Source organism: Panthera onca, chromosome A2 (genome assembly GCF_046562875.1).
Source record: "Panthera onca isolate mPanOnc1 chromosome A2, mPanOnc1 haplotype 2, whole genome shotgun sequence".
NCBI lineage: Eukaryota > Metazoa > Chordata > Mammalia > Carnivora > Felidae > Panthera > Panthera onca.
Window position 1 is genome coordinate 1,809,645 of NC_138340.1, and position 138,165 is coordinate 1,947,809.

Sequence of the window (138,165 nt, forward strand, 5' to 3'; positions counted from 1 at the left end):
CTCCACAGTCCACATCTCCACAAAGGAATTGTTACCTAAACAAGGGTCACAGATTGGTGGCCCTTGGATGAGATGTGACCCCAAAGTGCTTTTAAAATGTAAGTTTGTTGCCAACATTTAAAAATAAGGACGTTTCACAAGAAGAAATCTGGATTTCCAGGCACCCTTGAAAGATCAGAAGGAAGGTCTGGCCATTCCTGGGCCACTTGGGTGACGTGGCTGAGCTTGCTTCACTCAAGGGCATCATCATGTGGCCCTAAAGACAGAGCAGGACCGGGACTGCGGTGAGGCAAGCACTTTCCTCAAATCCAAAGCCTAAAGGGGCCCCATGAAAAACAAACCAAAACCCTGCTATCAAGATAAATACTATGCTACTGCAATATTTTAAAAATTCAAAATAAATGCAGAAATGATCCAGGAAGAACAAAATACCAAAATTTTAGGAAAGACAAGATCTGACGTTGCACTTGGACCAGCCAGGAGCTTTGCTTCTCCCAGGCCCTGACAGATCCTCTCTTTATTTAAAACATCGGTATGTTTTCACCACGGTTTCCTTTGCATTAAATACTGCTTTGACATATGTATCTCCATGGCTGAGTTCTTGGCATCCCCCACTCAAGTTCTGTGCTCCTAGCGAGTGCCTCAGTCTTCTCACCCTCATCTTGCCCCTGCTCGTAAGTTTGCAAACTCTGCCCCAGGCCAACATTTAGCAGATGGGGAAGCTGGGGCCCTGCGGATTCCTCCCCGTGTGAAAGGCGGCTCAGTGCACCTGCTCATTTCTCACAAGTGGCTGCAGTGAGGATGGGCTCCAGCAGCGCCTGTGAGGTCTCTTGTGGGGGGGGCCCCCCCGGGGGGAATGCTGAACTGTCTTCGTCGCAAACGTTCGACCTCTTCCCACAGCCCCTTCCTTTGTCCCCACCCTTCACCCCCATCCCCCACCTCCTCCATCCTTCATCCCTCACCTCCTCCTCCTCACTTGCCCCCATCCTTCACGTTTCCCATCTTTTGCAGGGCTGCCTCCCCCCCCCCCCAAAGAAAGGACACTGATGGGGAATGCAGGATCGACTTCTTTATTGCAGGAAGACTATTTCTAGAGCAAATGCTACACAGACCCCACAATGGGGGGCAGGGGGCACCCACATGCGGGGGGGGGGGGGAGAAGGGGCAGGGGTGGAACCACAGCAAGCATGACCTGGCACGGTCCCCAGGACAAGGGATGCCCAGGCAGGAAGGGCCAGCAGCAGGCGCAGGCTCCTACCCCTCCTGCTGCAGGATCCCTCCCCCCAGGGAACCAGTGCCTGGGGTGGGAAAGGCCTGGAGGTGGGCGGGGTCTCAGGGAGATTGTGCTATCAGGGTGTGTCCCTGAGAAAGGGCTGCAGACACCTGCCCGGCAAGGCCCAGGAAAAGCTCCCAGGGTGGGGGTGGGGGGAGCATCACCAGATGCTGATGGGCCCTGGACCCGCCACAGGATGAAGGAGCCCAGCTGTGCCCAGGCAGGATGCTGCCAGCTCTTCCAAGGGCCCGTCCACGTGCCAGGCGGTGACACACACATGCACACACACACTCCCTCCCTCTCTACACAGTGTGCTCAGTAAACATTTGTGGAGTCACACGGACACAGGGAAAGTCAAACACGCTGCTACCAAGATGGACACGAACAGTCCCTCTTGCCTATGAACAGTCCCCACGTGGTCGCACGACTGTCCAGCCACAGGGCCTTTCTCTCTCACACGTGCGCACACACACACAGGTCAGTCCCAACGCTGCCAGCAACCCCAGGTTGAGACCCATGTGGCGAGGAGCCGAGGGTGGCTCTGGCTGTCGTCCAGCGAGCCACTGAGCCCCTTGGTCCCGCGACAGCAGAAGACTGAATGTTGCCAACAGCCGTGTGAGCTTGGGAGCGCACGGTTCCCCACTCAGCCTTCAGATGAGACTGCAGCCAGCCCGTGCTCCGATCGCAGCCTCGTGAGGTCCCGAGTAGGAGACGAGGTGAGCCACCCCCAGGCTCCTGACCCACAGGGATGGAGGTGATAAACGTGTGTTGTTTCAAGTTGCTGATTTGTGGCCATGTGTTTGTTAGGCAGCATCATCTGACTGATACAGAGTTCGAGCCGAGAGCCACCTTGCTACAAAGTCAGACAGGCCTCGTGTTCCTCAGGCAGAACGAAACGGTTTACAGATACTGTCCTATGAACCACGTCCCCCGCTCCCCCAAATACGGTCACTTACAATCACACTTACGCTGGTACAAAGGTTCCCACCAACACAAATATCCACTCCTATGGACGATTGCACTGCCCACCCCTACGTGTAGCCTACACCATCATTACATACACAGACTATCACAGTAACACCCTACCCGAATGACAGCCACACACACACACACAAACACACACGAGTGTACGCGTAGACACAAGCCATCTGCCCGTCCACGCCAAGTTGCACAAATGCACCACCCATGGTCACCGCACCCGCCCCCCCAGGCCTACAGCCCACTTCATGGCTTGTCAGACACAGTCCCACGGGGTCCCATGAGTGTGGCGTTATCTAGACAGTCTGGAGCACTCAGAGTCTCCTGGTGGAGGTAAAGCCCTGACCCCAGGAGACACGCCTTCCCGGGCAGACCCCCTCTCTCTGGGGCACAGCTGGGGGGAGACAGACTCTGCCTTGAGCCCCCTCAGATCCTGCTGGTGCTGGGTCCAGCCGCCTGCCCCTGGATGGGGCCCCGGGTACCGCCTCCCCAGCACCCCATGTCCCCCTGCCTGAGGCTCGGTGGTGACACACTGTGCCAGTCTGTGGGCCGTTGTCTGGGGACACCCTCCATATTCACGCTGGACAGTCCCCTTGGGTTGTGCTGTGGCCATGGGCCAGTCCTAGGCGTCCCCTGCCTGCACCCCAGCCTCACCTCAGGCTGGGCGAGCAGTGGGACTCCAGGCTGGCAGGGTGCTGCCGCAGGCTCTGTGGTTATTGCCTGGTGGCCTGAGACCCATCCTGCAAGCCTCCCCCCCCCGCCCCCACCCCCAAACCGAGGCTGTGGGGACAGAGGTGAGGACTGATCTGGGACCTGGGGTGGGGGCACAGGCCAGAAGTCACGAAGGGTGGAGCAGGGGCAGTGTATATTAAACACCAAAAAGGAGGAACCGAACTCTGAGGTCCATGTGCATTTCAACTCTCCCCCCCGCCCCCAGCAAGGTCACAGTGATCTAATGGGGGAGACACAGGTCTGGCTCGGGGCACCCAAGGGAAAGAGACAGAGATGGGCAGAGACAGGGGAGACCTGGCGTCCTCAGGCTCAGCGGGGACGGGCAGCTTCCCCATTTTCTCATGTGCGGATCCAGGGGGCCACCTCCAGCACTTGGCTTTGGGGGGTGCAGACAGGGCTGGGGGGCAGAGAAGGAGGGAAGGCAGAGCCGTGCGGCAGAGCCAGGTTGGAGCCCCAGACCTGCCGTGGGCTCACTGGGGCCTCGGTTTCCCCCCCCGCAGAGGTGTTGGATGAAGGAAGGGAAGAAGAGAGATGAGAGGGAGAGAGAAGGAGAAGGGGGAGGATGGCGGGGAGGATCGAGGGACGGGAGCGGAGGGCTGGAGGAGGAGGAGGAGGAGGAGGAGCAGGGGCTTTGGGAGAGGCTTGGACCGGCTGGTGGCGGGCGTTCCGGGCTCACATGAGGACGCATTTGCCCTTGACGCGGTCTGTCCTCTTCTGTTTGCTGGAGCGCTTGCCGTCGATGTTCAGGCTCATGTTTCGGCGCGTCTCCAGCGTCAGCAGCTCCTGGAAAAGCTCCTTGACGTTGTAGTTCATCTTGGCCGACGTCTCCATGAAGGCGCACTTCCACTCCTGGGCCACGGCCTGGGCCTCGCGGGTGTCCACCTCCCGCTGTGTCTCATCGCACTTGTTGCCCACCAGCATGACGGGGATGTCCTCTACGCTGCCCTTGATCTGCACGATGAGCTTGTAGATGGGCCCCAGCTCCTCCAGGGACTGCTTGCTGGTGATGGAGTAGACCAGGATGAAGGCGTGGCCCTTGGAGATGGACAGCCGCTGCATGGCCGGGAACTGGTGGCTGCCCGTGGTGTCGGTGATCTGCAGCGTGCATACGCTCTTGTCGCAGCTGATCACCTGCCGGTAGGTGTCCTCGATGGTGGGGATGTAGGTGTCCCGGAACGTGCCCTTGACGAAGCGAAGCACCAGCGAGCTCTTGCCCACGCCGCCCGCCCCGAACACCACCACTCGGTAGTCGTTGCTCTGTTCAGGCATCTTCCACGCGGTGGGTGGGGGTCAGGGCCGGGAGGGCTCGTGCCAGCTGCTAGAACCCCAGACCGACCCTGCACAGAGAGGAGTGTCAGGCACAAACGGCCACAGGCAGGAGGGGGACAGCTCTGGGCCCCTGGGGGTGAGGTGATACAGTACAAGGGGCGGCTTCTCAGAGGAGACGGCGCTTCTCCCGCATCCTGGGAAGGCCCTCTGGTTGATTTGGCTGACTTGGCAACTCTAGCCTGCAGGCAGGCTTGGAGCCAGCCTCCTTCGCTCGCTTCCCAGCCCCGACACAACCTGGGGCCCAAGCTCCTTCCCAGGGGACCCTGGGCTGGAAGAGGTGCAGGGATGCGGCGTGCAGTGCACGAACCTCTTTCCCCACCTGCACGTCCCCCTCCCCCAGGCTGCCCTGGCTTCTCCTTCCCTTCCTAGCACGGCCGTGAGTTCTTAGAAGCCAGCAGACCTGGCTCTGTGACCCTGAGCCTCAGTGTCCTCTTCTGTGAGGTGGGTGAACTGGTGCCTCTCTCCGACAACCACAGGCTTCCTGCCCTTCCCCCAGCCCAGAGGTCCCTGAAGCTCACGGGAACCGCGTGTCTTTAACAGGCCTGTCCTCTTGGGCCCGGAAGTGACAAACCTGGTGGCCCAGGGAACTTGCACTGCAAAGCCGCTCCCCTCTTATCCCATAAGTGCGGTCCTGATGCTGGACGTCCAAGAGTCACAATCTTGCAAATCGTGGCCCTGATTTCTGACAGCAGCCCAGATTGGAGGTGAGAAAACTAAACTGAGCCCAGAGAGAAAGGTCCCCCCTTCCTGCACTCTGCACCCAGAGGATAGTCTGGCCTGTCCTGGCCTCCGGTTCGGGTCTGCTGTTGTCTGTAGGAACAGAACCTCCTGAAAGGGCATCCCCCTATCATCTCTCTCCGCACCTATAGTCAGAGAGGTCCAGTGGCCTCAGGAGCTCACGCAGCACAACAATCCCTGAAAGGATGGAGGTGGGGGGAGAGCCCTGGGCTGGGGGTGGGATAGCAGAAGGCCTGTCCCCAGCCTGTGTCCTTACTTAGGAAAAGCAGGACACCCCTTCCCTTCTTTCTTCCCAGCTGTCTCTGAGGGTCCCTGAGTACAGAGGTAGGTCCGCAGTGGGAGAGAGGAGACGTAAGATCGCACCTGGACCAAGTCACCTCCCTCGGGTGTGTAGGGGTGTAAGACCAGGTGGTGAGAACCCGGGAAGGTCAGCCGGGGCCCCCAAGCCGTGGTTTTGTCCTCTGTGAATGTGAGCAGGCACGCTGCCTGCTCCACAGGTTGCTGGGGCGAGCACTGTGGGAGCCGGATAAAGCCCATGGCCAGGCTCCCGGCACACGGGGGCTTCCGGTAAAGATGGGCAGTCATAACTGTCAATCACCAGGGCTCAGGGCAGGTTCTGAAGGATCACAGGTACCAGGTTCGCCAGAGACAGAACGATAAAAGTAACAGCAGACACATACCCCACTCACGTGCCAGGCCTGCCTCTACAGGCTTCCCAGTACTACCTCCTAGTAGACCGGATAGGCATGGGGTGATGGGCACAGCAATTCTCACCATTGGGAGCCGGCGGCGGGGGAGGGGGGTGGCGAGGGGCACCGGCCAGCTCGGCAGGCACTGCCCTTCCCCGGGTGGGCACCCAGAGAAGAGGGCACGTGAGTGTGCAGCCAGGCACCGCCATGACTGGCTGGGAGACCCAGACCGCCCTTGTCCTGCTCCGGGTGCAGACCCCCTGGCAGGACTCCAGGCCCCTCAGCATGGTGTCCTCTAGAAAGGGCCCTGCGACCCCGGAGTAGGAGCCCCCATTCAATAACCCGTGCCAGGCACCTACCTTGTGCTGTTTGAATCTCACCCTCTTCCTCCTCCTGCGGGGTGGGGGTAGGGGGCACGGCAGGAGGCTCCAGGGGTGGGGGGGACTAGCTCAAGGTCACAGAGCAGAGCAGGATTTGAACTGGGCCCTGGTTGGCTACACAGACCTCCTCCTGTGCAAGGCAGCCCTCCCCAACACTCCTGGGGCCAGGAGAACAGGCCGGGGCCCAGGGGAGGGCACAGGACACACACACACACACACACACACACACACACACACACACACACGCAGCAGGGCTCAACCAAATGGGGGGAGGGGTCTGGCTTAGGGACCTAGGGGTTGGATGACAGGGGGCCTGAGGGAGGGGAGGCACACTCAGGGGACCGGCCCACGGGGCTCCCCTTGGCCAGCGGAGGATCTCAGTGGTGGGGGAAGGGCCCGACCAGGGGAGGGGCTCCCGGGCGAGGGGCTTGGTTCGGCCGAGGGGCGGGAAGCTGAGCCGGTGCTCCGCGGGAAGACGGGCCCAGGGCCCAACCGGCCCCGCGCGGAGGGGGCTCTGACTGAGCGGGACCGACCCACCCAGAGAGGGGGCCCGCGCTGGACCTGGGGGAGGGGCCGGCTTGGCCGAGGGGCGCCCGGCAAGTACCGCGGGGGCGGGAGGGCGCGGAGGGGGAGCTGTCCAAGGTGGGCGCGCCGAGGGCCGGGGCCCCTCGGATCTGGGGAGGGGGCTCCGGTGGGGGGGCCGCCGGGAGGAGGAGGGCCCGGCCCCGCGGCCGGGAGGGTGGGGCTCGGACAAAGGAGGGGCGCGCGCGTGGGGGGGCGGCGGGGCCCGGCGCCCCGGCCCCCCGCCCCGGCCGCCTACCTGGGCGCTCGTCCTGCGGCGCCGCCGCGGCTGCTGCTGGCCGGCTCGTGTCCGCTCGGGCGCCGCCGCCCCCCGCGCGCCCGCCGCCCGCCCGCCCGAGCCGCCGCCGCCGCCGCCGCCGCCGCCGCCGCGCCCGCGCCCGTCCCCGCCCGTCCCCGCCCGCCGGGCGCCGCGCTCCGCCCCTCCCCGGGGACCCGCGCCCGGCCAAGGTCACCGCCGCGCCGACCCCCGCCCCGCGCACACGCGCCCCTGCCGGCGCACCGGGGAGCCGCCGGGCCGCGAGGGCGCCGTGGGGTGGGATCTGCCTCCGGGGGGCCCCTGCGCCCCAGGGTCACCCCGGAGCCAGGAGCTGGGCAAGAGCCGGGCAGAGTCGAGGTCACCCGGGGAGCAAAGGGAGGGGGCCGTTGGCAGAAGTGCACATGAGGGGCTGGGGGAGCAGAAGGGGCCGGCGGGGGCGGGGGTGGGTTGGTGGCGCCCCACACTAGAGTGGGGCTGTTGCTGGGACGAAGACGGCATCTCCGACAAGGAGACGTCTGAGGCAGCAGCTGGGGGGCAGTGGGAAGGTACCTGGAGACCCTGCCCCCACCTGAGGGGCTTCGCCCGGCAGGGGCCGCAGAACAGAGCGAGAGAGGAGAGGAAGTGAAGACCCCGCTAGGTCTGGGTCGGGGGATGGCAGCTGTAAGACTGGGGGCCCATTTGAATGGAGGGGTGACCAAAGGGGGCTTCGGAGCCGGGTTGGTGGTTTTGTTGTCGGAAACGTCTATCTTCCTCTGGTAGGAGTTGTCGCTGAGAATAAATGTTTGCCTTTCTGAAGTGCCTGTGCGTTTGGTGTCCGTGTGTCCGGTTTAAGGCAACAAGATAGCTCCTGAAAAACAGGACGGAGGGCAGAGGCTCATCTCGGAGACTGGACTGTCAGGTGCAGCAGCTGGGCTAAGGGGGGGCATGACAGCCCCAGGCTCCAAAAAGCCCGTTAGAGGAAGGTGCCCCTTGATGGGAAGGTCGACACCAAGGTCCCACAAGAAGGGACTCTCTGGGGCCAGAACAGTGGGAGGGTAAATGGTGTTTGATAGGTGGTGAGCTCCCCATCATGAGGTGTGTGAGCAGATGGTCGGCTGGAGCCTACAGGCCCCTCGGGCTTTTGGCTTCTGGATCCTCATTGACTCATCGTCTCCATGGCTCTGACTGAGGTGGATGCTTCCTGCTCCCCTTGGAAACGTGGCCACTGTTTCACTGTCCCTCAGAGCCACCTGGCTCCCACAGAGGCTGGGCTGAGGTTCGTCCTGCTTCTGGGGCTCAGAGGCCCCCATTTCTCCCCGATCCAGACCCTCCAGACCCTGATCTGCAGGCCTCTCTCACCTGCCTCCTTCCTGGTCTCCCAGGATCACCCCTCCAACTCTCCTTCCTCCCGGGCATTGAATGCCCAGCTTCCAACACGGGCCTCTAATACTCTAATGCTGCCTGTGGCTCCCTTCGCCAGCTTCTCAGCCTGGCGTTCAAGTTCCTCTGAGGCCTGGCCTGAGCGCTCCTCCTGGTCCCTGGGGGCTGCTTGGAGCTGTTCCCCGGGAACACTTCCCTCCTGTCCTGTTGGGGCACCTCAGAGCGTGATCTGGCCCCAGCCCCTCATCTTGGGGTGCCCTCAACCAGAGATGAAGACAGCCCGATCGGCAGATAGGTAAGAACTTTTGGTCTGGGTTGCCATGTCCCAGCCAAGCGCCCCTCTGAGCCTCAGTTTCCTCATCTGCGAATGAAGATCACTGTTGTCTCTCAGGGCTGCAGGGAGTGATCCGGATGACGTCCGCCTACGTGGGGCTGCCAGGCACGTGGGTACCCCGCGGCGACAGCCCCGCTCCCTTCCACTCCAATGGCCTGCCTGCCGTGGTCTCCTGAGCGACCGGCCCACACTTGGCTTGGGCCTCCAGCCTCTGGCCAGCTCTCCGGCTCCTCCGGGTGCCTGCCCAGGCCAGGGCAGGCTGACTCATGCGTAGGAGCGTGGGCGCAGCCAGCAGCTCCACTCTGTGGCTATTTATAGCTCCCAGGCCAGGCTCTTGGCCTTGTGAGCTGGGGGAGGACAGGCCCGAGTCCCCTCCCTGCTCTCCCAGGGCATGGGGGCCCAAATCGCCATCGGAGCACCCCAAACTAGGATAGCCGTGACCCTTGCCTATGGCCGGCCGGGGGGCCTTGGCCTTTGTGAGCATGGGTATGTGCTGGCAAGAGGCCGGCTGGGGCTGGAACTCGAGTCCCTCCAGCTCTGAAGCCGCCACCCAGACTTCTTGCTGTCCCTGGCTGGCCATCCCTGTCCTGCAGAAGCCCTCTCCGCTGCAATGGACCAGCATTCACCTGCAAAGTCCCAGCGCCTGGCCTGGCCTGGCCTGGCAGCCCATGGGAATTGTCCCCGTCCCAATGCTCATCTCCTCCTCCGCCCCCCCCCCCACCCCCCGTCCCCCACTCCCGGTGGTACCGTGGGGGGAGGAAGGTGGCTGAGATGCATTCTCTGGCTCTGTGCTCCCAGGATTAATGCAATTAGGTGGGCAAAGCAGAGGCTGAGTGTCACACAGCCTCTAACAGATGCAGTTTGCCCCACAAAGGCTTTTTTGTTTTTTTTAAGTTTGGTGTCAACATTTGAAAAGAAGAAAATCATTTGTCAAAACTCAGTTTGCCCTGAAAAATGAACGGGCTGGCCCTCCCGAGCCCGAATTCCTGCCAGTCAGTCTCTGCAGGAGCTGGACCCCAGCCCCGGTTGAAAGAGGATGGTTCCTCACCGAAGCCACCTGGCGGGCCAGTGGAGGCAGCCCGGGCTTCCTCCCCAAGTACGGGGTCACTGAAGTCTTTGCACTGGCAGGATAAAGCGATGTGATGCCAGGGTGGCTGTGGTCGGTCAGAAAAAAGGGCCACGACTCCCAGAGACCTCACGGCCTTTGCACAGCCTGCCCACCTCCCCCCCCCCACCACCACTGGAAAAGCTCTTTCCCCATCTTCTTGGGACTCGTAGTGGCTCGTAGAGATTTCCTCCCGGACCATGTTGCTAACATTGTTTCCATTTTCCTTGTCTCTCTCCCTTCGCTTTGCTTTTTCTGTCATTGTCACCTGATACTGCACTGCACGTGGGTGTCATCTGTCCCCTCGCTAGGTGAGCTGCTATGCGTCCCAGGGTGGTGGGCCTCACCCTTGGGTGAGTCTGCTCCCAGGGGACACGGGGCCGTGTCTGGGAACATCTGTAGTCGCCACAGTTGGGGTACTCCTGGCATCACGTGGGCAGGGGCTGGGGCTGCTGCTCCCTCCCTCCCCCCCGCCCCTGCACAGTGCCCAGGACAGTCCTGTGTCGGCAGGTCTGGGGGAGAGAGCCCAGAGGAGGGCAACGGATTCCAAACGTGTCCCCAGACCAGCATAACCGGGGGGCCTTGGCAGAGATGCAGATCCGGCAGCCCCACCCCGCAGCCAGAATGCTGCTCCCACCCTGCACTGGGCAAGAGCGTCCCAAATGTCTATGGCGCCGAGATGGAGACAGTGTTCTCGGCCATCGGCCCAAGTGGTCAGAGGGAGGCCCAGCCGGTCCCTTGAGGCAGAGGCCCCACCAGCTGTGGCAGCAGTTTACTTGGGTCATGCCTCCCGTGCGCTGCGGGAGTGGGAGCTCCAAACTGCCCATCTGTCCAGCCAGGGTGGGCAGCCCGCGATCACAGCCCGCAGTCGGGACACCGCAGCCAGCCAGGCCAGCGGTCCCTGCCCCGGGAGCTACAGAGGCCTTTGGGGTGACGGGACACGGAAGGGCTTCTCCCTGCTTCGGCCTAATGTGGCTTCAGCACCTGACCGCCCAGAGGACAGTTCCAGGATCCTCTGGGATGACACCCGTGCCCTATAGTGGACCCCTCTCCGCCTGCAGGAGGTTCCGGGAAGGTCGGAAAGGTTGGTCACTGGCTTTGTCCACAAGCTGGTGCACAGTTCAGGGCGGGCGCGGGCTGGGCCAGGTGGGATGCGTGCCTCCCTCTTCCTGACAGGGCCGAGGGTCCAGAGCCAGTGGCCAGGGGAGGTCTGACACCATCCGTGGAGGCACCATCCCATCCACTGCCTGTCTTGGGGGCTGGAAAGACACCGGCCGGGAACCGGTGCTGCCCCTCCCCGCCCCACACTAATAACTTCTCCACCAGAGACGCAAACAGCAGACAACAGAAGCCCTGACACGCTGCTATTAAGGTTGATTCAATCCACGAGGCCTGGGTGCCGCCTCGTAATTTCCTCCTGTCTCCAGATGAGGGAGGGGAATCTGGGTGACTCCATCCAGCTGTCGCCTGTGCCGTGAGCCCCTATGCACAGCAGACCTCAGAGGGCTGAGGGTGGGGCCAGGGGCTTCCTGGTGGAGGCAAACGCTCCAGTGGGCTTGGCCGACGACCGGAGCCCGGTTGGAGGTAACTCTCCTCCTGGTAGAGTTACCTTCTGAGTGGCGCCCCCAGCCCAGGGCACCCCCCCACCCCGAATCCTGCCCATCCAGGAACCTGCCGGGTCAGGGCCAATCAGGTGGCCGGGGGCGGCCCCGACCCTGCCAAGTCCACGCAGACGAGGTTGGTGCCCGGTGTTCTGAGCCGAGGCTGCGGTTATTTAAGACAGAAAGCAGGGTGTGCGGTCTGGGCACTCACGTCCACGCCGTGACGGCGGCGCCTCCAGTCCCGGCCGAGTGTGCTACGCTGTCAGCAGGTGTGCGCCTCCCTCTTTTGCACACGCACACAGGATCTCACGGCTAACTGGCCTCTACGCGCGACTCACCATCACTTCCTGTGACTCAAGGCAGCATCTCTCCCTGTCTGCACCAAGGACATTCAGCACAGTGGGGGCATCCTCTGCGGGGGTGTCCAGGGCACTGCGGGGGCTGAGCGGCACGCCGGCCCCACCCACCGGGTGCCAGGACACCCCCAGTGTGACAAACATAGATGTCCCCAGACACTGCCTGGTGCGCCCTAGGGGGTCACCCCCTTACTGAGAAAGACCCCCAGGAGGCAGGAATCTCCACCGACGTTCCCTCAGTATGACAAAGTTGCATAGCGATGGCCTTTTGCGGCTGACGTCCAGTCTCGTAGGGGGGCTGATCCTGGGCCAGGTGGTGAGCAATCCAGTCTTGTTCAAGACAAAGCTCCTGTCAGCAAGTGGCAGTGCTCTTGTGTCAGAGCTGGTGGGGGGACAGGGCCACCAGGGGCCAGGGAAGCTCAGGAGTGAGTGCTGCTTCTCCGGGGCCTCCGTCAGAGGGCAAAACAGCCACTCTTCCGACCTTGACGTGGGGACAGTCTGCTCCTCGCCCCACGTGGGGAAAGCTGACCAAAGCTAAGACACTGTCACCCCTCACGGCTGGCCGACCGTGGCAGCTTCCATAAGCAGGTCCCAGGGCTGATCCTGGCTCCGCTGACCACAGAAGACAGGAGGGGTGGCCGGGAGTGGCCTTGGGGGGCTGCTGTGGCAGTCTGTGTCCGCTCTTCCAACATAGCCCCCTCACACTGCTCGGGGCTCCGGGGTCCTTGAAGCAGCTTTGCTGGGGCTGGTGGGACCGTAGGGAGAGCAGGTCAGCCAGGAGTGGCCATGGCCCAGCAGACGGAGAGGGTTAGGATGCTGGGGACCAGGGTGGCTGGCCTGGGGCCCACAGAGGGGCACCCGGGTCTTTCCACACCCCAAGGTTCCTGGCTGGCATGACGGTGCCCTTCCCGGGCTGGCTGGTCAGGAAGTTGGCTCAGGGTGAAGGGAACAACATGGCCTTGGGGACCTCAATGGGTTCGGCGGGGGGACGTGGGCAGTCAGGCTGTGGTGTCCCCAGGGCCACTCCATGGAGCTGATGGCTGGTAGGAGGGGAGACCCTGCTGTGTGTGTGCTTTTGGCAGTGATGGGGGATACAAAGCTGAGACCCTGGAGCAGACTTCCTCGGTCCAGGTGAAGGTGGGCTACAGAACCTGGTGGCTCCACAGACACCCGCCTCCCCACCCCTGGGGAGAAGGCCAAATGGGTGGAAACTTCCAGTTCCGGGGTGGGGTGAAGCGTGGCAGCAGAGGCTGCCAACACTGGGTTTAGGCCACCGTGGAAAGGAGGGTGGAGGCCCCCACCCCCATGGCAGTCATCGTCCCAGCACAGGGACAGGGCGGGCCGTGTGGGGTTCAGAGATGGGGCCCCAGAAGAAAAGAAGTTTCTAGCAACGGGACAGTTCACATGACAAGGTGGGGGCAGGCAGAGCACAAGTGGGGGGGCTCGGACACACATCCCCACTCCCCCCGCCTCTTGTGACAAAACTCAAGGGGGCCAGGGCCATGGCACAGGTGTCCCCTCGGGCCTTGTGCTGGGAGGGGCTGAGCGGTGGCAGCAGGCAGCCCCTGGGGCACGGGTGCACCCACCCACCCTCCCTTGGGCAGGCAGTTCACGTCCCGGGGCAGAAGGGGCCTGTGCTTGCCAGGGCTTAATCTGCTGAGCGGTTGGGGGGGAGGGCTGCCGGCCGTGAGGGGCGCAGGGTGGAGATCCAGGGTCCTGGGAAGGCGCACTCTGGGGCCCGTGTGCCCGCAGCTGAGTGGCCAAGTGAGGAGGCCCGAGTGCCCGTGACGGAGCTGGCGAGGCTGAAGCCACCAGCACCCGGCCTGGCCACGGGCCCGCCCTCCCTCCTGTAGCACCTCTGGCGGCTTCAAGCCAGACACGTGGAATCCGCTGGGAAAGGCTGTCACCCCTGACTCCGTTCCCAGAGGCACGGCTCTGGGCTTCTGCGACAACAGGTTGCCACGGAGCCAACACCCAGGGTTGGCACCAGCCCCACACTCACCCGAGGCAGGTGCTGGCTTCATGTGTCTGTGCGTCGGGCAAGGTGAATGGCGCGTGGCCCTGCCCCCATAGCCCACGGAAGTCTGTCTCACTCCGGGGACAGGACTGACAACCAACCAGCCACGCTGGCCCCCGGCCCCACCTGCGCATCTCTCGGGTCCATGGGCCTCTGTTCCCTTAACCCACACGCTCACCCGGCCCACCAAGGGTGTGTGGGAGGGGGCACGCAGGAAGGCAGGGAGGAGGGGAGTCCTGAGGTGCCCAGGACCCTGCCCGTCTCCCAGGAGGCACGGCGTCAGGTGGCAGGAGTTAGAGCTGCCCTGTGATCCCCGGTCAGACGCTCCAGGCTGGCGGGCTCCTCTGTTAGGAACAGAGCCAGCTGGGAGCAGAGGACGCAAGTCTCAAGCCTCCGGCTGGGCTCAGTGGCTCAGATAGGCCATATTCCTGTCCTGTACACAGGTGGGAGTGTGCGGGGGAGGGGAGGGTCCCAGCCCGACCCCCTCTGGGTGCCCGGGCCCCAGCGCCTGTGCGAGTCCTCAGATCCCAATGCCAGAGGACGACATGGCCACACAACTTTGGTAAGTAATTATAAGAGCAGTATTTTTAAAAGTGGTCGTGGTGCCTCGGGCTCAGGGCATAGGATCTGGGGCGCAGCCCCTCCGTGCACAGGCGGAAGCCCGGGGCCTGAGCGCCCCCGCCTGGGTGACGGGGGGGCTGGGGGACCGCGTGTGTCCGGCGGGTGGGCGGTGGGCAGTTCACCACTTGAGGAAGACCATGCCGGCCAGGACAGCGTAACCCAGCACCAGGAAGAGGACTTTGAGCAGACGGTCACTGTTCTCCTCCAGCTCCTTCGCCAGGATCTCAAAGAAGGTGACGAAGAGGAACGTGCCGCCCGCCAGGCCCTGCAGCAGCACCGAGGCCACGCTACTGGGCACACCCTGTGCGCTCTCGATGCCCAGGCCGACGCCGATGCCCAGGGGAATCATGGCGCTCACGGTGATGGCCAGCTTGGCCGCGTCCCTCAGGGCCATGGAGCACCTGGCCATGCTGATGCCCAGGGCCACAGCCACCAGCGTCTCGTGGACGGCCACCCCCACGAACAGGCTCACCACCTTCTCGCCGTCCTCCTGCAGGCCCAAGGCCAGGCCCTCGAAGATGGAGTGCGCCGACAGGGCAAACACCAGGCTGAGGAGCCGCAGCGGGCTGGAGCGCGACAGCTCCTGGACGCTGAGCCCGTGTGCGTGGGGGTGGGGCTCTGCGTAGAGTGCATGGCCCCGCGTGCCCCCCATGAAGGGGCTCTCGTACTCCGAGTCGCTGCCAGCGTCCGAGCCGGCATTGAAGGTCTCCAGATCGATGAAGGACGGCTTCTCCTTGCGGAACGTCAGGATGAGCTGCTCCAGGAAGACGGTCATGAAGAAGCCCAGCATCACGATGGTCTCGGCCAGCGGGTAGTCGGTGCTGATGTGCCCGAGACTCAGAACCTTCTGGAGCTGGAGCGGAGGATGTGTGAGGGAGGAGAAGGGGGAGAGGGGTTCAGAGGCGGGAGGCCTGGACACTCGCCACCAACACAACAGGGTCCCCAGATCTCACTGATCAGCTAGCAAAGCACAGAAGCCCCCCGTTCACACAAGAGGCTAAAAACGGGGGAAGGTGGACTCACCCTTTGGTAGATTTGGAAAAAACAGCAACAACAACATAAAAATAACCCTATTACAAAGGGGGTCGTGAGGCTTTTCGTGACATCTACTAAATCGGCCCAATAACATTAACTGTGCTGTCGGGGGCTGAACCGTGGTCCCTAAAGATACGTGCACGTGGAACCTCAGAACGTGACCTTCTCCGGAAGAAGGGTCTTTGCAGATGTAATTAAGGTGCTCCCGGCGGAGAGATTCGTATCTTAAAGGTTCCCAGCCCGCAGAATCTCCAAACTAACCCTACTTGGAGAGAGGCGATTCCGTGACAGTGAGGCTGTTAGGGTGGGCCCTGAGCCGACAGGACTGGAGTCCTTACAGGAACAGGAAAGACACGGGACCACTACATGAAGAGGCAGGAAGGAGAGAGGCCTGCGAGGGACCCAGGCCTGCCGGCATCTTGGTCTCGGACTTCCAGCCTCCCCACTGACCAAGAGTAAACGCCCATGGTTTGAGCTGTGGTACACAGCTACGGCAGCCCCAGGAAACTCACGCATCAGGATCTTGAGACGAGATCATCCTAAATCAGGGCGGGCTCTAAGTCCAGCAACAGTGTCCTTATGAGACACAAAAGGAAAGGACACACAGAGACACGGGGAGATGGGCATGTGACCACAGAGGCAGAGACTGGGGTGATGTACCTACAAGTCAAGGAATGCCAAGGATTGCCAACAAACCTCCAGAAGCAGGGAAAGGGCACAGGACAGATTCTCCCTCACGGTCTCAGAAGGACCCAGCCCTGCTGACACGGTGATCTCAGCCTTCTGGCCTCCATCACGGTCACAGCAACTGGCCTTTGCAGCCCTGGGGCCTGCGTGGGGTTTGCTTGCACAAGGCACCCCGACCTCCTGGGTGGACAAGCTGGGAACGAGGGAGACTCCTCAGACATCCACCTGCACCCCAGCAGATGCCTCGAGCTAGCCCCGTCCAGTAGAGCTTTCCAGTGACAGAAAGGCTTTCTGTCTGTGCTGATACCGATACGGAAGTCACTAGCCACGCGTGGCCCATGCGGACCTTAGGCGTGGCTGGTGCGGCCAAGGACGGGCATGTTGAACCGTGTTTCATTTTAAGTCACTGAAACGTGACTAGACAGGCCTACAACAGGCTGCCACTCCTCACAGCTGGGTCGGGTGGCCCCTGCTCACGAGGGTGTGTGCGCACTCCACGCTGGTCCGGCCTGGGGGCTGCGGGGTGAGCTGTCGGCTGTCTGGACCGCTCCCCCTCCACTTTCACTCACGGCTGCACAATGCTCACGTGCACACGCAATTCCCGAGGGCTCCACCTGAGCCAGGCGCTCCAAACTATGCTCGTGGCACCCCTTTCTTTCCTGTCACAGCCTTCGTGACAGCCCGGGAACACACACACACACACACACTGGGGGCTATCCTGCCCCAGGGCACACCTGCAAAGTCTGAGGACATTTTGGTCGTCACGACTTGCGACGGGTAGTGCTGGCATTGGGGCCAGGTCATTCTGTCGGGGGCCGTTCTGGGCACCAGAGGGAGGTGGGAGAGGGTGTTGAACAGCATCCCTGGCCCCACCCACCTGATGCCAGGAGCTCCGCCAGTCGTGATGACCTCAGATGTCTCCAGACATCATCCAGTAACCCTGGGGGTAGGACGCCCAGGTGAGACCCCCTGACCCAGTGACCTGCCATCACTCAGTGTCCCCTGGCGGCAGAGTCGTCCCCCACAGGGGAACCCCCGCTGCAGCAGAGGCCGTGTTTTGCAGAGAAGCCACTTCATTCATTTGCCAAACATCTCACAGAGGCCTGCGTGTGCTACACCTGGGGAGACACCAGCACGTGGGGAGCACTAACCCCCCACCCCAGGGATGAACACGGATCAGATCAGATCGAGGAAGACAAGGCAGACGCAAAAGCCACAGTGTGCAGCACTGCTCTCTGCAGGGTGACCGTGCCAGCTGAGGCTGGCCAGGGGCCGCAGGGGAGGGGCCTGACCCGCCAAGGCTCAGGTGTGGGCAGGCGTGCGGCATGGAGTGGCTCTGGGAGGACCATGGAAGGGCCACATGCACCATCACAGCAGTCTGGGCCTGAGGACTCTGAGATTTTATCCCCCCTGGACGCTGAGTGTGTGAGTCTCCCACACTGTGAACAGAGGAGCACGAGGTTAGCAGCAGAAGGCCACAGGAACGTGTCAACTCACAGCTCTGGACGCCCAAGTTGCAGGCACCGGCTGTGGCCTGCTGATGACACATGCGGCCGTGTTGGGGAGGCCCACGTGGCCAAGGCCTGAGGGCAATCCTCCGCCAGCAGCCGGGGAGAAACTAGGCCCCTGGGTCTGACAACCGGAAAGGGCTGAACTTGCCTTACCACCACATGAACTCAGAAACCGACCCGTCTCCTCAAACCCTGAGGTGAGACCACACCCCACGGATACCCGGAACGCTGTCTGAGAGAGCCCGGAGCAGGGGACCCAGCTATGTGGTGTCCAGACTCCAGCCCCACAAAAATTGTCATAATAAACACGTATCCGGTTAACTTGTTAGGCAGCAGCAGCTAACTGATACAGGTGTTGAAGAGAGGCCCGAACTGCCAGCTTCAGGACAAAGTGTATGCTGGCCATGGTGGGCAGTCTGCTCAGGTAGCAACGGGTGAGCTCGCCAATGGGGAACCCTGTGTCTAGTTCAAACCCCCTGCTTACCAGACAAGGCCCAGAGAAGAGAAGCAAGCAATGTGCGGTCACACAGCAAATCCATTTCCTGTCACTCTTACAGCGTCAAGGCTCCACCCAGCTTGGTGGCTTTAGTGAAAAAACGTCAGTGACCCTTGGCCATAAGGTGCCAAGGGCGGCGCCTACCCCCGGGGACCCCTTACCTTTTCCCTCACGGCGGGCAGGAGGGCATTGAAGCACGTGGCCAGAAAGACCCCGCCTCCGAAGGTGTTGCAGAGCGAGAGGATCTTTTTTGAGCGATGGGCCTTCTCAAAATCCGTCTCGATGATCTTCACTGGGAGCAGGGAGCCAAGCAGCATGAAGAAGAACACGCCCACCATGCAGAGGACTTTGGCCACCAACAACTTCATCATGGTGGTGGCCCAGGCTGCTCCGGTCACCGCAGGGCCAAACCATGTGTGGGCGCACACTTCCGTCCCACGATGTGCTACTGGGCCCAGCCACGTGGCTGGGGGCTCATGCCTCGGGACATCCGCTGTGAACGCCAGGGGCAACCGCGTCAGCTGTTGGATCACCTGCCCAGCTCTAGTGACCAAGCCCATCACCCCCAGGACCTTGCTCCGTTCCAGGCCTGGCCCGCATCCCTGCCTTCCGCAGGAGTATCCACGGCTGCACTGTCCGGTATGGGAGTCACTGGCCACGTGCGTCTATTTAAGCTAAGGAGAACTGAATGAAAGGCAAAATTCGGCTCCTCAGTCACACCAGTCATACTGCAAGTGTCTAATAGCCACACAAGTGCCGTCGCCACCATACTGGACAGCGCAGACAGAGAACGTCTCCATTGCTGCAGAATGTTCTATCGGGTGGTGCTGCTCCACTGGTTTCCCACTGCCCGTACGTGAAACCAAGCACCACACCCTGTACAGAAGGCCCTGCACCATCGGCTTCACTCACCCCACATGGGCTTTTGTGGGCCTTGAATATGCCTAGCCCGTTCCTGCCTCAGGGCCTTTGTATGGGTTGTTCTCTTGTCCTGGAACATGTCTTCCCCCTGACCTCCCGATGATGTTTTTTTCTTTTAGGTCACTGCCTCCAGGATGCCTTGGAAGGGCCTCCCCTGGCGGACCTGTGCCCTAAACTGTATGCCTTGTACCCACCGCGAGTCCTGGTGCAGAACAGATGCTCAGTAACCACTGGCAAGCAAACAGGTGAGCTGAATGAAGCATGTGGACCTCTTTACAGGACTCCACGAACCCAAGTGGAGCAGATATCGCCCTTTTGAGCAGACTCAAAAGCGTCACTGTTAGTACGAGGGCCCTTGGCTGCTCCTCTGTCCCTTGGTTTCCTCCTAACCTCCCAGCTCTCACTGCCCACACCCCACTTCACTGAGGTCTTCAGGTCTCAGCTCGGATGCCACCGGATGGAGGGGCCTCTCCCTCCCCTTCCCTGGCATGAAGTTCTGGCATTATTTGTGCTACGGGAAACTGCATAACTCAGAGTCCCTGAATGCGCTCCCTTGCTCAGGGCTGCAAGCTCCGCGCGGGCAGAGAGCCTGTCTTGCTGGAGGCGGGCCCCCCAGCAGCACCCAGTGCACAGTCAGGTCGACGGCGGGCATCGCGTAAATCCCTGCGGGTGTCCAGATACCCCGGTCTGTGCAGTGCGGGTGGGGAGGGGGGCTGTGCGCTCTCAACCCGGGGGCTGATGGGGGTGGGACCAGGACAGCACAGGCGCATTCATTCATTCACTCACTACACACCGAGCGTCTCTTGTGTGCCCGCGCTGCAGCGGGGGCCCCGGGGAGGGCGAGGCCGAGGCCGAGAGGGCTCCGCCGGGGAGGGAGCAACTCGCGCTCTGCCCGGGGGACTCGAAAGCTAATTACTACAGACAGACCTCGCCGATCAGGGGGGAAACCAGCCTCGGGGCCGCAGCCGGGCCTCCGCTAACGGGCGGCCGAGCCGGCCAGACCCCGAAACGCCCCGCCCTGGCACCCAGGCCCCCGGTCCCCGGCCCCTGTCCGCACGCACCTCCGCCGGGCCCTCGCCCGCCCGCCGGCGCCTCCCGCCGCTCAACCGCCGCGCGGTCTCGACCCCACAAGCCGTGCTCCCGTCCGGCCCCGGCTCCGCGCGCGGCAGCCCACGCCCCGCCCACGCCGCTGCTCATTGGCTACCCTGAGCGCCACGGGCCGAGTGCATCGTGTCCATTAGCCGCTGTGGTTGCCACTCATCCTGTGGACCGCCCCCCCCCGCCCCCCCCGCCACCTCTCCTACCGGCATGGGAAAGTAGTTTCCTGTTTCTGAGCGGTAGGTACAGCCTGCAGGTGCCTCCGGCGGGAAACTCCAGCCCTAGAGGAATGGTTCCCGTACGACTTGGCTGCCAGAGCTGTCCAGGGGTGCCTGGTGCTGAATCCCGCTCTAGGGAGGTTTGGCCATTGATGGGAAACCATTTGCTACGGGAGACTGTCTCTCCCTGAGCGTCCACGACGCTGGTGTCCTTCCCTTCAATTTAAGACGCAGATTCATCTGTGTCCACATCCCTGCCTTCTATGTGTTCCAGGGCCTCTTGTAGAAGAACATCTGTGAACAAACCAAGATCCGCCACCCTCCCCACACCCCGCCAACTTTGGAGCTTACATTCTAGGAGAAGACACAGAAAATCATCAGTAAACATAATAAGTAATGGAATTATGTCGGAAGGTAACAAGTGCCCTGGGATAAAAGGGCCAATGAGGAGCTATCAAAAGTGCTGGGTATGGGTTGCTATTTTAAGTGAGATGCTTAATGTTTGAGCAAAGGCGAACACGGAGAAGTTAGTCCAGTGGGTGTATGGAGGCAGACCGTTGCACACATAAGGGACTGAGAATACGGAGGCCCTGGCAGGTCTGTGCAAGAATGCCAGTGTGGCCAAAGCGCAGGATAAGAGGACATGGGTCACAAGAGGCCTTGGAGGGAAATAGGGAGCAGTTGCAGTTTTGATCAGAGACGTGACAGATCCAGCATCTTTTAACACAATCATTTGGTTATTGTATCAATGCTGCTAACAGGCCAAATGAGATGAAGACTGAGAATTGTTGATAGTTTTTAGACAGAGAGAAGATAATACTTTTTTAAAAAGCTTGTTTCACTGCCCTATAAAAACAACCAGAGTTATGTGCTCACTTCGGCAGCACATATACTAAAATAATTTAAAAAATTTTAAAAGCAATAAGAGTTATAAAAGAGAAGACTGTATTCATTTGTTTACTGAAGTCTTGTCAGCATACTATGAGCCAGGCATGGAGAGAGCTGCTAAGAATAAAGCACAGAGTGCCACGGTGTGGACAGACCCAGAGGACACTGTGTGCAGTGACAGAAGACAGACACAGAAGGTATGTCCTGTGTGACTCCACTCACAGGGGGTCCCTAGAGGAATCCCATCCACAGAGACAGAGAGTAGAAGGTGGGATCCAGTGCTGGGACAAAGAACGGGGAGTCAGTGTTTCATGGGGACAGAGTCTCAGTTTGGGGAGATGGAAAGTTCTGGAGACAGATGGTGGGAGTGGCTGCATGACAGTGTGAGTGTTGCCTGATGCTGCTGAGCTGTGCCCTTAAGAGTGGTTAAAATGGTACGTTTAATTTTATGTATATCTCACCACAACTAAAAAATTTTAAATTTCTTTTTTAAATGTTTGTTTATTTTGAGAGAGAGATAGAGTGTGAGCGGGGGAGGAGCAGAGAGAGAAGGAGACTGAAAACCCCAAACAGGCTCTGCATTGACAGCTCAAACGAGGGGCAAAACCCCACCAACTGTGAGGTCATGACCCGAGCCAAAGAGTCAGATGCTCACCTGAGCCACCCAGGCGCCCCCCCCCCCCCAATTTTCGTTAATGGAGTATAAAACGAACCCTAGGTCCTCACAGTTCAGAGTCTAGTGAGAGAGACAAATATAAATGAATTAATAGCACACCACGATGGGCAGATTTCTAAGATGGTTCCACGTGATCTCGACATCCTAGTACCCATGCCTTTGTGTGATTCCCTCCTTGACTCTGGGCTGCCCCTGGTGACTTGATTCTAACAAACAGAATATGGCAGAGGAATGGGATGTCGTTTCCCTGACTGGGTTACAAAACACCGACTTCCGTCCTCCTAGCACAACTCCATTGCCTTTTCAGCTTGTATGGCTTGACGAAGCAAGCTGAGATGCTGGAGAGGCCCACACTGCAAGGGGCTGAGGATGACCGCCGGCCAACAGTCAGCAGACCTTCAGTGCAAGAGCCTGTTAAATTACTGGATCCTGCCAACATCATGAATGATCATGGAAGGGGGTCCTGTCTCAGTCATGCCTTCCGATGACTGCTGCTCAGTGGGCACCTTGATTATAGACTTTGAGAGACCCTGAAGCTGAGGGCCCATCTAAGCTGCACCTGGATTCTTAATCCACAAAAACTATGGGATAACAAATGTTGCTGTTTCAAAGCCACTAAGTTGGGGGGGGGGGGTAGTTTGTTAGGCAGAAGGTAACTAGGTAATGCACATACGTAAAGGAAAAACTACCGACTGTACTAAATGCCCTGAAGAGGGGGGCCTGGGTGGTTCAGTCGGTTAGCCATCTGACTTCAGCTCAGGTCGTGATCTCACAGTTCATGGGTTCAAGTCCCGCGTTGGGTTCTGTGCTGATGACTCAGAGCCTGGAACCTGCTTCAGATTCTGTGTCTCCCTCTCTCTCTGCCCCTCCCCCACTTGCGCTCTCTCTCTTAAAAAAAAAAAAAAAAAAAAAAAAAAAAAAAAAGCCCTGAAGAGAGTTTTGTGTGCGAATTAACCAAGTCCACTGTGGGTGTGGGTGTGTGTATGTGTGTGTGGAATGTAGGGCACCAGAGGACAGTTGGTATAAACATAGATAAGAACTTGCTGTATTTGAGGGACTGGGAAGCTGGGCTGTTGTATCATTGCCTGCCCACGTGGATACATAAAATTACAGGGGCACCTGCGTGGCTCAATTAAGTGTTTCACTTCTGCTCAGGTCATGATCTCACCATTCATGAGTTTGAGTCCCATGTCAGGCTCTGTGCTGACAGCTCAGAGCCTGGAAACTGCTTCAGATTTTGTGTCTCCCTCTCTGCTCCTTCCCCACCCACCCCCTCAAAAATAAACGTTAAAAAATTAACCATCATAACGTTATGCTCTAAGAAAATCTGCCCACCTCAAGTCATATTCTAAATTTTCTCCTATGATCTTTATAATTTTGCCTTTAAAAAAAATTCCATTTGACACACATTCAAAAACAGGCCACACTAACCCAGGGCAATAAACACTAAGGCAGCGTTACCCTTGGGGGATATGAGGGGAGATGGGGGAGATGACTGGGTTCTGTTCTTGGCCCCGGTGCCGATGACAAGGGCATGCTCCCTGCATGAAAATTCATCAGGCTGTTTGCTCATGATGTGTGCACTTATGTGCATGTGTTACGCTATGAGGAAAAGAGTTAGCAGCCTAGTAAGGAGGGAGAGAAGAGTGGACCCCTACATCTACCTGACCTTACAAAGAGCTTCCGACAGCCACGAGCCGAGCGGAATCTGTGGTTCCATTCTCCGACCTGGGCACAGAAGGGATCTGTATCTCCAACCCTATATTGTACCAGGCACCCCAGGACGGCGGCCTTGTCATGGCACAGCGCCCAGCAGAAAGTCCATGGCTATGAGGATTTACAATCCTGAAAGGGAACCAGGTCTGAAAGCACAGCTCTGACCCCTAGGGCCATGGCAGTTTCTAGCCTCCCGCCCAGGTGGTTTCAGAAATGGATGTAGCCTCGTTCTTTCTGTCCAGAGGCCGCACGCCAGCCCTGGGATGGAGGCACGTGGGAGGCCGTGGTGCCGGTGCGCCACCTGGTGGCCCGAGCGTCTCACCCACAAGAGTCCCTTTGAAATCATTGCTTTTCAAAAGGGAGAGGAGGTGGAGGGGTGCTGGGAAAGCCATCTCAGTTTGGGGTTTTCAAGTCACCCAGGTTGACGCACAAAGTTTGTACTGCAGACTTACAGGAGCCCTCTAGAGCCAGCAAACAGACTGATTTTGTGGGGGCAAACTGTTCAGGACAAGTTTACATAGGGCCCACCAGGTGCCGGCAATACCGAGGGTCGTCCTCTGGGGGTGTGCCGGGCACTGCGGGGGGCTGGTTGACATCCCTGGCCCCAGCCCCTTGAGCTGTGACAACCCCCCACACCCGCCACGTCCCCAGACACTGCCCGGTCCCCTAGGGGAAGCACTGACCGCAGGAGACCCCTCAGCGTCCTGGGACGGAAGCTGGGTGGGCTTGCAGCCCGGCACCCAGGAGCCTGGGGGTGCAGGACCGGGAACAGACCCCCATTTCCATCTGCTGCTGCCCTGCATCCCAAAGCTCCATCCACTCCCGGGAGCTTTCTCCAAGTCACGACTTATGCTAACTCTGTGCTTAATTGCCGTTTTTTTCTCCCCCTCAACGCACCTCTGACAGCAACGTTCAGAAAGATCCTATTTCTACCTCGTGTGGGATCGGGCAGTAATTAAGCGTGACACACTTCTTGTCAAGGCACACGGAGAAGCTGCCAGCTTCTGGGAGGAGATGTTGACAGCCGCTCCTTTTCTTCCCCTCATCCCACTCTGCCAGTGGTTCCAACACAAAGTTTCTGGAGCTTTCCTGAACACTTAGGCTGGGTGTGGGGCCGCTCAGGGACGGACACACAAGACAGAAGAAATGAGATTATGTGGGAAGACCGAAGACATATGTAGATGTTTCCAGAACGTATGGCTGGTATTCACGTGCCAGCCAGTGCTTCTGAACAGGGTTCTCCAAACAGATGCATCAGCACCACTTGGGCCGCCCACGTGAAGGCCAGAACCGATGGGGGCTGGCGAAGCAGCATCCCTGGCCCCCACCTGCTCCATACCAGGAGTGTGGTTGCCACGGCCACAGCCATCCTGACGCAGACCGGTATCCCCAGGGCAGGGCCGCCCGGGTGAGCCCAGAGGAGCCTCACGTGCCCTCGGAGATGCGTGCTAACCTCGTGCTCACGAGAGGGGTGCTCCCCATGGCAGCCGCAAACCTGGAAACTGGGTCTCTCCACCCATGGATGGAGCAGGCCACCCGCAGAGTGGGGTCCCCAGGCAGTCCCTCCTGACACAGAGCACTGGGGTGGGGGCCGGGACGAGCCGCTGGCGGGACAACTTCCCTTGCCTGCAGCAGTTATAAAGGGAGGCCCCGGGGGTTACCCAAGGGAGAATGGGTGGACTCTCAGAACACACTAGAGAAGGAACATGGAATAGTCTCCCTGTTCTCGAGAGGCCAGGAGTCCAGGCTGGCCCCTCAGGGGAGGGTTATGGGAGATGAAAACAAGGGAGAGAAAATACAGAACCAGCCCAGAGATTCACTGTTTCTGGAATCGTCTGTGATCTCGGACATAGAAACTGCTTCCAGCCTCGTCACACCAGGCGTTGACAAGATTCACACCCAGCATGTGCCAGAGGTAGGAACTCCAGGCTGGGGGCTTCTAGAAACTGGGGGCAAGAAGGTAAGGGTGGCGCCAGAGGTCAATGCAGAGCTGAGCAGAGGTCACGATGTCTATTTATTCCCCACACGTTATGCTTGTCACCATGGCTAGCACTCAAGAGTTACGACACATCTTGCCAGACGCAGGACGGACCGCGGCAGCTGGCAGTGGCCCGTCTTCCTACTAGTTACCTACAACACACAGGGTACTGGGTCTGCTCGCAGACAGCTGACGACACCAGGGAACCTCGACCGATCCAGTTGTCAACGTCGCTGCTGGTACAGCGGGGCCAGTGGACCTGCCCCCCAACCCCCACCCGCCGCCCCCAGCAGGGGCCATGGGGATGTCTGAGGTGGCCTTGTGTCCTGGGCAGGTTGCCCACCCTGGAAGCAGCTCTGGTGGCACCAGGGCCCCCCGCCAGCCCCCAGCCCTGAACAGGACAGAACCTGCCAAGAACCTAGACATGCCGGCCAGCAGGGTCACCTGTGGGCAGAAGGGCAGTGGGGCTGGGACACCCAGCTGGGGACGGGCTGGAAGGTCATGATCTGCCCCCTGGGGTCTGTCGGTCACGAGTACTGGGATGAAAGGGTCAGAGGAGAAGAGATGCGTGTCCATCAAAATGCTCTATCGGAAGTCCCGGTACCTGGTCCTGTGCGCCCCAGGACGGTCCCACCCCTGCTCCCGCTGGGGCGCGAGGCAACGGAAATTGTCATCGAGGAAAATGCATCTGAAGAGCTCCTCACGCGAAAACCCGCAGTCCGAGGGGCAGGGCAGACACTGGCGCCCAGACCGCGGCTGGCAGTGAGCTCATCCGAGCAGGGCGCGGCTGGGGAGGCCAAGGTCGACTCAGAAGTGTCTTCTCACCGGGCTGCGGAGGCCTCTGAAGACAGACCGCAGGGGCTGCAAAATGGGGCTCTGAGAGCCACGGGTGTCCCTGACGTGGCTTGACATAAAACTGGCTGCTTCCTGGACAGGGGCTCGAGAACGACCCCTGCCCTGGAACAGTCTAAAAAATACTTTAGTGACTGGGTTTTCTGGGAGCTGGTCTGCATTCACAGCTTGCTGGCTCTGTTTCGAGAGGGGTCTGGGGGCCATGGGAGACTACAAACAGGGAAGGAAGGATGAAGGGCAAAACGAAAATCATAAAAGTCCATCTTAACATGCAGGTCCAATTTCTTTTTCTTTTAGTCCAAGGGGAGAAGACGGCAAAATGCGAGAAGGCTTCCAGTCGGTGGGAAGGAGCTGGCGATGCTGGGAGGGCTGTGGGGAGAGGACACGAGGGCCCAGTCAGGGTGTGGTGGGCACGAGGCCAGACTTCGGGGATGGCGGTGGGGACGGCTGCGGCCCAGGCGGCACCAGCCCTGTGACGCTTCAGCCTAAATCTCTGTGGTTCCGTGGCCCCACGGCCATGTTCAATGGGGTGGGGGGAGGCAGCACCACGTCAGCACAGACACAGAACTGCGCTGTAGGTTCTGAGGCCACAGACAGGGAAACATTGGCAGAGGTGTCGTGCAGATGAGCTTACGACATACAACAAATGCAAAATTGATCTTAACTATGTTTCGTTCTATTTTTTAAGAGTGCTAAAAAAAAAAAAACAAAAAAAACTGGAAAAAAGTGCCCAAATAACTAACATTAGGTGTCGTGGGCAGAGAGATCAAAGTTGTTATTCCTGTTTCTTAATATTTTTGTCTTTTAAAATCCTTAAAACTGTTTTTTTATTTTTTTAATAACTTCTACACCCAGCACGGGGCTGGAGCTCCCGACCCTGAGATTAAGAGTTGCACACCCTGCGACTGAGCCAGCCAGGCGCCCCCGTCCTTCAAAATTTTTAATAGAAAAATCACAGTTAAAGGAGAAATGGGATGATAGAAACGCCCAGGCCTCTGGGCGGAAGCCCACTATGCCAGGAGGCAAGGCTAGTGGACACAGGTTGAGGCCAAGGGCCCCTAGGGTGGCCCCGGAGCCAGCCAAGGTGGCCAGGAGCCCTCCAGAACACCCCATTTGTTTTCCAGCTGTCCCTCATTAACATCCACTCACCACAGACACACATGCAGAGAAGCCCAGGGGAGCACGGGAAGCAAGGGGCCGGGCTGGCCTGTCATCCCACCCCTGGAGACCTCCCTGGCCATCGTGGTGGCCGCCCACTCTCTGCAGGCCCTCGGGCAGCAGCCCTGCCCGGGAGTGGTGGGCTTTCAGCCCCTCTCTGTATAAAACCCACCCACAGAAGGGAACTGGGAAGGGAGAGGCAGGATTCGAGCAGAAGCACCTCGGAAAGGGGCCCGATGGCCCCAGACACCACCCCCAACCTCGTGCACCCGGGTCGTCAAACAGAGGCTCTCACCCCTCACGGCCACAGTGGACTCGCGTGGGCCATCACTCCTGCTGGTCATCGTTGCTGGCACTGGGGGTCCGACTTCGGATCTGACTTCGGAGCTGTTCTATCAACTCTGGATTCTGCTGCTGCATCTGCTGGGCGAACTGCTGGCCGCTGCAGGAGGGGCGTGCCCGGGCTCAGCTGGTGGCCCCGGGGCACCCTCCCAGCCACTTCCTAGGCGCGTGCCCCCACAGGCAGTGTGGCTACTCACTGGGTCCCGGTAGCGGGGTCTTATCGAGCACCCAGGGACACAGCACTTGCGCTTTTGTTCTCGAGGGCGGGCCCCCACCACCCCAGAGTCCCACCAGGCACGTCTACTCACGCCTGGATGAGACTGGCCAGGTCATTCTGTGAGGGGCTGGTGCCAGGAGTCCCCAGGGGGTTGTGGCCGCCCGAAATCATCCCGGACATGCTGCAAGGAGAGAGCCCACGATGTGCACAGACAGCCTGGCCTGCCCGTTCCGGCTGGGCCCTGCTCCTCCAACACGAGCTGCTCTCTGCCGCCACCTGGCGGCCCCTCGGGGCCCAGAGCTGCCCAGCCCACCCGTCCTCTGACAGCGGCTGCTGTGAACGCCACCGGCTCACTCGGGAACACTCGTTTCTGGCTTAAAGACAGTGGTCCTCACGACTGGGGGGCTCCTGGCAGTGAGGGGTGGGGGCTGACCAGGCGTGCTGTTTAGCCCCCACGGCACCTGGTACACAACACCCCCCCCCCCCCCCGAGTGACGGCCCCAATGTTAGCAGTGCTGCGTTCAGAAATTTTGCTTTAAGATTTAACCACAGCCCGGCAATTCTTAAGTGACACAGAATCACCACACCACACAGCAAGTCTACTCCTGGGCGTTGGCCCAGAAGAACTGAACACAGGCGCTCACACACGACGCTCAGGGAGGGAACCAGACACGAGAGGCCACACGGGGTGTGAGTCCACGTGTGTGAAACGTCCAGAACAGGCTCGTCCACGGATGGGAAGGGGGTTTGTGGGGGCCAGGGACCACGGCGGGGGGGGGGGGGGTTAAAATGCCTATCATGGGGACAAGGACTCTTTTTGGGATAATGGAATGTCCCGAAATTAATCAGCGAGGATGGCTGTACAACACGTTGAATATGCTTAATGCCTCTGCGTTGTAAACCTTGAAACAGTTACAACAGGCAGGTTTTAAGTCACGTGTGTCTTGTCACAATGGAAAATGTAACCACAAGAAGGTCAAAGGCACACGGTTGTCACTTACAGCTGCTGAACTTGGGGGTTGTTCATCAGGTTTGACGCCTGCAGAAAGGAACACATGATCAGACACAGCAGGCGCCCAGGGGCTCCTGTGCACACGCTTCCCAAGGGCGCTCGGCCTTCCTGACGCGCTTCCATCCCGCGTAAGACTTGTCTTTAAAGAGACTCCCAGGCACCTCGTCATCTCCTACTGGCTGCTTACTCTTTGCTGTGCAGATGTATCCAGATCCGTTTTTCCGGCCAACGGATCTGTCAGCACAGTTGGCCTCTTTTGTTTCCTCAGTTACTATCACTACCCTGCATGCCTGCGTTTAAACTTAACTCCCCCTGAGGGTTCTCTCCCTAGGACCGACTTCAGGACGCGGCTGAGTGGGCAGCTAAAGCGGGGTCTTCCTGACGTGGCTCAGGAGGGCTGGCTAAATTCTGTGAAGGGCCAGGGTCAAGGTTCTCGGCCTTATGGGCCCATCCCTGCCCCAACCAGACAGCCCTGTGTCGCCGTCACTGCACGGGTGTGGCCGTGTGCCGACAAAAATACAAAGTGATGCCCGGCCCATCGCCATGCCTGGCTGGCCGCCTCCTGCTGTAGTGGGGATGCTTCTGACCGCCGGAAGGCGCAGGATTTCCCTCTTCTGGACACTTGGAAACCCTGGGCCCTGTGGCCACTGTGAAAGAACTTGCATGTGTGGGACCAGCCCCAAGGACACAGGCGGGTGCCTGCCTTCAAAGGACAGCGCTGCACAGAACAGGTGCTTCGGGACTCAAGTCTCTGGCGTGGGAAGCTGGGACCTCCACCTTGGTGGCATCCCGGGCTCCTCGGTGTGTCCTCCTCCGAGGAGCAGGTGCAGCTGTGAGGCTACCAGGGTCTCCACAGTGTGAGGTGGAAACCGAGCTGGAGAGAGGGATGCTGTTTTCCTGGGTCACGCGACCGTGAGAGGCAGGACCCAGTCTGTCCTTTGTGCTCCATACTGAGGGGGTCTCACTGGGGGCGATGCTGCCCTAGCGACAAGGGCGGTGTCTGGGGATGTCTGTGCCTGTCACGCTGGGGGGCTCCTGGCATCAAGGGGTGGAGCCGGGGATGCTGCTCAGCCCCCAGCGCCCAGGTCATGGCCCCCAGAGGAGCCGGAACCCACGAGAGAGGGGGGAGTGCGGATTACCATGCTCATGAAACTTGGATTGTTCAGCAGGCCAGCAATGTCAAAGCTGCCGACACCTCCTGTCTGTGGGGAGAAAAGCCCTGGTGAGTGGTCACAGGACCACGGTGGCCGGCCCCGCCCCCAGGAACCAAGAACTGAGACACAACACCCCACACGGGGCCTGTCCAAATTCTAAGAGGCATACGGCTCAGACATCCCACCAACCAAGCAGCCAGGCCTCGAGGCCAGAGAGCACTTCGTGAAAGGCACAAACCAGTTATGAATGTTTACAAGAGCGCCATCCTTCACGTTCTAGCGTTCTGATGTCTTGGGCCCGCGTGAACCCTGGAGGACGGTCCCTCAGGGTGAGCAATTCCCAGAGAGAGTGAACAGTCACCTGCGGGCCACCTTTAGTGCACGAGCCAGTCAGCCATTCCCCAGGGCCTGGCATTCGGCCACCAGGGCTGGCCCCCATTCCCCAGACTCTGCTGGAATTGCTCGCCTAGCTGATCCTAAGCCTGCATCCCCTGCCTCCCTGCTCCTCCCCCAGAAACCACCACAGGGGCACTGGCTTCCTGGCCGACCCTGGAGCTCCTGTGTGTGGCCCTGCCTCCCGTTTCCGGGGCCTGTGGGGATAAACTTTTTCCTTTGGGACAGGCATTTCTGTGTCTTTGTCTCCTGCCGGACTGGATTAAGCCGCCAGCCCTGAGTGTCTCCCTGGCCTGCCCGCCAGGGCCCTCTCTTCCCCGGGGCCACTCACGGGACTTGGCGTCTCCCTCAACTTCAGCTCGGCTATCTTGAGGTTCGACTTGTAGGTCTCGTTGTCGGGGTCCAGCTCCAAGGCCTTCTTGTAATAGGCCACTGCCTCGGTGTGCTTGTTCAAACTGGAGAGCGCGAGGCTAGGGGAGAGGCACCGCGACGTGGGGGAGGGCCTGGGAGGCTGCCCGAAACCCCAAACCGCTCCAGTGTCACTGTGGCCAGCGTCCGGTGGGAATGGCATGCGAGAGCCATGGGGGCCGAGAGTACAGGCATACGAAAATTCAAAGGCACAAGGGCTGGTGCCCCAGAGGGACCCACGCAAAGAGCTTGAAGGCCTGAAGCAGGGGGCCAGAGGGCGGGGTGGTCAGATGTGGCCTCTGTTCCTGGCACAGAGCTCTTAAAACCCTAAACTTCCTACGTCATAGGCGTCTCCTGTCCTTTGTAACGAGCCCCTTGAACCCCATCTGAGTTTATGCCAACGATGTGACTCAGGGTGGGGCTGGTGGCCAGGAAGACCAAATTTCAGATCTGAGTTGGGGGGAATCTCAGGGCCCCCAAACTTCTAGGAGGGAGAAGGCTGGAGAGGCTATACAACTCTTCAACAATGAGATCTGGAGAAGGTCCCCGCTGGTGAAGGTAACCACGTGCTGCGAGGGAGGCCACCCCACTCCAGGGGGATCCCCTGCACCCTGCCCTGTGGACCTCTTCGTCTGGCTGTTCACCCGTGTCCCTCGATCAAGCAGGAAGCACGGGCGTGCTCCTGAGTCCTGCGACCTGCTCTCGCAAACCACGGAGGCGCGAGAGCGAGAGTGGCAGGAGCCCAGACAGCGGGCGGATCAGAAGTATGGAAGGCCCAGACGTGAGTGGGGCCGAGTCCTGACCCTGTGGGGTGTGACACTTGGTCTGGGCAGAGTCAGGACTGAAGCGAACTGCAGGGGTGATGGGAAGAGGAGGAAGCGTGGGACGCAGGGGAGGGGTCTGGGAAGACAGACACCACACACCGTACGGGCGCACTCACCCCATCCGGCCGTAGGCTTTGCTGTAGGACGGGTCTATGCAGATGGCTCGCTCACAGTCCTGCACGGCCCCTGCGTAGTTCCCCAGTTTGCTGTAGGCCGCCGCTCTGGGGAGACAAAGCGCAGGTCAGGGGTCGTGCGCCTGGCTCGCTGCCACAGAGGGGCCTCGGCTTCCCCGTCTGTCAGGCGGGGCGGACGCGGGGCTGCCGAGGCTTCTGCCTGTGGAGCAGCTGTGCCGGGGCCGCGGCAGCCTCCCGGGGAAACCGAGGCTGAAGGAGGCAGAACAGATCGGCCCCACCCTGCCCCGCACGGGGCGGCGCCACCGTTGGAGGGCTGGTGCCTGTTCTGCGTCAGGGAGAACCTACTAGAAAAGAACTGATCCGCCACGAGACCCCTGTCCACGCTCTCGACTTGCCGCATTTGATAGTTTTTCTCACTGGGCGTTTTTTAATATTCCCCTTTACGCTTCCCCCAGTTTCTGAAGTACAGAAAGACATCAGCTAGAAAGCACGGAGCGGCTACGCTGGCAGAAGCGGGGTACAGGACTCTGTACGACATGCCTACCTTTTCTGTCCACCCGTTTGTGTGATCGCCCCAAAAAGAGAAAGACATTAAAGCTAAAGCAGTTTCACCCTGGAGACCACGCGGATGACGTCCGGTGCCCCCTCCGGTCTCTGTTCTCTGCTGGTTCCTGTGCCTTTCACACGAACGTGCGATTCTGTCCCACGTCCCATCCAGTCCCTCTCGTCACCAAGAACCACTCGTGAGCAAGAAAGTCCCTACTGGGAGGCTGGGGTGATACGGCGTTCCCTTCAGAAGCACGAGCCAGGGGTGCCTGGGGGGCTCAGTCGGTTAAGCATCCTACTCCTGGTTTCGCCTCAGGTCACGATCTCACGGTTGGCTGCGCTGACAGCATGGAACCTGCTCGGGATTCTCTCTCTCTGCCCTCCCCTCCCCCCACCCCCCGCGTACGTTTTCCCTCTCTCTCTCTCTCAAAATCACTAAACATCAAAAAATTTAACTCAAGTACAAGCCAGATGCAACTCTTCACAGTTGGCGACAATGCTGATGTGAACACAGGAATGAAACGCCACCCAAGCGTTGGCTTATCTCTCGTCGCAACACCCGCGTGGAGGATGGTGCTCCCTAATTTTAAGGCCGCTGTCAACGCTTACTGACGCACTCCTGGCCACCTGCCACTGACTGCTTCTCAGGGGCTGCGGTGTAACAACCCCTAGGGCACTGTTCGGACACCTCTCCTGGTCTCCCGGGGACACGCGGAGACCCCTGCCTGCCCAGGCCCCACGTGAGTCCCCGCCCCGCGTGAGCCCCAGCTGGTACCTGTTACAGAAATAGACGGCGTTGGCGGGGTTCAGCTCGATGGCTTTCCCGTAGAAGTGCACGGCAGCTTCAAAGTTTTCCACTTTCATCTGCTCGTTTCCTAAAAACAAGGGAAAACTGGTGACCCCCGCTGTTCACAGGAGACCTGAGGGCTCTGACACGCGGGCTCCGCTCTCCCGGGCGTCTGTGGGAAGGCGTGAGGAGAGCCTCGGGCGGGACGCAGCGCTCAGTCGCTCGGGGCGGTGGCAGGTGAGAAGGGGGCGGCTGCGTCCGGCATCTCGGGGCTCGTGGCCCAAGCCAGCACCGAGGACAACTGTCGCTGCTTGTGACATCTGGAGACAAGTCTCCGATACCCTCACTTCTGCTTCTCCCCTCAGAAACAGCCAAGTTTAACGAGATGTAACTCACGTAACATAAAACTCACATTTTCAAAGTGTGCAGCTCGGTGGTTTTTAAAATATTCAGTTGTCCATCACTGTAGTCACTTCCAGAACATTCCCTCTCCCCTAAAGAAAGCCCCGTCCCCATCAGCCATCGCCCGCTCTCCTCCCCCAGCACCCGCAAACCCCCCTCCTGTCCACGGATGAGCCTCTTCTGGACGTTTCACACACGTGGACTCACACCCCGTGTGGCCTCTCGTGTCTGGTTCCCTCCCTGAGCGTCGTGTGTTCAGGGTCCATCTGCCTGGCGGCGGGTGTGGGCGCCTCGCTCCTGCTGGCGGCCGAGTGATGTTCCTGACTATGGATGTGTCACGTTTTGTTTATCCCTTTTACTGGTCTGTGGACATATGGGCTGTTCTCCCTTTTTGCTGCTGTGGATACGCGCCTGCATTTTTCCCGGGCCCACGGCTCTCCCCAGGAGACCACGCCATCGGGTGACCGCATACTGTCAGAACGCCTTCCATGGCGACGGCCCGCTTACGCCCCCACCAGCCGCGTCGGGGGCTCCACCCCGTGCACATCCTCACATCCGCGTGTTCTGCGGCCCCCGGCCCCCGAGCCCCTGTGCCGTGGTGCTGCGTGACAGCGAGCCCCCCGGCTGCCACACCCTGGGGACCGGCCCGCCTTGTCTCACCTTCGGTTTTGAGGCGCTCTGCCTCCGCCGAGTCCTCCTCTGAAGGCGGAGTTCGCTCAGGGCTCCTCAGGTCCTGCGGCGCCTCCTGGGTCCGAGGCAGGGATGAGCTGTCTCAGGGGCGGCCCTGCCATCTTCCTCCTCCCAGCCCCGCACCTCTGGCTGCCCTCCTGCTCAGGCCGCCTGAGAGGGCAGCTGAGCTCCGAGGGAGACGCCTTGGGCCAGGTGGCCGGGCCGAGCCCCCATCCGCCCTGCCCACAGGCCTGGCACTGGCGCTTGTTACACTTGTTCTGGGAAGCCCAGACGCTCACCCTGCCCTCGGCGGCTGCTTCAAATATTTCCGGAAGAGTCTGAGGGAGAGCGAGGTCGCTGTCCTCCACGGTCACCCCAAAAGCAGTCTCCAGGCACTGGATCGCAACTGTGAGGGAGAACAGAGGTGTTTTCTTCTGAACACAATCCCGACTTTGTGACTTTGGGGGTCAGATGGCCTCCCCACCCTCAGCCCCACGTGGCTTCCAGGCACCGTGGGTGCCCTACCCCCTCTTTCAAGAGAGCCTTTCTCTGATCGCCGGAGTCACACACATGCGGTAGTGGTGGAGAACGTTCTGGAACCGCACCTCGATGAAAGATGGGTAGTGACGAGAATACCTGCAGGAGACTAGGGTCTGCACGGCGGGAAGGAGGGAGGGCGGTGGCCCACACGTACCTTCCAAGCTCTCCTGGGCGTCGGACGAGAGCCCCCCGTGCCGCAGCTGGTCATGCAGGAACCGGATAATGGCGTAGGCCAGGCGCTTCTTGTTATCCATCTTGTGAAAGGAAGAGACAACGCCCGGGGGTTCTCGGGATCTGTGGACCGAAGCAGAGGGCATGCGGGCAGTGCCCCTCCCCCCCCGTGCCTGGGGTACCTGGTGCTCTACGCCCCTGGACTGCTGGGCCCTGGCTCACCAGGCCTGGCCCTGAGGAAGCCGCTTCAGGCACACGAAACAATTTAATCTGAATGACAAGTGAGGGGAAATGGCTACGACCCCCATTTCACGGATGAGATGCTGGGGCTTTCATGGGCAGAGGACTGCTCCAGCCTCCTGCCTCCTTATTCTAAGTTTTTTTTTCAGGTTTACTTATTTTTTGAGAGAGACAGAGGCAGACAGAGAGAGGATCCCAAGCAGGTTCCATGCTGTGAGCACAGAGCCCAACTCGGAGCTCGATTCCATGAGATCAAGACCTGAGCCAAAATCAAAAGCAGGACGCTCGAACAACTGAGCCCCCCAGGCAACCCTGCCTCCTTACTGTGAAGAAAGTGACGTGGCCTTAACCGTCACCACCCTTTCGCAGACTGAGTGGCACACGGGGGCTCCCAGGGGTGTGGAGGGCCAGACTGCCAGCACTACTCCTGCAGGTCTATGAACCCCGAGTTTTGAGCTAAGCACAAGGCGGACCACAGTCCCACCTGCTTTTCCATTCAGGCTGAGAAAACAAACTGACGGTTCTCCTAGTCCTGACACCCCCGAGGGATACGAGGGGGTCGGACAAGTGTTGCGGGGGGCAGGGAGCAGTGGGGGGATGGGCTGGGGGAGGGGGAGGGCCCAGAGGCACCGGTCCCTTTCCTGGCAGCCAGAGAGCCTTTTCTTGGTCCCTCCACGATGTGCTGGATTCCCAGGCCAGGAGTGACCCTGCCCCAGGGACTGTGGACCAGGTTTGGGGAAATCCGTGGCCATCACAACGGGGTGCTCCCAGTGTTGAGTGGTGAGGACCTGGGATGCTGTTTAGCCCCCTGGCACCGAGGATGTCCCCGTGATGGGAGAGCTCTCTGGCTCCAGCATAAGCAGTGCCCAGGGGAGAGCCCTGGTGTGGAACGATCTGGTGGGAGGGGTCCACCACCTGGAGGCCTATGATGGGCCAAGCACTGTACATAACACCATCTCCTTCCCTCTGGACCATGACCTCCACGGTCGCTCCCACTGAGAAGGGCACCAGGTGGGGGCTGGGGGTCCACAAGGAGCAGCCGGCCCGAGGCGGCTCAAGTCCACCCGTGCAGCCAGAACCCGCAGCATGAAGCACCTTGGTCTCCCCAAAATGCCTCTGTGCCCCACAGAACCAGAAGAGTCAGTCATTAGGCCCCAGGCTCTACAAACTGGCTGGCATCAGACTCAGATGATGTGAATATGCAGACGGCTGGTCGGGGCAAGCGCTGTCAAGACCCCTGGCGCTGGCCGGCCTCAGAGACCTCTCTCTGTCTCCGGTTCACGGGAACCTACGTCCATCAACAGCTGCTTCGTTCGTAAAGGTGGGGGAACCAGACACGAGAGGCCACAAGGATGTGACTCCACGTGTGTGAAACGTCCAGAACAGGCGCATCCATAGACAGGAAGGGGGTTCGTGAGGGCTGGGGAGGGGATGGCTGATGGGGACACAGTTTCTTTTTGAGGTGGAACGTTCTGGACTTAGAAAAAGCTGATGGTTCCACAGCAGTGTGAATCTACCAAAATCCGCTGTTTTAAGGTATACGGGTTATATCTCAATTTTAAGTAAGGAAAAAACTTAAAACACTTGTATAAAACTGGCGAGGGAATTAACGTTAAGGCTGGTAATGAGCGCCCCCCTCCTCCCCACCCGCTCCCATTTCTGGACACAATGACCCTTTACCCAGCAAGTGCCTTTGGCTGAAGAGCCTCCCCAGGACTGCAAGGTCTGGGATCAGGATGGGCCGCCAGAGCCTGTAGGACAGCCAGCCAGTCCCATCCCTGAAGACCTTAGGAGACACAGAGGGACCCACAGAGATCAACCACCACAACCCACTCATCTCGGGGGAAGCCTCAGAAGGGGAGTCACGCTCCCCAGCTAAGAGGGCACAGAGAGCAAACCAGTCTGCTGACCGCCAGATCTAAAAAGAACAGACACATGCTGCCAAAAACGTCAAAATGTTTTCATTTTAGGTATTTGTTTTGACAGCATTATTTACAATAGCTGAAAGATAGGGGCGCCTGGGCGGCTCAGTCGGTGGAGCATCTGACTTTGGCTCAGGGCATGATCTCGCGGTTCGTGTCGCGCCTGCTGCTGTCAGCTCAGACCCTGCTTTGGAGCTTCTGTCCTCCTCTCTCTCTCCGCCCCTCCCCCGCTCAAGCTCTCTCCCTCAAAAATAAGTTATCACACACACAAAAAGAGTAGACTGAGGAAGGAAATCCGGTCTTTAGCAGAAGTCTGCCCCCCCGGACCAAGTGGTGAAGCTGGGGGCGGGGGGTGCTGTGTATGAGACTATCAAGGCTCATGGAGGCAAGGGTTCAAAAAACTAAAAGACCAAGTCACCCTCCTTTCTGTGCCCCTGGCCCTTGGAACCTCAGGGCGTTTGCACGTGAGGATCCCTTGTCCCCACTGGATTTGAGGCACTCTGGCCTGATCTCCCCAGGATGAGCTCTCACTGCCGGCTTCCTGGGCTTCACCTGGTCTGTCGCTTGATCTTCTCCCAAATGGTGGCCCCTCCAAAGGGATTCACTGTCAAGAGGTCAGAGCGCCCCCTGGAGCCTGCCCTGGGCCTGGTATATGGATGACAGGCCAGGGAGCCTGATTTGCCTGGGAGGACAAGGGCCTGGAGTCAGCCTCAGGCTCAGCCATTTCTGCCCCATGCCAGTTTCAGGTCACTTTCCCCACTCCTAAGCTAAGGACTGCTTTGTCCCAGCCGACACCCTCACTTTCCTCTCCTATGAGATGGGGTAACAGAGATGTCCTTAACAGCTGTTCCAAGAACTTCTGACCTACGGGGCGTGTGGGTGGCTCAGTCGGTTGAGCATACGACTGGCTCAGGTCCTGATCTTGTGGTTCCTGAGTGTGCTGTCAGCACAGAATCTGCTTCAGATCCTGTCCCCACTCTCTGCCCCTCCCCAACTTGTGCTCTCTCAAAAAATAAATGTGGAAAAAAAAAAAAGACCTAACTCGGGTTTTCTCCACTATTGCTATCCGGGGTAAGATCATTCTTTGCTGTGTGTGTGTGTGTGTGTGTGTGTGTGTGTGTGTGTGTGTGGCGGGGGGATGTCCTGTTCACCGCAGTTTTTTTGTTTTTTTTTTTTTAATTTTTTTTTAACGTTTATTTATTTTTGAGACAGAGAGAGACAGAGCATGAACGGGGGAGGGTCAGAGAGAGAGGGAGACACAGAATCGGAAACAGGCTCCAGGCTCTGAGCTGTCAGCACAGAGCCCGATGTGGGGCTTGAACTCACGGACCGCGAGATCATGACCTGAGCCGAAGTTGGAAGCCCAACCGACTGAGCCACCCAGGCGCCCCTGTTCACTGCAGAGTTTAACAGCATCCCTGATCTCTGTCCAGTGTACCCCGAGGCGGGGGGCAGAATCACCCCCCAAGGGACACCCCCAGGAGTCTCTGTGTTCTGTAAGCATCTGACTACTGAGGTCCTGGGATGCTGCACATAATAGAAATACGCACAAACAGCGGAGGGAGGGAGGGTAACCCACAGGCACCGGGGCGGCCCTGGTTTGTACCCTCTGACCCCTGGGGACTTACTCTGGTGTCTAGTGTGGGCAGGGACTAGCCTCATTATTTTCCCAAATAATCAATGCAGGGTCTCTCCCGCTCAGCACTGCTGACCTTAGGAGCAGGTCGCTCTCCATGGGGATATCCTGAACACGGTGGGGGTTCAGCAGCATCCCTGGCCCCATCCCCCTCGATGCCAGGAGCACCTCCTTCCACAGTGGTAACAACCACAGATGTCCCCAGACATGGCCAAACCCCCCAGTGAAAGTCACTGGAAGACTCTAAGTCAGTACAAGTCAGACTTTTCTGGCCAAATGACTTTGCCGCACACTTTCTGAAAACCTGCTTGCGCAACATTTTGGGTTTCAGGCCTGCAGCAGAGGGAGCATGGGTCCGCTACCGAGGACTACTTCCGCAAGGTGTGACAAGGACCCACAGGGCCTCTGACACAGGTGGTCCACGAAACTGTCGCTTCTTTGCGAGACAGTTTGCAAATCTCACTTCCACGCAGGGGTTTTGGGACGAACGAGCCTTCTGCTTGCCACAAAGTGAGGCCCAGCAAAACACAAGGACAGCACTTTCCCTCGACTCCTACCAGGCACCCGGAACAATCACGACTTGTAGGGTTTTGGCCACTGGACAAAATTCTCCAAGGCAGCCCGCTCTCTGAACAGTGAGTGCTTTATGAGCTCTCAGGAAGCACCACGGAGGGCCCAGTTCGGGTGAGCCTGGTGAGGGTGGACGGACAGAGTCCCAGGGTGTGGCAGGGTCCTGGGGCCAGCTCCGCTGGTGGTCCTCACCATCCTTCCGCCTCTCAGTCCACCTTTTCATTTCATCATTAAACAATGAAAAAATCAGCCTCTATTCCTTTTATTTCCGAGCCTAGATCTGGTGAAAGGGAAAAAAACGGCATGCCTCGCTAAAAGGAGCAAGGCCTTGGTGCGCCTGGGTGGCTCAGTCAGTTAAGTGTGCAACTTCAGCTCAGGTCATGATCTTGCGGTTAGAGGGTTCAAGGGTTCGAGGGTCACGTCGGGCTCTGTGCCGACAGCTCAGAGCCTGGAGCCTCTTCGTCTGTGTCTCCCTCTCTCTCTGCCCCTCCCCCACTCATGCTCCGTCTCTCAAAAATAAACAAACGTTAAAAAAAATAAAAAGTGAGGCCTCCCCCCCACCTCGGGAGCTGAACTGCCCGCTGCCGCTGCCGGGGGCTTTCCGCCTCCATCCTGAAGCCAGAGCCCTGCTCACAAACAGCAGTGTGCAAAGTCAGTGCTCTACTCCTGTGTCTCAACCTAGCACACCTCCAGTGTCCGAGCAGGGCCATCTCAAGGCTTGAGCCCACGACCCTCGCCGCAGCCCTGTGTTCTTCTAAAATGCCACCAGAATGCCCTGTATGCTTTAAAACCGTCAAAAGCCCCCCGAAATGTCATGCGTGTGGGCGTGAGGCCCTCTGCCAAACCCTCAGGGGCTCCACTCAAACACAACTGCTCCAACCCATCTGGAAACTCTAACTCCCTTCAATACCGAGCCGCAAGGTTGCTGCCTCAGAGCTAGACGCCCTCTTTTTCTGGCAAAGTCCAAGTGCCAGTCTTATCACTGGCTTAGTAGGCTTTGAAACTCCTTGGTCTGTCATCTGTCCCCTGCCCTTGCCCCGACTATGAGCCACTGGACAGACACCTTCCCTTTGAACCCCAGCACTGAGCAGTGTTTGACCCATATAGTCTTGGGAAAATGTTAGATCCCTGTCAAATTCAGAGCCACCTGACCAAGTTCTTTGGGAAGAGCAGAAGAGACAACAAACCTTGGGTCTTGCCTCCCTACTAAAATTCCCTTTATTCCTTCAACCCTCTTCCTGAGTATTTCCCACAGGGGCCAGTGCTGGCTCTTGGCAAAAAAAAAAATAAAATAAAAATGTAGGATCCAAGTTAAGACCCCAGCTCTCCATCTGAGGCGGAGCTTCTAACCCTATCTTTGGAGTTGGCTCACCCTTCCAATACGACCAAATTACAAGCCTCAGGCAAAATCCTTGGAGCGTTGAGCACCTTCCAGGCCCGGGCTAAGTGCAGTTCACACAATGGCTTATGGAGGGGATAGGTGATCACTTTCTGAAAAGGGCCCAAGTAAGCTTCCCGGGCCACAGGGTTTCTGTGGCAACCACGCAACTTTCCTCTTGGGCAACAGCAGCCACAGTTAAGGGGCCTGCGATGGAGGCGTGGCTTCGTTCAGGAAAACAGGCTGCAGCTGGGTCTGGCCCCCCAATCACAGTTTGCTGAGACCTTGGCTTGTCTACCCCATCCCCATTTTACAGAAAAAAACACGGACACTAGAAAGATGGGGTGCCGCTCAAGGTCACCCAGCTAAGACACAAACCCGGACGTTTGAACCCAGCAGTCCGACTCCAGAGCCTCAACTCCAAGTGCTCTTTCCTCTCCCCACAAAACGTGCACAGGATATCTTGGGGTTCATCTCACCAACCCCACGTACACAGCTCATGCTGGCGAAGACTCGCTGGTCTAGAGCAGGGCTTAACTTCTGCACCGAGGGCACGGTGGACCCTTCATGGACCGTCCTAGGCACCGCAGGGTGTTGAGCATCACCCTGGCCCCACCCACTCGGCGCCAAGATCACACCCAGTCGTGACCACAAATGTCCCCCAGACACCGCCCTGTGTCCCCCAGGGTGACAGAACCACCGGTCTGGGGAGAGGAAAAGCAGACAGAATAATCAGAGATGGAAAACTAAAGGGCACGGGAAGAGCCTGCAGCCTGAGGGATGCGGGCTGCGCACACGTTTTCTGACACCTAATAAGAAACCCAGCGGTTCTCCAGTATGCTCTTAACAAGCAGCAGGAGCCCGGTCACAGAATGTTCTGTTTACTTAACCTCAGAGTGACCCTAAGAAGCGCATTCTCCTACGGCCCCTATTCTAGAAGGAAAGCGCTGCTCAGAGAGGCAAGCGACTTCCTCAAGCTCACACAGCCAGCGAGAGGTGGTGGGGCTGATCCTCAGCCTGACTCTTCCCGCCTTTAGGTCAATATACAGAAGCCCCTGGGTGTGAAAGACCTAACACCTGCTGAGCCCACTGAGCTCTCGCTTTGCGCGGGTCCCCGTGGCTTCAATCTTCCCGAGGGCCACCGCCCCCACCCACAAACATCAGACAGGGACCGTGACTACACCCGTTTTACAGAGGGGGCAAATGAGGCTCCGGGAACCCAAGAGGCTGGCCAGATCAGCCAGGTGGAGAGTGGCGGCGCTGGGACAGGACACCGACCGGAGCCCCACTAACGGGATACCTGATTCAAAGGGACCGTATTTCCGGGCCGAAGACACCTTCGTTGCTTGCGGGGCACTTTCACTTGCAGTTTCACCTCGAACCAGCACTTGCCGGGCCTCGGGTCCGGGTGAGGCGGACCAGGACTGGCGAGGGCCTGCCCGACGCCGCCCTGCCTCAGTTTCCCCTTCCCGCCGCCCACTCACAGCACCCAGCGGACGGCGGCCACCCCAGCCCCAGCCCCAGCTCTCTTTACGGGCCTTTGAGCCCCGGGAGCTCCAAGCCGCGGACCCTAAGCCCGTCTGGCTCAGCACCGAACACCCCCCACTCACCTCACTGGCGGCCGAACGCCGACCCGCCGACGGCTGCGCCTGCGCACCGCAGCGCTACCCGGCCCCGCCCCCGGCCGCGACGCTTGCGCGGAAGGAGGCGGCGCTCGTTGGCTTTCATTCTGCGCAGGCGCGTCAATTATCAAGACGGGCGTGGGGAGAAGTGACGTCATTCAGACGTTGGGGGTGGGGGGTTGGGAGGGGCTAGCTGGTCGTTAGGGCAACTGACCTCTGCGACCGATTGGAGGCCGGAAATCAGGACTGTCGTTCCCTCTCGAGCGGTAACAGCGCGGTGCATCGTGGGACAGTGGCGGACTCCCGCGCGTTTGGCAGAGCCGGTCACGTGGCACCGAGCCGGCCACGTGGGGTGGCTCAGTTTGGTATCTGGCGCCCAGAGCAGTACAGGGGCTCTGTGAATGCCAGTGACTGTTACGCGCTACGTTTTACGTTTATTCAGCCACCCATCCACCCGCGCGACCACAAATGTATTCTTTCATTCATTCCATCTATAAGACGTAAAGGAATACAGATATATTTGTTTACAGCAGGTGCCTAATAGTCAGCAAATGTTTTGCAAAGCAACTATCAAAACCAGGAAAGTGCCTGCTCTCGTTACTCCTACTGGGGTTGACGAACTCGTAAACTAGTAAGTAAATTAACACCTTTCGCTTGATGATAAAACGGCGTGCGGTGATTATGATTGGGGAGGTAATCTGGCTGTGATGGTTAAAGAAGATCTTACCTGTAGATGTGGATTTGGAGGATGAGGCAAAAAACTCCAGGTATGGGGTGCCTGGGTGGCTCAGTTGGTTAAGCATCTGACTCTGGGTTTCGGCTCAGGTCTTGATCTCATGGCTCCTGAATTAAAGCCCTAGGCTCTGGGCTGACAGTACGGAGCCTGCCAGGGATTCTCTCTCCCTCTTTCTCTCTTCACCTCCCTCACTTAAGCACTCTCTCTCTAAAAAATAAATAATAAAATAACCTTTAAAAAAAACCCTCCAGGTATGGAGAACAGTGGAAATGATTATTAAGTAGGATAAAACTTGCTGTGCTTAATAGAGGGTGAGCGATGAGGACGGTCTCTAGGAAGACCCACAACTGACCACCGTTAAAGTTGCGAGAAGGGTTCTCCGAATTCACTTTTATCCTATTTAAAACGCATGCATGTTTAAAGCCCGGGGATTTAATTTCTTTTGCAGAAATAAGGGGAGTGTGTTTTTTGGCCATTTTAGTTCTGGTATGTTTTTCTTCCTGGGCGCCTTAGATCGAGATTTCGTTTTTCGTTTTAATGGACAATAGTTACAGGTTAGGATACTGCACCGTCTCAAAACACCTGTTGTTTGAACTGGTGGATTCATTTTCTGAAGCTTTCCCGATTTTTTTAAAAAAAGTGTGTTTAATTGATTCACCGGATTCTGCTGGTACTCGTGGAGCGCCTCATCTTCGTTAGGTGCAGGAAGCTGGGCAGGATGCTGGTTGGGATAATCTACAAAAAGAGCCTGAGACGAGTATGGTAAGGGATCACTAACGTGATCCTTAGGTGAAGGGAAAACCTGCAAAAGTAGCCAAATACACAACTGTAAGATAGAAAGGTGACAAGCACGGATTAACACTGAGGCTGGAAGCCCAGACAGAGAACTACCGGCAGAAAGAACCGCATGCACACAGATTTTGAAGCAACCTCTGTGTGTGGTTTCCATGGAAACGTCCCTCCCGGGCCTCCCCGGAGGTTCCGCCCTCTCGCCGCGAGAGCCAATGATGAGCAGGGAGGGCTCCAGCGCGTGCGCAGAGTGAGATAGCGTGCCAAAGCCCCGCCACGGGTGTGTGGGCGGTGCTGGGGGCGCGCGTGCGCTCTGTTCTTCGGCGCACGCGCGCTCCCAGCATTCAGCGGGCGCGCGGGCGGCGGGCACCTCAGTCCCGGCTGCTGCGGCCCCTGAGCGGACCGAAGCGGCAGGTCGCCGCGGCTGAGGCGGACCGAGGCGGACCAGGTGGAGGAAGGGATCGCCGGTGCACACCCGCCCGCCATGAAGCCCCCCGCAGGTACTGGCTGGCGCGAGGCGGGGCCCCGCTGCCCGGACCCCGGCATCCCCTCCAGCTTCTCGCCTCCCGGGGTCGCGACTTGGGCCTAGGACCCGAGCCCAGTGACCCCCGAGTGACTGGAGCCTGGCGGGGATGGGTCGGTGAGCCGGAGATCCCGTTCCCTCGGCGGCCGAATGAATGGACCAGCTTTCCCAGCGCTTCACTCATTCAACAAACTCCAGGTCGCGGCCGCTAAGGGCGGGTCGGGCCCAGGGGGTGCCGACTCCAGGGGAGACCCTGAGTTCTAGGCGGAGTTCCAGAGTCGGAGACAGGCGTTCAACCAGCAGGAAAGCAAGCGAGCGCCTTAGAGAGTGGTCAGTGGTGGGGCTGAGGGCGGTCCTGAAGGGCTTCTCGGAGGAGGCGGCGTATCAGCCAGGACCCAAAGTGGAGAAGCGGCGGTGCCGCCAAGACCTGCGTGAGGCCTGTCCCAGGTGGCCGGAGCTGCGAGGGTAGACGCGTTTGCGTAGCAACAAGTCATTCTGGCTGGAGCACAGCCCTGGAAGGGCAAAGGGCGTCGTGAAAGGGTTTTCGTTTTGGGAGGGATAGGATGTGCGTGTCGGATTATAGAAAATTCCCCGGGGGTCGTATGATGCCTCCTGGCATTTTCTCTTGCCGGTTTGTCTTCCCCAGTTCTTTCTCCCAGCTGGCTGCGACGATAATTGCATTTAATGGTAAATCACAACTAGGGTTATTCGGGGAGTGTTGTCTGCCTTGTGTGCTGCAGGGTTGTTAGCTTGGAGACCCAGCTCGGGGGTGGGGATCTGTAGATGCTGCAGAACGGGAGCGTCTGCTCCAGCGTTTCCAATCCTAGCTCCCTCCGGGAAGTTTGGCTGACAGTTCTGGCTTCCACGGGTCTCCCACCTTTCCTGAGCGTCTGGAGCCCTCGGCTACCAGTTAACCCAGAGCCACAGCTTCTCTCTGCGGTTCTGAAGTCCAAAATGCTCTGCAGACACAAAGATTTTCCGGAAGCTCGAAGCAGTCACGTGGCCAGAATACCTGGCCTGTCTTGGCCTAAGAGACTTTTTTTTTTTTTTTTCTCCCACGTAGCAGATGTCAGTGGTCCTCAGCTGGGGAGATCGTGCCTCCCCAGCGGACACTGGGGCAATGTCTGGGGACATCTGTGGTTGTCATGACTCGGGGTGCTCCTGGCATCGAGTGGATGGGCACCAGGGGTGCTGTTCAACACCGTACAGTGCCCAGGGTGGCCTCCACCCCAGAGCGTGACCCAGACACAGGTGTTGATAATAGTGTTAAAAGCCCTGTCCTAGGGATGCCAAACACAGCACCCTGCGAAGATCCGCCCCCCTTTGTCCAGGACCACTGTGGCCCTGCTCCCCTCCCCGCCATGCTGGAAGGGGAAAGTGGGGCACAGGTGGGTGTTTCCTGGAACGGCTTCTGCGTATTCTGCTGGGGGCTCACACAGGACAGGCCTCTGTTCACTAACTGGACAAGTAATTGGGGGAAGGTGTAGCCATCTGAGCCCTACAGGTGCTACAGGGATGCCAGCAGGACATTCAAGAAAGGAAGATTGGCAGGGTCGGGGCTCCGGGCAGAGGGGGCAAACTGTGGGAAGGCCTGGGAGATACCTTGAAGAAAGCCAGTGTGCCTGAGCACAGGGAAGTTGGCAAAACCAACTGGCCAAACCTGCCGTGCAGGACCCAGTGGAGTCGGGATGATCTAGACCAGGGGTCAGCAGACCAGCCTGTAAAGGGCTAATTAGTTCAGTCTTGGCAAGTCACATAGTCTCCTTCTTCGTCACCTTTACCTTATGGGCTGTGCAGAGACAGACTTTGCCAGCCTCTGATATAGACTCCAGTAAAGGTTGGACTGTAATCCTGAGTGTAGGTGGAGCCCTGGGAAGGGAAAGGGGCAGCCCCACCTGCAAATGAGATGTTTAGAAAGGCGGGGTGCACACAGCATACTAGTTCGCAGCGTTGGAGCTGAAGTCCAACTGCACGGGCTTGAGCCCCCACCTCTGCTGCTTGCTGGTGTGGGATCGTGGCACGAGACTTGCATTCTCCAGATCTCAGGACCCCCGTCTGTAAAATGGGGGCCACATAGGTCCCAGAGTACAGAGCTGTGAATTCAGTGAGGGAACAAAAGCAAAACATCTTTACCCTGAACACCACGTGACAGCAGTTCTAGACCATAATCTCTTATCCAAAAATTCTCGTGGTAGGGATGTTCAGGACTCGGGAATTCCCCTATTTTAGGTAAGTAATATGGTGCGAACGTCACAGTACGACAAGGGACGTCGGAGGTAGCAATCAAACAAATTAACCCCGTGGAGTGCAGATGTATGCCAAGCATCCACCCCAGCCAGCCGATGTCGGGGCTGGGTCATCATGGGGCATCCTAGGTGCTTGGGGGTGTTGAGCAGCATCCCCAGACCCCGCCGCCCAATGAAGTAGCATCACTCTCCCATCGTGACAAGTGCAAGCATCCCCACAGGTCACCCGGTGTCTCCCGGGTGCAGAATCTTCGTGTGCTTTAGAGGATCCGTCAACCTGTGTACCCCCATAGAGCCCCCGGTCCTTGTCAACCTGCATGGGGAAACGGTGCTCCTGGCCTTGCCCTCCAGCCCCTAGTTACTCTAACCCTAATTCTGCCCTCGAAGCAGACACATTCAGTGTGGGGTTCTGTCTTCTCTGTCTAGCCTGTGCCGGAGATGCCCTGGACACAGCGGCCCTGTGCTCCGAGGTGAACTATCTGCGGTGGGACCTGAGCGCCCAGCAAATAGGGGAGCTCACTGTGGAGCTCATCGAGCAAACCAAGCGTGTGTATGACCAGGTGGGCTCCCAGAAGTTTGAAGACGTGTCCTACGAGAGCACCCTCAAGGCGCTGGCTGACGCGGAGGTGTCCTACACAGGTAAATCCAGGTCAGGACCCAGGCGGGGAGGCGGCCTACTCCCCAGGGGCCGTAAAGGATCCCTCGGCCAGGCCAGGGGCAGCCTGGAGGGCTGGTTCTCCTACACACCCTACTGCACTCGTGGCCTGGCATACTTAGTTCTGGGCTGTGTCATCTGAGGGCCCAGAGCGGGACAGCACGTGTGACCACTCTTCTCTCCAGGAGTCAGCTCGGGTGCCAGCCCCGAAACCAGAGCCCCTTCTTACCCCTTTCGTGTCACAGGAGAGCTTTGTTTTCTCTCTGGGTGACTGAACTTGGACCCCTTTGCCTCTCTTCTCCCCGCTGCCTCCCCCCCTGTGCTTTGGGTAACCTGATGCCGTCAGGTGTCTTCATCACCACCCACCTGGATCCTTGTCTCCCCCTTGGGGTCTGTTTGCTCCCTTTGTGAGGGAAGGATGAGGTGCTCGGTCACATACCTACAGCCCTGCTTCCCAAAGCCCCTGTGTGGAGGTTGATGGCAAGGGGACAGAAGACCAAGCAAGTCTTGCGACGGAGAACTCCGAGCCCCCGGGTCTCTAGGTCCTTTTCTGGGGGGCCTTTGGGAATCCTGGCAGCGGGGTTCTCCAGGAGCCTCCTGTGCGGGGTGTGCCAGATGGCAGGGGCTGCTCTGCGCCTTCAGGCGGGTGTGCCTCAGGCTCCCCTTCCCATCTCTTTCCAGAGAGGCTCGCGGGCATTGCCTGATGCTAATTCCTGCTTCTTGGGCGTGGCCCTGCCAGACATCATTTAGTCTCTCCCCCACTTCATTCCTGCAGGCTTTTATTTCTGTCTCCTCTCAGTAGCCCACGGAATTTTAGAGGAAACTAAGACTGGATCATGGCCTTCCCCCCAGCCAGCCCCTCTGTCTTTCCACTGCCCTCTGGATGGAGGCCAGGGTCCTTGGTGGTGTTCTGTGTGCTGCATGGTTCCCCCTTTCTGACCCGCCTCTGCACTTTGTGCCTGGCCACGTGGCCTCGCAGTTGCTCACGCTGTCCCGTCTCGGGGCTTCCCACACCCCCCGCTTTGCAGGATGTTGGGCTTCTCTGTGATCACAGATTAACCCCCCGCAGGAGCCCCTTCCTGCACCCCCTCTGCTCACACAGCTGCCTGCGTTGATCTGACAGCATGCACTGTTTTGTTGTCGTGCTTGGTGCGATCACAGGCGTTTGTGAGCCTGTAAATCCCAGACGGACGGATGCTGTTTCTGTCTTTTCACTATCCCCTCTCGGGCAGCCAGCAGTAGGCCTGCCCTGGGGCCCCGAGCGTGACCAAGCTGCGATTTGAATGCAGCTCTTTCCCAGAGTATGTGCTTTTTAAAACGTAAATGCTCTGTTGAGATCTGATTTATAGACCACTTGAAGCCTACGTTTCAGTGGTTTTTATAGTCACTTGTCTAAGCATCACCATGTTCTAATTCTAGAACATTCTGCCATCCCAAAGGGAAATCCTGTCCCCATTAGCAGTCACTCCCCATCCCTTCTTCAGCTCTTGGCACCCACCAGCCCCCTTCCCATCTGTGGATGAGCCTGTTCTGGACATCGTACACACCTTGACTCACACACCTCATGTCTGGTTTGCTCTGTGTGTTCAGGGTCCGACCACGGGGCAGCAGGTGTGGGCGCCTCGCTCCTGTTTGCGGCCAAGTGACTTGCTGTGCGTGCCAGACACGTGTGTCTCCGTGCACTTTTGATGGGTGTTTGGGCCATTTCTACTATTTGGTCATTACTGGGCCTGCTGCTGTGCATTTATGTGATTTCTGTGTGATCATGTGTCCTCATTTCACGAGGGTGGGTGCTTGAGAGTGGGGTGCTGGGTCAGGTGATACCTGTTAAAGCTGATGCTCTTATGGGGCGCCAGGTGGCTCTGTTGCTTAAGCATCCGACTCTGGATTTCAGCACAGGTCAAGATCTTGAGGTTGGTGAGGTCAAGCCCCCTGTTGGGCTCTGCACTGAGCACAGCCTGCTTGGGATTCTCTCTCCCTCTCTCTCTGCCCCTCCCCTGCTTACATGCACCCTCTCTTTTTCTCAAAATAAATAAGCTTAAAAACAATTAAGAAAGAAAATTAAAGCTTACGTTGTTATGGCTACTCATGCTTCCTTTATTTATTTACTTATTTACTTAAACGTTTATTTTTGAGAGACAGCGTGAGCCAGTGAGGAGCAGAGAGAGAGACACACACAGAATCTGAAGTAGGCTCCAGGCTCTGAGCTGTCAGCACAGAGCCCAAAGCGAGGCTCAAACTCATGAACCGTGAGATCATGACCTGAGCCAAAGTCGGACGCTTAACTAACTGGGCCCCCCAGGCCCCCCCCCCCCGCCATGTTCCCTTTATTTAACGAAGTGTTAGCATGCTCTGTAAATTAGAAAATTGTTTATGAACGTAAAGTACTGCTCTCAGCAGCCGTGGCTCTTTCCTGGGCCGGAGCCACTGGAGCCTGTCCCCATCTTGTCAGACTCCTCTGTTAACGGTCCTTCATGGACCTTGGAGTGTTGTGAGTTGAGTCTGTTCCCATTGGCCTGTGAGGTCCCCAAGAACATGGGTGACAGTGTTCCTTTCTTCCAGTGCCCACCCCAGGGCCCGGCGTGGAGAGTGTTCACGGAACACGGAGACACGCGGGTGGGCTACCTGCCGGGCCAGGGTGAGGTCGGTACTTGCCAGTTTCTACCCGGGGCCCGTTTTCACACCTGTCCTGTTTCCCTGTTTCAGTTCAGAGGAATATCCTTGACTTCCCCCAGCACGTTTCTCCATCCAAGGACATTCGGACGGCCAGCACAGAGGCAGACAAAAAGCTGTCTGAATTTGACGTGGAAATGAGCATGAGGCAGGATGTATACCAGAGGATTGTCTGGCTGCAGGTGAGGGGACAGCGACAAGCCCAGCATCCGCTCAGCCCCGGGACGCGGCTGATGGGGCACGCACCAGGCCCGCTGGAGGTGGAAGACGGGGCGGGAGGTGGGGGGACAGACCGGTGTCCAGGTGGCACTGGAGGGTCAGAACCTCTCTAGATGTGATCGTTCTGTTCCTCAGACTCTAAAAGGTAGAGAGTGAGGAGCCCTGTGGGTGGCTGGTGGGCATCGCTGCGTGACAGTGTGAGTGCACTTAATGCCGCTGAACCATGCGCTTAACAGTGGCTAAGGTGGTAAGTTTTATGTTGTATTTTACCACAATAAAAAACATGAAAAAAATGGCAGAAGTGGGGAGGAATGCAAAAATAAAATACAAGATGCCTAAAAAAACTTTTTTTTTTTTAACGTTTATTTATTTTGAGAGACCAAGCGTGTGCTCACGAGTTGGGGAGGGGCAGAAAGAGACAGAGAGAGACAGAGAATTCCAAGCAGGCTCCTTGTGGTCAGCACAGAGCCCAACGTGGGGCTCAAACTCATGAGCCGTGAGATCATAAGCTGAGCCGAAACCAAGAGTCAGACGCTTAACTGACCGCACTCACGTGCCCTGTGCCTAGGACTTTCTAAGCCTTCCCTCCGTCCAGCACATCTTTTTACTTTCCTGACCTTGTTGGGTGCCCTGTAGGGCTATCGTCCTGCCTCCTGGGCCACGGCTGCTGATGTCGGAAGTGGACCGAGATGATTCTCTGCTCGTTGTCTTAGCACCTGCTGCCGTGTCCCCTCGATGGCAGGAAGGCACACGAGTGTGCTTTGGTGCACGGACAGGCGGGTGGCCTGGGGAAGCACAAGCGGTGTCTTATATTCAATTCTCGTTTGAAGATCTTTGCGGGTCAGCGTGCAGTGGGAAGAAATAGCTCAGAAAGCGCCTGTCTGTACTTTGCCCGGTTTCCCCCACGTAACATATTGCAGAACCAGTCAGTGTCACCACCGGGTTAAAGACCTTGATGCAGCCCCCCAGACTCATTCCCATGTAACTATTCACCAGGGGAAGACCCTCTGGGCTGCTCTTCGTTTGGGCTGTTCCCCGCAGGCGTTTGTGAACAGGTGTCGTGTGACCCCAGTCTTCATTCTCTGGGATAAACGCCCGGAGTGCAACTGCGGAGTCGGGTGGTAGTCGCACGTCTTGTTCCAAACTGCTCTCCTGGGCGGCTGCCCCATTTCATGCTCCCTCCGGTGACGTTGGAGTGAGTGACCCAGTTTCCCTGCTGCCTCGCCAACATCCAGCAGCATCACGGCTTTTCGTTATAAACAGCTTTGATTTTCTTACTCCAGGAAAAAATCCAGAAGGACTCGTTGAGGCCAGAGGCAGTGCGGTACCTGGAGCGACTGATCAAGCTGGGCAGACGGAATGGGCTCCACCTGCCCAAAGACACTCAGGAGGTGAGTGCCAGCTGGGGGGGGGGGGGGGGGGGGGGGGGGGGCTGCGATCGCGGGCACCGCCTGAGTCCTGGTGCGCGCTCTGTTGCCTCGGTTCCGGGCAGGGCGGTCTACGTGGAGCAGCTCTCTCTTTGCGCCCGTTCTGCCTCGGATCCTCCAGGGTCCTGGTGAGGCTCTCCTGAGAGCGTGGCGCTGCCTCGGCCGCGGGGAGAGCGCATGGGGCAGGTGGCAGGGCTCAGGGGGTCCTCTCCGTGACTTGGGTGCAATGGCAGTAAGGAGAAGCTCGCTCTGGCTGTGGGTCTCCTGTTCTCGGGACTCTGCGGCGACGGCATGGCTTCCTTCTGACCCCACACGGGGGGGTGGCGGGGGGTGCCCGCACCATGCAGTCCTCCGTGACGCCAGCACTCAGTTCTGACCCGTGTACACGGAGGTAGTGTCAGAAGCCACAGCATCAGGGCTCGGCCCCTCCACGCCGCCCCGACCTGAGGCACCGGCCACAAGTCCAGGGTGTCCCTTGGTTCTGACCGACCGGCACTCCTCCCTCGGGTTTAATTCATTCGACAGAGTGGCTCAGAGAACTCGGGAAAAGCTTACTTGCCCTTACTGATCTATCGTGAAGGGTACCACCTAGAACCACCAGCTGGGAGAGAAGCACAGGGCCAGGTCGGGCGGGGGAGGCACGGAGCTTCGGTACCCTGCGTGCTTCGCCCTCACGGGCACCTCCACTGTTCGCCAACTGGAAACTCCCTTAACCCTGTGCCTTAGGGCTTCTGTGGCCGCCACATCACTTCAGCCCGACTAGTCACTCCATCCGTGACTGACTCCCTAAGTAGGCAGGAGGGACTTCCTTGGCCACCCGCCCCTATCCTAGGGCCTTGCCAAAGGCATCTCATTAGGTTGCACTCAAGTGTGGTGGAAAGGGCTGGTAAGAGATAGCACAGTGTTCCCCACACCTCATCTCTTGAGCTATTTCAGTGTCGTGTTGTCACTGATTCCAAGGGTTTAGGAGCCGTGTGCCAGGAATGGGAACGAAGACTGCATATACGAGTTGCTCATCAAAAGCCCCAGTCGTGGATGGCATCGCCTGCATTCCCTTCTGGGGCAGAGGGCGAGCAGGGCTGCACTTGCCCCCGTCCTGGGTTAATCGCTGGGGGTCTCTGTCTGCTCCACTCCCTTCCCATTTTCTCTGAAGGCCCCGCAGCCACACAGAGGGGATGGCCGGGGCGTGGGCTGTGGACTGGCTGGTTTGCACATGAGGCACACATATGGGTGAGCTGGGTACCATCCCCTGGAACTGGCCACCCTTAGGAGAAGCCCTCCCTTCGGGGTCAGCAAGGCCCCCAATAGGAAAGTACCAGGGCACAGGAGATAAAAGACACAGTTAAAGCAGACACCAGACCCACACCCAGAGCTCAGTGACCGTCTCTCTCTTGTCACTTAGAACTGATTCTACCTTCCGGTTGGAGAATCAGGGAAATGAGGCGTACTTGTGGTTAAAACCAATGCTGGTAAGACTTGAGTCGAATTCCATCTTGGAACTGGAATCCAGTGTGGCGTCTCAGCTTCTGTGGGCGCAGGTGATAAACTCAGCCAGAGCAACGGAAGCACAGTTGTACTTTTTTTTTTTTCCCTTAAGTAAACTTCATGCCCAACATAGGGCTTGAACCCGTGACCCCGAGATCAAGACTCTCATGCTCCTCCGACTGAGCCACCCACGCGCTTGCAGGGCTGTGCTTAAACTTTGTCGTCACGTTGTTGAAAGTCCTGACTGTGACTTGAGAGCCGCTGCACTGGGAGGGACACGGGGGGCTCCGTGTGGAGGAAGGACACTGGCCGTGGGCTGGATAGGGACCCTGAAGCCGAAGCCGTGCCTTGTTTCCTGGGGCACGAGCTGTTTTCATGCCTTAGAACCTTGATTGGCATGGCCGCGTTTGGTTTTGTGAGGCTTCAGCGAGATCAGGAAATAAGTGGAAGCACCCAGCGCAGGGTCATGGCCAACGGAGGCTCAGTGCACCCACGCGGGCTGGTTCTGAGCCCAGGTCTCACCCGAGGAGCCCCCAGTTCACTGCGCAGCTGTCAGCCACACTTGCCCGACACAGAGCAGCTGTTATGCCCGAGGCCTGGGCTGGGCTCCAGGGCCCCCCCTGAGGCAGTGGTGGGCAGATGTTGTGGCCCCAGGGCACCCCCCCCCTTCAGAAGTTTCCTCCCTGAGGCTTAGCCCCGCTCCTCTGTCAAAATATCCAAATACCTAAGCTGCAGACTCTGAAGGGAATAGGGTCCAGAAGGCTCTTGGCTGGGGACGTACAACAGTAGGGGACGCAAGCCCGAGGTCCCCGGGGTCACCGAGGCCGCTCGGCATGGCCGGTGGGTATCTGCGTGCAGACGGCTCTGCCTGCTTTTCCCGCTTCTCCCACTTCTCCTTGCGGGGGGGGAGCCCCCAGTCCCGGAGGCTGTGCTCCTCACGGCTGTGCTCCTCCCTCCAGAAAATCAAGAGCATCAAGAAGAAGCTGAGTCTTCTGTGCATCGACTTCAACAAGAACCTGAACGAGGACACGACCTTCCTGCCACTCACTCGAGAGGAGCTGGGTACTGGCCCAGGGCCTGGGGCGCGGGGGGGCGGGGGCGGTGCTGACCTCCCACAGGCTGCCCAAGTCGGGGGGGGGGGGGGGGGGCGGATTTGCGTCTCATCGCCCCGGGGAGGCGGTTTCTTCACTTGGAGCGCTCAGCACTTTGGAATCAACGTTTCCAGATCCTTCCTCGGGCAGTGGCAGGAGCGCTGAGTTAGGCTGAGGAGGTCTTAGCCGCAAGGCCCCTACCTGCTGCTCTTCTCGCTGTGACCTTCCGAGAGGGGCTGGGCTGAGTCCTGGCTGATTGCTGCTCCCAAATCGGGCCGGACGTGGGCATTTTGAAGGGAAAGTTCAGTTTTTACTTTTTTCCCCCCTTTCCCCAAAAGTCTAGTTTTGAAAAATTTCACAGCTGGAGGAAAGTTGCAGGAACAGCACAGTGGGAAGCCCTGTGTACTCAGCCCGTGCCGGCCCCCAGCTGACGTCGCACGTTCTGTCCGTTTACGTGGACAGTGCTGCACGCATCCTTTTCGCTGTCAGACCCCTGTCCGCAGCCTCGTGAGCCTTCCCCAGGACTGAGGCCATCCTTGGCCCCTCCGTGTACATCTTGCACTTGGGAGGTGGAGCCCTGAACAGCAGACCTCCTAGGAGACCCGTCTGGGCTTCCTTACTCTGCTGTCCCAAGGATGTGCCCTTTTTTTTTTTTTTAATGTTTATTTTTTATTTATTTATTTATTTATTTTAACATTTATTTATTTTTGAGACAGAGAGAGACAGAGCATGAACAGGGGAGGGGCAGAGAGAGAGGGAGACACAGAATCTGAAATGGCTCCAGGCTCTGAGCTGTAAGCACAGAGCCCCACGCGGGGCTCGAACTCACGGACCGCGAGATCATGACCTGAGCCAAAGTCGGACGCTTAACCGACTGAGCCCCCCAGGCACCCCTTTAATGTTTATTTTTGAAAGAGCATGTGTGGTGGGGGGGGGGGGGGAGGGGCAGAGAGAGAGGGAGACACAGAATCCCAAGCAGGCTCCAGGCTGTGAGCTGTCAGCACAGAGCCTGATGCGGGGCTTAAACTCATGAACAGTGAGATCGCACCTGAAGCCAAAGTCAGATGCTTAACGTATGGAGCCCCCAGGTGCCCCCGAGGACACTCTTTGTATTTGCTTCCCAGTCAGAGTCATGTCAGGGAGCATCCTGTCTTTACAGGCTCCTTTCTTGTTGAACCACTCCTCAGCTGTTCACGAAAGTGTTTTCGTCCCACCTTTCCTGCCGTGGACACTTCTGAAGAGCCCAGGTGGGCGGGTTTGCTGCCACCTGGGAGAGCCCTGCCAGGGGCTCGGGGACCGGGTTTCCGACCCGTCCCCTGTGAGGTGGTGAAGTGGTGTGGCAGTGGTCCTGTAGCGGCCGTCTCGGGGATGGGGGGCCGGGGCCTCGGCCTGGCTGCCAGAGGCCCCCGAGGGCAGCTTTCTCTTAGGGGTGCCACGGACTCGAGTCTCCTGAACAGGGGCTGGGAGGTCCCTCGGCGCCGTCTTCTGTCGCCCTTCGTTCTGGTTCAGTCCTTCCTGGGGCCTCGGGCGGCAGGTCCCTCCACGTGGACCCCACGTTTAAGGACAGATGCCCGCCATGTTTCCCGGGCAGGGGAGGGTCCTGGGTCTCTGGAATTGGGCAGACGAATCTGCTCACCCACGCCATCCACTGGGCCGGCCTCTCGTAGGCGGCCGGGGACCCCCGCGGAGCTCTGGCAGCCGTGGGACGGGCGGGGCAGTGACCAAGGCCGGAGTCTGGTGGTGCTTGTTTTCTTCCGGTTGCCAAAGAGGGAGTCGGTGCTCAGTTACAGCAACACCGCCTCTCTCTCTATATCCCCCTCCCCGAGTCCCAGCTGCTCTCCCAGCTCACAGGCCCCCAAGAGGCGCCTTGGGGCTGCTGCTGCTCACGCCGCACCGTGAGAGGAAGCTCCTGTGGACAGGCTTCCGACCCCATCATTCCTTGTGTTTGTCCCTCACAAGTCAGCTTTCCCTCCCCCACTTACTAGATTTATCAGCAGTCGTCAGTGTGGACGGGGCCCGTCATTCAGTGGGTTGGGGTCTGCTGCTGTCTCTATTAACTCGATGCTCAAGATGGTCTCAGTGCAACCGCGAGAGCTCCTCCAGGTGGAGGTGGCCCTGTGTTTTCTTGAGCAGCTTCTTTGGGACTCGTGCCCCAGGCCGTTTTGTCCTTGCCCTGCCTGATGTCTAGAAACAGCTGTGGGTGCCGGTGTGCTCACTGCTCCCAGGCCCTGTGGCAGAGTAGAAATGGGCGTCGGCACGCCTGTGTTTGCACGCCGAGCCTGGAAGCTGTGACCTCCCAAGCTGTGCCCTGCCCGGCACCGTCCACCCTGCTCCAGAGCGTCCCTTCCTCACCTGTGAGGTGAGGGCCCCAGCCTGGCCTTCAAGCAGGTGTGGGCAGGTCAGAGCCAGGGGTGTGAGGCCTTGGCCCCTGGAGATGTTCAGTGTGAGCTCCAGGGGTCTGAGGGGGTAGGCTGTTGCAGAAGCGCAGCCACCGGGATGGCGAGGGCTGCAGGGGTCATCTGTCCTCCGCAGGTGCTGCTGTCCAGGGAAGGGTGAGGGAAGAGACTGCAGTCCCCAGAAGCCCTCTGTCCAGGGTTGAGCCGAGTGGCGCCGCTCCTCCCTAGGAGTCTGGTGGGAAGGGCCGTAGCACCACATCTTCCAGGAGGGGCTGAGGGTGGGGAGGCCGGGCGTGACCCCTGCAGGGCGTGTCCCCTGCAGGCTCCCGTCCCAGCCTGTCCTGTGGGAGGGAAGCCTGGCAGCTTGTCGGGCCCTCAGCAGCCCTGGTCTTGTTCCTGCAGGAGGGCTCCCGGAGGACTTTTTGAACTCACTGGAAAAGGCTGGGGATGACAGGTTGAAAGTCACCCTCAAGTACCCACATTACTTTCCCCTCCTGAAGAAGTGCCATGTGCCGGAGACCAGAAGGAAGGTGGAGGAGGCCTTCAACTGTCGGTGCAAGCAGGTGCGGGGGGCAGCGCCCGGGAGTCGCCAGGCCTGTGCTCTGGGCCAGGCTCGGTGGTTGGCAGGCCTTCCGTGTCCACTGCTCCCAGGCCTTACGTTTGCTTGTCCCTGTGTCTGGTGGTGCTCCCCGGGCTCGAGCTCCCTTGTTCTGTTTTGTGTGGTGGCCTGGGCCCTCGAGCTGCAGCCCTGGGCGTCTTCACCGCTCGGACACCTGTTCCCACATGGACACTTGTGTTTGTTGTGCCCGCCCCAGCGTGGCCTCGGCCTCATTCCTCCTGCTCAGTGTCTGCAGCAGGTGATGGAGGGGCCCTTCGGCCTCCGTGGGGACACCACGGTGCTTGCGTGGCTGGAGGCTGAGCCCCTTACAGGGTGACAGGGAAGCGTGTGCTCAGGTCCCGTGTTTCCCGCTTCCCGGACTGAAGACCGACCACGCTGGCCTTAAGGAAACGATGTTTTCAGGTCGCCTCCCTCAGATCGAGATGTGGCCCTAGAGAAGCCCGCTCACACGGGCGGGGGCTGCAGGAACGGGGGTGGTGGCTCGTGGAGGAGCCAGGAATTCTGGTTCTGGTGGGGATGTGCCACTTCTGGGGTGTCAGCAGCAACTTTATACTGTCGAGAGCAGAGCCCGCAGGTCTGTGATCAGGACTGGTGGGGTCGACATCGCCTCGTCCTCGTGGCCCGTCCCGCCCCCAGCCTCGACCCCGGAGCTCCGGGGGAGCTGGCGTGTTGTCTGGTGCCGTGGCCCTGAGCCCCCTTGTCAGGAAGGTTTCCACTCACTTCCTGCCTGTGGACCTGATTGGTGGGAGCATCCTGATTTTTGTTTTTGTTTTTTTTAATATTTGGCGGAGGGGCAGAGAGAGGGAGGCAGAGAATCCCAAGCAGCCTCCGCGCCATCAGCGCAGAGCCCAGCGTGAGGCTTGAACTCATGAACTGTGAGATCATGACCTGAGCCCAAGTCCTGGGTCGGACGCTCACCCAGCAGCCACCAGGCACCCCGTGAGCGCTGCGTTCTGCACAACCCTCTCTTTCGCTTGGAAACGAGTCCCATGCGTTTCATTTTGTGTTGGTCCCGTGAGTTTGGTTGGCTGGGTCAGCCCCTCGGAGGTGCCTGGGGACAAGGGAGGGCCCTTGAGCCTGGGGCCAGGCCTGGACCGGTGGGGAGCTCCCCGTGCACACCCCCCGAGGCTCTCCTGCAGTCTCGGCCCCATGTTGCTCTCCGCTCACGGCCTCAGAACCCCTCACAGTTTACGCTCCTCCTGGGTCCAGATGAGACTCGAGGGTTCGTAGAGACTCAGGTGTTATGGCAGGGTCACGTGGCGGGCACCGAAATCTAGGCCAGGAAAAGGAGGGAGGGAAACGAGCCAGCTGGGTCCTGGCGGTCCAGAACTGTGCTGGCCACGGGGCCCAAGTGGGAGTGGTGGGCCCGGCGCCCACAGAGCTGGTTGCTGGTCGGTTCTAGGAGAACTGTGCGATCCTCAGAGAGCTGGTGACCCTGCGGGCCCAGAAGTCCAGTCTGCTGGGGTTCAGCACGCACGCCGACTACGTCCTGGAGATGAACATGGCTAAGAGTAGCCAGGTGGTGGCCACGTTCCTAGGTAAGCCTCGCCTCCCCTCAGCCTCCTGCCATGGGTTCCAGGAGCGGGGTTTAGGTGGTTCTTGACTGCGACATGCAAACGCCTCGGAGAGCCGTGTCCTGTCCACCCCAGAGGGAATCCCGACACCTCCCTAACCCTGTTCAGCCTCGAGGGGCCCCAGCCCAGCAGCCAAGCATGGGGCTCTGGGGTGAGGCTGAGTCCGCCTGGCCCTGTGGCTTCCTGGCATGGGCTCTGGGCCAGCGTCCCCACTGTGGCCGTCCTTTCCCGCCCGTGGACGGGGCAGAGCCCCCCTGGCTGCTGAGGGCGATGCGTCACCCGTGTTTGAGTCGTGCTGGCGGCCCGGGGCCTTCCTCCCGGGTGGGGCGCCGGGGCCATCGTGCCGCGGCCTGGGGCCTGTGGGGGCGGCCGCCGCAGGAGGTATAGCCTCGCCTTCCCCTCTGTCCTCCCCAGACGAGTTGGCCCAGAAGCTGAAGCCCCTCGGGGAGCAGGAGCGGGCCGTGATCCTGGAGCTGAAGAAGGCCGAGTGCGAGAGGCGGGGCCTGGACTGCGACGGGCGCATCAACGCCTGGGACATGCGCTACTACATGAACCAGGTGGAGGAGACCCGCTACAGCGTGGACCAGAACCTGCTCAAGGAGTACTTCCCCATGCAGGTGGTCACCAAGGGACTGCTCGGCATCTACCAGGAGCTGCTAGGGCTGACCTTCAACCTGGAGGAGAACGCCGCCGCGTGGCACGAAGACGTGAAGCTGTACTGCGTGAGGGACTCGGCCTCCGGGAAGGTCATCGGGAAGTTCTACCTGGACCTGTACCCGAGGTGCGTGTGAGCTGGGCGACCCTTCTCTGAGCCTCAGCGTTTCCATCTGTGAAATAGGTTGTGTCCGCCACAGCGCGGGGCCAGGTGAGGGGCCGGGAACGTTCACCGTCCGGGGAGGCGGGTGGGTGCCCGGGAGGCTCTGCCCGAGTGGGGGGGGGGGGGGGGACGGGTGGGGGGGCAGGACCCCCGCTCCTGAGGAGGAAGCTTGAGCCTCTCAACCTGTCCGGTCGTCCGGGTTGATCAGGGGCTGCAGAGTCAGAGAGTGGCGGAATCGGGGACCCTTATGGGCCTCTCTGGGCCAGCTGGGGGATGGAGTAGATCCCTGGCTGGGCCCGACGCTGCCTCCTTCCCCAGGGAAGGGAAGTACGGGCACGCGGCCTGCTTTGGCTTGCAGCCGGGCTGCCTGCGGCAGGACGGGAGCCGCCAGATCGCCATCGCGGCCATGGTGGCCAACTTCACCAAGCCCACCCCGGATGCCCCCTCCCTGCTGCAGCACGACGAGGTGGAGACCTACTTCCATGAGTTTGGGCACGTGATGCACCAGCTCTGCTCTCAGGTGGGTGCAGGGGGCGCGGGGGCGGGCGGTGCTGCTGGTCAGCGGGTCCGGAGGCAGCCTCCTCCCTGGTGGAGTCTTCCTCTGATGTCCCCATGGCCACAGTAATGCCCTGTTGTGCCACTCTCCGGCATGGAGCCCTACAGACGGCCGGCTTCGTGGGTAGTATGTGCTCCCCCAGCAGCAGGGGCTGGGGGTCTGACATCAGCCGTCCAAGGGCCGGTTCCTCGTGAGGCCGCTCTCCTTGGGGTGCAGACGGCTGTGTTCTCCCCCTGTCTTCATAGGGTCGTTTCTCTGTGCGTGTCTGCGTCCTCATCTATTTCTCCTTTTTAAATATTTATTCACGTTGAAAGTTTGCATGCGTGTGCACAAGCAGGGGTGGGGCAGAGAGAGAGAGAATCCCAAGCAGACTCCATGCTGTCAGTGCAGAGCCCGGCGTGGGGCTCAGTCTTACAACCATGAGGTCATGACCTCAGCCGAAATCAAGAGTTGGACGCTCAACTGATTGATTGAACCACCCAGGTGCCTCCCTCATGTCTTATAAGAACAGCGGTCGTTGGATTAGGACCACCCCAGTGATGTCATTTTAAGTTGAATACCTCGGTGATTGTTCACCAAGGTGTGTAGCTGCCAACCAGATGTTTTGGAACATTTCCGTCGTCCAGAAAGAGTCTTCACGTCCCTTAGTTGTCCCCACTCCTCCCCCGGCCCCCATGAGCCCCCTTCCCGTCCATGGAAGAGCCTGTTCCGGACGTTTCACAAATGTGGACTCACAGCCCGTGTGGCCTCTCGTGTCCGGTTCCCTCCCTGAGCGTCATGTGTTCAGAGATCCTTACGCCGGGCAGCGGGTGTGGGCGCCTCACTCCTCGTGGCCGAGGGACATGTGTGTGCGTGGGTAGAGCGCTGAGAAGTATCTTTTGAGCAGATGTTGACTGTCGTGTTTTTCTCTTTCACATTTTGCATCTTTGTGTCTTGTTGAAGAAATCATTTTGTAACCCAAGACACTAAGTTTTTCTAATTTTCTAGAAGTTTCAGTTTCAGCTCTTTGTGTTGGTCTGCCGTCCACTGAGTTAAGTGTTGTATGTGGTGTGAGGTTGGGGGTTGGCCCTCACCTACAAGCAGCCACGCAGGGCACAGCCAGTGTCTACACAGCACTAGCCCCGTGCATCCTGGTCTCCTTGTCAGCCCTGCTCACGTGCCCTCTTCCTGCCTCTGCGCCGTGCTCTTACTGGTCATTTCCCAAAACTAGAACTCTCGTGGCTCCCTCATTTCCTTCAGGCCTTTTCGGACACACGTTACCACCATTCAGAGTTGTGTAAAGTTGCCGCCCACACGGAGTTCGCGGATACTGAGGCACCGCCCCTGGGGGAACACACAGGTCCCCGCGAGCCTCTGGTCACGACCCACCGATATGTAACCTCGCGCCACGTGTTTCTGTTGAAAGACCCCTTTCCTGCGTCGTTGCCGTAACGCTGAACTCACGGCCGACGGTGCTATAGCTCGTGCCTGAAGGAAGGGCCTCTGCCCCGTGTGCTATCTCGGCACATCACAGCCTTCTTGTGCTCAGGAACACCAGACAGTGCTTCAGCGTGACGATTGGGATCCGTTTCAGGCAGAAACCTACAAAACCACCTACAAAAACAAAAATGCAAATAAAAAGGTGGGGGGGCTCTTGGTAGTTGATGAAAAGGACACTGGTTTACAGTCAGAGCTGAAACCCAAAGGCAGAGCATCAAAGGGTCACAGGGTGCCGCAGGTGTTGGTTTTTTTGGGTTGAAAAGTTTAGCAAGTAGGGGTGCCTGGGTGGCTCGGTTTAGCATTCGACTTCAACTCAGGTCATGATCTTACAGTTCATGAGTTCAAGCCCTGCGTCGGGCTCTGGGCTGACAGCTCAGATCCTGGAGCCTCCTTTGGATTCTGTGTGTTCCTCTCTCTCTGCCCCTCCCCCCACTCACATATGGTCTCTTCTCTCTCTCAAAAACAAATATTAAAAAAAAAAAGTCCAGCAAGTAGGTGAGGTCACAGAGGTTGTCAGTAACAAGGGCAGCGTGTGCCTCCCCCAGCCCCCCACCGTTGCCCCGCTTCACTCTGGGCCGGGCAAGGACTCGCCCAAGGTCGTGTGGCTCATTTGGCTGCCAGAGCCAGGTTCTAGCACTACTTGACCAGGCGCCGTGTTTTTCAGGAAAATTTCAGACAAAAGTGGAGACAACACCGGGTGCCTTCCCATGCTGCCTTCCAGATCCCTTCGTTTCCAGGCCAATGCCTTTTGGAGTGTAGGGCTTTTTGAGAGCAGTGGCTTTATAGGTGGAAGAAGGGAGCATAGGTGGCCTTCAAGGGTGGGCATGCTCCCCGCCTCCTCATGTACTGGGCTGACAGCCCCCCAGGAGCCTCAGGTTTTGGGGCCTCGCGCAGCTGTTGTCTGCTCGCCCTGGTGTGCTTGTTGGGGGGGCACTGCATGCCCGTGTGCCCAGGCAAGGCCAGTGGGCAGGAGCGGATCGGGCAGGGTCCAGACCTTCCTGCGGCTCTGTCCGCCCACGCAGGCGGAGTTCGCCATGTTCAGCGGGACGCACGTGGAGCGGGACTTCGTGGAGGCACCTTCACAGATGCTGGAGAACTGGGTGTGGGAGAAGGAGCCGCTGCTCAGGATGTCCCAGCACTACAGGACGGGCGACACCATCCCCCAGGAGCTGCTCGACAAGCTCATCAAGTCTCGGCAGGCCAACACAGGTGCCCGCGGGGGGGGGGGGGCCGCTCTCCTGCCCAGGCCTCTGGGAGGGGAGGGAGTCCTTCACGCCTCGCCCATTGAGGGCAGGCGTGTGCCCTCATGGGTTTTCTCCACCTCCTGGTCAGGAGCACAGAGCCAGCCTCCCCATCTCCTTCCGCCCCCCAGGTCTCTTCAACTTGCGCCAGATCGTCCTGGCTAAGGTGGACCAGGCCCTGCACACCCAGACGTCTGCAGACCCAGCTGAGGAATATGCCCGCCTCTGCCAGGAGATCCTTGGGGTCCCAGCCACACCAGGTAGCCACTCGCGAGCTGGGCCCACCTTGGGGGTTGGGGCTCAGCCATTCCCCGAGTTGGAAGGATCTAGTGATTTTTTTTTTTTTAAATGTTTTTATTCCTTTTTGAGAGAGACAGTGTAAGCGGGGGAGGGCCAGAGAGAGAGGGAGACACAGAATCCAAAGCAGTCTCCAGGCTCTGAGCTGTCAGCACAGAGCCCGAAGCGGGGCTTGAACTCACAGACTGTGAGATCATGACCTGAGCTGAAGTCAGACGCTTAACCGACTGAGCCACCCAGGCGCCCCGGAAGGTTCTAGTGATGTTTGAAGGGAGTCAGGCCAATTTACAGGTTGCAGCTGAGGCCCAGGAGGAAGCACACGGCTTCAGGCCGGCCGCGGGTGCATGTGGGCAGCTCTGCCCTTTCTTGCTGTGCCTCCTACTGCTCAGGCCGCGTGCTGCTCCATCGCCCCTGGCACCTGTGCCCTCCGACATGCTGCTTTGGAACAAGCCCGGAAAGGTGCGGGAAGGACCAGGGATTTCACACCCTGGAGATAGTAGATAAAGTATTAACGCGTATGCTCGTCCGTCAGTAGCACAAATGCTCGGATTAACATGATTGAAGATAATCGGCATTTTGGTGTAGGGCGTGTGGCGTTGGTTTATTCCATAGCGTGTAGAAAGTTCCTTCAAAAAGCTGTTTTATTTTTATTTTAGAGAGAGGGGAACAGAACGCATGTGCGCAGGGGAGGTGCAGAAAGAGAGAGAAAGCGAATCCTGAGCAGGCTGCATGCTCAGCACGGAGCCCAACGTAGGGCTCGATCCCATGACCCTGGGATCGTGACTTGAGCCAAAATCAAGAGTCGGACGCTCATCCGACTGAGCCACCCGGCGTCCCTCCTTTTGCATAAACTGTTGAGCGTCAGCAGATAGCGGGCAAAGATGTATTTCCCCGGGCCAAGTTGTCCAGCTCCTGCTTTCTAGAAGTGTCGGGCCAGTTCTCCTTCCGGGTGTGTGGGGGCCGTCTCTCGTGGGGCCCGGGGGATGCCCGGGGCCGCAGTGAAAGCTGCACCGCATCTGTCCCAGGGACCAACATGCCTGCGACCTTCGGCCACCTGGCGGGTGGCTATGACGCCCAGTACTACGGCTACCTGTGGAGCGAGGTGTACTCCATGGACATGTTCCACACGCGCTTCAAGCAGGAGGGCGTCCTCAACGGCAAGGTGGGGGAAGGCCGGCCGCTCACTGGGGCGGGGGGCGGGGGCATACCTGCCCGTGGAGGGAGCAGGTGACCTTTCAGCTCTGCTCCCCGCTGCCCAGGACCAGGCGGGGAGAGCCGAGGCGCCTGCTGGTCTTTGCCGGGTGCTCAGCCGGCTTTCCAGACCTGTGTTCAGCCACCATGGGGGCTTGACCACCCGTGTTGTGGGGCTTGGCCTGGGCCTCGCTCCCTGTGCAGACGAAGGGCCCCGAGGAGTTTCTGAGGACGGGCTTCCTGCACACGTGTGCTCGTGCACAGTCACACACACGTGCTCACAAATGCACGTGCGCTCGTGCCCACGCGTTCTCTCTGGTGCTGATTCAGGCGCCCGCGAGCCCGCTTGTGGCTGGGAGAGGGGAGGGGAGGGGATGTGCGAGGGCTGATCTGGGTCTACCCCCAGCAGGTCGGCATGGACTACAGGAGCTGCATCCTGAGACCTGGCGGCTCCCAGGACGCCAGCGTCATGCTGAAGCTCTTCCTGGGCCGAGACCCCAAGCAGGACGCCTTCCTCCTGAGCAAAGGGCTGCAGGTGGACAGCAGCGAGCCGCCAGCCTGCTGACACGCCAGGGCTCCGAGGGCCCCATGCCGCGGGCTCAGCCCCGCCCCGGCTCCCGCCGCCCGGGAAACGGGGTGCTTGCTGCTCAGGGTGGGGGCGGGGGTGGGGCGAGGGGAGGGGCTCTTCGCCCTCCCTGTTCGTTCCCCGCGTCCGGTCTCCACAGGCCGCCCTCGGTGGCCGGCCCGGGCTGGCGAGGTCTTCTCAACGTGCCTGGAGAACTCTGAGCAGTCGAGCCCGCCACTTTGTTGCACTAACCCGTCCCTTCCCGGGAAGTTTTCTGAGTGAAAAATGGTTCTTTGAAATGCAGCCATTAAAAAGAAAAAAAAAAAAAAAGAAAAGAGCGAGACTATCGGCCCGGTCCCTGACTCTGTCCCTCCTGCCACAGAAGAGCGGGCTGTCACAGGTGGATGGAGCGTTTACTGCGCTCAGTAAGCCCTAGACGTGGTTGTGATCAGCCCCCGGGCCAGGGACAGCTGCTCTGCGTGAAGTGTTCTGGATGGTGATGGGTGTGGGTCTCTGGGAGCTGGTCGAGCTGTCACAGCGCGTGCGGGGACAGGCCCGCGGAGGAGACCCGCGGCACGGGTGTGGCCATACCGCTCTCCAAGCTGCTGCCGGCTGCCCCCTTTCCTGTGCAGCCCACGTAGGACCGGGCTCAGCCCTTCCTCGGAGCCGCAAGGCCAAGACCGCCCGCCTGCCTGTGCCCATGCAGGGGGGTGGCTGGAGCATGCAGCGAGCCGCGGCCCGCCCTCCGGCCCCTGAGCCAGCCTACTGGGCAGAGCTCCTGTCCCCACCCCTTGGACACACTCAGGGATTTGTGATGTGACGGTTTCTGATTAGCGGGCACAGTTGCTGGAAGCCAGGCTGTGACCTTCTGGTCCGTGTGACCTTGAGTAAGGCATATGTGTGGCCCTCTTGGCCCAGCCCCGTCTGGCTGGTGGCAACGCAGCCAAGTCTCGGTAATGGCGGGGGGCCTTCCTGGGGCCTCTGGTAATTGTTCAGAACGCCTTAGGTCATGCTTTCTGGTGGCAGTGGGAATTCGGAAGGGGTTCTTGAGCAGGACGGGTACGTATCCCGCCTCCACTTGGTCTGGGCCATCCCGTGTTTGCTTCCCTGGTCTCTGAGCTCCGTGGGAGCCCTGCTGCCTGCTCCTGAATGGTCCCCACCAGTCCTTTGCCCCTTGCAGAGGGACCGGTCAGGGGAGTGGGGAACCAGGTGGCTGTGTCTGTGGGGCCCCCTTGCCCGCCCATCCTCAGCAGGCCCGGGCTGGGCGGCTGTGGCCTGGACTGTGGCATCTGCCCTTATGCACACCCGGCTCGCTTCCTGCTCCCACTTCTGTGCGGGGACGAGGGCCCGAAGCTCGTGTGCCCCTGGCTGGTGGGTGAGCCCCTGGCGTGTGAGGGCTCTGCTAGGAGGGAGGGGGTGAGACCCATGTGAGGCTGCTGCTACTTACTCTTAAACCATCTGGGGCCCAAGGAGGCGCAAAGACACCAACACAGATGAGCAGGGCTTGCTTCAGGGGCCTCTGGCCAGTGGTAGTCACGTTGGGGGGCTGGGGCTCTCTTTCCTGCACAGAGACCCCAGATGGCCGCTACCTGGTCCCTGTGCAAAGTCCAGGTGGGGTGCCGGCACCCCAGCGGCATGCTGGGCAGTCGGGGGCCGGGGAGGGAGGATGCCCAGGCCTCGGGGGTCCCCGGGTGGGCAGATGAAGGGTTGGCACACGGGGCCCGCTCGGTGCTGCCTGCCGCCCGCTGGCTGAGAGCCGCTGGCTTTGTGCGCCCGCACCTGCTCTCGAGGTCCGTTCGGGACGCTGGGGAGAGAGAGCCGTTGGATCCTTCTGGTTGGTGGGCTGGAGCAGCCATCTTGACTCGCCCTCCCCTGGGGGCTGTTGCAGGTGGGGCGTCTCCGGACCGGGGTCGGGGTCCACACCTTCCCGGGCATCCCCATCCAGCAGCACCAGCCGGAGCCAGCAGCCCGGCAAGAGATGGCCCGGTGCGGCCTCGCTGCTGAGCACGGCTTGCTTGTCTGGGAACCCACAGGTGGATCCCGGGCTGGATCTCGGGGCTGCACTGTTGCGTGAGTGGGGCCCCAGGTGCACTTTGGGCACAGGCTGGGCCAGGTGGGAGCCCATGTGACCTGGGAAAGCAAGCTGACCTTGGCTGCTCACGCACCCCGAACTTCCCGTGAGCTTTCCTGCCGGCCCCGCAGCACGTGAGACGGGGTGGGGCTCTGCTTAATCCCAGAGGGGCCCCCGGGCGCCAGGTTAGGGTAAGGCACTGCCCAGCCCTCGGGCCAGAGTGCAGTTCACCGTGACAAACAGCATCACTGGGCCGGTGCTGGCGCCCTCGTGACTTCTGTTGAAACCGGGAGGAGAAATTCTGTGTCCCCCGCCCCAGACTGGAGACCGGGGTCACAGGCTGTGGGCCGCGTGGAGCCGCTGGACGAGTGAGGCCGGGAGGCCCCGGGGGAGACCACAGCCTGCTCCACACGCTGCCTGGGCGCCCGCTTCAGCTTCGCGCTGAGCCAGTGAGTTCCCTTTCCTGCTTCGGCCAGTTTGAGCAGCCCTCTGTCACTCGTAACCCAGAGTTCTGCCCTTGACCCCGTCCCTGCCGACCCTGCCCTTCCCCGCCCCAGGCATGTGGCCGCTGAAGCAGGGCTCGCCAGAGCAGACCGGCCTCTCAGCCTCCGAGGGCTGTCCAGGGGCCCCCCTCTGACCGGGGGTGTTGAGGTAATCCGGGCGGGCGGGTGCCGCGTGGGTGGCTATTTTGAGGGGCGTCCATACGGGCCCCTTGTGCGCCATGCGTCGTGTTCCCTTATGTGGGTGCGTCCGCGTGTTCATCTGGTTTGCTCTGGGGTTGGCCCCAGCTCGGGGCTGTTAATAAAACCGCGGACGTTTGTGTACCGCCCTCGAGGGGACGTGTGGTCGCGGGTTTACTTTGCTCTTTCTTGCCTCCTGGCGAGCGAGCGGCTCTCGACACGTGCGCCTGCCATCCGAGCTCCCTGGTGAGGCGTCCGGGTCTCTTACGTGTCTCTATCTACTGGCGGTTAAGTACTTGGGACCAGAAATAGTCGTGTGTTTGAAAGATGGTTATTGGTAATAGCGTCGAAAACATTACGCACCTGGGAAAAAGCCGGACAAAGACGTACGGCTGCTCTCCAAATACGGTGGAGGAAAATGAAAGAACCGGCGAGGGAGGGACACACAGCGCGTTCACGGAGCGGAGAGGCTGGGAAGGTGCTGCTTCTTCCCTCGGCGGATCGACAGACGCGACGCATTCCCAACTAAAATTCCAGCAGCCTTTTTTTTTTTTTTTCGGTAGAAACTGACTTGATGATTCTAAAATTTATATAACAATGCAAAGAAGCTAGGACAGCCGAGGCAGCCTTGAGCAGAAATTTAGGGGACAGTTAGTCGCCAAGACTTAGAAAGCTGCAGTCATGAAGCAAGTGTGGCTTGGGCACAGGGATGGACAAATTCACTGGTGGGGCAAAAGACACAGAAGTCCGGAAACAGACCCACACGCAGGAGACACCTGCATCCGCACCCAAGATGTCACGACGCGTCGCTGGGGGGAGGACTCCCCTTTTCAGCCGGTGGACCTGCAGGTAGAAAACCCCGAACCTTGATCCCCCCGCTTATGCCCTGCACAAAAACAGAACTAAATGGATCGTAAAGCTAGATGCCGAAGGGCAGCAAATATTTCAGATCTCTTCTCCCACCCCATGTACGGCCTTACGTGGTGCTGCACAGCGTCAACCCATCAGAGTGGTGGGTATTTGCAGAATTAATTAACCCGGCAGGCGGGCTGCAGTATGGGCTATGTCCACAGGGTGGCAGGGCCGTGCCCCATGCAGCCATTCAAGGCTCACACCTCAGAGAACGCTCTAGAAGGTCCCTGGATGGAAGTCCTTCTAAGGTGGAGGACAGGTGTCTCGATCTCCTAGACAAGTCCCCAAAAAAATACCAACAGTATTTCAATCTAGTAGTCAAACAGAACAGGCGAAGTTAATATTTTACTTAATGCAACGTATCCAAAATACCATTTCAATGTGTTACCGATAGAAAACGCCGTCAGAGAAACATTTTTGGGGGGAACAGAACCTTCAGAATCCAGCATCTTGTTTCATAACATGGCTCATCTCAGCACGGACTGGCCAGGTTTCAAGGCTCAGTAGCCACCCAGGGCCGATGCCTCTTGATGGTACAGTGCGTGACCTGGCCAGAAGACACCAGACGGGACCCTGCGTGGGAAGGCTGTCACTCCCGTTGACACCCTCTGTGCCCTGCTCCTCTTGTGACGTGTGTCTCCTGATCACGCCTGTGCCTCCAACCCGGTGTCAGAGAGGACCTTCCACACTTGGCCCGTGTTGTGGGCTCCCCACCTGTGACCTCAGCAAGCCACCGAGGTGGAAGACGGACGTGATGGGCTTGCCTCGCAGATGAGGCTGACGAGTGGGTGATACGGCTGACCCTGGGACTAGGACTTCTTCCCTATTTTCTGTGAAAACAGAACTTCCTCTTTACAAGGCTAGTTTGAATTGCATGTTCCGTTACTTGTAGCTGCAAACTAGAATCAAACAATACTGAATATTTTATCGATGACCTAAAGGAGTTGGCCTGGAATGATGCATCCAGAGACGCTTAGAAGAAATCAGTGTCCTGGGGTGCCTGGGTGGCTCCGTTGGTTAAGCGTCTGACTCTTAATTTCAGCTCAGGTCACGATCCCAGGGTCGTGGGATTGAGCCCCGTGTTGGGCTCCGTGCTGAGTGTGGAGCCTGCTTGAGATTCTCTCTCTCTCTCTCTCTCTCTCTGTCTCTCTCTCTCTGTCTCTCTCTGTCTCTGTCTCTGTCTCTCTTTCCCCACCCCCCGCCTCTCTCTCCCCACCCCCTGCCTCTCTCCCCCATTTGCATGCTCTCTCTCTCTCTCCAAAGTGAAAAGAAACCAGGGTCCCCCCCTTTTTAAATTAATGTTTATTCTTGAGCGAGAGAAAGAGAGAGCGCGCGCATAAGGGGGAGAGGGGCAGAGTGAGAGAGACAGACAGAATCCGAAGCAGGCTCCAGGCTCTGAGCTGTCGGCACAGCGCCTGATGCGGGACTCAAACCCAAAAGCTGAGGGATCATGACCTGACCCAAAGTTGAATGCTTAAACCAACTGAGCCACCCAGGCGCCCCGAACAAACACTCTTGATATTGATTACAACATGTAGAACTCTAAGACCAGTTTTCTTAAGTGGGCCCAACCAGAGAGGGCCCAAGGATTGTGCTGTTGAACACCTGCGTCACTCCCATCCATACAGATTTAGGATCCCTCCTTTTGAGCGTCAGTTGCCAGTAGATTGTGGGGAAGGTGTCCCAGGGTTATGGGTGGTAGTGTCCAGTGGAGATTAAGGAAGAAAACTCTTTTAACAGCCCCAGGAGATTCTGTTGTTTGGCCACAAAGTAGGTCATTCAGATTTCCAACATGTAAAGTCTCGCAGTAAATCTTGTTGAAAGCGACAGAAATGTATGTGTGAACCCCCTTGCAAACGATGAAAGCTTATGCAAATAATGTGTCTCCGTCTTGTTGGTCCTGGGAAAGCCAGACCGGGGAAGATGAGGGTCCCTCTGCTTGAGAGTTCCAGTCCCTGGGGTGGCGTTCTAGAGTCCCAGGACTAGAGAGGTTTCCTGCGCAGGGGAGGCAGGGACGTGGAATACCCAAAGGGTATTCTATGCAAGCATGTGGGGCAAGACCAGGAATAGTTTCTGTCGCAATGTGTTTTAGAACCGGAGGCTGGTGACGGTCTCTGCTGTCCATCAACCCCTGTGAGGGAGAGCAGAGTCTGGAACCTTCCAGAAAAACCACCTGGCCTGGTGAAGGCAGTTAGCTCATATCAGCCGCATGGAGCTCTGAGACCTCTCCATCAGCCGCGGCTGGGGTCTGTCTGTCTGGGTGGTCTACCCTGGAGCTTATGTTGTGACCTAATTGCCAGGGAACTTGAATGCCAAATGCAATAAATACCCAGGCCTGGTGGGGCAGCAGTGGGTGGTGGCAGAAAAGATCTGCGCAAAGACCTTGAAGCCTGGGATGGTGCGCATCCCACGTGAGCAGCAGGGAGACCGGAGTTGGGTGGTCCTGAGAAACACACGGACGAATGGGCACTGACCTCAGTTTCCCTCATCCAGTCAAAGTGGAGCAGGATAAGGTCCCCAAATCCGAGCGTCTGGGGTCAGACGTGGAAGGCGGCCAGTTGAGTGGCCGTAGAGCCTACATACAGCAGGGCAGAGCCACCGTGTCATTGTGAGTGGGCAGGCCCTGGAATGCTTGGGCCCAGGAGAAGAGCCTGTGCTTTGGAAAGCATTGCGGCTTGGGTGGCACCAGGGAAAACCTCCGTGGTCCCTGGAAGTCTGGGGTGGGGAGAGGACTACGTCTTGTACCTGGCCATGAGCATGTCTGCAAGGAGAACAGACTCTTCGTGTCCTGGAGTAGGTCGAGGGAATAGTCAACCTTGATCGTTATCTAGAGGATCCCCTTGGATCCTGGCTGGGCTAAGAGACGGGATTGGGCTCCCTCGAAGGCTGGAGAAGCATCACCTCTCCCCTCGTGATGTCCCGCCCTGTACCCCATTCTCCCATCCCAGTGAAGGGCCCCTCGAGAAGCTGATGGGAATACCGATAGGAATGACAAGGGGGGCACGGGGGGCGAAGGCCGTGGACCTCCATCCTTGGTCCACCCCAGGGGCCATGGCGTGATGCTTCCACTCTTCCTATAAGTGAAGCCGACTTAGGGTTGATGGGGACCAGCGACATCCACTCTTTGGTTAAAACGTCACAAATACCTCAGGAAGCATTGAGATGATAAGATTTCAGTGCTGACACTTTCAAGATGAAGATATCCGAGGGTTCAGGGACACAGGGTGTAAAAGGCAGGAGGAGTGACGATTGCGTTAGGAGGACAAACGTCGCCTTGGCTAACGAGTGCATCCATCCCAGCAAGACCACAACCGAGCCAGCGGACAAAGAGCGTTCTGAGCTTGAGTCCGCTCTGGCTTGAGGGGTTTTAAGTAGGGAATGCCCCCCACCCTGTCCTTTCTGCCGCAGGCGTCTGGGACGCTGGCTTTCCAGGTCTTTGGTGAAACACCTCTATCCTGTTGCTTGAGTTAGCTGTTGATGCATAACCTTATCCCCCAGCTGAAACAACAGTAAACACTATCTTACGCTTTCTTTGGGTCAGGAACTTAGAAGCCACTCAGCTGGGGCTTCTGGCTTGGGGTCTCTCATGAGGTTAACATCATCCGAACACCATCCCGGGGCTGCAGGATCTAAGGGTGGGGAGCTTTGAGGGGTGACGAGCGTCCGCACGATATGGTGGCTGCCTTTTCCCAGTTGAGTCACCTGGCCTCGGAAGTCACACTCTGTCATGTTCCCAACGCCCTGCCGGTTACCAGTCTCCAGGAGGTGCAGGTGGGAGCCACACGGGGCGTGAATAACAGGTGCAGGTCACTGGAGGTCTGTCTCCCCGACGTTCTCCACGCTCACAACACATTCTCTTGGTTCTTTCTAAAAGGAAAACATGCAAAAGAAGACAGAGTAACAGTTTGCAGCGGTCATTTGGTTCCTAGGCTAGAGAGGTGATTGGAAACACGGATGGGAAATGAGAACAGGGGCTCCTGGGTGGCTCAGTCGGTTAAGCGGGTGACTTCGGCTCGGGTCATGATCTCACGGTCTGTGGGTTCAAGCCCCACGTCAGGCTCTGTGCTGACGGCTCAGAGCCTGGAGCCTGCTTTGGATTCTGTGACTCCCCTCTCTGCCCATCCGCTGTTCATGCTCTGTCTCCCTCTCTCTCTCTCGAAAATAAACATTAAAAAAATTTTTTTTTAATTTTTTTAATGTTTATTTTCGAGAGAGAGAGAGGGAAACAGAGTGTGGAGAGGGCCAGAGAGAGGGAGACACAGAGTCGGAAGCAGGCTCCAGGCTCTGGGCCATCAGCCCAGAGCCTGACACGGGGCTCGAACTCACGGACCGCGACATCGTGACCTGAGTAGAAGTCGGACGCTCAACCGACTGAGCCACCCAGGCGCCCCAGGCAGGCAGTCACTTTTTAATTGGGTAAGTACATTTCATTTTTTGCTCAACAAAACTTTTTTTCCAAAGTTTATTTTGAGAGAGAGAGAGAGAGCGAGCGAGCACGCGTGTGCGCTAGGGGCAGAGAGACCAGGAGAGAGGAAGAGAGAATCTCAAGCAAGCCCTGCACTGTCAGCACGGAGCCTGACGCAGGGCTTGAACCCATGAACTGTGAGATCACAACCTGAGCCGAAATCAAGAGTCGGCTGCTTAACAGACTGAGCCCCCCAGGGACCCTGCTCGATAAGACTTTGTGAAAAAGTATGATTTGTTGGTTAAGTGTTAGTCTTTTATCTGGCAGGCTTATTGTCCCCCAAACCTTATTCCGTACCCCTCTTGGGGTGTTCTGGCCAGGCCGCAGGGAGGATAACGTAGCCCCTGGGGGCAAAGACGCAGCCTTGAAGCCCCTCGCCGGAGGTGGGATGGAGACGATCTCCCCGGCCTCCATGACCTTGCCCTTGGTCGGGGAGGAGGGTGGCCTGGATGCCACAGAATGCCAGCGTGCCACAGAATGCCAGGATGTCAGGAACTTGGCTTTGCTGGAGGTGTCAGGAAAGCCACCGTGAAGCTGCCCGGGGCCCGGGAGCCGAGGCATTTCAGGACACAGAAGAGGGCAGTGACCGAGCTGGGGGCCCAGAGCCGAGGCATCCCAGCACACAGCAGAGGGCAGTGACGGAGCCCTTGCTGCACAGGAGGAGGACATACCCAGGCTCGGACCGTGTCTGTGTCAGGGAACGGGGCGAGGTTCCCAGCCGGAGCCCACAGGGAGCTGGGGCTCAGGGAGCCGCCCTGTCTTCCCTGGTGCAGTGACCCTGAAGACCAAGGCCACAGTGATGGTTTGGGCCGTAACAGTGCAAACAGCCACGATAGAAACCACTCCAAATGCGGTTTGCTGGAGCACGAGGGTGGCTGTGTCGGGACGGCCGATGAACTGTGAGGTGGGGGAGTTGAGCAGGACGTAGCCGAGGGCCCCGTTGCTGGCTTTGAGTGGGAGAGTGCCTCGGTGCTTCCTGAAGACCCCAGGACCACAGCCGTGAGGACAGAGAGGCGCATAGTCGTGCAGGCGGGAGCCGCTCCTGGGGGGGGGGGGGGGGGGCCTCTTTACAAGCTAGGAAGCACGCCCCCTTCCGGACACGGCCATCCGTGCGTACCGGTGGGCTGCGCCCTTCACACATTTGTCTACATCCGATGAACGAAGCAGAAACCATCCCTTCCGTTCAGCATTTCTTACCGATTCCCGTGATAAAAATAGACACACTGTCTACCCGGTGGGGCCATGTCTACACTGCCCCCTGGCATGTGGTTTTACGGACAAAATATTTCCTCTAGCGTTTCACTGTGGAAGGTAGCCATTTCATTGTCCCTCATTTGGAAATAATTTTGAAATTATAATAGACTCTTAGACCTTACATATTACTTCTCTAGGTCACATACCTTATATGCAGCCTTAACCTGACCGGGATTATTATTTTTTTTCCCCGTAAGAACACAGGAAACTAGATCCAGAAAAAGACACCATACTTGTGGTTATACCATGGGCGGGGAAGGGGGGGGCGGGGAACGGCGGAAGAAGTAGGTGGGGCTGGTCAAGTGCCCCTTTGGAGGCATGATCTACGGCAGGACCAGAGTGGACACCGCTGTGCGGTCCGTATGGAAGTCGCTAAGGGCGTGGATCCTAAGAGTTCACATCCCTTACGAGACGGTGGATGTTAAGTAACTGGGAATCCTCGCACAGTGTATGTGGGTCGTCATGCTGTATACCCTAAACTTCCACGCTGCCATGTGTCAATTTTAGAGTGGTAAAACTGGAAAAAGAACATTCTCATCCCCAGAAAAAAATTGTACCTATGTGGGGTGGTGAATATGTTAACTAGTCTTACTGTGGTGATCATTTATATATATGTGTTTGGGTATATATTTGTGTATATACATGTATATATATCACTATATGTACATATCGTATACATATATCACTACACATATGTACTCTATGCACATACATAGTGATGCATATATAACACACATTTAGTGACACATATGTGGCGAGATATGTGTATACATCTCTCTATACATGTAAAATTACTATGTTGTACACCTGAAATTTATACCATGCCCTATGTCAATTGTATCTCAGGCTGGGGAAAAACATACTAATAATCTATTCGACATCAGGGAATTATTGTTAATTTTTAAAAAGATTTTGTAACGTTTATTTCTGAGAGAGAGAGATTGATTGTGAGAGGGGGAGGGGCAGAGAGAGAGCCCCAAGCAGGCTCCATGCACAGCACAGAGCCCGACGTGGGGTTCGATCCCACGAACTGCAAGATCATGACCTGAGTCAAAATTAAGAGTCAGACCCTTGACTGACGGAGCCACCCGGGTGCCCCAAATTATTGTTAATTTCTAAGGGTGATCATGATATTAAAACGGCATTGCCATTTAATGATGGTGATATCATTAAAACCTCTTTTCAGAGTTAGATGCTGAAGCATTTAAAGGTGAGATATTATTAAGTCTATAAACTATTTTAAAATGCATCAGAAATACAAAAATAAAATATGTATGGAAAAGTGTTGAGAGTTACTGACCTGGTTCAGAGGAGTAATATTTATCAAGAGTTATTAAAATCAGTAAGAATATAACAATACTGTAATAAAAACAGGCTATGAAGAGGTAGTTTGGGGAATATAGATAGCGAAGACATCCAGGAAAATCTAGGGATGTGCAGTAAAACGATGGCATACTGTTTGTCACCTAGTAGATTAGCAAAACTGTTTACAATTGCAAAATCCAGTTTTCAAACAAATTTTTTAATGTTTATTGTTTTTGAGAGAGAGAGAGAGAGAGAGAGACAGAGGGTGAGCAGGAGAGGGGCAGAGAGAGGGAGACACAGAATCTGAAGCAGGCTCCAGGCTCCGAGCTGTCAGCAAAGAACCTGATGCAGGGCTCTAGCTCACAGACTGCGAGATCATGACCTGAGCCGAAGTCGGATGCTCAACCGACTGAGCCACCCAGGTGGCCTGCAAAATCTAGTTTTAAAGGGAGAAAGGGATGAGGTTTTTGGTAGATAGGTACAAGAATTTGAAAGAGCAATTTGGTAAAATGTGCCAAAGAGGCTTAAGGTCACAAGTATATGTGCATGCAGACAGGTCAGTACCACACCTCCAGGCATCCGTCCTACAGAAACCCCAGCCACTTGTGCAAAAACACACAAGGATATTCACTGTGCCCCTTCCTTTTGCTTGCAGTGGATTTCCAGGTGGTACCCACCTCCGGGTCTAATCCCCTCCTACAAGAGCACCACTAATGAAGTGACTGCTTAAGCGTGTAAATCTGATCATGAGTCTGTTTAAAACTGATCACGTGTGCTCTGGATGAAGTCTACACTCGTTAGCCTAGCAGGAAATGCACTCTTATAACTTGAAATTCCACAGATGCCCCAAGGCCTTTCACTTCTCTGTGCCCTTGCACATATTCTCTGACCTGAAGATCCCTCTCTGTTGCTAAGGGTGTTGTAGAAAGTGGATGGCACCCTCTAGGGGATGATGGAAGAAAGTTGAATGAGAGGAGTGTCTGTGAATGTGCAGATATGTTTGAAGAGAGCCAACAGAGACCCTGCAGCATTCTGCAAGAGTGGGAGCTGTTACCACCTCTGATCCGAAGGGAAGAGCAGAAGAACTGATCCCAGAACCCAGCACAAAGGGACCATACCTTTCACTAGCCAATCAGCCATGGACAAACCATGACCCAGCATGGACGGAGCCAGCAAGACTGCTCCAGGTTGGCCAAACCCAAATAGAAGTCAGAAGGCGGAGCTCCGTTGATATAATCCATAGAAGTCCGTTTCCCAGCGCAGAGGGTGGGACAGAAACAGGTGTATGGGGGGGTCAGGAGGGACAGAAACTCAGCTCAAGCATCATTTCCTTTGGCAACCATTCCCAGATCTTTCAAGACTGTCCTGTTCATTCCCTGTGTCCTTGTCCAGCTCCCAATACAAGCTTCTCATACTGCCTTTCACAAAATGGTGAAGGACTCCGTTGATTTGCAACCCTTCATTCACTGGACTGTGACGTTCCAGGGTGGTATTACTGAAAGAGAAGGCAATTCCGAATCAGAGTTCAGAGTCAAATCTTGGCCCTGCGGTTTACAAAGGCGTTTACTTTTCCACATGTTTTCAATTCTTTTAGTAAAATCATGGTCATGATAATACCCTATGGGGTTGCCGTGTGGGTTGAAAGCAAAAGTTTCCTCAAAATAACTCCTGCAAGAGAAGAGACTCGGTGTGTGATTGTGTATTAGATGTGTTCTCTTGATGGCTGGGCTTGATTTCGGGATTAACCTTCCTACGTGTGGAGAAAGTTACATCTTATGAATACCTCTGAGGTAGGACTCAGAGCTCACATTAGAGCTCTCCGCTGCAGCAAGGGTGCAGGCACCTGACCTTGGTCCCCTGGACCAGAGTACTCACCTGAAGGCTTCTCTTTGGAACCGAGCCCTTGGAGACGTCACGTGGTTCTTACTTCCTGGCGTAAGTGGAGGCAACAGTGATTTCCTTTAGAATTTCTTGGGGTAGCAACAGTGGCAACAGTTTTTCTTTTCGTGTCTGCTCTGCAGTGTGTCTGGCTTAGATCGCTAACGGTTTTCTGATCTATGCTGTGTCCATTTAGAGCACAGTTTATTGCAACGTAAGACGATTCTTAATTGGCGCCTGTCTCACTCCGTATCTTGTTTCAGCACCTGGACAGCTCGCCTCCGTCCAGTTGCTGTACTTTTCCTTTTCCTGAAACTTCTTAAACGTAGCTGCTGAGTTGCATTAGGGCTCAATGACCTTTCAAGGGTAGAGAGTTCCTGATTAGGCCCTAGGTAGGATTCTAGGCAGTGGTGAGGGCATTCCAAACAAGTGAAAGTGTCCTAATAGTTATTATGATGGGTCGACAGAATGCACTTCCTGAAGGAACGAGTGGTATAAGAGTAAAGGCACGAGACACGGCCAGTCCAGTGGGCTGAGAAGGAAGGCTTGGGGGTGTTCAGAGAAAATGCTTCTGCGGGTGCCCATCTGTCTGACTGCAACCCTCCCCATGTGGACAAGGGGGTTGCGAGCAGTAGGCAGGCATCCTCTCCTGAGGGTTTTTCGTAAACCCGGGACCACAGCCCTCACTGCGCACAGAGAAGGGAGTCTGAAAACGAGTTCTGCCAACAGACACGTGTCTTACTAGCAGCAGGGGGAGTGCCAATGGTTCACAAAGATAATGATAGTGTTTTCGCATGGACAAAAATTGCTGTGTTGCAGACCCGACAATGACAATACGTATGATCGGGGAAATAACAGGTAAGTGAAAATAGGTCCATGGTTTTAGGGGTGGGGGGGGAGAAGGTATACCAATCCATATCGCAAAGCTGAATGGAAGCCATATGGGCCAAATAACAATTAAATTCGCACTTCCAAAACACAGGAGATGTGGGTAGCACCAAAATATCTAATTAGATCACGCAATAAGGCACCCAGCAGATTGGAAGCATTTTTAAAAATGTGATAATATCAGGATTGGGATAAAGAATGAACTGACAAAGCCTTACGGAGGGTAATTTGATATTATCTATTAAAATTTAAGATGTAAACGCACTCCGCCCGAACATCCCGTATCTAGGGGTCTGATGAAGTACACACACATTTGGTCAAGCTGTACGTAACATGTTCATCGTAGCATTATTTGTAATAATGGAAAGTTCAAAACAACTCGAATGCCACCAATAAAGAAACAGTTAAATTAGATCAAAATATGTAGTTTAAACGTAGGGGCACATTCATTTAATGTGATACACGGTCTAGCCCCAGGTGTTTATCAGGTATCTGCACATTCAAACGGCTTAGTTTAAGAAGTCAGTCTATTTAGTTAATCTGTAGGAATCACAAGGTTCTCCACAGAATACTAGCTTAATAAAAAATTACAGAAAAATTATCTGTATGTGTGAGTGTGGTATTTCTTTAGCCCCTGGACAATGAGTAAGAAAGAAGTCTATGTAAATTGAAAGGTCTTTTCTTCCCCATAAATCTGGACCTGAAATGAGATGGAATCTGTGATTGCACTGATGGAACGCTCTCCTCAAACATCTGTGTGAAGTATAAATCCAACATTGAAATGGCATCCAACCTCAAGAAGCCCCACGGCCCACTCAGTCATGTCTTCCTGGATGGTCAAGCCTTGACCGTGAGCTTGCCAGGGGTACATACTATGTCATTCCATCTCAAGTCCCAGTCCCAATGGAAAATTTCCCTAGTTAAGAATATCGTTATCATTCCACATATTTTCTTTTCTTGTCCAAAGAAACCTGGTCACCAGCACTGTTGTCATCTTTCAAAGAAAGAGACACAGACACAGAATCCGAAGCAGGCTCTAGCCTCTGAGGGGTCAGCACAGAGCCTGACGCGGGGCTCGAACCCACAAGCCATGAGATCATGACTTGAGCAGAAGTCGGACACCCAAGCGACTGAGCCACCCAGGCGCCCCACATCTGGTAAATTTTTTATGTTTATTTTTGAGAGAGACAGAGAGAGAGAGAGTGTGTGCGAATGGGGTGGGGGGACACAGAATCTGAAACAGGCTCTGGGCTCTGATAGGTCAGCACAGAGCCCGACTCGGGGCTCCAACCCACTAACCGTGAGATCAGGACCTGAGCCGAAGTTAGATGCTTAACCGACTGAGGTGCTCCATCTATGCATCTGATAGGGATTCAGAAAATTCTGGGTTCAAATCCAGACTACTCTAGGACCTGGGAGCTGGTGTGTTAACCTTGCCTTTTATTTCTGGTGCTCTGATCTCTGAGACCTCCCTGATCCCGGAGGGGACAGCCCCTCCCGGGGCTAATTCCTAAAGACCGGTAACAACTCAACCTGCAGTGTCCCTTTCATATGCAAACCCATGAATTCCAGGTCGACGCCCCATCGCCTCCTATGTGGGGCTCTCACAATCTGGGTCACTCTCCCCCTGCCCTAACCATTCCAGGGCCAGTTTCCAGACGACTAGGGACAACACATACGCTCCCCAGGCCGCTGAGATTCTTCACATCAGTGAATCCTAAACGTGCTGTGTCTGATCGCCTCACTTGTTTCTTCCCACGGAAACCACAATGAAGGTCCCCGCCCGTGTTTCCCACACCCCTGCCTCCTGATGGATCCTGGTGCTTCCTGGAGTGCTCCCCACCAGCGGCATGCTCCCTCCGTTTGGGAAGTGTCGGCAACGAACTGTCTTTTCCACGGCAGCTCTCTCCTGATCCGTTGGCCCCACCATACCTAGATAATAAAACCTACATTTTAGGGGCACCTGGGTGGCTCAGTTGGCTAAGCGTCCGACTCTTGACTTCGGCTCAGGTCATGATCGCTCAGTTCGTGGGTTCGGGACCCGCGTCAGGCTCTCCATTGACAATGCAGAGCCTGCTTGGAATTCTCTCTCTCTCTCTTCCTCTCTCTCTGCCCCTCTCCCGCTCTCTCTCTAAGTCTCTCAAAATAAATGAGTAAACTTAAAAAAAAAAAAAAACTTACATTTTAAAGCTCCTGGGTAGTTGACCCTTTAAGAACCAATGTCTTCATTTGTTTTTTTTTTTAATTTTTTTTAACGTTTATTTATTTTTGAGACAGAGAGAGACAGAGCATGAACAGGGGAGGAGCAGAGAGAGAGGGAGACACAGAATCTGAAACAAGCTCCAGGCTCTGAGCTGTCAGCACAGAGCCCGACGCGGGGCTCGAACTCACGGACCGTGAGATCATGACCTGAGCCGAAGTCGGACGCTCAACCGACCAAGCCACCCAGGCGCCCCCCAATGTCTTCATTTGTAAAAAAGGAGGGAGCAATAGCTTTCCCTTAAAGTGCTCATAGAATTAAATTAAAAAATGGATAAACTCTTCTTCAGAGCAGTTGCACGAAGGGGGACTTGGTTCGTTTCACACCATCCTTACAAGACATCATGGCTGGGAAATCCATCCCACTGACCAAAGCAGATCTGGCTGGTTATGAAGATTCTCCGGGCAGCAAAGGATAGATACTGAGTTCTGCTTTATGAAATCTCCTGCACCCAGAGGCACCGGCCACTTCAGGGCCATTTCCAGCTCAGGCGCTCTTTGTCCTTGCCTAGAAAATGCAACCACAGATATCCCCACAACTCTTGAGGAAAACGCCAGTTCATTAAAACCGAGCCCCTTTGGCCTTCTGAGGGCATATTGTCGCCGGCAGGCATTCTCGATGGACGGCGGTTTCTGAGGCTCCAAACGCGGCGGGGGCGGCAGTCACACTTGGGGCACCGTCGGACCCTTCGAGTTACCCACAGACCCCGTTTCTGGCCGGGCGAAGAGCGTCTCGTGGAGGGCATGGGAGCCACACGGAACTCTGTCAAAGAAGTGCGGGCGTGTGTCCTCCAAAGACGCATCCCGTGGCCATCCCTCCAAAACGTTGCAGGCGGATCCTGGCGATGACCACCTGAAATAATATCGCCAGCGTTTCCTAAGGATGACGTCTTGTGGGTATTCAGGAGGGTTAACCGCCTGTATCAAACGTGAGAAACCAGGAATTTCAGGACTCTGGTGTGAAAAGGCAAGAGTCCCTTGGAGAGCGTCAAGCGTGGAGTCTCTCCCACCGGCGGTGAAGTCCCGCGGGGTGGCCTGGCCCGCACCTTCTGTGTGGTGACGGTGTTCATCCCACCTACGCTGAAGCTGATCGGAGAACTGGCGTCCCCACAAACGACAGTCACGTTGGCTGTTAAATCGTTGACTCTGGGAATCCATTCTGAGAGAGGTTGGAATCGCCCTGTGGCGGGAATCCCCTCCGTCCAAGGCTGTGCAAGATACCTTTCCTGACCGTTTCCTCTTCAAATCCCAGAGGAACTGCTCCCCTTCCTATCATTCGAGACACACGGCCCCACCCAGGTCCGGCCACCATGCGGCAACACGGCCACCGCGTCTGGGACCAGAACGGCATCCCTGGAGGCCATCTGATGCAGAGCTGGAAACTGAGCTTTGCCATTCAAGGGCAGATCCAAAGGGCCCTCAGGGATCTGAAGGGGAAGAGGAGAGTGGGGTCCAGTTTTCCCTCACTGGAAGCAGCGTGAGGGAGCCCAGTACCGTGTTAATACAGCATTAGCCAATCACGCTTATTCTGTAGGACTTGAATCCTTTTGAATGTATCGAAGACAATTTTATGGCCTCGAATATAATCTGTCTTTGCATCCGTTTTGTGCGCTTTTGGGAAGGATGTGTGTTTGGCTCTTGTTGGCTAGAGTGTCTCATACACGGCAGTCCCGTCAAGTTTGTCGATAGGGTTGATTAAATCGACACCTTTGCTGACGTTCTGCCCACTTGTTCTGTTAATTATTGAGAGAGAGAGAGAGAAGGGGGTGGTGATTAATTTTATGCATCTATTGGGGTAGGTTATGGTACCCATTGTTGGGTCAAACATCAGTCTAGATGTTGCTGTGGAGGTCGAATCTTTAGATGTGATTAACATTTATTTGTTTTTAATGTTTTTTTTTTTATTTTTTGAGAGAGAGCAAGAGTAAAAGTGGGAGAGGGGCAGAGAGAGAGGGAGGGGCAGAGAATCTGAATCGGGCTCTGCGCTGACAGCAGTGAGCCCGAATTGGGGCTTGAACTCACGAACTGTGAGATCATGACTCGAGCCAAAGTTGGGTGCTCAACGGACTGAGCCACCTGGGGAACCCAGGTGTGATTACCATTTAAATCAGCCCGCTTTGAGTGAAGAGATTACCCTCCGTCATGTCAGGGGGCCTCATCCAATCAGTTGGAAGCCTCAAGGAGGAAAGACTGGGGTCCAGCGAGGAAGAAGGAATCCCGCCACAGGACGACGACGGCCTTTGACGACGTCGGTCAGGACGACGATGGTCTTGAGCTACAACAGCTACTCTTCCCTGGTCTCCAGCCTGCCCTGTGGATGTTGTACTTGTCAGCCCCCGTAATCACATCACGCAGTCCCTAAAAGTTAACCTCCCTGTTTACCTCCAGGAACTCTGATTGATACGAAGAATATAGAAATCATCTCCAACGGTAAGTGTGCCCTTACCCATTTCTCCTTGCATTTCTGCTTTGTGTATTTTGTTTGTATTTATTTACTTAAAAATTTTAAAAAGTCTTTATTTTTGAGGGAGAGAGACAGAGCACGAGCAAGGGAGGGGCAGAGAGAGAGGGAGACACAGAATCCGAAGCAGGCTCCAGGCTCCGAGCCGTCAGCACAGAGCCCGGCGCGGGGCTCGAACCCACGAACCGTGAGATGGTGACCTGAGCCGAAGTCGGACGCCCAACTGACTGAGCCCCCCGGGTGCCCCGCTTTGTGTATTTTGAAGCTCTGTTAATAGACGCATAAATATCTTGGATCGTTATGTCCTTTTGATTTATTTTCTTACCATTTTATATGACAATCTATGACTTTGAATTTAGGTATTTAAACCAGTAACAATTAAAGTGACTTTTTAAGAGGAGATAGAAGTTTATTGAATAGACCACAAAGGAGTAGTCAGTAGAGGAGTAGGCTGTCTGCAAAGGGATTTTTTTTTTTTTTGAGAGAGAGAGAATTGGTGCAAGAGGGAGAGGGAGAGAGAGAGAAGGGGCTCACCCGATGTGGGGCTTAAACTTCAGATCATGGCCTGAGCTGAAAAATCGAGAGTCAGACGCTGAACCGACTGAGCCACCCCGGGGAACCACTGCTACTATTTTTTATTAATTGAGGCTGAAAGCCCAGGACTGCCAGCAGCAGTGTGGAGGGGCACGAGGAGGAACAGGTCCTCCAGTCCTAAACAGACAGTCTGGACAGCGTATCTTCTGCATCACGGGCTAAGACTGGAAAAACCAGACTGAAAAAGTGGGGTTGGGAAATTCTTCAACACCTTGAGTCTGTTCAGGCTGGTATAATAAAGGGTCCTGGCTCCGGTAGGGGAGAACCCCCTTCCAGGCTGCAGAGAGCCGACCTCTTCCTTGCGTCCTCACGTGGCAGAAGGGACGAGGGAGCTCTCTTGGGTCTCTTTCATAAGGGCACTAATCCCATCCGTGATGACTCCACCTCTCAAAGGCCCCCACCTCCTAATATCATCACACTGGCCACCAGGTGTCAACCTAAGAATTTGGGGGTGGGTTGGGGTGGGGAACGCATTCGGGTATAACACACATAATGTGCGTTGTTGCGTTGGCTTGGGCCATCTGTTACACAAATTCATCCAGCCCTTGGGACCTTCACCTGATGTTTATCGTACTTAAATCAAAGCCACTCGAGGACTAGATTCCCAATCTAGGCTTGAAACAAGTGAGATGCAACTCTGGAGAAAAGATCCTAATCCGTTCTGCCCCAGTGTCTGTAAATCGGATGACAAAGTCACAAGCATGATGTTTATAATTACGTATCACGTGACACACCATCTCCAGTGCCTAATGGAGGAAACACTGCCAACTTCTCTCCACTTCAGGGGACCCCGTTTCTTCTCTAAGGAAAACACGCAGCTCAGGGCTTGGGCATTGCATAGAGAGAAAGAGCGAGAAAGGCAAATAGGGGTGCCTGGGTGGCTCTGTTGGTTGGTTGCGCGTCCGAGTTCGGTTCAGGTCATGATCTCGAGGTTCGTGAGTTCAAGCCCCACGTCGGGCTCCGTGCTGACAGCTCGGAGCCTGGAGCCTGCTTCAGATCCTGTGTCTCCCTCTCTCTCTGCCCCTCCCCGGCTTGTGCAGTCTCTCTCTCTCTCTCTCTCTCAACAATAAATAAACATTAAAAAAAGAGAAATAATATTCAGAAATACATATAATACATATCACGATTTGGACCAATAATAAGAATTCTTTAAATGTAGAATTTATCACATATGTATATAATTTATTACTGTTTTATTACTAGATGGTTACATTTTTAAAAATATTTATTTTTCAGAGACAGAGCCAGCAGGGAGGGGCAGAGAGGGAAGGGAAAGAGAGAATCTCAAGAAGGCTTCCCGCTGCCGGTGCAGAGTCAGTGATATCGTGACCTGAGCTGAAACCAAGAGTGGACAGAGCCACCCAGACGCCTCTAGAAGGTTGGTTACATTTACTGGACTATACAGAATATTATAGTTAATTACAACATCAGATATTACTAAGCTCCAATACATTAATACATTAATTATGGTAGTTTTATTGTTGCAACATATTGATAACACAAATCAACATATTGGTATTAGTAAGAAATAGTATCATTAAAACAAGCTAAATCATTTTAGCAAGCAAAAAACGGATTATACGTTTCCATGATTTGTTAATCAATAGGCAAATCTGTATGTCTCTGGCACCGCGCCAAATGGAAGGCTGGCGATTGGCCCCTCATTTAAGGCCTGGCGGAGCCCTCCGCGCACCTGCCCGACGGCGCGGGCGCGCGTTTGCGGCCGGCGGCTGTGTGCAGCTGCAGGAAGCTTCTCAGTCCTGCGGAGACACCTCCCGCCCGCAGATGGCGCTGTGACTCGACTCGTTGCCCCAGAGGGACGGGGGACCACCCCCCCCCCCCAGCTCCACCCCCGAGCCTCCTGGGACTTGTAGTTCGCGGCTTCGTGGTGCGCAGGCGCACTGCGGAGACCGTCCTGGTTGCGCTCGTCGGGGAGGCGGCGGCAGCGGCGGCGCGGCGTGAGTTAACGGGGCGCAGGGAGGGGGCGGGGGCGCGGGCTCCGGGGGGCGGAGGGAGGCGGCGTCCGGGACTGGCCGCGGCGGGCCCGGGCGGGAGCCGGTGGCGCCCGAGCGGTGCGCCCCGGTTGGCACCTGCGCCCACCCCGGGGTCACCGCGCCTGAAGACGGGTGTTCGGGGCCCTGGGCGGGGGTCCGGCGGGAGGGGCGGCCGAGGCGTTCCCGTGGGCGTTTGCCCTGTCTGTCACTCGAGGCGACGGAGGCCGCCCAGCGCCCAGAATGGCACATCTGACCCTTGCCCGGCGGGGGGGCCCCCAGCGTGAGACCCAGGGGGCGCGCTCTGCTGTGAGGGAGGGGCCGCACTTGAAAGGGAAATGGAATAAACCCTATTTGCTCTTAAAGGCCGAGAGGGGTCGAACGCTCAGACTTGGGAATGTGAATTCACTAGGGCTCCTTGGCTGACCCGGGGTCTCCCCCAGACTATTCTGCCTGCCCCATCCCCCAGGAGACACTTGGCAGTGCTTGCGGTCGTTGGTGGTTGTCATGACGGGGCGGGGCGGTGGGGGGGGCGGCAGTGTTTGGGGGCATGCCCCCGGCATCGAGTGGGTGGGGGCCGGGGATGCTGCTCAGCCCCCTGCAGTGCCCAGGACGGCCCCACCCCAGAGAATGATCCGGCCCCAGTGTCCACAGGGTTGAGGCGGAGACACCCTATGTTATTATCTGGAAAACCAGTTGAGTCCGACCCCTGCTCACTAGAAACCAGAATAAATCCCCAAAGGGTCAGACAGTAGGAACCAGAGTGACCCCCCCCCCCCCCCCCCCCCGCCGTGTGTGTATTTAATTGTGCAGCCTCCTGGGACCTCCTTAGAGTGGATAATGGTGGCACACAAAGTGTCTTGGGGGTGGGTAGACTCCCCTAAACCAGGGAGATCTCACTGGGGAGTGCCTCCGTCCCTAAGGGACCGTGGTGGTATCTAGGAACATCTGTGGTTGTCACCCTGCTGAGCCCTGGGGTGGAGTAGGTGAGGCCAGGGACGCTGCTCAACTCCTCCCAGTGCCCAGAAGAGCACCCCCCGCCCCGCCCCGCGAGAACGACCCGAACCGCCGTTCACAATGCTGAGGGGGAGATCCCGACTTAACACTTTATCCTGAGAGGAGTTCCTCATTGGCCTCATCAGGCCCTTCCTGGGGAGAAATGATGAGTTTCTGTGGTTTGAACATTGAAAGGGAAGGTCCCAAGCCATGTGGCACAGGTCTGGGTGAAGGAGGGGGCTGAAGGGACCACTGGCATCTGCCACAAGGTAGGAGGGTCTTCGAACCATCAGACGATGGGAGAGAATTGTTCTGCAGGACCTAGGAAGGGGCTGGGGGACCTGGACCCATTGCCCTGAGCTGTGGCTTCAAGTCCCAAGAGCCGGGGCGCCTGGGGGGCTCAGAGGGTTAAGCCTCTGACCTCCGCTCAGGTCATGATCTCACAGTTCGTGAGTGTGAGCCCCACGTCGGGCTCTGTGCTGACAGCTCGGAGCCTGGAGCCTGTTTCGGATTCTGTCTCCCTCGCTCTCTGCCCCTCCCCCGGCTCATGCTCGGTCTCGTTCTGTCTCTCAGACATTAACAAAAATATTTATAAAGTCCCAAGAGCAGGGGCGCCTGGGTGGTGCAGTCAGTTAAGCGTCCGACTTCAGCCAGGTCACGATCTCGCGGTCCGTGAGTTCAAGCCCCGCGTCAGGCTCTGGGCTGATGGCTGGGAGCCTGGAGCCTGTTTCCGATTCTGTGTCTCCCTCTCTCTCTGCCCCTCCCCCGTTCATGCTCTGTCTCTCTCTGTCCCAAAAATAAATAAAAAAAAAAACGTTGAAAAAAAAATAAAATAAAATAAAGTCCCAAGAGCAAAGACGGAAGTTCACGCGGTGTGGGAGGCAGTGGTAGATGCCTTCGGGCGCTCACACAGAATCCCCTGCGTGAGGCTCCCTGGCAGCAAGGCTAGGGGGGTGGGGGCGGGGGCGGCAAGGAACGCTGCCCCTCTGTTTGCCTTTGGTGTTTGTGAGCGTCCCGGGGCAGACTGGGTGGCTGAAACGCCAGAAGCTTCCTCTTGCACACTCTGGAGGCCAGAAGTCTGAAATCCAGGGTCAGCAGGCCTCCAGGGGAGGACCCTTCCTGCCTCTTCCAGCTCCCTGTGGTCCTTCTCTACGCTTGGGGTCCCTTGGCTTACAGCTGTGTCACTCCAGCCTCTACGTCCATTGTCACACGGCCTTCTTCCTGTGTGTCTGCGTCTCTTTTTTTTTTTTTTTTTTTTTTTCAACGTTTTTTATTTATTTTTGGGACAGAGAGAGACCGAGCATGAACAGGGGAGGGGCAGAGAGAGAGGGAGACACAGAATCGGAAACAGGCTCCAGGCTCCGAGCCATCAGCCCAGAGCCTGACGTGGGGCTCGAACTCACGGACCGCGAGATCGTGACCTGGCTGAAGTCGGACGCTTAACCGACTGCGCCACCCAGGCGCCCCATGCGTCTCTTTTAAGGACACCAGCCCGTGGCATCGGGCCCACTCTACTCCTCTATGACTTCATCTCATCTGCGAAGATCCTGCTTGCAAATGGGGTCACCTTCACAGGTACCAGAGGGTCAGGGCTGGAGCGTGTCTTTTAGAGGACCTGATTCAGTGTCATCAGCAGATGTTTCGTCAGGGTGAAGCATGCATGTCCTTGTAAAGACACGTCTGATGCCCTGGGGGCATGGCTGGGCACAGCCTGCTCCCCTTTGTAGCTGAAGCTACAGGGCAGAGCAAGGCAGGGCCGGCTCTCCGTGAGAACTCTGCATCACTCCGGCTCATCTTCTAGATTTTCAGACTTTTGTTCTACTTTATCTGTTTCATTTCATGAGTGGTTTGTAAAAGAAGTTGCCCTTACAGATCACGTCTTCCTTGGTGATTTCTTTTTTTTTATTAAAAAAAATTTTTTTAATGTTTATTTATTTTTGAGAGAGAGAGAGAGGGAGAGAGAGCATGTGTGAGCCCGCAGGGGAGGGGCAGAGAGAGAGAGAGAGAGAGAGGGAGATACAGACTCCGAAGCAGGCTCCAGGCTCCAGCACAGAGCCCGACACGGGGCTCGAACCCATGAACTGTGAGATCATGACCTGAGCCAAAGTCGGACACTTAACCGACTGAGCCACCCAGGCGCCCCTTCCTTGATAATTTAAACAGTTATGGGGCGCCTGGGTGGCTCAGTCGGTTAAGTGTCTTACTTTGGCTCAGGTCATGATCTCAGGGTTTGTGAGTTCAAGCCCCAGGTCAGATTCTGTGCTGACAGCTCGGAGCCTGGAGCCTGCTTTGGGTTCTGTGTCTCCCTCTCTCTTTGCCCCTCCCCGGCTCATGCTCTGTCTCTCTCTCTCTTAAAAAAGTAAACATTAAAAAAATTTTTTTCTTAAACAGTTACATGTCCAAAAAAGAAAAAAAAAACCAGTTACACATGCTTACTGGAGTTAGCCATGGTATTTTTTTCCAGGTTTGTTAGGTTTATTTTTGGCTAACAGCTTTATTTAGATATAGTCCACAAACCAATTCATTCATTTCAGGTATGCAGTTCAGTGATTTCTCGTGTATTCACAGAGTTGTGCAGTCATCATGTCTGTCTAGTTCTGGAACATTCCATCACCCCAGAAGAAACCCTGTCTCCATCAGCAGTCACCCTCCTTCCCCTAGTCCCCACGAGCCCCCCTGCCTGTCCCTGGATGATCCCGTTCTGGACGTTTCACACACCCCGTGTGGCCTCTCGTGTCTCGTTCCCTCCCTGAGCGTCATGTGTTCAGGTCTGACCGCGGGGCAGCGCGTGTGGGCGCCTGGCTCCTGCTCGCGGCTGAGTGCTATTCCACCGCGCGGCTGGACCACATTGTGCTTACTCGTTCACCCGTTGGTGGGCACTGGGGTTGCTTCCACTCTTCGGCCACCGCGAGTCGTGCCGCCACGCACATTCGTGAACAGGTTTTGGTGTGGACGTGTGTGTTCGTTTCTCTCGGGCAGACGGTAGGAGAGGCATCCCTGGGTCCAATGGACACTGTGTTTAACCATTTGAGGAACCGCCAGACCGTCTTCCAGGACAGCGACCCACCTCCCAACCCCTTGCTCCAGGGTGGCCATTCCCCTCCCATGCTCACCAACACCTGTTCCTGTCCTGTGGCCTCCAGTTATCCTGCTGGGCGGGAGGGGCCTCCTCACTGTGGGTCTGATTTCCGTGATGACTCATGAGATCGATCATCCTTTCCACGCGGCTTGGTCGTTCGCGTGTCGCCTTTGGACAAGTGCCTGTTCTTTACGGGAGCTCTTTGTTAGGAAGTGAGTCGCCGTCTCTGGAAGAGGTGTGCGCGGAGGCGCTGAGTGCCTCGCCGCCGCTCCTCGTGCGTGCTCTCCGCCGGCTTCTTCCTTCAGCCTCACCCCAAGGAACCTTGTTCCCTGATCCCCCTTTCCTGGTGGGGAGGCGGCTGTTTTCTTAAATGTTCAGCTTTGACTTAATTCTAGACTCATACAATGTTGCAAAAACGGGGTGGAGTCCCACCCACGCATCACCCAGCTCGCCCCCTTGGCCTGTCTCCTGACAATCGCGTAGGATCAAAGCCAGCACGTGGGTATTGACCCCCCCCCCCCCCGCCGCCATGAAAAAAATTTTAATGTTTATTTTTTTGAGAGAGAGCGCGTGTGAACAGCGGAGGGGCAGAGAGAGAGAGAGAGAGAGAGATTGAGAGAACCCAAGCAGACCACGCTGTCAGCCAGAGCTCAAGAGTCGGCTGCTTAACCAACTGAGCCACCCGGGTGCCCCGCCCCCGCCATGAAAATTTCGCAGCAGAGGTGCGTCTGGGTGCTGGGGCTGCACGGCTCCCACAACGGACTAGTCTTCTCCACGTGTCTGTGTCCTAATCCTCTCTTCTTATAAGGACACTGGTTTTACTGGATCCGGGCCCATTCCTAACGACCTCATTTAGACTTAATACCTCTTTAAAGGCCCTATCTTGAAATACAGTTACCGTCTGAGGTCCTGGGGTTGGGACTGGAAGGTATGAATTTGGAGGGGACACAGATTAACCTGTGACAACAGATATATGTGTACAGACATAACGTTGGAGATATTGCGGGTTCGGTTCTGGATGACCGCAGCGAAACAAGTCAGATGAATTGTTTGGTTTCCCAGTGCATGTAAAAGTTATGTTTTCGCCGTACTTGTGCAATAGCACTGTATCTAAAAGAACGATGTAGGGGCTCCTGGGTGGCTCAGTCGGTTAAGCCTCCGACTTTGGCTCAGGTCATGATCTTGCGGTTCGTGGGTTTGAGCCCCACATCAGGCTCCGTGGTGACAGCTCAGAGCCTGGAGCCTGTTTCCAATTCTGTGTCTCCCTCTTTCTCTGACCCTCTCCCGCTCTCTCTTTCTCTCTCTCAAAAATAAACATTAAAAAAATCTCCACTACTTTTTCAAAAATATAAATAAAAGAATGTAAATATCTTAATTTGAAAGTACTTTAACTGCTACAAGATGCTAATCATCATGTGAACTGTCAGCCAGTCATATCACTGGTCACAGATCACCGTAACAACTATAAGAATAATGAGTGCAGACCCGCCTGGTGGGTTCGGTCAGTTAAGCATCCGACTCTTGGTTTTGGCTCAGGTCATGATCTTGCAGTTTGTGAGATCGAGCCCCACATTGGGCTCTGTGCCGACAGCATGGAGCCTGCTTAGGATTCTCTGTCTCCCTCTCTCTCTCTCGGCCCCTTTTCCTGCACGTGTGCTCTCTCTCTCTCAAAATAAATAAAGTTAAAAAAAGATAATGAGTTCGTGAGAATCACCAACGCATGACCCAGGAACACGCGGTGAGCAAATGCTGTTGGAAAAATGGTGCCAACAGGGTGACGCAGGGTTGTCACAGACCTTCAGTCTTAACGCGGTGGCCGTGAAGTGCAATGAAATGAGACATGCCCGTATCTGCCTCTGTTCTGCATGCGTGTAAAAGAATACTTTCTACATTCTCCCCTCCCTGTCCCAAGAACCGATTTGTGCTACCTCAGGGTTAACATTGCCATAGTGGGAACGCTTCGCCTGATGTTGACATCTCACTGTGGGACATTTATCACAGCCAAGACGTGACCCCCGAGTGGTGCCGCCAGGGGCCGAGGGAGGGGGCTGGGCAACATCAAGTCTCAGTTACGGAAGATGAGCACGTGCGAGAGGGCCGCCGGAAGATGCCGTACCTATGGTCAGCAACAGCGCCTTCTACGCTTAAAATTTGTTAAGATAAATCTCATGTTAAGTGTTCTTACCACACACCGTTTTTAAAAACATCAACCCACCGGGGCTCTTGAGCGGATCAGTCGGTTAAGCGTCCGACTCTTGATTTCACCTCAGGTCGTGATCTCGCACTTTGTGAGATCGAGCCCCACGTCAGGCCCTGTACTGACAGCGTGGAGTCTGCTTGGGATTCTCTCTCTCCCTCTCTCTGCCCCTCCCCTGCTCTCTCGCTCTCACTCTCTCTCTCTCAAAATAAATAAACTTAAAAAAAGCCACATCAACCCACCAAGACATCAACCTTGGTTCAGAATATTAACCAGACTGCAAACTTCATTTAGATTTCACCAGGTTTTCCACTAGCCCAGGACCTTCATTCTGGCCCAGGACCGCATCCGGGGTCCCACGTGACATCTCGCCATCTCGCCATCTCGCCTTGTTTTCTGGGGCTCCTCCAGTGTGACCTTTCCTCAAACTTTCCTGGTTTTGCGTGGCCTCGACGCTTTTGAAGAGCAGTGGCCAGGTGCTTTGTAGAAGGTCCCTTGGACTGAGTTCATCTGATGTTTTCTCGTGATTACACTGAGGTTACCTTACACTGAAGGTAGCCCAGAGGTGTCCTGTCACATCAGGGGACATCACAGCAGGCGTCCTGTCCTCATCACAGTGACACTGATCTTCATCACTTGGCTAGGGCGGGGTCCGCCAGGTTTCTCCAGGAATAAAGTTCCCCTTCTTCCCTGTATCCGCACTATTTGCTGGAAGCAAGTCACTGAGCGAACCCACGTGGATGGCGCGGGGGAGGGGAGGCTCTGCATCCTGGAGGGAGGACCAGGGAAGAATTTACAGATAGATGCGTTAACACCATGGCGGTAATTAACAAGTATTTTGGAGGTGTGACTTTTCAGCTACCCGATGTCCCGCCTCTCCTTGGAGTGTCCCCAGTAATGACGTGTGCATCTGTGGGCCTTGTCTGCGGGGATGATCACTGGGGTGTTCCCATGAAAATCCTATGGTGATTTTCTATTAACAGGGCTGGGTGGTGATTTTTGAAGTTTTCGTCCAGGAATCCAGATCACGCCCATCATAAGTATCCAGTAACTGGCCTCTATTCATTCCTCATGAGTCTGCATGAGAATTTGCGTTTACAAGAGACTTCACGCCTACGACATCACCCAGAGCAGGCCGGTGGCTCACGTGTAGTGAGTGGGGACAGAGCAGGACTGCTCCAGGATGCCACAGCCAGACAGTCCTTCGAGCACGAGAAACAGTTCAGGACCTGTTGCAGTGGGGAAAGACCTCTGGTGCACCTGGGCCCCATCCCCGATGCAGTGTGGACAAGCGGGGGTTTATAGCAAGGGAGTAGGTGGGGGTCAGCAGACGGGCACTTGCCGTGAGGACGCATCACGGGGGATTCTGGCTGAACAGACCTGATAGGATTGCCGCTGCAGGCATTCTGGGTGATCCCCAACCCCCCCAACCCCCCGCCACCTGGGTGGGGCAGGAGGAAATTGGCCGGATATCCAGGGTGATCAGACACGGGGCGGGGGCTTCGAGCTGAAGTGACTTAGCAGGGCTCTGGCTAAAACAGAGCATCTGAGCTGAACTCAGAAGCCCAGAGGTCAAGGCCTAGTTGGACGGAGGGCTCAGAGAGGCGAGAGAGGGTCCTTGGTGCCACCAGGCAGCACCAGAATCAGCCTGGAAGGGAAGGGAGCCTCCCGGGAGTGTGCAGGGCTCACAGTCTGGCCTGTGCCTTCCGGGGGATAGGCACATCTGGATCCTTCCTGCTGCAGAGCTGGGGTGGTCCGGTAGGAGAGTCCAGGGCAAAGGAGGGGGCCCGGGAGAGGGGCCCCAGGGAGCCGGCTGGGCTGTGGGAAGGCAGAGATGAGTCTGGGAGGCGCCAAGGGTGGGGGCCTGTGGGCTTCGAGGCTGGGAGGTCCTACTGGGTTGAATGGGGTTCCCCACAAAATTCGTGTCCACCCGGAACCTTGGAATGTGAGCTTATCTGGAAACGGGGTCTTTGCAGATGTAATTAGTTAAGATGAGGTCGTATGGGAATGGGTGAGTCTAATCCAACGACTGGCGTCCTTATAAGAAGAGAGACACAGAGTCAGAAGACAGTCACGTGACCACCGAGGCAGAAGCTGGAGGGATGTGACCGCAAGCCCAGGGGAAGCTGGAGTCCCAGAACCTGGAAGAGGCAGGAAGGACCCTGTTCTGGGGCTTTGGCCCTGAGACCTTGATCCAACTTCTGGCCTCCTGAACATGAGAGAATAAATCTCTGCTGTCTTAAGCCCCCAGCGTGTGGTCGTTTATTTCAGTGGCCCCAGGACACTTGCACAGACTCCTCTGTGATAGAATTGGTATACTTTGTAAGCTTCCAAGACCTTCAGTATTTTGGTCCATGCATGGGTTAAGGGGCCATTTAGGCCTGTGGCCTCTGTCCTGGCTTCTGTTGACCACACTGTGTGTGTGTGTGGGGGGGGGGGGGACCTGGATTGTGCCAGAGGCGTCCAGGTCCAGGATTTGGGGATCAGGGACAGGCCTGGGCCTGGCCTTCACGGTCCCTTCTCCTCCCGCAGCTCTGCCTGCCCCGGATCCTGCTTTTCCCAAGAGAAGAGGATGGCTGCTGGGTACGTGTCCCCCGGTCCCCAGGTGAGTGGGACCTTCCTCTTCCCCTGAAAGTGTCCAGTGTGCCCAGAGGACGCACTCCTACGGGAAGTGCATTCCCAGATAGGGAAGGGAGCCCCATTGCTGTGTGGGAGCTCAGGGAGCCTTCCCCGTGAGCGTCTGGGTCCGAGAACCTCTGCTTCTTGTAAAAGCAGAAGCACAGGCTCATGTCCAGTGCGTGTTTCCCTGCAAGACAGCTGAGCTTCTGTCCCCGGCAGGGAGCACTTCCCCCACCGCGGCGGGGGGCCGCCTGGGAAGCACCGTCTCGTTACTTCAGTTGTGGTAAAAGATTCACCATCGTAACCTTCTCTAAGCACACAGCTCAGCGGCACCAAGTGCACTCGCGGTGTCGTGCAGCCGCCCCCATCACCCGTCTCCAGAACTTTGCATCTCCCCAGACTGAGACCCTGTCCCCATGAAGCACCAACGCCCCACCCCCTGCCCCACCCCTGGCTCCCACCATCCGCTCTCTTGTCTCTGTGGACGGGACTCCTCTGGGGAGCCCCTGTGAGGGGGGTCACGCGGGACGTGTCCGTCGGTGTCTGGCCTCTGTCACTGCGCACAGTGGCCTCCGGGTCCGTCCACGTGGTGGCAGCTGGCAGGACGTCCTTCCTTCCCGAGGCTGGGCCAGTCTTTGTAAGCCTGGAAGAGCTGTGTTTAATGTGAAGCTGCCTTACAGGCCATGAGCATCAGGACAGCAGGGGTCACCACCCACTGGGACAACACATCTGTGGGGACTGGTAGATGGGGTCCCTGTCCCTTAGCTCTCGGCTTCGGATGGCAGCCACGAGTCTGAGAAAGTGATCAGTGTCTGCACCAGAAATATAGGGCCGACTGACAGCTCAGGTTTAGGTGGTCCCTGGGAGAACAGGCCCTTTCCTGTGGACATTTGCAGGCGATCCAAAGGGTCCAGTCAGTGTCCTGGATGTTGTCCTTGTTGGGGCCCCCTGGAGAGGGGTAGTTGATCTGCTCTGGCCCCTGCATGGAAGTCCTGGTCATCGCAGGCACACCCACTTTCAGGCCAGCCTGGTGCTCGCTGAGGCTGGCACGGCCCCCGGGGACACTGTCAGGTTTCAGCTTGGAGCCCACGCCGCCCCCGGGACCTGTGGGGTCAGGGTTCCAAACAAAGCTGTGGCTTGTCCCTCGGCAGCAGGAGAGCTGAGATGCCACGAGGCCAGGCAGGGTTCCCTTCTTATCTGTCTTCGTGTTAAGTAAATGGAGCCACCCAGACCTAGGCGGTCAGGCCGGAGGGTCATCGCCTGTCCAGGCCACGCAGGATTTCACGGGAGCCCCTTAGCAGCTCAGGCCTGCATCTTTATTTATTTATTTATTAAAAAAAATTTTTTTTAATGTTTGCTTATTTTTGAGAGAGAGAAATACAGAGCGTGAGCAGGGGAGGAGCAGAGAGAGAGGGAGACACAGAATCCAAAGCAGGCTCCAGGCTCCGAGCTGTCAGCACAGAGCCCAGTGTTGGGCTCGAACCCGCGAACTATGAGATCATGACCTGAGCTGAAGTTGGACGCTCAACCGACTGAGCCACCCAGGCGCCTCAGGACTGTGCTTTTTAAAAACGAAACAAAAAAGCCACCTTAACTTCAGCCAGAATGGCCAAAACCAGCCAGAGGGTCCAGCAGGCCTGCTCGCCTGGGGTGGGAGCCATCGCTTTCCAAGTCCATAGGTAACTTTTCCCCTCACGACAGACAGCAGCCCAGCTGCTGGTTCCAGCCAGGACGGCTGCAGTAGCCAGCCAGGCGCCACACATTCGCCATCCCCCCTCCACGTGCCCTTCCTTTGCCCATCGGCGCCCTTGCCACATTTCCCCGCTCGTGCGGATCGGCAGGTGTGGCTTCTGGGTTCTCTGACCGTATCGCTAGCGGACGCCCCGACCGGCGTGAACTACTCAGCCTCACTGCACCCCGTGGAGCGGAAAGCGTGTCTTCCATTTTCCTTCCATTGAGCAGATGAGGAGGCCACGTCCTGGAAAGCCAGTAATACACGTCCGATCCCACAAGCTACCTCTTTCTAGAATAAGCAGGGGGAGATTCTCAAGTGGGAATGTCGCGCTCACAGATCCAAAAGTTGGACTCACCACTCCAGTAGGAAACGGGCCATGTGTTCCCACGAGATCTGAGTCCTAGCAGAATCTGACCTCCGGGCTTCGCTCCCTGCTCCCTGTGGATCTCCTGTTGGCCACGGCCTTCGGCCCTCTTGTAAAAAGGTGGGGGGGGGGCCTTTCTTGAGCAGAATCGATGTGGTATTTTAGGAGTTAGTGACCTTCGAGGATGTGGCCGTGGCCTTCTCCCGGGAGGAGTGGGCCTTGCTGGACCCTGCTCAGAAGAGGCTGTACAGAGAGGTGATGCTGGAGACCTACAGGAACCTGGCCGCACTGGGTAAGACCAGCGCCGTGCACGCACCTGCCCATCGGTTCACACGCACGTAGCCTCCGCGGTGTGTCCAGAGCCGTGTTAGGAAGTGGGGGTTGTTGATGAATAAGGCAGCTGTGTGGCCCCTGCCCTTGTGGGGTGCGTGGTCCACTGGTTTCTTCAACACTGCAAGTGACCCGATTTCTCCCAGAGCTGCTGCCGAGCCGCACATCTCACCTGAGGCTTAGATAATGTCCCCGAGTCCCCTCGGGTACAGAGTCGTCATGAAACATGTTTTTGTATGTGTGGCAAAACATGTATAACATAAAATCTGCCTTTTAAACCATTTTTGGGTATACAATTCAGTGGCAGTAATTACATTCAAAATGTGCAGTCACCCCCACCATCTGTTTCTAGAACTTTCCATCTCCCCAGACTGAGACCCTGCCCCCACAAAGCACTGACTCCCCGCCCTCTGCCCCACCCCTGGCTCCCACCGTCTACTCTCTGTCTCTGTGGACAGGACTCCTCTAGGGACCCCCTAGAAGGACGTGTCCTTCTGTGTCTGGCTTCTGTCACTGTGCACAGTGGCCTCTGGGTCTGTCCATGTGGTGGCAGGTGGCAGGACGTCCTTCCTGTGTATTTTTTATTTATTTAATTTTAAAAGAATGTTTATTTGAGGGGGGGAAGGGCAGAGAGAGAGAGAGAGGGGAACAGAGGATCTGAAGTGAGCTCTGTGCTGACAGCAGACAGCAGTTTGTTTGTTTGTTTAAATGTTTATTTTTGAGACAATGCGAGAGACAGAGCATGAGCGGCGGAGGGGCAGACAGGGAGACCCAGAATCTGAAGCAGGCTCCAGGCTCTGAGCTGTCAGCACAGAGCCCGACGTGGGGCTCGAACCCACGAACCGTGAGATCATGACCCGAGCTGAAGTTGGATGCCTAACCGACTGAGCCTCCCAGGCGCCCCTGCCCTTGGTTTTTATTTTTTTTATTTTTTTATTTAATTTTTTTTAGATATGGTAACAGGATACTAATGAGGTTAACATTTTAATGTTTATTTAGTTCTCAGACAGAGACAGAGCGTGAACAGGGGAGGGTCAGAGAGAGAGGGAGACACAGAATCCGAAGCAGGCTCCAGGCTCTGAGCTGTCAGCACGGAGCCCGACATGGGGCTCGACCCCACGAACTGGGAGATCATGACCTGAGCCGAAGTCGGACGCTTAACCGACTGAGCCACCCAGGCGCCCCTGCCCTTGGTTTTTAAAGCCGAGTAATATTTCAGTGTGTGGATGGACCCCATTTTATTTATCTACACATCCACGGGTGGACACTTTGTAGCTGTTGAGAATCATGCTCCCGTGAACCCAGATGTGCAAATAGCACTTTGAGTTCCTGCTTTCACCTTTCTCGGGTGCACGCCTCGGGGCGGACTTGCTGGGCCACATGGAGACTCTGTGCTTCCCTTTGTGAGAAACTGCCAGACTGTGTTTCACCATCGTACCAGCCACACACAAGGATTCCGATTGGCCCACATCCTCTCTAATCCTTATTTTCTGTTTTTGCTTAAAAAAAAAAAAATTACAGGGCGCCTGGGTGGCTCGGTCGGTGGAGCGTCCGACTTCAGCTCACGTCGTGATCTCGCGGTTCATGAGTTCGAGCCCCACGTCAGCCTTTGTGCTGATAGTGCAGAGCCTGCTTGGGATTCTCTGTCTCCCTTTCTCTCTGCCTTTCCCCTCCTCACACGTGTGTGTGTGTGTGTGTGTGTGTGTGTGTGTGTGTGTGTGTGTATTTCAAAAATAAATGAACATTAAAAAAATAATAGCTATCCTAGTAAGTGTGAAATGGTGTTTCACTGTGGTTTCGATTTGCGTTTCCCTGATGCCTAATGATGTTGAGCATCTTTCGTGTGCTTGTTGGCCATTTGTAGATCTCCTTGGGGAAATGTGAGAGCCACAAGGTTTCTTTAATTAGTATTTTTTACCGTTTGCTTAGTTTTGAGAGAGAGAGAGAGAGGCAGAGCATGAGCAGGGGAGGGGCAGGGAGAGAGGGTGACACAGAATCCCATGCAGGCTCCAGGCTCTGAGCGGTCAGCACAGAGCCCGACGCGGGGCTCGATCCCACGAACCGGGAGATCATGACCTGAGCCGAGATCAAGAGTCGGGTGTTTAACTGACTGAGCCCCCCAGGTGCCCCGAGGTCCGCAAGTTTTTAATTAGGAAAATAAAATCTTCAGCTTGGCCAACACGCCATGTCTCCAGTGTGCTCTTGTCTCTTCCAGAAACCTTGAAGACCCGAAGTGCTGGTGCAGGCATTGAGTTTGGTGCGCTGTCCGCAGCCCAAGCCTCTCAGGCCGCCGGTCCTTTCCCGTGGGTGGGGGGTTCGCTCTTTCTACCAGTGGTGCCTTTCCAGCTGGAGCAAGGAGCAGCTGTGTGGATGGGGGGGGAAGGAACTCCCCAGACCTCCTGTTCAGGTGAGAGCCAGGCGGATACGAGCCACTGAACGGGGGCGGCGTCTTGGGGACTGCAGGTCACGGGTCTCTCCACAGACGCCCTCTTGCATAAGGAGAAGGTTGAGGTCTTTGGTTGCAGTGTCTCAGATACCTTCATTCATTCTCCAGCAGGCTTGTCCTGTGAGCTGGCTTCTATAAGCCTTTGGGTGCAGAGGAAATATATCTCATTTCTTTCTTTTCTTTTTTCTTTTTTTTAATTTTTTTAATGTTTATTTGAGGGAGGGAGAGAGAGAGAGAGTGCGAGCATGAGTGGGGGAGGGGCAGGGAGAGAGGGAGACACAGAATCCGAAACAGGCTCCAGGCTCCAGGCTCCAAGCTGTCAGCACAGAGCCCGACGCGGGGCTCAAATCCATGAACTGTGAGATCGTGACCTGAGCCGAAGTCGGACGCTCAACCGACTGAGCCCCCCAAGCACCCCTCATTGCCTCCTGGAAGCTATTCTACCTGTGTTTCTTGTTACATATCTTCCCTCTCTGCCTTCTTGATAATTCTTTCTCTTTGCCATTCTCATCCCCCCTCCTTTGTAGGGCCATCCCTTCCACATTTACATCCCCCCCCCCCATTTTCCATCATCGGCAAACTTCTCACACTGCGTCCTGGCCTCGGGAGCTTTTCCTGTTTTCTCCCTGTGTTGAGTGCTGACACTTGAACGCGGATTCACATGTACCTCATGCATGTTGGAAGTACTTTTGTGCCGCCATTATTAAGTTAAAAGTTTCTTCTCTTCCCCCCTTTCCTCAATTTATTTCAGATTTGGCTGCTATACTGAAAAGCCAAGAGTCATCTTGTAAGAAGGTGGTTTGGGGGGAAGAACCACCCAGTGGTATAGTAAAGCTTCCCAAAGGAAACTGGGGCTGTGGTCAACTTGAGGAGAATCGCGAAGTCCTGCACAGGCTTTGGAGGCAGCTGGCGTACCCCCAGGCGGAGGTGTTTGCTCCAAGGGAGACCACTGCCTGGCATGAGTTTGGGGAAGCCTGTAGTATGAGCTCAGACCTTGCTTTGTCTCAAGGAGGTTCTGTAGAAGAACATTCCCACGACTGTGGTCTAGATATTGAGAGTTTGGTAGCTAATCCATTCTTAAACCATCATCAGATGGCATATACAGATCAGAGACCCTGTGAAGGGAGCGAATGTGGAAAAGACGTCGGCCACAATAGTGCCTTCAGTCAACACAACAGAGCCGCCGAAAGCGGGGAATCATTTCCTCACGGTATGGCTCTCACAACACACAACACAGTGAATACAGCGGGGAAACCCTTTGAATGTCACCACTGCGGGAAAGTGTTTAACCGGAGGCATTCCCTGAGCGAACATCAGAGAATCCATACAGGAGAGAGACCATATGAATGTCAGGAATGTGGGCGAGCCTTTACGCACAGCTCAACCCTCACACGACACTTGAGAACTCATACTGGAGAGAAACCCTATGCGTGCGGCGAGTGTGGGAAAGCCTTCAACAGGATTTCGTCTCTCACCCAACACCAGAGGATTCACACAGGGGAAAAGCCCTACAAATGCAAAGACTGCGGAAAGTCCTTCTGCCAGAGTTCTTACCTGGTCTTGCACAAGAGAACGCATACGGGCGAGAAGCCCTATGAATGTAACGAGTGTGGAAAGGCCTTCAGTGATCGTTCCTCGCTTAACCAACACGAGCGGACTCACACCGGTGAGAACCCCTATGAATGTAATCAGTGTGGAAGAGCCTTCAGTCAGAGGTCTTCCCTCGTTAGGCACGAGAGGACTCACACCGGAGAGAAACCGTACGGCTGTAGCGAATGTGGGAAAGCGTTCAGCCAGAGCTCGTCCCTTATCACACATCAGAAAACTCACACCAGTCAGAAAACCTATAAAATAATTGATTGTGGGAAAGCTTTCTATCAGAGCAGCAACCTCATTGGGTTTTAGAGACCACTTGCTGCCTGTAAGGTACCTTTTAGCTCTCTGCTACAGAAGTATGGTTAGATTTTGCCCTTCTGATGGGACTGTTTGAAAAGAAGTAGGCTTCTGCACGTTCTTTTAAAAAAATTTTTTTTAACGTTTATTTATTTTTGAGACAGAGAGAGACAGAGCGTGAACAGGGGAGGGGAAGAGAGAGAGGGAGACACAGAATCTGAAACAGGCTCCAGGCTCTGAGCGGTCAGCACAGAGCCCGACGTGGGGCTCGAACTCACGGACCGCGAGATCGTGACCTGAGCCGAAGTCGGACGCTTAAGCGACTGAGCCACCCAGGTGTCCCATGCACGTTCTTGAAGAAAAGCTCCGAGGTCTAGATCTGAGAAGGGACCTTTTAGTGGGGGAAATTGCCATTGAGCTATGCCGAGTGGGGTGTGTCCTTTGGGAAAAGATTGATAAATGTGAACAGCAATGTGGAAAGGGATTTTGCTGAGAATCGTCTAACTAATTTAGTTGTTGAAACAGAATACCTTTTGTTTCAAAATTCAGTATTAAAAAAATGTTTATTATGGGAAGAGATGCTAGCAAGAGAGGGGCAGAGAAAGACGGGGAGAGAGAGAGTGAGAGAGAGAGAGAGAGAGGGAGAGAATGAGAATCCCAAGCAGGCTCCGTGCTGTCAGTGCAGAGCCTGACATGGGACTCGATTCCACAAACCCTGAGATCATGACCTGAGCTGAAATCAAGAGTCAGATATTCAACCAACAAAGCCACCCAGGTGTCCCATCAAAATTCAGTATTTTTTAATGTTTATTTTTGAAAGAGAGAGAGAGAGAGAGAGAGACAGAGCATGAGTGGGGGGAGGGGCAGAGAGAGAGGGAGACACAGAATCAGAAACAGGTTCCAGGCTCCAGGCTCTGAGCTGTCAGCACAGAGCCCCACGCAGGGCTCGAGCCCACCAACCACGAGATCACGACCTGAGCCGAAGTTGGACGCTTAACCAACTGAGCCACCCAGGTGCCCCCATATTCAGTACTTTTGTTTCAATAGTCTGTTTCAGTATTTTACTTAGTCATCCTGCCCCTGTCGGTCCCTTAGCTAGGTGCTAACTTGTTTCGTGCCCGGCTGTGTCAACATAGAACGTGTGCTAACACAGAAAGAGCTTTGGGCGCACAGTGAAAAATAAAGCGTGCAAAATGGTACGTGTGACTCCGTCCGGTGTATTCTGAACATGTACATAAACGGACAAAGGCTGGGCAGAGATGTGGAGGAAGTGGACAGAGTTTGTTTGTCAGAGTTACCTGATGATGTGTGGTTTCCTGCCTTTTGTCATTTTGTCTGGCGTTGCTATAATCGTTTTGACGGTAGGTAGAAATCAAACGACCCCAAGGGATACCGGGTTTCTTTGATCAGGATTGCCGATGCCATGGTGGGGAGGGTGCAGTGCAGTCGGTCTCGGGATGGGGGGCAGGGGAGGAGCCTTTGACAGCTTGGGAGAAATCCCACCTGCGAGGCGGACTCGCCTGAGTGGAGACCGAGAGCTCTGATGTGCACCAGCACCAGCGTCACCTGTTTCCAGCCCTTGTATGTGGTTCATCGTTGACTCTCACCAAGCCCAAGAGGTAGTAGCTGTTCACCTGCCGACACTACAAAAGGGCAAACAGAAATAAGGGAGCTTGTCCAGAGTCAGACGACTAGACGGTGCCGGACCCAGGATTTGAACCGGAACGACCTGTACAAGGGCCCATGCCCCATTTGGATGCAGGGGGACTGCGCTTTCTAAATTCTCCCTTGGAAGTCATTTGACCTTTGTCTAGATCTTCCCCTTTCTCTGCCGCTGATGAGGAAGGTTGCCTGTCGGGTCTCCTCTCACCTAAGTGGTACCTGATCACGTCGTTTGTCGCTGCCTTTCTCTAAAGTAGGGATCCCTCATCTGGGGTCTGTGTAGACCCTACTGGGCTGATGGATACGTTTCTTTAAGGGCTCCACGAACAGTCTTGTGCTCGACGCAGGATGTATGTTGGGGCATAGCGCGTCACCTGGGGAAGCATCTGTAGCTTTCATCCAGTTCTGAGGGCTGGCTGACGTCGGGGTGTCACAAGTGCAGTGTTTTCTGGCCTCTATCCCTTGCTCCCTCCAACAGTTGTTGGGAACTCCTTGTGCTAGGTGGCTGTGCATAAGGTAGATGAGGTGTCTGCCCTCCCTGCACATATATTCGAGGAGTGGGGAAGCAGGACGGCCTCGTCGGTTGTGATGTGTGCAGTCACCCAAGTGTGTCTCAGAAAGGTCCTGTGATTGGTTAAATACTCTAGTGTATCCATATTGATATTCTTTTTTTTTATGTTTATTTTTGAGAGAGATAGAGCATGAACTGAGCAGGGGCAGAGAGAGACGGAGACACAGAATCCGAAGCAGGCTCCAGGCTCTGAGCTGTCAGTACAGAGCTTGACGCAGGGCTCGAACCCACGAACCATGAGATCATGACCTGAGCCGAAGTCTGGTGCTTAACCGACTGAGCCACCCAGGTGCCCATATATATATATTTTTTTAATGTTTATTTTTGAGAGAGAGAGCACAAGCAGGATACAGGCAGAGAGAGGGAGAGAGAGAGAATCCCAGGCAGGCTCTGTGCCATCAGCATAGAGCCCGACACAGGGCTTGATCCCACAAATCATGAGATCATGACATAAGCCAAAATCAAGAGTTGGACGATTAACCGACTGAGCCGCCCAGGTGCCCCCCATCTTGATATTCAGAGGATCCCCCTGCTAGGTTTTCATTTTGCAGTGAACTCTGCTCATTGTATAGCCAGATCCATGATGGAGTGAGGGGCAGGGACAGATGTGAAATCGCTAACCAAATACTTTAAATAATTACAGATTTTGGTTGTGCTCTTGGGGACGTAAACAGGATGATGCCGTGATAGATAAAAAGAGAGTGACTAACCTCGGGGCCTTTCTGACAACCTGATATTTAATTTGAAATGTGAGTCACCAGAGCTTCCAAGGTGAGGACTTTAACCAGAGGGAAGCTTTCGTTTAGCTTTGTTGTCACATATTTCAAAACTATTTAGAGGGGCACCTGGCTGGCTCAGTTAGTAGAGTGTGTGACTCTTGATCTCAAGGTTGTGAGATTATGGACACGGAGCCCATTAGGAAAAATATTTACAACATTTTTTTTTTATTTATCTCACTCAAAGTATTTTGAGAGAGAATGTATATATATATTTTAAATTTCTTGGTGTTTAAATTCCCATCTCCCTCTCTTTAAAAACAAATTCTTTTTCTTGTCTGATTGCACTGGCTCAATCCTTTAGTACAATATTGAACAGGAGTGTTGAGAACACACCTCCTTGCTTTATTCCAGATCTTAGGGGAAAAGCATTCAGTCCTTCACCATGGAGTATGATGTTTTCTGTGGGCTTTCTGTAGATCCCCAGTATCTTTATTATCTTGTTAAATTTCTGCTTTATTGTGCTGTGGTCTGAGAATGTGTCTACTGTCCTGAATCTTTGAAACGTGTTGAGTTTCACTGTGTGGTGTACCCTGTGATCAAGTTTTAAAATGTTCTCTAGATCTTGGGGAGAAGCTGTGTTCTTTGTTTTTATGCTTTGGAATCTGGCTTGCCTGCTACATCAACCTTTTTAATCATTGGCTGTCAAATTTCACGTCAGGACGTTCAGATTTAACAAGTGAGAGTTGGTGCCCAGTAATATGCATTAAAAAATTTTTTTAAATGTTCATTTATTTTTGAGAGAAAGAAGAGTGCTAATAGCGGATGGGCAGAGAGAGAGGGAGACACAGAATCCGAAGCAGGCTCCAGGCTCTGAGCTGTCAGCACAGAGCCTGACGTGGGGCTTGAACCCACGAACCGTGAGATCATGACCTGAGCTCAAGTAGGACGCTTAACCGACTGAGCCACCCAGGCACCCCACCTCTGCTTTTTAAACAAAACTAGCCTTTAATTTTGGAATAATTTTTCACCTCCTGTGAATTTCAACCTTTAAAATTCCTTGCATCTCTCATTTTTAGTACATAATTGAATTTTGCTTTAGGATTCAAAGCAGAAAATCCATTTGTTTTTAAAGGACACATTTATGCCAATTATTGCTTTGATAAATGTTGTTGGCTTTAATTCTGATGTATTTTATGTCGTTTTTCTTATTTTTGAAGCTTTTATTTTCTGTCTTCTACTGTTGTTTGTATTGGTGGAGCGTATTTCTTTGCTGGTGTTTTTGGAAGGTGTATTTCCTGGTTCAGTTTCTTTTGGTATTTTATTTTATTACATTAAACCCTATAATGAAACCTGTAGTGATTATCAATATTAAGCAGCTTTTGTAGGATAAAAAGGTCGAGTCACAGAGTGTGTATAGTATATAAGGGCACTTTAAAATTGAAAGTTGGGAAAATGTTATATATAGTTTGTGGATCCAAGTGTATGTCATGGCAATAATACGCACTAAATTTGTGATTATGGTTTCCTCTGGGAGGATGTGGAAGGGATCTTGGGATTCTGGAGGTGATACACAGGGCGTTTCAACTCTATCTGTGATGTTTTCTATTTTATCTTATTTATTTTTCATGTTTATTTATTTTTAAGAAACAGAGGGAGAGAGAGAGAGAGAGAGAGAGAGAGAGACAGTGTGAGCGGGCAAGGGGCAGAGAGAGAGGGAGACACAGAATCTGAAGCAGGCTCCAGGCTTCGAGCGGTCAGCACAGAGCCTGACACGGGGCTCGAACCCATGAACTGTGAGATCATGACCCGAGCCGAAGTCGGATGCTCAACCCACTGAGCCACCCAGGTGCCCCTGTAATGTATCAGATTTCTTTCAAGAAATCTGATAGAGGATGGTAAACCGATAGGATTTCATACATCTTGGCAGTAGATACATGAGTACTGAAAATGTTGCGGCATGTTCTGTATGGTTGAAACGTTGGGTGACGGGTTGAAAGTGCTCCCCTTCTCCCCATGTTGTGGTTATCATTAGGAGATACTTCTTTGAGGAATGCAAAAACCAGCCCTCCCAACGCCTTACGAATGGATGCTTACGGTTTGGATAAAATCTCTAGTCAGAATATCATCTATCTGAAAAGTGCTACCTTTCAAACACAAAGATGCAAAGACATCGTTCTCTAAAAAACGGTCAGATCACTCCAAGATGTGCCGGTGTGGGAGCAGAGTCATGTTGAAGGAGCCCGTGGAAAGTTCAAAGTCGTCTCACAAAAACTCAGGCTGGCAAGAGGCGTTCTTTGTGCCCCATGCTGAGCCATTTTCCTCTGCTTCAGAGCCATCTGGTGAACTTCCTGTCACTGCTGTAACAGATTCCTGCATACTTAGTGACTTAACCAATTTCTTACAACAGTTCTGGAGGTCAGAAGTCTAAAATCAAGGTGTTGGCAAGGCCGTCTTCTTTTTGGAGACCCTGAGAGAGAATCCCTTCCCTCACCTTTATCTGGCTTCTAGAAGCCACCCAAACTCCTTGGCCTGAGATCCCTCCGACATCGTCACAGCCAGCAGCTGGGGGTCTGACCATCTCTCTGACTCCTAGCCCCTGCCTTTGTCTCCTGAGGACCTCCTGAGGACGCTGGGCTGCCTGGGAACCCAGGGCCACCCCCACCTCAGGGTCCTTAATCACTTCTGCAAAGTCCCTTTTGCCGTGCGCGGGGCCATGTTCACAGGTTCTGGTGATCACCACGTGTGCACCTTTATTCTGCTGGCCACATCTTTCATACTTGGCTTTACGATGCGGGGTTGAAGTGGGCTGAACATGCAGGAAACCACATTTCTAGTTTGCCAGCGGCTCCCCGAATACTAGAACCTTCTAACCGCAGGGTGGATGGAGGCAGCAGGAGGGAGAAGGGGTCTGCTCCTTCCTGTCCTGTCACTCTGGGCGTTTGAGAATGCCTTTGTTACCTCCATACATGAATCACATCTCAAATAACTTGACTCACACTTCTTCCCCCTCAGGTTGCTACACTTTTACTTTCTTCTCTGTGCAATGAATGTTTTGTGAGGGATTCCGAGATCAGCCTCATTTTTCACCTTAGTGAATGAAATGACATGTCCTTTATGAGTGATGCTTACAGGGTATTTATCTGAACACACTATGGCAGGCAGACGGTGCTGGAGGTTCATGCCAGAACCCAGTCTTAAGGCAGACTTCTAAATCTCATGCTGATTTATTGAAATTTCGCTTTCATTATTAATCCATATTAAGCGAAAAAGTATATAATCGCACTTTAAATAGCTTATGAATCCAACAAGTCATTTATTTTTAACTCGAAGCTTTTTATGTGTTAATTTTCTAAACACTAATTTTTATGACAGCGTATAAAACCTTTTTGCAAACCCCCCATAATTTTTTTTTTTTTTTTTTTTTAATTCTGTTTGTAAATCAAGTAAGTGGTACCAAGAGTTTGGACGTCCAGACCCAGCCTGGGCACAGTTTTCTTAAGTGGGTAGGCCTTATTAGATACCTTGGGTGTTAAGCCCCCATTTATTAAGTGTTTTCAGGTCCGTCCCATAGCTTTACAGAAGCTTTCCTGTTGTTTCAAATCAGTTAAGACAGAAACTCAATTGCCTCGGGGACATCACGCTTTCAGTCTGCAGAATTCCCTGGGGACACAACAGAAACCTGATTCGAAATACATCTCTCTGCAGCGTAAAACGCACACCTGCGGGTTTCAAAAGCTGCCCGCACTGGGGCGGGGCGCCAGGTCCCGATCCCCCGCGATTAGCGGACCTCCAGCACCGGGACGGGGCCGGAGCCTCAGATGTCAAAGGTCACTCCTGAACCCCGAGCCCGACCCGGCCTTCCGTGCGGTGACGTCACTGCGTAGGGTCTTTGTTCTTGAACAAAGAGTACTCGTCCACGGTCACCTCGCCTCTGGGCCTTGCGGCCCTGTCTTCCCGGGCCCGGCTCCGGGCAGGGGACGCTCCGCGGGGAAACCGAGTCAGGAGGTCAGGGCCTGCCACGCCGCGCCACCCGGAGGCTCAACTCCCGGCGCACATCCGGAGCGCGCGGGTCAGCCACGTGTGTCGGGACGGCCTGTCACTCAGGTGCAGGGGTGTGGTCACGGAGAACCGTCCAATCAGAACGACAGGGGCGTTTCTCGAAACACAATCAGGGGCCCCCGGGGGCGGTGCCTGGAGGACTAGCCAATCAGGGACTTGAGTGAGGAGCACTGTCCAATCAAGGGCACCAGAGGCGGGTCTCGGAAAAGTATCCAATCAGGAGCCCTGGGAGAGGGAGGACCCCGAGCACCATCCAATCAGGGCGCGGAGGCCCGGAACACCGTCCAATCAGGCGCGGGGGCGGGCGCGCTTGCGGCCGCGTGGACGTGGCTCCGGGCAGGTCCCGGGGGCTCCTGCGCACCTGCCCGCGCGGACCCAGGTGTCCTCCTCTCGCCTGCCCGGCCTTCGGGCCCGCGGGGAAGACGTCTTCCCCGGAGAGCTCGGAGCCGGGCCCCGACATGGTGAGTGCGCGCGGCCCGGGCCGAGACCGGGACTAGCTGGTTCCATCCGGCCGGAACCCGCTCCCTGCGGCCGCGGCCCGGGTGTCCCCGTCCCCGGGGCTCCCGACCCGAGTCTCCGCCTTCGGGCGAGGGAGGGGGGGATGTTGGGGACTCGCAGTCTTGGGTTGCCCCCCACCTCGGGGGGCGGGCGAGGAGTGTGGGGGGACCTGCCTGGGGCCCTGGGATCGGGGTGGGGGGACCCCCTGACAGATCATTGGCCCCAGGTAACCGCTCCTGGGAGGGACGTGGCAGACAGCCGACTGGATCTGGGGCTGAGGGGAGAGGCGGTTCCGGCGCCTGGGTTCCCCCCTGCGGGGGGCTGGTGCGGCCTCCTGCGAAGCGTCATGCCCTCCCCTCAACACCTGCAGCGGGCCCGGGGTCGGCGCCCTTTGTTCCGGGGTGCAGTGCGGGGGCCCTGCACCGCGCCTGCCTGGTTCGTCCCCCTCCCCCCCCACCCCGAGAAGATGTATTCACTTACCGGAACTTCGGTGTTTTAGCAGATGTCAAACCCGTTTAGTTAACAGCGCGAAGGCGAGCATGAAATGTTTTCAAAGGAGTGGATTTCAGAAAAATAAGAAAATGTCTTACATTTCATTTGTTAAACGTTCTCTGGAAGTCCGTCCCCGTGTGTAGTAAGTTTCGCAGGTCTGTGCCTTTGGGCGATGACAGGTGGAATCCCGGGCCTCCCCGGGAAAGCCTTTCTGGGGAAAAGAGTGTCCGAGGAATAGAGAACATCTCCCTTCCCGTGGGCTGCGGAGGAACGAATACCCTTCCGCAAAGCGTGGTAGGTCAGTTGGTAAATTAGAAGGATAAAGCAGTCTGTGAGATTGGTTGGCCAATCTCGTTGAGTGGGCCGCGTGGAGCATTTGTGACAGTACCCTTTCCTTTTATTGCTGATACACTTTGCTGTAATGTGCAACAAATTAGTGTCCCTGGAAGGGGTAGGAATGCAAGCATCTTTGTTATTTAGAAGTCAGCCTGTCCCTGTCTCATGAATTAAAGTGTTCATCATTTCTGCCTCCGCTCTTCAGGGGCTGTCCCGCCGTGAATCGAGTTTCCCCGTAGGCCTGGACCCGTTTCCCATTGATTCGGCCGTCTTCCACCATGTCGGAGTGCTGTTGCCTTAAAATCCCGAGTGTCGGCAGGCCCTGCCTTGTTATTTAGAACACTTTGCCTGTCCTTGGACATTTGTTCTTCCTGTTAGATTTGCAGAATTACTCTTTGTCTAGTCCCCCCAAAAAAACCACACTTGGGCTTGTGGGTTTAATAGAATATTACGAAGACCGTAGGTCTGTCTTGGGAGGGTTGGTATCTTAGTAACAGTGAGATCTCGTCTCTGTGCTTTCTTTCCATTTATTTCTTTTTGGGTATTAACCCTTAATGGTTTCAGATTTTTCCATTTGGCTCTTTCTATAGCTTTCATTTTACTTATTTGATACTACTGAAATTTGGTTTTCACCATGGTATGTGGTATCTTTTTTAAATGAATTTTTGACTTGCTGTTAATGAAATTTGGTTTCATATTGAATTTTTATCCTGGAATCTTGTTAAAAATCTTATTTTGTGACTGTCATTTTTGTTACGTCGGTGTCCCGTATATAGTTTAAAAAAAAAAAAATGTTTTTTTTAACGTTTATTTATTTTTGAGACAGAGAGAGACAGAGCATGAACAGGGGAGGGGCAGAGAGAGAGGGAGACACAGAATCTGAAACAGGCTCCAGGCTCTGAGCGGTCAGCACAGAGCCCGACGCGGGGCTCGAACTCACGGACCGTGAGAGCATGACCTGAGCCGAAGTCGGACGCTTAACCGACCGATCCACCCAGGCGCCCCACCGTATATACAGTTTTTAAGCTTAGGCACGAAGACCAGTGTTTGTTTTCTAGTATTGGACCTGTGTTTATTTTCTGGTGGTACTGGATCAGATCTCTAGTATAATGTTGATTAAATCAAGAGTGAGGTGCCGGGCATACCTGATTTGTACCCAATTGTTTTGGAGGAAACAACGAGCTTCATACCGTTTTGTATGATCTTTGTTCTCTTTTGAACCTTCTTTCATTGGTTTTCCTTGACCAGGTTGGGCATGTTACCATCATTTCCCAGTGGTAAGATTTTTTTACGTATGATTGCTGAATATTATAAAATGGCTTTTGACGTCTCTTGGGAGCATTACACGTAAATCACACGAATTGGTTTTAGCATATTCTGTTGTGTAATATAGCACTAATGCAGGAAAATGCATTTGACACAGGTTCGGTTGACAGATACCTTAAAAAAGAACCCTCCGTGCAGTGAAATTCAGCCGTAAATGTAGAACAAGCCTTCACACGAGAAGCCCCACTCGAAGTGAACCCCAGGCAGGCCCTCTCCCTCTCCAGGGGTAACGAATACGTAGAAGTATATGAAGACTTGTATGTGTATATTTGTGGTTCTGCCCATAGAGTTCCGTACATGCATATCGTTACATGTGTGTATGTAACACGTACACGTGTGTATGTTTTTTAGCGATTGAGGTATCCAACTGCAGTATAATCAGAAATGATTAATTTTCCTGCTCTCCTCCCCTCTGCCCTGCAGCCAGCCATTCATATGTATCTACACAAACACACACGTCAACATATATACGTTCTTCCGAACCTGCTTGTGTGGCACATTTCCCGTAGTACGGCAACTTGATTTTCTTATTTATCATTTTCCTCCCAAGAGAATTTAAAATCCACGTGGTTCAGAATTCTTGTTTTGTTCAGTGCTGCAGCCCCGGTGCCCGCAGGTTCTAGGACCCAAGTAACCGCGACCTGAATACAGTTCACTCCGCGGAAGAGCCAGAGGTAAGGTCCTCAGACAGAGCGGTCCTGCAGGGACACAGGGCTCTGCCACGAGCAGGAGCGTGAGGGCACGAGGGCAATAGGAGAGGTTCCTGTTGCCTCCTCACCTTAGTGCCCGGCAGAAGTCAGTGCATTCTTCTTACCACACTGGGAAACAGCAGTCACAACAGAGAAACCACCACACGGTGTGTGTACAAGTGCAGGGGTTGGAGGAGTTTCGGGGATGTTACCGACCGGCCTGCACTTCCTCTGCCGTGAGCCAGTTTTAATAAGACCTGCTTTGCGGAGTTTTTAAGAATATACGAGCTAATGTCTACGAGGCTTTTGGCAGAATCTTTTGCATATACTGGGTTCTGCATGGCACTTAAAAAATTAATGTCATAAAGATGGTGCGTTTGAGCCAGGTGTGTTGGGAGTCCCTGTCTCCATCTGCTGGGGCTGCTGTAACAAAAATGCCATAGACCAGGGGCGCCCGGGTGGCTCAGTCGGTTGAACGTCCAACTTCGGCTCAGGTCATGATCTCACGGTTTGGGAGTCCGAGCCCCGCATCGGGCTCTGTGCTGACAGCTCAGAGCCTGGAGCCTGCTTTGGATTCTGTGTCCCCCCCGGTCTCTCTCTGCCCCTCCCCAGCTTGCGTTCTGTCTCTCAAAAATAAACATTTTAAAAATAAAATAAAATTGAGGCGCCTGGGTGGCTCAGTCGGTGAAGCATCCGACTTCAGCTCAGGTCACGATCTCGCGGTCCGTGAGTTCGAGCCCCGCGTCAGGCTCTGGGCTGACGGCTCGGAGCCTGGAGCCTGCTTCAGATTCTGTGTCTCCCTCTCTCTCTGCCCCTCCCCTGCTCATGCTGTGTCTCTCTCTGTCTCAAAAATAAATAAAAACATCAAAAACAAATTTTTTTGAACAGTCCGTTCCTTTGGCCCTTGGACAAGACATCTTTACAGCAAAATTATTATCAGTGGCACCCTGTGTAGCCGAGTGAGACCAGTCTGCAGTATTGGTTTCGGTTATGCCCTTTATGGGTCCTGACTTGTCCAGTTCAAGCAAATCCCGTTGATCATAAAGGTAAAGGTCTTAGAACATTAGGAAGCTTCATCCTCAAAATTTCTGTATTGTTTTATTTTCACCTGGCCTCAGGTGTCCGTTCTGGCATGGCACAACTCTGGCTGACTCGAGTGTCTTTCAGGGATAAGATAGTGTCCTGATGGGATATGCATTAGGCAGCCGGGTCAGCGGGTCCCCACTGTGGACTCTGGGGGGGGGGGGGGGGGGGCTTGCCCTGGAGTTTTCAGTGCAGCCTATTTATTATTGTTTTTAAAAATATTTTTATTTATTTTTGAGAGAGAGGGAGACAGGGTGTGAGTGGGGGAGGGGCAAAGAGGGAGGGAGATAGAATATGAAGCAGGCTCCAGGCTCTGAGCTGTCAGCACAGAGCCCAGTGTGGAGCTTGAACTCACGAACCTTGAGATCATGACCGCATCCGACTTTGGCTCAGGTCATGAGTCGGACGCTTAGCCATCCGAGCCACCAGGCGCCCTCAGGGCAGCCTATTTGAAGTAACGCAGTCTGGTCCCTGTTAGCAGGGATGCCTGCGGTGGTCACCTTCGGACACTTTTGTGACCCACAACGCTAGTTCGTCCACCTCACCAGTGGGGACGGCATCTGGGGGTGGTCTGTGCGGAAAGTAACGGAAACGAACAGCTTGATTTCAGATTGTCTCATTGGAGAACAAGGCCTTCATCACCGGCAACCGCGAGTGACCCAGATGGACCACCTGGAGGTTTTCGTGGGTTAGGACCTCAGACAAGCGTCCTAAGTTTGCAGGGTTCCCAGTCAGAGTCCTGTTCCTGGAGCTTGCGCCTGCTTTCAGAACAGCCCAGCGTGCAGTGAGGCTGAAACAGCCATTGCGGACACCGCGGGCCGTTAGCTTGCAGTCAAGTTCAGGCGGTTCGCAATTCTCCAAATCACCAGGGGCCTCTTTTAGAAGCAGCAGAGCTGAGACGCTGCAGGGTCAGAACCGTGTGTTCCAAGCTGCACGTGCGGTCCCTGCTCTCATCCGAGTCCACGTGACGCACTGCCGGACCGTCGTCTGCCTCTAGCGGCCATCAGAAATGGGTTTTGGTGGGGCGCCTCGGTGGTGGTTCAGTCAGTTGAGCATTTGACTTCAGTTCAGGTCATGATCTTGCAGTTTGTGGGTTCGAGCCCCGCGTCGGGGTCTGTGCTGACAGCTCAGAGCCTGGAGCTGCTTTGGATTCTGTATCTCCCTCTCTGCCCCTCCCCTGCTCACGCCCTGTCTCTCACCCTCTCAAAAATAATAAACTTTAAAAAAAAAAAAAAGAAAGAAAAAGAAGTAGGTTTTTGTAAGAGCTCTTTGGCAAGCTGAAAACTTGTACTTAAAATTCCCAAAGCATCTCTCCATTTAGAGATTGCCTGCTTCACTGTTTCCCTCTTGTTGTGAACCTGCGGTAGGTAAAAACCCAGTAAAAAACCTAAACTTGTTCTACCAGTTAGGAGTTTAAATTCCACCCCATGCACCAGTGGCAACAAGCAAAGGGGTCGTGTCCTGTCCACACTGTTTCCCTGCACTGATTGGGATGATTCCTTTAGCATTTATTACATCACAGGCATGTGCGTCCCTTTTTATCTTACTTGCAGATGCAGTAGCCACGAAACAAAACCAATTTAAGTAAAAAAACCACAAAACCACCTTTTCCCTTTTTCCTCATCACAGACTTATTTGAAGCCGTTTGAGTTCTGTAGTGTTGCCGTAACAAGTGACCATAAACCGGGTGGCTTCAGAACTCACTCTCTCAGATTCTGGAGGCTGGAAGCCCAAGATCAAGAGGGCGGAGGGTTGTGCTTCTGTGTCATCCTGGTGTCTTACGGCCTCGGGCAGCCCCGGGTGTTCTTTTGTTGGTGACAGCACAATTCCAATCTCTGCACCCCATCTTCACGTGGCTGCCGTCCCTGCGTGTCCTTGACCTTGCATTGGCATTCCCCCTTCAGGATGCCACCAGCCGGATTGGATTCGGGCCCATCCTACCGACCTTGTCTTAACTGGGTTACGTTTGCAAAGATCTTATTTCCAAGGAAGGTCACATTCATAGATACCAAGGGTTAGGATTTCAGCATACCTTTTTGGGAGACAGCGTAACCCACGATGAGGCCCTCGTAGTGAGTCCAGCATTTACTGGGTAACGCTCCAGCTGCCAGGGACGATCCCCGCTGCCATGTGAGGGGTGGGCCGGGAGGCTGCGGCAGCCCAGCAGCAACCAGGCAGAAGGATGGGGAGAGGATCCCCGCCCCTGTTCCCTTGGTTTATCTGAAGTTCTGCTCCAGTCCTGGAAACTGATTTAACTAATTTTTTTCTCCCAGCGCAATGCAAACTTTTCATATATTTTGCCCATCCATAGTTTACCCTTGGGAACCTGGGGGCCCTTTCTCCTCCTGCCTGGGAGAGAGGACAAAAATGAGAGACCTCACCAGAGCTGTGTTTTGTTTGAGTCTTCTCGCTCAGATAGCATGGCCCAAAGCAGCAGGATACCCAGCGCGCCAGCCCCCCTGGGGATGGACCTCTGTCATCTTTACCTCTGTCAACTCTTGATTCATGACAGACTGCAGCTCAGCTGGCTCTCCACACCTTCTCTCCATACACATGGCTTCTGCTATGTTTCAGTGAGCCAGGGGTGTTCTAGCAGATTCCACTTCCGATGCCAACTGTGTCCGGTGTCCCCCAAGACCATCCTTGCGTCCTGCGAGCAGGACCCTCGTGACGTAGCGTATAGTTTTACTCGTGACTGTGATCTGTTACAACAAACGGAGACACAGCAGAGTTAGCACAGGGAACAGGCACGTGGGGAAAAGTGTTCTTTCCCGGTGGAGTCACACGGAGTGCGCCCAGCAGTGAGTCTTGACGACGCGGGAGGTACCGTCACGCAGGGAGTCTTGGTAGAGACCCAGCGCCCGGCATTTTGACTCCAGACTCCCAGAAGGAAGGCAGGTGTTGCGTATTAACATGTCACGTGCACAGTTTAGACACCGTGGGTGAGATCAGTCAGGCTGGTGTGAAACCTGAAACCCAGGTTCCCAGACACCAGCCTGGCCAGGTGTTGTGTCTACAAATAAAGTTAAGGCCCCTGATGGCACGTTTCCTGCACACTAGGAGTGGGGATTCACTGGAAGAAGCATAAGATAACTAAGAACAGTGCAGCTGACTCAGGGACCGGTTGCTCCCTGTGCCCGTCACGGGGATTTTCCCATTCAGCTGCTACCCTGTTGAACAGGTAAATTCTGGCAGCAGAACTGCCGACTGAGAGTATTTTCTCCTGCTCATAGATGTCAGTGGGCCAGTGAACTTTTTAAAAGACCAGGGTTCAAGGGAGGCATGCAGCTCAGTGGGTCCTGTGCTCTCAGGGGTTGGCCTGACATGCTCACGTGCCCAGCAGGGGAGGGACAGGGGGAGGAGAGAAATTGAGAGCATGGCCTCTGGGATGACGTATGGAGGGGGGAGCTTTTACCTGCAACTTGATACGTGGGAGGGTTTCCTTTGTAGGAAGGCACTGCCTAACCCGATCTGTTTTTATCATCAAGGGCAAATTCACTGATGGGTGCTTTTGACTTCAGTTAACCCCCTGGTGGGATGGGACTCAACCTTATCCTCAGTACTCTTCCATGTTTCTGGTGGGAAGAGCTGCTTGTCACCAGATAACACTTGTCTGGTGGGGGTCCGGCGGGCAGTCGCACGGAGACTCGGCAGTGTGGGGAATGAATGGATGCAGGTCTGAGTTCTCATGCCTGTTTCCTCTTCCCTGAGCTCTGACTTCTCAACAACTTTCTATCCTATTCCTGTATGACACAAATACATAAACAGTACTTCCTCAAGAGAATTTTGTCATTTAGCCAGTAGGACCTGTCTACTTAGGGCCTGGAGTTAAGATGTTGTGGTCAGTTGGCCCCTGCTGCGAGTCGGGTTCCACCAAGTCTCTCAGGAAGGAAAAGTCCCCAATCCTCAAGTGTGTTCTTATTTCATAAAACCTCACCCACGTTTGACCTGGGGCTTGACATGGTGCGCAACAGGGAAGGAGCGAAAGTAGTTTGTATCACAAAGGACCGGTGGGTCTTAAAATGCAAATATCTGATTCATTTGGAGAGCTGTTCTGTGAATTCTCCATTGTGGTCCGAACCCTTTGGTTAAAGGAGAATGAGATTTGCTGTGGTTGCAGTAAGAGTGTAAAGATAAGTTCAGTAGGGTGAGTGGGACTGTTAAACTTGTGAGGAGGATGTAAGTGTGGACAGAGTGAGAGATCTGATGATTGAGTCATAGAGTGGATGTTGGGTGACCACAGGGTCTTGTCTGAATGTCCCGTGAATGGAATTGACTTGCTCTAGAGTCTCAACTTTCCTTCTGCACATATGTTGGGTGTTTTAGGACTCAGTGGTCTTTGAGGATGTGGCTGTGGACTTTACCCTGGAGGAGTGGGCTTTGCTGGATTCTGCTCAGAGGAAGCTCTACAGAGATGTGATGCTGGAAAACTTGAAAAACCTGGCCGCAGTGGGTAAGAATGACCTCATTCCTTCACTTGGTTGTTTGGAGAACAAGCCTTTCTTACACATCAAGCCTGTTTCAAGATTTTAAATGTGGAAAGGGAATGCTTATTAATTAGTAAGCCAGGGTCACAACCATCAGAGAGCTAGAATCTTATAATGTCTGCATGAGAATGAGAATCTTTGTATTAAACTGATTTTTTTTTCTTTCTATAAAGCAAGCTCCCTTTGTGTCATCAGAAAATATCGATTTCATGGGTCATTAAGGAGCCCAATGAAGTTTATGTAATCGTATGAGAATTCAACTGCCTTCATTCAATTGCTTACCGTTTTGAGCCCTCGTACTTGTATCGGTGAGGTCCCGATACAGCTAAAGTCCTCAGTGTCATTTCAACTAACAGGTACCTTCTTCCTTTAAAACTTTTGTTCCCTTTTTGCTTTCAGATGATGAGACTCAATTGAAGGCCAATGGGTCTGTTTCTCAGCAGGATGCTTATGGGAATAAAATATCCAAGGAAAACAAATTGGCAAAGTTCACCAGAAATGAATCCTGGGCCTCCGTTTTAGGGAAAATTTGGGAAGAACTCAGCACGGAAGATCAGCCCACAAACCAGGGGAGACATCTGAGGTGAGCTGCACTCACAAGAGAAAGCAGTATTCCAGGAGAGAATCCTAATATGTCATGAAATTTAAAAAGCAAAGAAAACAAGTCACCCACAGGAGCCTAGATCAAATTTGTTTACTCAGAATTTTTACAAAAAAAATTTCCTTAAATAGGATGTTGATGTTGAGTGTTAGAAACATAATTCAGTTGGAAACAATTAGGAGGAAAAGCCCATGTTTAAGAAACTGTTTTCGGGGAGCCTGGGGGGCTCAGTCCGTTGAGCACCCGCCTTTGGCTCATGTCATGATCTCATGGTTCGTGGGTTCAAGCCCCGCATTGGGCTGTGTGCTGACATCTCAGAGCCTGGAGGCTGCTTCAGATTCTGTGTCTCCCTCTCTGCCCCTCCCTCCCTCACACTCTGTGTGTGTGTGTCTCTCTCAGAAATAAGTAAACATTAAAAAAAAAAAAAGAAACTGTTTTCATCATGCCTATGGTTCAATCTCCTCATGATATTGTTTACTCTGCTTTATCAGATAGCCTACACATTCACTGAAATTGATGAAAATGTAATCCTTTTTTTTTTTTAACGTTTATTTATTTTTGAGAGACAGAGAGAGACAGGGCATGAGCAGGGGAGGAGTAGAGAGAGAGAAGGAGACACAGAATCCAAAGCAGGCTCCAGGCTCTGAGCTGTGAGCACAGAGCCCGACGCGGGGCTTGAACTCACAAATCATGAGATCGTGACCTGAGCCAAAGTTGGACGCCTAACCGACTGAGCCATCCACGCGCCCCTAAGAATGTAATCCTGATACTTATTAGTAAATATTAAATCATTAGTCCAATTGTTGATAACATGCTTCTTCTTCTTAACAGAAATCCTGTAGTGGAGAGACTCCCTGAAGGTAGTGGTCAGTGCAGGGAAGGCTCCAGTCAGATTCCAAATCTTAATCTGTGTGAGAAAACTCTTTGCGGAGTTAAAGAGGATGAATGCAGTGAGTATGAGAAAGTCTTCGGGCGTCCCTCCCTCGAGAGTCACATCGCCATGCACGCTGGACACAAAGCGTATCGGTGTCAGGAGTGTGGGCGGGCCTATAGCTGTCGTGCACACCTAAGAATGCATGGGAGAACCCACAACAGAGAGAGAATCTACGCATGTAAATTATGTGGAAAAACCTTTCCTCGTACCTCTTCCCTCAACCGGCACATAAGGATTCACACTGCTGAGAAAACCTACGAGTGTCAGCAGTGTGGGAAGGCCTTCATTGATTTCTCAAGTCTTACTAGTCATGTGAGAACTCACACTGGAGAGAAGCCATATAAGTGCAAGGAATGTGGGAAAGCCTTCAGTTATTCCTCAACTTTCCGGAGACACATGATAACGCACACTGGAGAGAAGCCCTATAAATGTAAGGAATGTGGGGAAGCCTTCAGCTACTCCTCAACTTTTCGGAGGCATATGATCTCACACACTGGGGAGACACCACATAAATGTAAGGAATGTGGAGAAGCCTTCAGCTACTCCTCAGCTTTTCGCAGGCACATGATCTCACACACTGGAGAGAAGCCCTACGAATGTAAACAGTGTGGGAAAACCTTTATTTACCTGCAGTCCTTCCGGAGACACGAAAGGATTCACACTGGAGAGAAACCCTACGAATGCAAACAATGCGGGAAAACCTTCATTTATCCCCAGTCCTTTCGAAGACACGAAAGGACTCATGGTGGACAGAAGCCCTATGAGTGCAGCCAGTGTGGGAAAGCCTTCAGCCATCCCTCGTCCTTTCGAGGGCATATGAGAGTGCACACTGGGGAGAAACCTTATGAATGCAGTCAGTGTGGCAAAACTTTCAACTGGCCCATCTCCTTACGAAGACATATGAGGACACACACCAGAGAGAAACCCTACGAGTGCAAACAGTGTGGGAAAGCCTTCAATTTGTCTGCTTGCTTTCGAGAACATGTGTGGATGCATCCAGGAGACAAGTCCTATCAATGCAAGCTATGTGGGAAAGCGTTCTATTGCCACATATCCTTACAGAAACACATGAGAAGGCACACCGCAGAGAAACTCTATGAATGCAAGCAGTGCGGGAAAGCTTTCAGTTGGCCTGAACTCCTGCAGCAGCACGTGAGAACACATACCGCGGAGAAGCCCTATGAATGTAAGGAATGCGGGAAGGTCTTCAAATGGCCGTCATCCTTGCCGATACATATGAGAGTGCACACTGGAGAGAAACCCTATGAATGTAAGGAGTGTGGGAAGGCCTTTAGTTGTTCCTCATCCTTAAGAAGACATGTAAGGATACACACTACCGAGAGACACTACTTATGCACTGCGGGAAATTCTGCAGATGAATTCATGCCCCGTGCTTCAGAAAATCCACACCAGGAGAGAAATCTGATAAAAGTTGTAAATATGGTACTGCCTTTGTGAGAACCCCATCAAAGTGGACCCATGGGGTGTGCATTTCTAGTTCTTTTACAGATAAAAACTTGGGTGCAGAATAGCTCTCCAAGTACTCTTAGCTTTCATACGAAAGTTTGCAAATACTATGTTTTCCCCTACATTTCAGTAAATAAACCTATCTTTACAGTTTGTTGGACTCCTGGTGATTTGAAGTGTATTTTTAATATGTAAGTAGTTTTAGTTTTTTAGTTCTTTAAATTCTTTAAGGGGTTTTTGGAACAATGACACTTTGGTATTTCTTGGGATTTTCTTACTAGCTTGGTGTGGCAGATCCTGGGTATCACCTGTTACGTATTTTCTGCCACACTGAGAATCTATTTATTTAATTTGGCCAGAGGAGCCTTATTGCATTTGCTTTACAAATAGTTTGCAGAAATGGATAATTATGCAGAGTTCTTCAAAGCATAGTCTCATGTGAATTGTCACTTTCAACTTTTTCCCTTTGCTCCTTGCCCTTGAGTGTGATTGGAAATTGGACAGTAGGCTTTTACTTGAGAGATACTTTGCAACCATGAGATATAAGATACAGAGTTTGAGGTGGTTCTTCCAGATTGTATTATGTCAACGTGGGCAGTGTTGGGAACTACATTTCCCAGAAACCCTTCCCTTTACGTTCAGATTTACCAATAGCCTAACTTGGCACGAGATTTGGAAGGTGGAAGTGAAGAAGCCATTTCTGTTTGGAGCCATATTAAAGTGTGATAGATGGAAAGGAGCTCTTTTCCCCTGATTTTGGCCCTGCCAGTCAAGAGTATCGTGCAAAAGAAATGCCATGTGCTTGATTCCCATTTTTCTCAGAGTTGCAGGCTTCCATGAATATCTTCCTGAGCTACGTATAAAGGATCCATTTGTGTGGTCTTGCACTCACGGTTTGGATATTCTTACAAACTCTGATGTGTCCTCTAGACCACTGTTTCAGACTCATGGTTAGTGATCTTTTCTGATACTATGATTTCACTCTTCTCTAGATCTTCACATATGTGTATAAGGTCTAATTTGTATAGTGAACACCTTATTTTCAATACTTCTAATGACTCCGTGATCCTGATTCTGCCATAAAAGCTACAGTGTTGCTACAAAGCAAAATAACACATGGGACTTAGTTAACCTATTACATCTTATAGTGTGCTGAGTCAGTCCTTCAACGTGAGAAAAAAACACCTTCGTATACTAGATTTTGGGAGAGCCAAATGCTGTTTCTTGCTAAGGGTTTTACTGTTATGTTTGATTATGTGTCATTAAAAACAGTATGTATTTTATCAAGGGAAATCTTTTGTAGATATTTCCTAGAAATACACAACTTACAGTGTTTTTATATCATCTGTGCACTTACTGCATTACTTTTCTGGGGCTGCTGTAACAAAATACCACCGTCGGGTGGCTTAGGACAACAGAAATTTTGGTCTGATGGTTCTGAAGGTAGAAGTCTAAGTTCAAAGTATTGGCCAGACCATGCTTCCTCTGAAGGTGCTAAGGAAGGGTCTGCTTCAGCCCTCTCCTAGCTTTCGGTAGTTCATTGGCTTGTGGCGATATAACTGATCTTTACTCTGCATTCTGCCCACATGCATGTTTATCTCTTCATCTGGTGTTCTTTTTATAAGGACCACACATATCAAGTTAGGGCTCATCCTATTCCAGTATCACCTCCTCTAATTATATTGGTGGTAACTCTGTTTCTAAATAAGATCACATTCTGAGGTGCCGGGGATAGGACTTTGGTGGACAATTCAACCTGTAACTCTACCAAATGCTATACTCTTTTTCATTTACTGAGAGAACACATTAAAATATCCCATGGCAATTATGCATCCCAGATCAACTGTAATTTTGGTAAGCATTATACATTCTAAGTCAGTATTTCCAGGTGCATACAACTTAAGACATTTTTGTCGTGTAACTTTTTTTATTGTTGCATAAGAATTTCCTATTAAACTGATTTCTTACTCATTGCTAATAAAACCTTAAATAATTGTTTTGTCAAAGCTTTCTAACTCAAACCACTGGGAACACACTGGTAGTCAATGAAAATTGGGTGCGTTGAATTCAAGCAATTTGAGTGAACACATGGACAGTGGGATGTATCAGTCAGAGGGTGTTTGGAAGGATATATTTTCAGATTTTGGCTTGTGTTTGGTGATTGTAGAAGGCAGAAATAACTGAATTTAGCTAACTAAAATTGGTAGAGCAGTCATTGAGAAGAAGGGTTGTTTTTTTAAAAAAAAAGTTTTAATTTTAATTCCAGTTAACATAGTGCTATGTTAGTTTCAGGTCTACAATATAGTGATTCAACATTTCATACAGCACACGGTGCTCATCACAAGTACATTCCTTATCCCCATCACCTATTCAACTCATCCCCCTACTCCGTCCCTTCTGGGAACCGGCAGTTCTCCTTAATTGAGAGTCTATTTCTTGATTTGTCTCTTTTTTTTCCACTTTTGCTGGTTTTGTTTCTTAAATTCCACATATGGGTGAAACCATATGGTATTTGTCTTTCTCTGACTGATTTCACTTAGCATAATACTCCAGCTCCATCCTTGTTGCAAATGGCAAGATTCCTTCTTTTTTTATGGCTGAATGATCCATTGTGTGTGCATCTTCACATCTCTATCCATTGATCTATCAGTGGACACTTGGGCTGCTTCCATATTTTGGTTATTGTAAATAATGCTTCTGTAAACATCGGGCTGCACGTATCCCTTTGAATTAGTGTGCTTACATTCTTCAGGTAAATACCCAGTAATGCGACTGCTGGATCATAAGGTAGTTCTATTTTGAAGTTTTTGAGAAACTTCTATATTGTTTTCCACAGTGGCTGCACCAGCTTGTATTCCCAGTAACCATGCACGAGTGTTCCTTTTTCTCCACATGCTTGCCAACACTTGTTTTTTCTTGTGTTGTTGATTGTAGCAATTCTGACAGGTGTGAGATGATACCTCACTGTGATTTTGATTTGCACTTCCCTGATGATGAGCGATGATGAGCATCTTTTCATCTGTCTGTTGGCCATCTGTAGGTCTTCTTTGGAGAAATGTCTGTTCATGTCTTCTGCCCATTTTTTAATTGGATTTTTTGTTTTTTGGGTGTTTGAGTTTTATATATTCTTTATATATTTTAGATACTAATCCTTTATTGAATATGTTGCCTTTTAGTTCTTAAAAAGTTTTTTTTTTCTGTTTATATTTTAGAGAGAGAGAGACAGAGTATGAGCCAGCAAGAGGTAGAGAAAGAATACACCATCACTCTCGACCAGAGGTGCCCATTTGTTTTCAAATCCCCCAAACCTAGTCAGTGATCTTAGTTCCCTGTCTTTGTCATGTCTCACAAAAGGAATGCCTGTATATAGTCTTAGAAGTCCGTAAAACTTGATGCCATTCGGACGTCACGGCAGCCCCACCGGGCTGAGAGCACGTGCCCCATGGCCACAGCAGCCCCTATTCCCGCAGGAGCCCCTGCTCATCGCTCCCCACCTTGGCCGTGTGAACAGTCTCAAACCCTCAGTGAAGTCACTAATGGATGTTTGGTCAGGGCCCTCAGGTAGGTGCATGCACACTCACACCTGTTGTCCCTCACTCACCTGCCCAGTGTTCTGGAATCTTCTGGCCTGAGGACTGAGGCTGCGGCACAAGCACTGTCGGCGCCGGGACTCCTCACCACAGCTCATGCCTACCCGCCGCCCATCCGGGACCACAACGCCACCTCACCAGTGCACATGCGCATTTCTACCAACGCCCGTGCTCTGCGTTCTGGTTCCGCGTAGTCTCAGCCCTGCTGCCTGTGAGAAGTGGAGGTCTCGGGCAGAGACTCCACAGAGGCCCACAGCGCCACCCTTCAGACTCCTCCCAGCATGCCGTGCGCCTCGTGAGGAAGTACTCCTCAGAGCCACCTGGGATTGAAGCCCACGCGGAAGTACGCAAGCGCGTGTGGGCGGGGCGGACGCGCACGCGCACGCGCGGAAGACACTACACCAGCGAAGAGGAAAGTAGAGTCCCCGCCCCTGGGCTTCAGTTCCCGTCGCTGCCTGGCTTCTGCTCTGGGTGGCTCAGTGGCTGGGAGACGTGTGTGGGACGAGCTCCTGAGTGCCCAAGGTGTCCACCCGTGGAGTCTTGGGAGGAGGTTGGGGCCGCCCAGGGTGTATGGAGCAAGGTGTGTGGGCACATGAGACCAGGAGAGGGGAGGACTGTCAGGAAGACCGCAGTATAGGACACGGTGGCTGCCGGTCCACGAGATGGGCACGTTATTGCCTTCACCGAGCTTCCAGTTGGAAAGCAGTGACAAGAGGTCAAAGTAGTGATGAGCGCATTTCTCAAAGAATCCTAAAAGCAGCGTGTGGAGCTGAAACACCATAACCCCAGCCATATAGGGTCCCTTCCACTTCTTCCTCGGATTCCTGTGTAGGGGTTCTTATCGAGAGAGGTTTTTCCCTACCGCACAGATTCAGAAAGTGTGAAGTCCCCGTTCCAGGAGGAGAGACCGCAGTAAAACGTGTAGTGTAGCTGATGCGGATTAGTCTGGAGTAGAGAGCTGTTGGCTGGGTGGTTTTCAGAGGGCCTGTGTATCCCTGGGAGTGAATTCGTTTTCTCTGGAGACATCATCTTTGCCAATGTGTCTGAGTTTCTGTGTCTATCTGGGTATGTCCACATGTGTGTCCGTCCCAGTGACAGTTTTTGTGGTTTTGTCGCTGTAGCGTGTGTATATGTCAGAGAGTTCAGGTGTTTGAGTGGTGGTTCCTGTGCTGGCAGGAGTGTCTGCTATCGTCCGCGTATCTTACTGCATGGCTGTAGTGTTTTCTCTGGGTTTTTGCGCAGTTGTGTGTATGGAAACCCAAATACACAGTAAAAACAGATGGTTACAAGTCACTTGTGTTTAACTTTTAAGAGTCAAATATTTACTGTAATAAATTCTAACGAAATATTTAAAAAGAGAAAGCTTCACAATTATTTTTAGTAGGTTTTCATGAGCTCCAACATTCTACAGAGTGCTTAGTCCTAGACTAACAGCATAGCACCTGCTGGCAGTAATTTGGACTTCTCTAGAATTTCTCACACATAAGTTTCTTTCCTTATCTGTTGATTTTTTACTTCAAGTTTCTAACACCAACGGTGGTTCAGATAAACTCTTGAATGATAATTGTCATGTGATGAAGTATTTTAGATTGTGATCATTCTTAAATGAACAGGTGACACGGAAATGGATCTCCAAAGGGCAAATAAGGTAATATGGTTGACACAATGCCATCTTGTTATTTGGTTTTTCCTGTAGATCACTACATAGAAGAGAAACTTCTCTGTGGCAAGAGGATAATAATTTGCACTTCAGTTTGAACTTAATCTTAGAAAAAATTAAATTCTGTATCATTTCAATAACATTTTGTTTCCAAATATTTAAAATTCGTATCATCTGATTCCACAAAATGGGGAAATGCAAGCACTCACTAACCATTCCTGCATGAAGACTTTCTTGGTTCTTTGTCAGTTGTATAAATTTCTTTTCCTTCTCTGACCTTCCAGAGCACATCATTTCTATTTATAAATAGCATATTTTGTCCAACATCTTGCTAATTGTGCAAATGTTGTAATTAATTGCAATTGTGCAAATAACCATTAGTCAGATTTTGCTTATTACATGCTGCAGTAAGTGTTTATTTTCATGTTCATAGGTCTGACTTGGGTGGGTTGTGACAAGTGGTGGGTTTTCAGGAAGCTGTACTGGCTCTGATCTGAGATGTCCATTCTGGGGTTGAAAGTGAATGGATAGCACCAGCTCAGGGAAGCTTCTTCAAGATGAGGCACTAGAGGAACAGAGGAAAGCCAAAAGCACATTTTAGGGTTTCTGCCATAACATTTGCTCACATAGCACTGGCTTAAGTAAGTCACATGGTTCAAAATGGAGGAAAAATTACTACTGTGCTATCATGAGGACATTGCTAGATTGTTTCACAGGGGATTGGAAAATCTACCACACAATCTGAATATCCTTTTAAGAAAGGGGTTGCATTAGCATAATTATAGAGACCATACCAAAACTTCCTTTTATAGTTTTCTTTCTTTCTTTCTTTCTTTCTTTCTTTCTTTCTTTCTTTCTTTCTTTTTTTCTTTCCTTTCCTTTCTTTCTTTCTTTCCTTCTTTCTCTTTCTTTCTTCTTTCTTTCTTTCTTTCTTTCTTTCTTTCTTTCTTTCTTTCGTCTATTTATTTTGAGACAGAGCTGAGAGAGTGAGTAGGGGAGAGATCCATAGAGAGAGAGAGGGAGAGAGAGAATCCCAAGCAGGGTTTTGAACTCACAAACCATGAGATCATGACCCAAGCTGAAACCAAATTAACTGAGCCACCCAGGTGCACCTTAATCATTTATTTTATTTTTTTAATGTTTATTTATTTATTTTTTTTTTAAATTTTTTTTTCAACGTTTTTTATTTTTTATTTTTGGGACAGAGAGAGACAGAGCATGAACGGGGGAGGGGCAGAGAGAGAGGGAGACACAGAATCGGAAACAGGCTCCAGGCTCCGAGCCATCAGCCCAGAGCCTGACGCGGGGCTCGAACTCACGGACCGCGAGATCGTGACCTGGCTGAAGTCGGACGCTTAACCGACTGCGCCACCCAGGCGCCCCAATGTTTATTTATTTTTGAGAGAGAGAGAGAGAGAGAGAGAGAGAGGAGGGGCAGAGAGAGAGGGTAACACAGAATCCGAAGCAGGCTCCAGGCTCTGAGCTGTCAGCACAGAGCCCGATGTAGGGCTCAAACTCATGACCTGAGCCGAAGTCGGTTAAGCAACTGACTCTTGCTTTTGGCTTGGGTTATGATCTCATGGTTCATGGGTTCGAGTCCCGCATCAGGCTCCATGATGACAGTGCCAATCCTGCTTGTGATTCTGTCTCATTCCCTTTCTCTCTGCCCCTCCTGCTCACTCGCTCACTCTCTCTCAGAATGAATAAACTTAACAAAATTTTATTTTGTAAAAATTCAAACTCTGTAAATGTAGAGAGAATGGTTTAGGAAAATCTGTTATACCTGTTACCTGCCTTCAACAATTTCCATCAGTTTTCTTTACGACACTTGGCTTCCTCTGGATAATTTTGAAGCAGTTCTCAGTATATCATTTCAATCTTAAAATTTTTGGAATGAACAGTTATCCTTAATATATTCAAATAAATAGGCCGTGGTCAATGTTCCTAGTTTTTTACATAATTTTAAAATTTTGCTGTTGGATTGTTTGCATTGGGATCTAATGAGACCCATACATTACAACTTAATATCTCCTTTGTATCTAATCTATAGTTCCCTTAGCATGTATTTCTTTGTAATGTAATTGTTGAATAAATCATGTAGAAATTTTCATAGAATGGGTCTTCTAATTATATCTCCATGCTGTTCTTTAACATCTTCTGTTCTTTATATTTGCAAGTAATTGCAAGTTAGATCTACAGGTGTGACCGTATTCAGGTCTGATATTTTGACGAGTATAATTTAGATATTATTTGAGTATTTCTAGCTGGAGGCACATAGCATCTGGAGGTTCTGTATACATGAGACAAAGATGGCCTCTGTATATTGTCCCTCCGTGGTTTATTTCTTCATTGTAAACCAGTGGTTCAAAAGCCCAGTGGTGCCAAACTCAATTTTTTACTTATCTGTTTTAAACATAGCTCAAATAAGTGCATTTTTAGCTATTTAGAGCCTGCTAGCTTTTCATGCCTACCCCATGAAACTTTGCCCAACAGCTGCTAGCCATAAATAGGGTAATCCCTGTAGCTATGAAAGACCCAGGCTGCTGCTGCCCTTTGGAACTCTCTGATCCAAAGACTTCCATCTGGGCTGCAGAGCGACCTCACCCAACCATGTAAGTCTCTGATACCCTTCTTCCCTGGGAGTTCTCTTGTGCACCTCTCTTTCTGGGTAGTAGCTCCCTTGCCATTGCCTCTGGACGGCCTCATGCTGTGAGGGACTTTCCCTACAGGCAAACCTGACAGAGTATTGCCTGAATAGAGCTCATGTGTGCTACTGCATTCTGGGCTCACATCCTTTTTCATGGATCACCCTCAAAATGTCAAAAAGGAAGTGATTTATCTTTTTGTGATGGAAGCCAGCTTTGATGACTATTACCTGAAGCAATTAAAACTCTTGTGAAGGGTTACATGAAAAAGAAGGCATGCATTTCCAGAATGTAGGGCAGACCATCCGAGCAAGTGGCTTAAATTTATTCTCACAGTTTTGGAGACTAGATGCCTGAAATCATTCTCAGCAGGGCCATGCTTCTTCTGTGACTGTGTATAGAATCGTTCCTTGTCACTTCCTAGCCTCTGGTGCAAGCCCTCAATCCTAGACATTCTTTGCCTTGATCTGCGTCACTCCAACCTCTACCTCTGTTATCACATGGCATTCTCCCTGTGTGTCTTTCTTTTGTATGTTTTATCCTTGCCTTACAAGGACACAATTCATGTTGGATTAGGACACACTCTAATGACTTCTTAACTTGATTACATCTGAAGACCCTATTTCTAAATAAGGTCACACTTTTCATTGAGGTGTTTGTCATTGCTTTGCCAGAATTCATGTGTTTGGGACACACATGTTTTATCAGCGATGTGATTTGAGAATTTTTTCTTGGTATCTGTGGCTTACTGTTCTCAGTGGTGTCTTTGGGAAAGTAGCTTAATTTGGGTAAATTCTAATTCATTAATTTTGTTGAACCTTGTTTTTGGTGTCATCTCTTAAAAATGTTTGCCTAGCTGAGGTCACAGTGAAATTCCTGCTTTTGTTTCATCTAGAAGTTTTATTGTTTGTATCTTGCATTTAGGTCTATTATAAGTTTTGAGGTTTTTTGTAAACAGCATGAGTTTTTTGTTTTGTTTTTTACATATGGATATGATTGATCCAGCACCATTTGTTGAAAAGGCTACACTTTCTTTATTGAATTACTTCAACACTTTTGTAAAAAAAAAAAAAAAAAATCAGTTGACTTTAAGTATGTGTGTTTATTTCCAAACCCTGTATCCTTTTTAATTGATTTACAAAAGTATTGGAGTACAATTAATTTTTGCCTTTTGATCTTGTATCCTGCAACCTTGCTGAAGTTGTTTATCAGTCCTAATTAGTGTACAAGATTTTCTACTGACAAAAATCATGCCATCTGCAAATAGACTTAGCTTTAATTCTTCCTTTCTTATCTGGATGCCCTTTATTTTCTTGCCTGTCTTCTCTGGATAGAGCCTTCATTACAATGGTGAAGAGAGGTGGCAAGAGCAGACATATTTATCTTGTTTCTGTTATTAGGGGGAAATCATTTGGTCTTTCAGTATTAGGTATGATGTTAGTTTGGGATTTTTAAAAATCAGGTTAGGAAAGTTCCCTTCTCATCTTAGATTACTGAGTTTACTTAGTTCACTGAGTGCTTTTATCATAAAGTGGTATTAGATTTTACCAAAGTGCTTTTCCATGTCTATTGAGATTATCATGTGATTTTTAACTTTTATGATGTTCATATGGTGTATTATCTTTTCTTAAAAATTTTTTAATGTTTATTTATTTTTGAGAGAGAGAGAGAGAGAGAGAGAGAGAGAGAGACAGAGCATGAGTTGGAGAGGGGCAGAGAGAGAGGGAGACACAGAAGCTGAAGCAGGCTCCAGGCTCTGAGCTGTCAGCACAGAGCTCGACGTGGGGGTTGAACCTATGAACTGTGAGATCATGACCTGAGCTGAAGTTGGATGCTTAACTGACTGAACCATCCAGGTGCCCTAACTTAATTTTCAATGTTAAGCCAATCTTGCATTCCTGGGGTAAATACCATTTGGTAATGGTGTATAATCATTTTAAGATGTTGGTAGATTTAGTTTGCTGGCCTTTTTTTGTGAAGATTTTTGTAACTTTGTCAAATTGAACATTATAAATTCTTAGTCAATATTGCCAGATGCATACAAGTTTAGGCATTTTTCTTTCATATAAATTTTATTTTTACATACTTCAAGTTTTTGTCATTAATATAATTTCTTATTAATAACAGTGAAACATTAATGGTTTGTTGGTGTCCTCTAGAGAAAGACCACCAGGATCACACCTGTGGTAAAAGATGTTGGGTGTACTGAGTTCTAGAAACACACCATTAATGATTGTGGGTTAAACCAGTGTTTAAAAAAGACTTATCATAGGACTTCTGCTTGTATTAGTTGATTTGGGTTATGTTCAAGGAAGCTGAGATTTGCTCTCTATTGGATGCTATCAGGAGTTGAATGTAATTTCATCATTGAGAATTTTAAGTTTCAATCCAGAAGGCAAGAAGAATGGAGTGGTGATAACACTAATTGTTAAAGAAGCAGCAGTCAGTTTTATTAACAAGAAGAGGGGAGTTTGGGGACTTTTTTTTTTTTTTTTTTACTTTTTACAGACTTATTTAGAGTGCATTTGTTTTTGTTTTTGTCTTGATCCAGTTTGGTCACCAAATGGTGTTGTCTAATGATGGTGTTGTGTGAGATTCTTTATTTTGCCAGGCCAACTCTGGGTTGTCTGGGCTGCTTCTGTATACACTGCAATCTGCATCGGATGCTTTTTAGTATTTTTCATTGAGTAACTCATTTTACATATAGAAATTCAGTTACTCCTCAGCAAACTCTGTGAGACAGGGAATATACTATGCCCTTTTATGAGTTAACTGAGAAATACAAGTTTACATAAATTACCAGAGATCTCAAAGACAGCAGGAGACAAAGACATAATCAGGTTTCAAGCTCTTACTACTCAGAGACTGTACTATTTACTTGATGCTAATGTTGAGCATCCATATATGCCATGTGCTGTAGGCTCAGTATTTAAACAGCTATAGTCAAAAGTAACCAATGTACTCTATGTTGTTTTATGTTGAATGGAGAGGCAGGAAACACACACAGGTTGTTGCAGTCTTCGTGTTTATGTTTTTATGGGAAAAAAGTAGTGGTTAACAAGTGGTAAAACTTAGGCTCATAAGAAGTTTGGGAAGGAAACAAAGACAAGGGAGCTAATAGAGAATGCAGGGATTCCAGTGTGTAGTTTTTTGTGGGGGATAAGAAACTCATTGAGTGAAGACTTCATCATTAATTTATTTATATTTCCATCATCTAATAGGCCTTTAATAAGCACTGTTTCAAATATTCACTGTTTGTAAATAGTGGAGAATGATATGGACAGTCGTGCGTTCATGTGGTTAACCATAATGATTCTCCATAAAAATAAAGGTATAGGTCTGGTCCAGCTTAATGTTTGTAATGGTTAATGTTTTAAAGCATGTGATATGTTTCCATGAATTTGGACATGGGTATTTGGGGCCAGATTCTTCCCAGTTATGCAGAGTATAGGGTGTGGGTGTTTAATACTCTTGTGGGGAAAAAAAGGTAAGTTGTATTATATACTTGAAATATTTTTGCTGCTACTGTAGACTGAATCACACAATTTGTTCCGGAAAACCATAGGTTGCACTTAATTTGATTAAGCATTATGGTCATCTGCACAGTTCTACCCCATCATGGTCTTATGAGTATAGTGAATTAATGCAAGTCGATTGTAACCTTCTGGCAGAAGCAAGGTAAGTCATGAGTAGGGGGACAGTTATCTATGAAAAACTGAGATGATCTGCAGTTGGTACCATTTTGAATAATACTCCAATTTAGTAAAAAAGGTATACTTGATATTCTCAAGCAGGGAAAATTTTAATGCTTTTTATAGAAGGTGGAAGGTTTTTGTTTTAATGATCCACAAAGTCCAAAAGCCCCATTCTACTTTTCACAGGTGTAAGTTCTATATGGATATATTTCTAGCACGTTAGGGAAGAGAAAAAAAATGTGACAGCATTTTGCTTGATTAAAGAACAAATAAAGTCTAATCTGTCCATTTCTCCATGTTAACTTATATTTTCACAGTGTCACAGAAATTAATGTGATTTGGGGGTTGGGTATCCAACTCTTGATTGTAGCTTGGGTCATGATCCCAGGGTCATGGGATGGAGCCCTGCATGCTTAGCATGGAGCCTGCTTAAGATTCTCTCTCCCTCCCTCCCTCTGCCTCTCCCCTGCTTGTGTGCACATGCGCACTCTGTCTCTCAAACAAAAACCTCTTAAAATAAGGAATTAGTGTGATTTGATAATCATTAGTATCTCATTTGACCCCCACCGACCTCACATCATCTCTATCATGGTACATATGAAAAAAGTTGAGCAACGGAGCACAGTCTTTTCTGATCTCACATGGTTCATAATAATAATGAAATCTGTCACTTTGAATGTATAATATAGGCCACCACCATGATGGGCATTGTTCAAAAACTTAAAACTCAGAATACCTCTGTAAAGTAAGTATACATAATTTTACAAATATGACACCACAACTTACACATAGGACTGAAAAGGCAACATAGTGTTCCATTTATGTGCCATTCTTTGGGAAAAGGCAAAGGTACAGAGATTTGGAACAGATGAGGGGTTAAGGGTGCGGGTGCTGACTACAAATGGGCACCATGAGTTTTTTGGGTGGTGATCAAGCGTTCTGTATCTTGATTGTTGCAGTGCAATTGTACATTTTGGAAAACTGATAGAACTACACTTAAAATAATGAATTTTGATATATGTGTATTAAAACTGAATTACTAGAAAACGAACAGCCGCCAAAGCAAAACAAAACAAACCAAAAAACAAAACTGCTTTCATATGCTTAGAGGAAATTTAAAACTCTCCTCAACCTTGATACATAGGTGTACAACAAGACATTTCCATCACGTTGGTATCTTGGGAAGAATTTCATAATGTGGAAAGGACTTGTCAGGCCCTTTTGGGAAGCCAGTTAGTAGTTAGAAAACACTGTCTAGGGTCCTCGCCTCACACACATACCTGGAGGGAAGTAAGACCTCGTCTGGAATCCATCTTTGATCTGACACCAGGTTCTTTGGATCAGACCTTTAGCAATGCTCTGGTTCTGAAACCTGAAGGTGGACCTCTCAGTTGTTCCCCAAGGAGGACCCTATCTGGGGGCGTCCTAACCCTTGGGCACCAGCATCGTGACTCTCCGGGGCCTGTCTGGAATTCTTAGGCATCAGCATCACGCCTTTCCAGCTCTAAACCTGCCATCAAGCGAGTGCCCCGCCTTCTTGCTGGGAAACACCAGTATTCACCCCGACAACCCTTGGGACCACTGCAGCAGCCCCACGTGGCGGCGAGCCGAGAGGGAAGAAGAAGCGGTGGCAGAACACACGCTGTGGGTACAAAACGACTCCCAGCCATTGCAACTCCTGCAGCCCCATACACATCTCATTACCCGCAAGTGCAATCACACCTCTCAGGGTCTCAAAACTGCTTGTCACACCCACTCCCCCACAATCACCGAAGGGACTTCTGCGCTTGCTCAGGTCTGACACTCTGCGCCCCCAAGACGCCCACTACGCACCACCGCACGTCCCTTATCCTCAGGCTCCAGGGCAGGTCTTCCGGGCCTCCAGCCACGGCGCACGCGCACTTCTTCTCGAGTGGAGCCTCGACGGCACAGGACGCAGCCCATTGGCCTGTGGGAAACGTAGTTCCGAAAGGAGGCCCCTCGGATGCTGGGAGTCCAGCCACTCAGGTTTTTCCCAGCATGCAGCGCTGGCCTGCGTGGAAAGCGTCCTGGAGACCCCTGGGAGTGCGTCTTCGCTGAACTGCGCAGGCGCACCCACTGGAGGTGGCGACCCACGAAGGGGTTCAAGGCGGGTGTGGTAACGGAAGCGGTGGGTGGGAGTCCCGCCCCCCGTCCCCCAACCCCGGCTTCTGGTGGGCCGTGAGTTAGTGGCGGCTGGCCCGGTGGCCCTAGCTCCTGAGGCCTCCGTCCGCTCGCATCCTCCTGTGCTCGGACAGCGCCGACTGTCGGGGAAGGCCCCTGAAGTCCGACGGAGTCCTCGCGACGGGTGCAGGAGGACGCTGCAGCCGAGGCGATGGCGTCAGAGGTGACGGCCGTGGAGGGCCTGTGGCTGAACGAGGGGACAGACGCGAGTGAAGAAGGGCCTGTTCCTGGAAGGATCGCAGCTCTCTGGGAGGGCCTGGGGCATCGTTGTCGCAGTCGTGCCTGACCACGGAGCCTCAGGGGCCCAGAGTCCCCGTTCGTCAGTTCTTAGGTGGCCAGGGATGGCTCAGGAACGCCCCTCTGCACCAGGCTGGTTGAAGCACCTGCGTTTGGGTGTGGGGGCCTCTGCCGCGTGGGCTGGGCGCGAAAACCAGTTCACTTCCGGAAGTTGCAGTGGGTGTAGCTCGACGACGACGGTGGTGCGCCACCACCTGCGTTCTTGCGTCTGTTGGGCCCGGACAGTCCATGGGTGTTTCTTGATTTTTCCCCTGTAACCGATCGTAGTATAGGTTCCGTCGTGAACAGAACAGGCAAAATATCACAATCCCCTCGAAGCGGACGTTCTAGGATACAGAAAATACAAAGGATGTAAAAAAATACGCACTGTGCGGATGGTGGTGATTCCTCAAAAGAAGAAACAAAACGAGGGGAGGGGTGTGCTGAGGGCCTGAGCTGTGTGTGCCTCTGGGAGAGTCTTCCTTCCTCTGGGACCCTTATCTCTGAGGGTGTGCCTAGGATGTGTGCTTGGGGGTGCCATCGGTATTTCCAGTGATGAAGGCTGGGTGATTCTGTATTTTTGTCTGCAGGGCCACATGTGCCTGTCCGATAGGTTCCATGTGTTCCATCATCCTGGTGATGATGGTCCCTGTGTCCAGGCAGGAGTGTCAGTGCCTGTCTCCCTGCATGCTGTAGTGGTTTTTTTGTGCCTATCTATGTATGGGCTCCCGATAAAGGCCTGTCAGGTGCAGATTTACAAGCGGGTTCTACTTAACTTCTAAGAGGCACATAATTATCATGTATTAAATTCCTACATGTGAAAAAACTGGAAACCTTTACGATTATTTTTAGTAAGTTTGTGCAAGCTCCATACTGCATGAAATGGAAAGGTTGGGATCAAGCCAACTTTTTAGGTTTATTGAGTAATCAGTGAAATGAAATAAAATTCAGATATATAAGTAAGTTTTAAAGTTTCTTTATTTTGAGAGAAGTGTGGGGGCAGGGCAGAGAGAGAGAATCCCAAGCAGACTCTGCTGTCAGCACAGAGCCTGATGCGGGGCTCGATCTCCTGAATCAGGAGATCATGGACCTGAGCTGAAATCAAGAGTTGGATGCTTAATGACCAAGCCACCCAGGCTCTCCTTATGCATAAATGCTTTGATACATATACGTGTCCATGAAACCATGACTGTGATCATAAAAAACTAGAAAACTCAGTTTTGAATGAGGACTAAGTTACAAATGGGATATTGGACAGTATAAATTCTCAATTTATTAGATACCTACCAAAAACTGGAGCTCGTTTCAGGGATAAAAATGTTTCCATGTTATAAAATACAAATATCATCATATTTTACCAAGAAGACGAAGCAGGCATTGCTGCCCAGTGGTAAAAATTATGGATACGTTAACACATGGACAGTAACAAAGGATTCTTTAAAAGGGAGCAATAAATCTGTCAACTCCATGTATGATAATCAACTTACTGAAGATTTACGTGAAGGAGGAAGCTAGAACACTCTTAGAAGTTACGGCAAGTTTTTGTGACTTTGGAGTATGGGGAGTTTTCTTACGTAAGAAAAAATAGTAAGCTACAAAGGAAGAGAATGAGAAATTATTCAAACTAATTACAGGCCACTGAAATGTAGAATAAAGGGGGTACAAAGATAAACCACAGTCTGGAAGACAATATTTGCAATACGTACAAATGAAAAAAATGCATATCCAGAGTATATGAAGAAATCAGAAGAAACCAATAAACATACAAATGAATTAAAAGTAAGAAAATGATAAAGATTACACAGACGAAAGACATACAAAGTGCTCAATATTATTGGTAATTAGTAAAAAGCAAGACACACGAGGCAATCCTGTTTCACATGGACTATATAGGCAAATATTCAACAGTTGCAGTGTGGTCAATCATCTTATGCAAGAATAGTGGGAGTGTTGATTCACACATCCCATTGGCATTTCCTATAAATTTGAAATTATCCATAGTCTCCAGTAGTTTTTCTCCAATGTGTAGAGAATTTGTTATGAACTGCCACTTGGAAATCGAGACAAGAATGATAGGAGCAGCATTTTCCACGCCAGGAAAACACACATGAAAGAGTCCCGAAACTATAAGCACTGGAAAGGATGAGTAAATTGGGTCACCCCCAGCCACAGATGCCTGCATGTGTGAAACAGACTGAGGCAAGGAAATCAGTGACGACCGTGTTCCAGGTAATTCTATCCCTATCTTTTCATGAAAAGCTCAAAAAAGGCAGAGTTTGACAAAACACTACTTAGTGATGAGTCATAGTAAAGCTCTGAAGAATAACTATAAAATTCCAAATACTGGTCACATCTGGGAGTAGGAGGGAAATGAAGGGTGGACACACTGGGGTCTAATATCTGCCCAAAGTCTATCGATGATTGTTCCAAACTACAGAGTTTATATAATATTAATATTTATTTTTTTAATTTTAGAGAGCATGTGTGCAAGTAGGGGAGGAACAAAGGGGGGGGGTGGGGAGAAAGAGAGAGAGAGAGAGAGAGAGAGAGAGAAATCTCAAGCAGGCTCCATGCTCAGTGCAGAGCCCCATGCGGGGCTGGATCCCAGGTCCCTGGGATCACGACCTGAGCCAAAATCAAGAGTTGGGCCATCAACCAACTGAGTTACCCAGGCACCCCTACAATATTAATATTTAAACTTAAGATAAAATTGGGGCACCTGTGTGGCTCAGTTGGTTAAGCAACTGACTCTTGATTTCGGTTCAGGTCATGATCTCATGGTGGTGAGATTGAGCCCCAAGCTGGACTCCATGCTGAGCTTGGGATTCTCTCTCTTCCCTTCTTCTTGCCCCTCCCTCTCCATCTCTCTCTCCCTCTCTCTCTCTCTCAAAATAAATAAATAAACTTAAAAAAAATAAACTTAAGATAAAATGTTTTATGCAATGTTTGCAAAGTATGAGACACGCTACACAAATTTAAAGAATTGTTTACATGTGAAAAATACAATTTAAAGATATTTGTTTTACTATATTATCTGACCACCTACCTAGTTTTGGTTTCAGTCTGTTTGGAAGGTATTCACAAGTCTTTTAACTGAGCCCATTTAACTTGCCCTTATATTCATTTGAGTAGCAACAGATTAAGTATGAGCCCAGTGTCTAGAGAGAACTGGTTACATGAACTTATACCATTGTATGCATCTTGATAGGAAACGAGCTGCAGGAATTTATTTCTAATTGAATAAAGTTGAAGCATATACCAGTGTGTAACCATGTTACCTTAATATGTCTAAGAGGAGAAAAAATGTAGCTGAAATTGCTTCTCTTTACATAAAGAAACACTGGTCATATGTACAAAAACTAATAAAATTGGAATTTGGAGGGGGCAAATGGACACGAATTCTGGAGGGTATGCTAGGAGAGAGTTTTAAGGCAGATTTCTAAACCTCGTGCTGATTATTTAAAACTTGGTGTTCATTTATAAACAATAAACAAGTATATTAACCATATCTTATTTTTAATACTTTATAAATCAAATGAGAAATATATTTTTAATGAGAAGCCTCTTTTCTACATGCTACTTCTCTGAGCTCTAATTTTTATGAAAGTGGACAATACTTTTTGCAA

The 138,165-nt window shown here is 53.9% G+C and overlaps 6 protein-coding genes across 11 annotated transcripts; 3 read left to right on the forward strand and 3 right to left on the reverse strand.

The window, feature by feature from the left end:
* Positions 1–1,049: 1,049 nt before the first annotated feature.
* On the reverse strand, positions 1,050–7,084 carry DIRAS1 (DIRAS family GTPase 1). Of its 2 annotated transcripts, none has more exons than XM_060629804.3 (2): positions 6,099–7,084; positions 1,050–4,320 (listed from the first exon to the last, which is right to left on the reverse strand). In XM_060629804.3, exon 2 carries the CDS (start codon positions 4,250–4,252, stop codon positions 3,656–3,658), a length of 597 nt encoding a protein of 198 aa, XP_060485787.1. In that variant the 5' UTR covers positions 4,253–4,320; positions 6,099–7,084; the 3' UTR covers positions 1,050–3,655. The 2 variants fall into 2 exon arrangements, with proteins under 2 accessions (XP_060485787.1, XP_060485785.1); XM_060629802.3 differs by having other exon boundaries at positions 6,940–7,082.
* Positions 7,085–14,287: 7,203 nt separating this feature from the next.
* SLC39A3 (solute carrier family 39 member 3) lies at positions 14,288–20,267 on the reverse strand. Of its 2 annotated transcripts, XM_060629801.3 has the most exons (4): positions 20,062–20,177; positions 19,195–19,312; positions 18,241–18,572; positions 14,288–15,203 (listed from the first exon to the last, which is right to left on the reverse strand). In XM_060629801.3, exons 3-4 carry the CDS (start codon positions 18,448–18,450, stop codon positions 14,469–14,471), a joined length of 945 nt encoding a protein of 314 aa, XP_060485784.2. In that variant the 5' UTR covers positions 18,451–18,572; positions 19,195–19,312; positions 20,062–20,177; the 3' UTR covers positions 14,288–14,468. The 2 variants fall into 2 exon arrangements, with proteins under 2 accessions (XP_060485784.2, XP_060485783.3); XM_060629800.3 differs by lacking the exon at positions 19,195–19,312 and having other exon boundaries at positions 20,062–20,267.
* A 5,330-nt stretch (positions 20,268–25,597) lies between these two features.
* On the reverse strand, positions 25,598–42,667 carry SGTA (small glutamine rich tetratricopeptide repeat co-chaperone alpha). Of its 3 annotated transcripts, none has more exons than XM_060629806.3 (12): positions 42,540–42,667; positions 35,167–35,306; positions 34,772–34,878; positions 34,464–34,548; positions 33,390–33,489; positions 32,051–32,155; positions 31,034–31,172; positions 30,295–30,357; positions 29,145–29,182; positions 28,235–28,324; positions 27,904–28,026; positions 25,598–26,795 (listed from the first exon to the last, which is right to left on the reverse strand). In XM_060629806.3, the coding sequence occupies exons 2-11, from the start codon at positions 35,264–35,266 to the stop codon at positions 27,912–27,914; spliced, it is 942 nt and encodes a 313-aa protein (XP_060485789.3). In that variant the 5' UTR covers positions 35,267–35,306; positions 42,540–42,667; the 3' UTR covers positions 25,598–26,795; positions 27,904–27,911. The 3 variants fall into 3 exon arrangements, with proteins under 3 accessions (XP_060485789.3, XP_060485788.3, XP_060485790.3); XM_060629805.3 differs by having other exon boundaries at positions 27,880–28,026; XM_060629807.3 differs by lacking the exon at positions 42,540–42,667 and adding an exon at positions 42,230–42,494 and having other exon boundaries at positions 27,880–28,026.
* Positions 42,668–44,404: 1,737 nt separating this feature from the next.
* Positions 44,405–65,458, forward strand: THOP1 (thimet oligopeptidase 1). 2 transcript variants are annotated; one of them, XM_078443657.2, is made up of 13 exons: positions 44,405–44,576; positions 47,272–47,484; positions 50,207–50,355; positions 51,676–51,783; positions 54,264–54,366; positions 57,194–57,354; positions 58,813–58,948; positions 59,399–59,765; positions 60,120–60,321; positions 62,859–63,045; positions 63,209–63,337; positions 64,400–64,536; positions 64,972–65,458. In XM_078443657.2, exons 1-13 carry the CDS (start codon positions 44,561–44,563, stop codon positions 65,128–65,130), a joined length of 2,067 nt encoding a protein of 688 aa, XP_078299783.2. In that variant the 5' UTR covers positions 44,405–44,560; the 3' UTR covers positions 65,131–65,458. The 2 variants fall into 2 exon arrangements, with proteins under 2 accessions (XP_078299783.2, XP_078299784.2); XM_078443658.2 differs by having other exon boundaries at positions 64,975–65,458.
* A 16,694-nt stretch (positions 65,459–82,152) lies between these two features.
* On the forward strand, positions 82,153–102,746 carry ZNF554 (zinc finger protein 554). The gene is made up of 8 exons (XM_081790579.1): positions 82,153–82,287; positions 82,992–83,139; positions 83,231–83,272; positions 85,794–85,855; positions 94,693–94,743; positions 97,044–97,170; positions 99,424–99,615; positions 100,406–102,746. Exons 1-8 carry the CDS (start codon positions 82,153–82,155, stop codon positions 101,557–101,559), a joined length of 1,911 nt encoding a protein of 636 aa, XP_081646705.1. The 3' UTR covers positions 101,560–102,746.
* Positions 102,747–108,863: 6,117 nt separating this feature from the next.
* On the forward strand, positions 108,864–122,350 carry ZNF555 (zinc finger protein 555). The gene is made up of 4 exons (XM_060629808.3): positions 108,864–109,019; positions 117,309–117,435; positions 117,869–118,052; positions 118,902–122,350. The coding sequence occupies exons 1-4, from the start codon at positions 109,017–109,019 to the stop codon at positions 120,460–120,462; spliced, it is 1,875 nt and encodes a 624-aa protein (XP_060485791.2). The 5' UTR covers positions 108,864–109,016; the 3' UTR covers positions 120,463–122,350.
* The last annotated feature ends 15,815 nt before the right edge of the window (positions 122,351–138,165 follow it).

Excerpts from the sequence above, each read along its gene's own strand:
- DIRAS1 (XM_060629804.3), bottom strand. The coding sequence starts at position 4,252 with ATGCCTGAACAGAGCAACGACTACCGAGTGGTGGTGTTCGGGGCGGGC.
- SLC39A3 (XM_060629800.3), bottom strand. The coding sequence starts at position 20,197 with ATGAGCAGCGGCGTGGGCGGGGCGTGGGCTGCCGCGCGCGGAGCCGGG. Across the intron at positions 18,573-20,061 it reads CGGGCGAGGGCCCGGCGGAG|CGGATGTCCCGAGGCATGAG; the intron begins GTGCGTGCGGAC and ends TGGCGTTCACAG. Across the intron at positions 15,204-18,240 it reads TGCCCGCCGTGAGGGAAAAG|CTCCAGAAGGTTCTGAGTCT; the intron begins GTAAGGGGTCCC and ends CCTCCGCTCCAG.
- SGTA (XM_060629806.3), bottom strand. The coding sequence starts at position 35,266 with ATGGATAACAAGAAGCGCCTGGCCTACGCCATTATCCGGTTCCTGCAT. Across the intron at positions 33,490-34,463 it reads AGAGCGCCTCAAAACCGAAG|GAAACGAGCAGATGAAAGTG; the intron begins GTGAGACAAGGC and ends CCTTGTTTTTAG. Across the intron at positions 29,183-30,294 it reads ATCCAAGTTTCATGAGCATG|GCGTCAAACCTGATGAACAA; the intron begins GTAATCCGCACT and ends TCCTTTCTGCAG.
- THOP1 (XM_078443657.2), top strand. Across the intron at positions 54,367-57,193 it reads ACTCACTCGAGAGGAGCTGG|GAGGGCTCCCGGAGGACTTT; the intron begins GTACTGGCCCAG and ends TTGTTCCTGCAG. Across the intron at positions 58,949-59,398 it reads GGTGGTGGCCACGTTCCTAG|ACGAGTTGGCCCAGAAGCTG; the intron begins GTAAGCCTCGCC and ends TGTCCTCCCCAG.
- ZNF554 (XM_081790579.1), top strand. The coding sequence starts at position 82,153 with ATGCGGCAACACGGCCACCGCGTCTGGGACCAGAACGGCATCCCTGGA. Across the intron at positions 82,288-82,991 it reads ATCTGAAGGGGAAGAGGAGA|GGGGCCTCATCCAATCAGTT; the intron begins GTGGGGTCCAGT and ends CCGTCATGTCAG. Across the intron at positions 85,856-94,692 it reads GGCGGCAGCGGCGGCGCGGC|CTCTGCCTGCCCCGGATCCT; the intron begins GTGAGTTAACGG and ends CTCCTCCCGCAG.
- ZNF555 (XM_060629808.3), top strand. Across the intron at positions 117,436-117,868 it reads GAAAAACCTGGCCGCAGTGG|ATGATGAGACTCAATTGAAG; the intron begins GTAAGAATGACC and ends TTTTGCTTTCAG. Across the intron at positions 118,053-118,901 it reads AACCAGGGGAGACATCTGAG|AAATCCTGTAGTGGAGAGAC; the intron begins GTGAGCTGCACT and ends TCTTCTTAACAG.